Here is a 140,461-nt window from a genome sequence, read left to right as displayed (position 1 = left end):
GATTTTTTTGAGAGAGAGAGTGAGTGCGAGAGACACTACAAGCAGGGGGAGAGGCCAAGAAAGAAGCAGACTCCCCCTGAGCAGGGAGCCCAATGCGGGTCTCCATCCCAAGACCCTGGGATCCTGACCTGAGCCGAAGGCAGACGCTTCACTGACGGAGTCACCCAGGCATCCCTGAACTGTATGCTTCCAATGCGTGAATTATATGTGAACTCACATATAATGTGAGTTCTATTTCAACAAAGTGACTACTCATAAACCATATAGGGGTGTCCGGCAATTGAACACACTGTGAAAACTTATGTCTCAGACGAAAAGTTGTGTGTAACTCTCTTCTGAAGTACTAAATGTCACCCGGAGACAACAGCTGTCACAGGCACAAGGGTCAAAAAAGGTCGTCGTAGACCTCGATGTCATCCTCGCTCTTTAATGGGTCACACCACCACCCCCCCCAGGATCCCTTGGAGGGTAGCGACTTCACATGACACTTGGAAAGTGTTAAATGCACATTTCCTCAAGAATCCAAGGACTGGGGCGCCTGTGTGGCTCAGTGGGTTAAAGCCTCTGCCTTCAGCCCAGGTCATGATCCCAGGGTCCTGGGATCGAGCCCTGCATCCGGCTCTCTGCTCAGCAGAGAGCCTGCTTCCCTTCCTCTCTCTCTCTCTCTGCCTGCCTCTCTGCCTACTTGTGATCTCTGTCTGTCTCTCTCTCTCTCTGTCAAATAAATAAATAAATAAATCTTTAAAAAAAAAAAAAGAATCCAAGGACTGTTAGAAGTCCCAAAGTCCTCCGTTGGATTTTAGGAATGAGCAAACTAGCCTGGGATGGGTTCAAACTCAGTAAGTGTCCCACAAGCTGAGTCTACAGCCTGTTGCCTCTCCCTCACCTCCAGAACTAAACTCACAGCCTCGGCCACCTGACCTCTTTTTTCCTTTTAGTTATTTACAGATGATTTTTATGTCTAAAGGTGGCAGCAGCAGTAACATACGCATTCAACAGATACGTTTTGAATCAGACTCGATTCTAAATATGTTTTAGGAATATGTTTAAGGAAACACAGCGTGTCCTTACCCTTTCCTTAAATGCAGAGACATAATTTTATTCATGCGATGGTACCAAGACTATTGGACATGTAGGGCCTTTTCCTCCCTGTTTAAATGGAATTTCATTTCGAAAAGCTGATGTTGAGATGTATCAACCTGTTTCAATTGGGTTCCCTTGTAAATCTTGTAAAAATGAAACAAATTTCTCTGAATGCCGCTCCAGAAATACGAATGCACACAGAGCACTTACCTGCTAACAGTCTCTGGAAACTTCCAAAGATCTTAATATACGTCATCATGCTGCCATGCAAACAATGACCCAACTCTTGTTTATGCCCATGTGACAAAACTAGGCACAGACAGATAGAAGGGGGGTGCACCGCGGGGAGGAGATTGCATCCAGGTTCCCAGAAGGCAGCCTAAGCCCCTGTTCCCGTAACAGCAAGGCCCTCACCGGGGGGACACAGACTCAAGGGATGAGCCACCCCATGGTGTCACACGTGGTCTGGGGCCTGTGGCTATTTGTTCCCGTCACGTACACCAGTTGGAGTGTGAACTCTCGAAAACAGCCCCCGACTTACCCAGCTGTCCTCACCTCAAACCAGTGTGATTTTGGCCCCCAGAAGTCACCCCATGAGTCACTCAACCCATGGAAACCTCACCCCACCCTGACCTCAGGTAAGACAAAGGATGAAGACCCTGGGCCTCTGGTCCCACCCACATCTCTCTCCCCCTTTGTCCACCCACCGACTCCGTGGCTGCGACCTCAGGCCAGGGTTGGGGAGGGGCTGGGGACCAGTGTGGCTGCTGGTTCTCCTCACAAAAGGGGGAACAGGTAAGTGTGTCCTGGGGTATGTCATTTGGGGTCTAGAGCCTGGGCTGGGTTGGGAAGCAGGTGTGGGTAGGAAGAGGGCCAGGAGGGTAATTTCTCCCTGCTGCCTGGGGAGGGGGGGAATGGTCACGGGAGTTCACATGTGCTGAGAACCAGACACTGTTCTAAGCACTTCACACATAGTGACTCTCCCGTTCTTCACAACCTGTAGGGTCCACACTATTATTATCCCCCTTTTTAGCTGAGGAAATTGAGGCCCAGAGAGGCTAAAGAAGCTTGCCAGGTCACACAGCCAGAGCCCCTGTGGTGAGCTCCTATGCTGTGCCCCCTCTTAGGTCTCAGACACGCGATGCTGTAGATCAGAAGCAGGGGGATTCCCCTTGCTGGCCCGCTCCTCAACCCCAGAGTTGAATCCCAAAGTCCCCAGTCCCCTGGGTGTGCTCCGCACCAAGCCTCACCAGTCAGCCTGGGCCCCCACGCCCCAGGCACCTCTGCTGGGCGATGAGACGCTGGCCCTCACAGCTTTGCTGCCTGGAGGGCTGTCAGAAGGCCCGGATGAGGAGGTGAGGACAGGATGGGTGCTGGTGGGAGGGGGAGAGCCGAGGGGACCCATGACCACAGCTGGAGGGGCGGGACAGGAAGCAGAAGTGATGTGAACGGTGGCCGGGGTGATGAGCTGTGTGGTAAGCCTGCTGGGGACTGACAGCACCATTTCAGGAGCGTCTCCCGTGGGGAGAGAATGTCTGCGTAGAGCGTCTGCGCACAGGACTCCAGGTAGGGAGGAAGGCGGGCATCAGGGAGGCTGTGAGCCCCCGGGTGGGGACAGGAAGGCCTGGGAGCGGGGCTGCTCCATCCAGGGAAGAGCCTGGTGGAACAGGAAGTGCTGTGACCCGTGAGAATGCTCCGTCACTGACTCACTGGGTGGCCTCATGCCCGCTCGGCTCCTCAACGTCCTCACAGAGAAAGGGGAAACCTTATAGGGCATCGTCTGTAAGGCCCCTTCAGATGCTGACAGGGAAAGCTTTAAGAAAACTGGAAATGGGCTCCTTGGGAGCTCAGTGAGCCTAATGAGGCCCAGGATAGAGATGGAGCTCTGTGGTTTAATGTTATCAGCTGTGCTGGCCTCCCGAGTAGGAGGACCCACGGGCTTTTCTCCAGAGAGGCTGCGGCCCCTGGCAGATGCTGGAAGGGACGAGCCTCCAAGGAGTCCACTTCGGATAGGGGGAGAGTGTGGAGACTCCAGATTCTAAACAGGTTCCTGTTTTGAAGCCACCTCAAAATAGGAAAGAAATTTCTAGCCCATGGTTGCCCAACAGTAGGCAACAGGTAGCTTGTGATGCTGCTGGAATTCTGCAGAGCGCGGCGGAGAACGGCAGAGCAGGTGTGGGCATCGGGAGATCCCGAGAGGGGACCTAAAGTCCTCCCCACGCAGGGTGCAAGGGCAGAGGCGCGTGCGCAGCTTCGAGTTTGGAATTCGGGCTCTTCTCCCATGACGCTCGGAGAGCGGGCCCAACGGGAAGGTGGGGACCATAAGGGCAATAAGTTATTTCTTTCCCAAGTCTGTGAAGGGCTTCATAGGAGACGGCTAGACAGATACAGAATGAGAGCGGTGGGGTGGGGAAAGCCTGGCTTGTTCTGAGGCCCCAAATGATAATTCCCTAGAATCCAGGCTTCTCTAGAGTCCCAGACCCCTCCCCAAATTTGCTCTATGTGCACTCTGCCTCCTCTTCTGTATGCAGAGCCCCTTCCCCACCAGTAGCAGCCGTGGTCCTGGGTTCAAAGCCATCAGTCTGGATCCCCAGTAGGCCTTAAATAATGAAATCTTAGGGGCACCTGGGTGGCTCAGTCATTAAGCATCTGCCTTCAGCTCAGGTCATGATCCCAGGGTCCTGGGATCGAGCCCTGCATTGGACTCCCTGCTCAGCGGGAAGCCTGCTTCTCCCTCTCCCACTCCCCCTGCTTATGTTCCCTCTCTCGCTGTGTTTCTCTCTGTCAAATAAATAAATAAAATCTTTTAAAAATAAGTAAATAAACAAACAAATAAATAGTGAAATCCTAGCAAGGGGCTCCTCCTGGCTGTGTGACCCTGGGCAGGTCACTTCCCATCCTTGGGCCCATTTGTACAGGTAGGGGATGGGCCGGATTTGTAAAGGCCACTGCCGCTCTGACTTTCAGAGACTAACGGCAGGTCTCATTGCCTCTCTATTCCGTATGCCACAGTGGTTCATCCTCCGGACCTCTGCCCACAGCTTCCGGAGCCCAAACGCCCCCGTGCCTCCGCAGCCCCATGGGTGCCCACCTGTTCCTTCCGGGCCTCCTGCTGCTGCTGCTGCCCACGCCCACCCCAGCCCCCTGCCGCACAGGCACCCGCAATGAGTGCCGGCACAACCAAGGGTTCGTGCCTGGCGCAGCACTAGCGGGGGAGGGCGTGGACGTGACCAGCCTCACGCGCTCGGGCTCCTTCCCTGTGGACATAGAGAGCTACCTGCGGCCGGACGGCACCTGCACCCTCTGCCAGAACGCCCTACAGGAGGGCGCCCTCCAGCGTCTGCCCCTGGCACTGACCCACTGGCGCGCCCAGGGCTCAGGCTGCCAGCGCCAAGTGGTCAGGGCCAAGGCCACCTCCACTGAGGGCGTGGCCAAGGAGGCAGCCAGCCACATCCGCAACGACTGGCAGGTGGGACTGGATGTGTCTCCCAAACCCGGCGCCGAGGTGCATGTGACCATGGCCGGCTCGCACTCCAAGATGGCCAACTTCGCTGCCCAAAAGACCCACCAGGACCAGTACAGCTTCAGCACTGACTTGGTGGAGTGTCGCTTCTACAGGTGAGCACCGCGGGTCAGAGTGGAGGAGCTCGGAGGAAGGGCTGGGAAACTTGATGTGGTCAGGAGCGCTGAGATGGCAGGGTGGGGACTTGGAGGCAGAGTCCATCAGGGGGATACACAACACTGGTTCTCACAGGCTGGGTGGTACGGTGCCCTCAGGCCTCCTCCCCGGGGCCCCTGAAAAGGAAGAGCCCCAAGAGAGAACAAGTGGAGGAGAAATGAGCAAGGCTGTGCTGAGAACCCCGACATGGTGCCATTTCGATCTACCGAGTGCCCAGTCCCCTGTCCTGTGGGCAGGAGGCTTCCCATCACTGGGCCTTGTTCACACATCCGACCACGATCATGTCCGTCATGTAGCAGGCTCTGTGCTGGGAATTAGGGCTACAGAGCTAGACAGCAGCAGCCACACCCCTCTCCTCAGGGACCTGGGTCCCACACCCCAGAAACACATGGTCTCCACGGAGGACCCAAGTCACCCACCCTGACATCCCCCACAGTGAGACAGGGCGCTTCCTGCCTTGTGGCCAGAGCTGTCAGGAGCCCAATCTAGGGGACAGACAGACAAGGCCACGGGACTGGGTTCCAAAGCGAGACAGTCACTATCTATGTCATATCATCACTTTTATAATTAGAAAATAAAAAGGAGGGGCCCCTGGGTGGCTCAGCCATTAAGCCTCTGCCTTCAGCTCAGGTCATGATCCCAGGGTCCTGGGATTGAGCCCTGCATCAGGGTCACTGCTGAGTAGAAAGCCTGCTTCTCCCTCTCCTACTCCCCTTGCTTGTGTTCCCTCTCTCACTGTCTCTCTCTCTCTGTCAAATAAATAAATAAAGTCTTTAAAAGAAAGAAAGAGAGAGAGAGAGAGAGAGAGAGAGAGAAAGGAAGGAAGGAGGGAAGGAAGGAAGGAAGGAAAGAAAAGAAAATACTTTGCAAAGGAAAAGCAGAAATTCATCATGCTTAGTTCACCAAGGAGCAACAGACAGAATGGGTTTCCCCAACAGGTCAGAGCTTTGGGCTTGGAGCCAGGCCACCTGGGTTCAAGTTCTCTATCACTTACATGTGACCTTGGTCAACCCTAAGGGATGGCTGAATGGGGAAAACCAACCACGGCCGGCCCATCTGATGTTTCTCTCCCTTTTCAGTTTTCACGTAGTACACTCTCCCCCACTCCACCCCAACTTCCAGAAGGCCCTAAGAGACCTGCCCCCCGACTTCAACACCTCTACAGAGGCCGAGTACGTCAGGCTCATCTCCAACTACGGCACCCACTTCATCCGGTCCACGGAGCTGGGCGGCCGGGTCTCGGCCCTCACTGCCCTGCGCACCTGTGAGCTGGCCCTGAACGGACTCACGGCCAACGAGGTGGAGGACTGCCTGAACGTCGAGGCCCAGGTCAGCATCAACAGCCAAGCCACCTCTTCCTCAAAATTCAAGGCGTGTGAGGAGAAGAAGAGGCAGCACAAGATGGAGGCCTCCTTCCACCAGTCCTACCAGGAACGCTTTTCCCAGATAGTTGGTGGTCACCACACCGCGGTGGGCGACCTGCTGTTTGGGGACGGGGCCAGGCCAGAGAAGTTCTCCGCCTGGATGAACTCCCTGCTGGACAGGCCCGACCTGGTGGACTACACCTTGGAGCCTCTGCACGTGCTGGTGGAGCGCCAGGACCCGCGGCGGGAGGCGCTGAGGCAGGCCGTGAGCAAGTACGTGATGGACAAGGCCCGGTGGAAGGACTGCGGCAAGCCCTGTCCCCCAGGGCAGCACAAGAGCCCCCACAACCCATGCCAGTGTGTGTGCCACAGCTCAGCTGTCACCAACCAGGACTGCTGTCCCCGGCAGAGGGGCCTGGCCCACTTGGAGGTGATGAACTTCCAGGCGACAGGCCTGTGGGGAGACTATATCACAGCCACGGACGCCTACCTGAAGGTCTTCTTCGGAGGCCAGGAGCTGAGAACCAGCACAGTGTGGAACAGCAACCACCCCAAGTGGGTGGTGCGGCTGGACTTCGGGGACGTGCTCCTGTCCACGGGGGGGCCCCTGAGGGTGCAGGTGTGGGACGAAGACTATGGCTGGGATGACGACCTCCTCGGCACTTGTGACCAGAAAGCGCAGTCTGGCTCACATGAGGTGAAGTGCAACCTGAATCACGGCCGCCTGAGGTTCTCCTACCACGCCAAGTGCTTGCCTCACCTGGAGGGGGCCACCTGCCTGCAGTACGCCCCCCACGGCCTTCTGGGGGCGCCTCCGGGGAACCGGAGCGGGCCAGTGTGGTAAACGCGGTGGGCCTTGCTCGAGAGGACTAGGGAACCCGGAATGAATGGGGTTCTCACAGAGGGACCCAGGGCCTATCCTCGTATCCCCATTAGACAGATGGAAAACTGAGGCTTACTTTTTTTTTTTCCAATGAGGTAGCTAAATTTATAAGCCAGCCCTGGGTGTGCTGTCCAAACTGCCGCAGCTCTCTGATACTCTCGAGCCCTGGAAACAAGCTGCTTTCCTTGCAGCCTTTACCAGCACGGGGACTTCTTCACCCCGTTGGGTCCAACCCTGCCTGTCCCAGCTGCTCTGCTTGCTCTCTCTTCTTTGCCCAGCTTTGCCCCTCAGCCAAATCAGGGACTGTCTGGATCGGCCTCGTGGGTGCCCAGCCTGACAGAGAACTGATACGTGTGCTATGATGGTGACCGTCATGGTGGTGGTTGTGGCCCGGGAGAGGGCCGGGACCAAACGCCGCCCTAGGGACTGACATCTACATCAGCAGCCCTACCCAGTAGGACCCGCGGCTCACCCCGAAGCGGGCCAGGAATCAACAAACTGACTTTCTACTTTCGTTGGAAACATGGGGACCCAAAATATTTTACTTCCCTCATAACTCTTGATTCAACACCCAGCAGCACCAACGTGGGGACCAAAGGCAACAGACTTTCAGCTCCCAGCCGTGTGGCCACAGGGAATGGTGAGGACTATGGGGAGCTGAAGGGCACGTGATTTACCTAGTTGGGGGGAGAGGGAGCTGCAGCTCTGCCCCCGCCAAGCATTCCCAGGCAGGAGGGCTGGCGGGGCTCGGAATTTCTGGAAGTAGCTAGAAACCCCAACCTAACTTCTCTAATTGTTGGAAAGGCAGTTCACTTTGTAAAAATAAACCTATGTGCAAGTCAAAGAGAAGGTGTGCACGGGCCATAATTGATCCACAGCCAACAGCTGGGAAGCTGTCATTTCAACAGAACCCGTGTGACGGGCTGAAGTGCTGTCCCCTGTCCCCCACGGTTGGAGGGGGGAAGGCAGTGGCTCCAGCAAGGGGGTGTCTGAGGCTTCCTGGTTTTGGGCTCTGTGGTCAAATGAAATGGTCCTTGTTTCGTATGTTTGGGACACAGACCCACGGGGGCGGGCGGCAAGATCCAGGAAGCCTCCTCCAGCTGGCAGGATTGGTGTGGGGTTGCCAAGTCAGAGGGGCTCAGAGTTGCTGGCCTGGCTTCCGGACTCCCTTTGAAAGTCCCTGCAAATTAAGGCCTCGGAGGTTTGTGTGGACCCATACTCTCAAAGCCCAGGAGTCATATTACACTGACCCCCGAATCCCCAAGGCGGGAGGAGGGGGCAGGAGGGACTGGCTGGCTCTAAAAGGCCGTTTGGAGCCAATGTTCTTACACCTTTCCCTTCACAGCCACACGCACAAACAAGAGCACAAGAAAATTCCTGAAAGGTCATGCTGGCTGCTGCACTAATTGAAAATAAACATGGGTGTGGGCCGTACCCCTCTGGGAAAGCAGGCCTGGCTCGGGGGGCCACTCTGACCAAAGAGGGGAAGCCTTGTTTAAGGGCCCACATGATCAGTGACCTCCAGCAATCGCCTTGTTCCCTGGGCCTTGGTTTCCCCAAAAGGATACACTTCATTTTTCTCCCTTCTCAGACGGTTTGAAAGGGGACCACAAGGCTCTCTAGAAGGTCAACGCTCCATGAAAGGTACTGAAAGATCATCTTGTTCCCCGCTTGGTGCTCCACCTAGGGAAGGGGGGACCAGAGGATGTAACTGTGGTTGCAGAAGCTTCTGGCAGAGCCAGGTCTCCGAGTCCTGGGCACGCCACTCCGAGCTCTGGAGCTGGAGAGGCCAACAGGATTCTAGAGAAAAGGGCCCTTGGGTGAAAAGGCGTGGGATGGCCAAGGAGGAGGAGGAACCGGCCGACGCTGCTGAGGGGCAGCTCGCCCTCAGCCCTAAGTCGAGACCCAGTGTGACATTTTCCCTTCTGCCCCACACAGACATTGGAAGACTGTCAGCCCGAGGCCCCTTGTTTGCTCGGGAGCTCCCTCCTGGGCCAGGTCGCTTCCAGTGGTCATCCTCAGGTTCTGTCCTCACCCTGTCACACCCTGCTCTGGCCTGGGGGGCTGACCTGTCTGCCCCTCTCTGTCAGGGAGCAGGAGATGGGGGTGGGGGTGGGGGCAGTTTCAGAGATAGAGCGTTTGCTCCCCTCTGGTCTCTCAGTGAGGTGGCCGTGTCTAGCTGGGTCACCGCTCCTCCCCAGGGGGCCTCTGCCTGTCTCTCTCCGGGCAACTGCCCCCTCTCTCACCCCTTCAGACCCGGGGACGGTAGCAGCTTCGCTGTACTGATCCCGAGTTACCGCGTTCCCCCTGTGCGTCTCCATAGACCCCCCCCCCCCACCTTTGCACACAGGCCCTTTATAAACAACCCTTCCTGAAGTTATTACAATTTGAATACGCCATCGGCTTCTGCTATGGCCTGGATGTTTGTGTCCCCTCAAAATTCATAGGCTGGAATCGTAACCCCCAAGGGGATCGCCTCAGGAGGGGGTGCTGTGGGAGGGCACGTGAGCGGGATTAGCGCGGTCATGAAAAAGGCCCCAGACAGATCCCAGGCCCCTCCCACCGCAGGAAGACCCATGGGAAGGTGCGCTCTACAACAGAAAACAGGTCCTGAATCCTCCGACACCTTGACCTGGGACTTCCTGCCTCCAAAACTGAGAGGAATGTATTTCTCCTTGTGTAAGCCACCCAGTCTGTGGTATTTTGTTATACCAGCCCCAAAGGAACGATAGGGGTCCCATGACAACACCACCTGAGTCCCAGTGGAAAGCAGAGCCACACACCCCCCTTACCCCCCCAGCAGCTAAAAATGCCCGACTCTTGCTTCCCCGTCCTTCCCTGAAACTAGGAAAGGACATGTGCCGGGCTCTACCCACGGGAGGCACCTGCCCCCAGTATGGGGTCCGTTCCAGAGCAGAGGTAAGCCCAAGGTTCAAGGACAGGTGATTTATGTGAGAGGCAATCCCAGAAAGCCCATCAGGGGAGAGGACAAGTGAGACAGGGAAGGGACGGTGGCCCGCCATTCAGCAAGTCGCCATGGGGGGCCCCCAGAGCCAGCAAAGAACACAGTACTGGTACCTCAGAGTACCCAGCCTGGAGGGAGCTGGGTGCCCGTATGGCCCCTCCTATTGGTCCCTGGTTAGAGCTACATTCTTTTTCGATTGATTTGATCCAGACTTGCCTTCTCTTTCTGGCAAATAAAAACCCTGGCTTGATGACACCGTCCCACCTTCTTCCTCCCTACTTCAACACTCTGTCCCCTTTCCCAACCGTCCTCCCACCCCTATCTGTCCTTAGAAGCACTGCTCACTTATCCCCAGCAGCACCCCCTTCCCAGGTGCACAGAGCACAGAATGACTGGGACCGTTCACAGGTTCCATCCTTGAACAGATGGTTATTAGCACCTGCTGTATACCAGACGGTTATAAGCACCTGCCCTCTGGCAGCCTCCCCCTGGGAATAAGGTGGGGGGGCGGGCATTCAGGATGGGGGAGTCTCGGCTGCATTGTCTTTCTCTCATCCGCTGTCCTAGGTCCAGATGCTCTCTCCTCAGACCTGGGGCCGGCACTGCGCAGTTCCTTTTCACGCAACTTCATTTGCCTTCAAACACACTGAGTGATCCCTGGGGTGTGGCCCTGCTGTCCCAGAGGCTGCAGAGGGGGACCTGCTGGAGAACAGGCAGTGTGGGGGCAGGGAGAGCCCTCTGGGGAGCACAGAGGCCCTTGTAGCTTTGGGGGGGACTCAGCATGCTCTCCATAGTGCTCCTAATTCCCCTGCATCTGTCATCCATTCCGGGCATTTCCGTACCCCAAATCTGTCCCCTTCTGCTCATGACCACAGCCTCCCTGGGACAGCAACATCTCCCAGACATGTCTTCCCGTGGGCTCTTCATGGATCCCTGGGCACCTGTCTGCTTGTCTGTGCCTCTCCAGCCCACTTTCCCTTGGCCCACTCCGAGCTGGCCCCCACATCACTGCCCATGGGTCTGAGCTAGGCCTGCTCTGCCTGCCCCCACGGGAAGCCAGGAGAGCCAGGCCCTAGTGTCCGCGTCCCATCCATCCCTGACTGCCTTCACCCAATGGCCGAAGGGAGGAGGGTGGCGCAAAACCCTCCAGGTCCCTCCCGTCGGGGGAATAACTCGGACAGACATATTCAACCCTGACACCCAGGGTTCCCCAGCAGGGTGAAGCTCCCATGCCCATAGGTGTGACTTACTTGACCACACGTGCTCTCTTGGCTGGCCTCCTTTCTGGTCTCATTCCCTCGTGCCCCTACTGGTATTTTCTGGAATCGACCCCCACAAAAACTACCTGTTTGTGAACACCTGTCTCAAGCTTTACTTCTGGAGAAATCAGCTAAGACGCACAACTGACTATGTCATTGCTTAAAACTCTTTACTGGTTTCTTGTGGCTTCCGGGATAATGCTCAGACCCCCCAGTGTGACCCATGTGCTGACCTCGCACTCAGCTCTGCACCTCACCAAACCCTGCCTCACCGAGCTTACTGGCTCCTCCGCTGGTCACAGTCTCTCTTACCCTTCCCACATGTCGCCTCCTCTTTCTGCAAATTTTCTCCACCACTCTAAGTCCTCCTCAGCCTTCAGACCTCAGTTTCCAAGACAGCTTCCTCCAGGAAGCCTTCCCTGGTTTCCCAGTCGAGCTCACGACCCACTGTCAGGCCAAGGGCCACTTCTGTCTTAGTCAGAGTGGAATCAATAGTCCAGCCCCTGGCATAAGTTCGCTGCTTGAAAAATATTGGATGAGGGGCAGCATGGTGGGTCAGTCGGTTGAGCACCTGCCTTCAGCTTGGGTCATGGTCCCGGGGTCCTGGAATCAAGTCCCATGTCATCCGGCTCCCTGGTCAATGGGGAGTTTTCTTCTCCCTCTCCCTCTGCCCCTTCACCTGCTTGTGCTCTATTTCTCTGTCTCTCTCTTTCTCTCAAATAAATAAATAAAATCTTGAAAGAAAGAAAGAAAGAGAGAGAGAAAGAAAGAAAGAAAGAAAGAAAGAAAGAAAGAAAGAAAGATGCTGGATGAGTGTTTAGAGGGGTAACGGATAAATGAATGAATGGAACACACCGAAGACTCTTTCCAGCCTGTTCTCCAACTCTCCCACAGGCGGGGGGCTCCTTACCTTGGGAGGCAACTGTTCTGTCTGTGATGGGCTCTCATCGCGAGCCATCAGGTGACACAGGCACCTGCCTTCTCAGAGCGCACAGCCCCACCAGCAGATCAGGGCCTCTGTGTATCTAAATCTCCGGTCCCGCCCGCCGCTGGGTTGGGCAGAAAGACCACCGGGCTGACTCCAGCGCTGGTCATGGCTGCCCCCACACCTCCCTCTGGGAGAGTGCACAGAGGGAGCACCAGGGCCAGGTGGAGGGGCTGGCCCGGCCGCTGCCTCTCTATCACGGACAATAGCAAGGAGAGCCTCTCATGGATGGGGATGGGGATGGATGGTCCCGACCTCTCACTTATCAATGGCCCAGGCACGAATGAGGCAGTTCCAACTGGGGGACAGCTCTTCCTCTGGGCTCAACAGGTACCCACTTGGCCTAGGAAAGTTGTGACCCCAGGAGGGCAGGCCCGCCCCCTTAACCTGCTCCCGGGATCCCTCCCCACGCCCCCAACCCTGCTCCCCGATGAGGCTTTTTCCAGCTAAGGCTTCCGTAGCCCGAGCACCGCCCCCCGCCCCCCCCCACACACAGACAGGCAGTACCAGACCGAGCAGCTGCCCAGCCTCATGCCATGCAGGATGGGGTAGGGAATGGGTCTGGCGCCACTGAGATTCTCACCAGGTGGTTAGGGTTAGTGTCACCTACAAAGAAGCGATCAACCCCCATCACAGACAGGACCCTTGAGAGCCAGCCAAGGCCAGCCAAGGCCTGCCAGCCAAGCCAGGCCACAAATGAATTGAGCCTGGCCACACATTCGCCCAGACTAGCCAGAGACATATCGTATGAACCTTGATTTTGAGCCAAGATTGAGTCTCAACCTCAGTGAGCTTTCCGTAGTTCACTGCAATCATGCAACCCCCTCCCCTGTGGGATCCCATGGTTCCCAGCTACAAATCAGGGACTAGAACCCTGATTTCTGCGCTGCTTTCCGGCTGGGAGGGGCTGGGCCCTGGCCCTCAGTGGGCGTGGCCGGATGGGCCCAACACCCCCAGTGCCCAGGGAGTGCCCCTTGAGCACCAGCACTCCCCATGCTCGAAAGGAGCCCCACCCGGCTTGCCTTCCTCTTTCTAAAGGCCCAGACACACAGCCTGGCCGGCCAGACTCACGGCAGCTGCTAGCGTTTTGCGGGTTATATCGGAATCTATGTGCCGTGGGGTTCCCGCTGCACATCTGGGCTCACAGTGAATCTGCACAACAGCTGGTTCCCAGCTTCCTCTTAAAAGGGCAGTGACGTCAGCTCGCTGGCAGGACACCAGCTTTTCCCCCTGGGAAACCCAGACTCCCCGTGAGACTCAACCAACCTGCCATGAGACTGATCTGCCCCCCAACCCCGGGACACGTCTTTGGCCCCCACCTTTTGTCCGTATTCGCAGGAATCAGCCCATCTATGACGGAAGACCTTTGCCTAACGCAATGAGACAGCAGGGACATCGTGCCATCCACGCCTACCCCTCTCCCACGGGAATGGGGGACTGGGTGTGATTTCACTCTACGAAGCATTTTTCCCAGCCGGAGGCATTGAGAGACTCGCTGCCTCTCCTTGCCTCCCCGCTTCCATTCTTTCCCCCCACCAACGCCACAAATGAAATGCTAACAGACAACATTTCTGGGCCACTTACTGTAGTGTCCAAAGGACCAGACATGTGTTGGTGTATTTAATCTGCCGGCAACCCAGGTGGGGGATGGACTTAGCCCCATTTTAGAAATGACATCTCCCAGAAAGCTGAGGGCCCTCCCCCACTCCAATCCAGACCTTCTCCGCTCATGCCCCTGTCCAGCTCCTGAGATGCCGAGAGCACAGTCTGCACTGTGGCCTCCTCCTAGTCTTCAGGACCATCTCCATGCCTCCGAGCGGCTGAAGGGGACCTACTTTAGGGGGGGTCCTCGCAGGGGGAGGGATCTCTCTATGCTGCTGCTGGCTTTTAGAAAGGTCACAAAATATACGTAGCATAGTATTAACACTTTAACCATTTGTAAATGCATAATTCTGCGGCTTTATTTATTTTGTATAAAGATTTTATTTCTTTAGTTATTTGAGAGAGAAATGGGAGAGAGAGAGAGCACATGCATGCATGCACACACACGAGCTGGGGGAGGGGCAGAGGGAGAGGGAGAAGCAGGCTCCCTGCTGAACAGGGAGCCCGATGCAGGGCTCGATCCCAGGACCCTAGGATCATGACCTGAGCCAGAAGCAGAGATTTAACCCACTGAGTCACCCAGGTGCCCCAGTTCCGTGGCTTTAAATACATTCCCAGTGTCCATAAGCCCCACTCCTATTTATGTTTGGAACTTTTCCAGTATCTCCAACAAAAACTCGGTGCCCAGTGAGCAGTAACTCCCCCTCCAGCCTCCCCCCACCCCCGCCAGCCTCTGTAACCCCTATTCAGTTTTCTGACTGTGAATTTGCCTGTTCTAGGTGCCTCCCGCAAATGGGATGGTACAGTTTGTCCTCTGTGCCTGGCTTCTCTGGCTAAGCACGGTGTTTCCCACATCCATCGACATTACGGTGCCTGTCGGGCACCTCTTGTAGCTCCTCTTGTAGCTGAACAATTTTCCATCCTATGTGCGTCTCACTTTGTTTATCTGACCGCCTGTCCACAGACACTTGGGTCATTTCCGCTTTTTGACTGCTGTGAACAACGCTGCTATGACATTGGGGTGCAAGTATCTGTTGGAGTCCCTGTTTTCACTTTTGATGTTTACCGAGGAGTGGAATTGCTGGGTCCTATGGTTGTTCTACGTTTAGTCTTTTGAGAAACCGCCAATTTGTCTCCACAATGTGCCACTAGCTTCTTCGCCATCGTCTTTGACCTTCCTTTGTTCAAACCAGGACTTGAGCAAAGATCCAGCTCAGCTGTTCAGCCATGGGGAGACCATCCTCACACTCATGGCAGGACCACAGCCACACCAAGCTTTTCCAGGCCCAGCTCTGCCCACCACTTTGCCTTCGCCCTACAGAGCATGGGGCCCCAGTGGGCAGGGGCAGGGGCAGGGGCAAAAAGCTGGGTGGGTGGGCACCCGTCCCTCGGTGGCGAGATTCCCTGGCCTAGTGTGCCAAATCGCTCTGTCTTATCCTAACTGGTTTCATAGCCCCTCATATGCACCTGGCATATAGTAGTTACTCAATAAACACTGGGGAGTGGACACATGTTGACATGCATCTCTGCTCCCAAAGGACTACGAGCCGGGGGTGGCTGAGACAGGAGCCCTGGAGCCCAGCTCCCGAGAAAGCAGGTAAGGAATGCTGCGGCTGGGCTGGTTGGAGAGAAAGCCGAGCCTTCCTCCATCTTCACCTGCTAGGGCTTCCCCGGTAGAGAAGCAGGCTCCCCACTGCCCCGCGATGGTGTGGGAAACTAATATACTTGGAGAAAGGGACCCCCAGAACCAGCCATGCTGCCCCTGGTCTTAGGCATAGGGGCACCAGGGGTGCAAACACCTAGTAAACGCCAGGGTGAGTCTGGGACTCTAGGGGTTTCTGCTTGTTTTCACCTTCATCCACCATATCTCAAGTGTCTGTGACGGGGTAGACCCCGTGTAAACATGCATTATTTAATTTTGCTTTCCCAGGAGCCCCACTTCACAGATAAGGAAACTGAGGCTAAGGAAGGTGTGATAATTTGTTCACAATGTCGGGAAGGGTAAGATTCGAACCAGGGGCTGGGCTACCAGGGGTCCAGAGTACACGTCCTGCACCAGCCCCCAGGCCTCCCCTCCCAGTCTGCCTTCCCTGGGTACAAGCCCCTTGGCTGCCGCAGACCCAGACCTGAGGCAGTACCCATCCCCCTAAATCTCTCCTTTCCTCCCACGGGGGGAACCCCCCTTTCCCTCTGGCTCCCTCTGCCCTGGTCTGTTCTGCACTGCAAGGTTCTCTGAGACCCTGGCCACGCCCTCTGCTCTCCTTGGCATTTGGAAGTGAGTCTCACAGGCTTCACAGCGCTCTCTAGGAGCTGGAACTAGGGGCGCTCACTGAGCCATACCCTCTGGACCAGAAGAGGGTAGGGAAGCCTGGATTGGGAATTCTAGGAAGCTTGAAGGAAAAGCAGGAAACACGCATTTGCTGAGCGTCTCTGTGGGTGGGGCACAATGCTGGGCGTGCGGACCCTCCTTCTCTCCCTCTCTAACCTCCCCAGCCAGTAGGCCAGGACCCCGCAGGCAGGACAAGAAGAGGGCTAGTTTGAGGCCTCGCAGACTGGCCCAGGAAGTCCACTCCCTTCCTTCCAGAAGGCCGCCTCCTCCCCCACAGGAGACTGTAAAGGGAGCAGCCAGTCGCTGGAGGCAGCTCACCGGGGGACAGGGCTCCAGTCTGGCCAGAACCCCCCTTCCCACCCCCCGACAGAGCAACGCTGGGCAGAGAAGTCGAAAAGCCTGTCTTTAACTGGAGCCAGCAGTCTAAACATAAACATCTGATCGTGATTTCAAAAACAAAACAAAAACATGGTTTGCAGAACCAATTCACAGGGCAAATGAGATGGCAGGGAATTCTATAACTTTGTTAAGACCCCAAAGTGCTTTCACGTCCTTTGGAAACCATCTAAACTGGGCAAATGTGCTTATTAAGCAAACCGTGCAAATTAGCTTATAAACTCTGAGCAACGACTTTTGACTTTGATCTGGTACCTACTGGAGAAGCAGGAGCCGCAGGGACCCCAGCCCGGGCACACACAGGAGCTCAGCCTTAGTTAGCATCCATAGCCTATCTGAAAATAACATGAGGGCTTTCCTTGAAAAGGTTCAATGATATAGACAATCTGGTCGTTTCTTTCCTAATTATGTCCCCCAACTATTTCTTTTCTTTTTTTTTTTTTTTTTTTTTTTTTTTTCAGATTTTATTTATTTATTTGACAGAGAGAGAGAGACAGCGAGAGAGGGAACACAAGCAGGGGGAGTAGCAGAGGGACAAGCAGGCTTGTCCTGGCAAGCAGGGAGCCCAATGCGGGGCTCGATCCCAGGTCCCCAGGATCATGACCTGAGCCGAAGGCAGGTGCTTAATGACTGAGTCACCCAGGCATGCCCCCCACCCGCAACTATTTCTAAAAAACATATGTTTGTTTATTGTCTTTTTGTACCAACAAAACTGAACCAAAGGGCCCTTATCGGTAGCATCGGGAGCAAAGAACATCCCCAAGCCCTCCCAGACCAGATGTGTGTGGTGGGCTCTGTCCTGACTTGCTAAGTGACTCGCGCAGCAGGCTTCTCCAGCAAGTACCCACCACCTCCTGCATCCCCTGGCCAGACTGACAACTCACTCACACGTGTGCTTCTGCAGGAAAGGACCTCACGTGGGAACAGCGACAAACACGGCAGGTACAGCAGCTTCGGAAAGGGGCCCTGCTTCTGGGTGGAGGCCTGTCCTGCTGCTGATTCCACAGACAGCTGGGGAGTCTTGCCCGAGCTCAAAGAGGGTATCTGGGGCAGGGGAGCATTGTCCGCTCCATTTTAGAGATGCACAAACGGAGGCCGGGGCCATTAGAGCAATGTATCAGGCACGTATTTTGCCGAATAGTAACCATTGGCTCAGGACTCACTCATGGAGAGTCTCCCCACTTATGGAGACATAAGGACCCAGGTCCGCGGCCCATGGCTCTCCCCTCCCCTCCTCTCCCAGAGACTCGCTCCCGAGGGGGCCTACTTTCCTCCTCAGCAAAACTTCCCTAGAAAAATCTGTGTCTCTCTCTTCTCAGATGACATGATACTTCATGTGGAAAACCCAAAAGACTCCACCCCCAAATCACTAGAACTCATACAGCAATTCAGTAATGTGGCAAGATACAAAATCAATGCACAGAAACCAGTTGCTTTCTTATACACTAACAATGTAACTGCAGAAAGAGAAATTAGGGAATCCATTCCACTTACAATAGCACCAAAACCCATAAGATACTTTGGAATAAACCTAACCAGAGGTAAAGGATCTATACTGGAGGAACCACAGAACATTTATGAAAGAAATTGAAGACACAAAAAGATGGAAAAGCATCCCATGCTCATGGATCAGAAGAATAAACGTCGTTAAAAAGTCTACATTGCCCAGAGCAAGCTGTACTTTGAACGCCATCCTGATCAAAATACCAGTGGCATCTCTGGAGGGATGGTGCCCACCCAGGGGCTGGAAGAGGGCTGTGCTGGTTGTTCTCTGCTCCTCTCTCTCCCCATTCCCCATCTCTGGACCCTGGTCCCCCAGACCATGGTGCTGGGACCTTTTCCGGTCAGAGGGAGGCACTGACAGCTCAGCGGATGAGGAGAGAGAGGTCAGGTCTCTCCCCTAGGTCCACCAGCCCTGCGCGGGCCATGGTTGTTCCCCCGACAACTCAGTTCCTGGCGACGATCCCCAGCGTCCCCTGAAGACACGTGTAGGGGGCTCTGGAATGCTGTGCTGCCCTTGATCCTTCAGGTCCCTGGGGACCTGATCATTCGCTCCTGTACTAGCTCCTGGGGACCTCACCAGTCCCAGCGGGTCCCCTCCACCCCGCCCACGCCTCTGCAAATGGTCCTTGCATTCAGCTCTCATCATGATCTGAGCTAAGCCTGTCATTCTTTCTCTGCTGGGACCCTAACTGCCACAGGGTCCAGCACACAGCATAAACTATTTGTATTTGAAAATTAAGATTGGGCATCTGGGTGGCTCTGTCAATTGAGCGGTTGAGCATCTGCTTTTGGCTCAGGTCATAATCTCAGTGTCCTGGGATCGAGTCCCCAGTCGGGCTCCTTGCTCAGCGGGGAGCCTGCTTCTCCCTCTCCCTCTACCTTTCCCCTACTTGTACTCCTGCCTCCAAATAAATAAAAAAAAAAATCTTAAAAATTAAGATTAAAGATACGCTCTTATCTCCTTTTCCAACCCAAAGTCCTTAAAATACCATAAAAAAGTGTACAGTTTTAAAATTCTATGCCAGTTCTGAAGTAAGAAGAGGTCAGAAACTGTGAGGAGTCCCTGAAAAACAGAAGACCAGTGGGATGGGCCAGGCAGGGGGAAAGGCAGCCCACACGCCGCACAGGTGAACGCTTCTGGGAGAGGAGGATCCGTTGTAAGGAAACTTCCGGCTCAGAGATGCCAAGCCAGGGAGCAGGATGAAGCCTGGGCCCCCATTGTGGCGTGGCTTGGAGCATTCTAATAGAGGCAACTGGAGAGTCTGACTCTCCCTGGGCCCCCTAAGTGGACTGGATCAAGTCAAGGTAGCGGTGGAGGAGGCCCTAGGTAGCAGCAGGGAGTGGGGCACCTGACACAAGGGGGCACCCCTGCCAGCAGGGCAGCCGCTGGCCCACTCGAGCATCAGCACAGCCCCTCCCTCCCCTGGAGCTGCCAGCCCAGGCTGGGCTCAGAAGGCACAGATCTGACAAACAGGGCAGTCTGAAATCTCAAGACAAAGATGAGTGCACAACCAGGGCGCCTAGGCGGCTCAGTGGCTAAGCAGCTGCTTTCCGCTTGGGTCACAATCCCACGGTCCTGCAATCGAGTCCCTTCTGAGCAGGGAGCCTGCTTCTCCCTCTCCCTCTGCCTGTTGCTCTGCCTACTTGTGCTCTTCCTCTATCTCTCTGTCAAATAAATAAACAAATAATCTTAAAAAAAAAAAAAAAAAAGAGTGCACAACCGAAATTCACCAGCCACAGAGGAAAACCAACAACATGAAAGACAAGTACTCCGCTCACTAAAGAACTAACCAAAGAGCTAACCAAACCAGCACTCAAATAAGATCTTAGGAGAGATGAGGCTTATTCAACCCAGAAAAGAATAAACTGGAAATCTCATACATTTAAAATGTGCTCTCTCCCTCTCTCTCTCTCCCTCTCAAATAAGTAAATAAAATATTTTTAAATAAATAAAATAAAATGGTTCTAAGACCAGGGAGACTGAGTGAAAGAATTGGTTGTATATCTAGCTATCTATCTAAGAATTAAACAGATTGTATGAAACATTTATGCCTATTAACGTAAGAAACCAAGAAGGCAATGTGGTAGAAAAACCCTTAAGAGAATAAATCCAAAGGGTCAATAAACACATGAAAAATGTTCCATCTCAGTAGTAATTAGAAAAGTTATATTAAGATAAAAATGAGACTACTTTTTTTTCCATATCAGATTGGCAAAAGTTAAAAAGACTGGGGACCTCAAATGTCAGAGTGGGAAGGGGAAAGCGTGTATTGTTATAAACCACTGGGGTTTCATTCAGCCCAGAAGATGGCCTCACTTAGTTCAAAGAAAGAATGACAAGAATGACAGTTACTTTGGGAGAGCGTAGACGTGCTGTCCCATAGGCTTTGTGCCTGGGTGACGTGAGCAGACAGTAAGAAAAAGAAAGAATCCACTAAGAGGAGGTTTGAAGTCAAAGTTAAAAGGCTCAGGTCTTAGAAAATCTGTCACTATGACTCATAGGAAACAAGCATTTCTTGTGGGTGTTGAGGGGAACCTCTTGAAAGCACGTAGGGGTTTGAACAACATCGAGTCCGAGAACCACGAGACCTTGAGGGAGGGTTTTCAAAGAAATTCTGTCCCCCTCAACCCCTCCACCACCCAAGCACGAAGAGCTAGGGCACTCTTCCAGAAGGATTCCAATCCTTGAAAACGCCAAAGAGGATTCCAGTAGCAAAGAGAATCCCGACATTTTTGGCTCCAACACCCGCCTCTGAATTGAGTGAGGGCCTGGAATCAGACACTCTCCAGGCCTCAGTGTCCCTGCCTGTAAAATGGGCGGAGCACTACCATCTTGTGTTATTGCTGGAGTGTTGAATGAGATGAGGACTACAAACAGAGCCAAATATTGTGCCTGACAAAGTAAGTACTCTCCTACAGAACACAACAAAAGCAGCACGGGTCAGTGATCTGAGAACCATTTGGCTACAGTGTGGATTGAGGGCACAGAAGGACGGAGAGGATAGGCTCTAAGGGAACGTGTGTGTCTGATGACATTTTCAAGCTAAAAATAACGCAACATACATGGGAAAGGAAGCATTGCCATCTTTACAAACCAAGAAGGGAAAGACAAATGCCCCAAAGATGTCAACAAAGGACACACAGATAATTCATAAGAGAAAATCCAAATGACCAATAAACATGAAGTTCAACCTTACTCTCGGTTTCAAAGAAATACAAAATTAAACAAGTATGAGATTCTATGCTGAACCATAAAATGGCAAGAACTTCTTAAAAATGTAAGAGGCAGGGACACCCGGGTGGCTCAGAGGGCTAAAGACTCTTGCCTTCGGCTCAGGTCATGATCCCAGGGTCCTGGGATCGAGTCCCGCATGGGGCTCTCTGCTCAGCGGGGAGCCTGCTTCCTCCTCTCTCTCTCTCTGCCTGCCTCTCCGCCCACTTGTGATCTGTCTGTCAAATAAATAAATAAAATCTTAAAAAAAAAAAAAAGTAACAGGCAGTGCTGGCAAGCACGGGGAAGAGTATGCTCGCTCTTCGGAAGGGCAAGGAGGACGTTTCTGGAGCACACACTGGCGATGCGGCTCCAAAACTGCCAAAATGGGCAACTCCCTTTATTGAGAAAATAATCAGAGGCTTGCACCACCATATGCAGATTTGGGGGGATCAACTCCTTCCGTCCTCTTCTCTTCTCCATCCCTCTACCACAGGGAAGACTGAGCAACGGTGTCCTGGTCCCCACCTGCAGGACCAGTGGCCCCTCCCTGGAGACGGGACGGCAGGGCAATGAAGAACAGATGAAGACAGAGACAGGAGGTCACGTGACCTCCATGAGACAGGGGGTGCTATTCAGGTCCTCAGAGCGAAGGATACCAAGATGGGATTAGATGTATGAGAGGTTTATTTGGGGGAACGCCCCCCCATGAAGGATGAAGGGGGAGGCAGCAGAAGGCTAGGAGGGTCTGACAGCTGGGGAAGGAGAGAGGGAAGGAAGGGTTCCCCCACGGCCAGGAGCTGTAGGGCCGAGCACTGCGGAAGACCCAAGCTAGGCGGCCAGTTGGGAGAGACATTGCGATGGGCAGAAACTGCCCAGCTCTAGTGGCCCCTGGAGCTTCCTGGCCCAATACTGCTCTCTCCTGGGCCACCCAGAGACAGGGAAATATTCTAGAAGCTGGGTTGTCTGCCCTAATCCAACCACAACAAACTTGAGAAACACTCTCCAGTCTGCTCCCCCAGGCTCCCCCCACGGGCTTCCTGTAGGACATGGCCAAGTTTGCCCTTCCCCGGGCCCTGCACCTGTTCTAACCAGAGAGAAGTCCGCAGGGCTTTCCTAAGAGAAAAGCTGCATGAGACACCTTCGTCCCCTTGACGGACTCCTCCAGGAGGGAAGGACACACAGACAGAGCTCTGCCTCCCAGACAGCTAGAGGCACCCACTAGCCTCTGACTCCCTGCCGTCACTCGCCTACTGGCTCAAGCTTCCCTGACTTCCAGGTCACCACCTCCGCCACTGTCCCTGTCACCACCTTGGCCAGACTCCTTTGCTCAAGGTCTTAGAATAACAAACTCATTCGAACAAAGATGATTCCTGCAGGAATTCCTGCGGCGTGTAAGACGAGGCACTAGGGCACCCTGCATTCACTTTGATCTTTCTGGACAAAGCAAGTATTTTAATCTCCTTTACAGTTGAGGAACTGGAGACTCGGAGAGACAAGGTGAGTCACCCGAGATCTCAAAGGCCAGGGTACGCATGCTGAAATCACTCTTGATGCCGGAGCGGAGACGCCTGTGTGTCTCTGCTATAGCCAGACACACGGGCGGGGGATGCCACAGCCAGGGACAGTGCCAGTTGCCTTATTTAGCCGGGGGGGTGGTGAGCTGGGGGGATGAAGATACTGGTTGAATTTTCCTAACGAGCTGCTGATCATGCCTTACTTATGGGAATGAAAGATAAACAGCCTTTCTCAAGGTAAAACCAAGGTAGAGACCTAACAGGGCTGAGTCTGCAGGGGAGGCTGGGGGCCCCCGGGCTGGACACAGCAGGGGAGATCTGTCAGGCAACATCTGGGTGGGCGCCATTTTTCTGGTTCATCCTAGACTGGTTCTTGGGACGAGCAGAGAAGCCAAAGGCACTCTGGGGGTCCCCCTTCCACAAACTATGGTCAATTCTTGAGTCTGGTCAAGGCTGGGAGGGTAAGTAGGGTCAGAAATAACTCAGATCATTTGAGCCCTGGGGGTCCTAGAGTGAGGGGGCCTGACTCTGGGCCCAGTGTGTCCCTGGGCTCCATGCCCCCGGGGTCCACACCCTCAGTGTTTCCTTATTCTAGAAGCCCCATCAGAAGGGAGCAATGGAAGCCTGGGCCCCAGGCAGAACTCTGGACATTGTACCCGACCTCACTGCTCCTGTCTACAGGCAGCCCGCGGCATCCCAGTCCTCGCCATCCCCAGTGCGAATGACTCGTTCACTCTCTTCCCGGAAATACTACAGGCTCTGGGAGGTGGGGCTGTCCCTGTCACAGCCCTGTGTGTGACTGTTGACTCACTGCCCACAGCCCCCACACAGGCATCTTCACTTTCCACACCCACCCTTAGACACAGAAGCCGGCAAGTGCTCATTAGCTCCCACGGGTGCATCCCTAAGGCAGGCAGGGTCCCAGAGAAGGCCCATCTGGTCTGCACACAGGGGCAAACTGGTGTAGCAGGACCCCCAGAAGACCCAGGAGCCCGTGCGACAGAACTCGGGGTAAGGGTGTGGGAGCCAGGCACATGGAGGCAGCTGGCCTAGGTGCCAAGCCCTGGGGGGGGGGGCAGCGGGAGGGGAGTGTAGCAGCTCACCCAAGAGACCTCTTCGGGCTCCTTGACTGCAAGTAAACACAGACCCCAGGCCCTGCCCCCAGTGATACCTCCCAGCCTGGGTGCTTGAGCGGGTCAGAGCTCCGTGATGTCTGAAGTTCTAGAAGGCGCAGGGAAGCCCCCACAGCCATGACCACACATGGGATAAGTGAGGAGACTACTCCTGAGCACCCCAAAAGGACTGGCAGACAGATTCTGCCAAGTTGGCTAAAACTGACCGCGTGTTTACGATGCAACAGGGGCTGTTCGAAGGTTTCACATGTCTTCAATTATTGAACAGTCTTTGGGTGTCTTGCCCTAGAGGGGCTCCTGATATGGGAGCTGGTACCCTCCACGTAATGGCCCGATGCCCTCCCACAGGTGGGATGGCCCAGGGAGCTGGAGGGGACACACCCAACACATCATCCACTCCCGAGTATCCCCACCCAGACCCTCTTACCCCAGGCCGAGAAGTGCCCCCACACACGCACGTGCACATACACATACCACGATGACTCATGTATCTGCATTCACATTCAGAAGGCAGAGGGAGCCTCCTGGACTCTACCGTGCTGGGCAATAACCCCAGGAGACCTTCTCCCAAGGCTGGGAGAGCTGGGATCTGTGCCCTCTGCCTCACTCTCCTTGCTGCCTCTTTACACGCCAACCTCTCAATGCCGTTGTGTCCGGGTATTTAGGGGCTGGAAGGGGCCAACCAAAGCCTACAGAAGTGAGAAGAGGGAGGAGAGGCTGAGGTCCATCCTCCATCATAGCCCCTGAAATTCCATTTTGCTCCATGTCCAAACACAACAGTCCTTCACACTTTAGCATGAATTTGCCTATTATACCAAGTTCTTCAACGAGGGGCTCAGCATGACAGCTCCTGGCATCCAGAGTGAGATAGTCACACATGAAGAAAGCGAAAGAAGGAGAGGGATGTCTGGACAAGCCTACCTTCTCAGAGAGTCGGTGCTTTCAAGTCACCTTGCACCCCCACCATTACTCTGAAGGAGCCAGGACCACAGCTCGCATCCGTTCTAGAACATACTATGGACATATCAGCAGGCAGGCACAATTCACATTTAGCCATTTTTAATGCTCAAAAGCTCTGTACAAAAAAAAAAGTCACAAATGAGTCCTCACAACACCCCTGTGAGGTAGGTAGGCAAGTATTATTCTCCCATTTTACAAATGGGGAAACTGAGGCAGAGAGGCGAAGTGACCAGCCCGTGGTCCCAGCACAGCTGAAAGTCAGAGCCAACCGTGAGAACACAGAGGATCCCTCCCAGTTCAGCCTGATCTCTAACCCCTCATCTAGACCTTGTCTGCAAAGAAATGAAAACTTTTTAATACATGCAAAACTAAAAACAAAAAAACAAATCCGAAAAGGTAATGAATAGACATACAGTAGTTTTGCAGAAGATTTCAGCCAAGATGGCCAAATATGTTCCACTACTAGGTGGATGTGAACAACTCTGGCCTCTCCTCCCAGGACCAGAGATGCCTCTGCTGTTTTTCTGCAGAAGTGCATGCGTTCAATCGGGGAGGGTTCCCAGGCTGCCACGAGCCAGGCCCAAGGGGCAGCCTCCGCACCGCCAGACCCGGGGCGTCAGCAGACAGTGGTCCCCAGAGGAGAGCCACACGACTCACCTCCACAGGGCCAACCACTCCCCACAGCCATCCCACCGTGGGGACAGCTGCTCCCAAGGCCTCCTGCTCCCCAACTTGGCCCCTCTACTCCCTCTGGAGGGAAACCTTGGGGTCCTCAACTGGGATGGCCTGGAACACCCTTCAGCCTACTCGCATGCTCCGCTGTTCACTCGGGGTCACCCAGCCATCCTCGGGGCTCCTGCTGCAGATGGAGGGGACTTGGGGCCATCTGGGTGGCCAGGGCAGGGAAGAAGTGAGAGGAACCCCCTGCTGGGAGCTTGGGCTTCCTCGGTACTGCCCACCCTGGTTCCCAGGAAAGCAGGGCAGGACTCTTTTATAGGGCTGCAACCACCTTCTAGAAGCCCCTGTCTCCTGAGAGGGACTCTGCCCTTCCAGCTGGAGGACCTCTGCAGTCCCGCCAGCCCCAGGGGACCGGGCGGGGAAGGAAGGAGAGGCAGAGCCTCTGCCAGACCCAGCAGGCCATGGGGTCGCGCTCTTGGGGTCTCCAGGCTGGAGACGGGGCACGAGAGGCAAGGACACTGGGTGGGAAGCTGCCTTAAGGTGACAAATCCACGAGAGCCCCCGGTCCGCTCCCAGGGGACCAGGAGCCAAGCAGGGAGGGCAGCAAGACAGGGAAACCAGCCCTGCACCCCAGGCTGTCAGGACCACTGTGGGGTAAGAGAGGAGGGCGCGCACGTGGCCATGGCGAGTAGCTTTGCTCGGCTACTTGGGGACTGAGCTCCTCGGAAGCCGTCTGCAGTCTGCAAGGCACACGCGCCTGTTGTTCACAAGCATAACCGTGCACTACTTGTCCTATAAAAAGCTCTTTTTTAAAAAAGGGTCCCAACCCCGCCCCAGTCTCTCCGGGAAGCTGGGGCACGGATTCCTCGAGAGCACTCCCCGTGACGAGCACCTGGAGCACCTCCAGCCTGCATGGAGCCGTGGGGGGGCGGGCAGGGATGGGGGGGAGCACATCTTACAGGAAGTCCCCAGGGGTGGAGGGCTCGGGGCTGTGGCTCTGCTCCTGCCACCGGCAGCGAAGCCTGGAGAAGGGCTGGTCCCGCGCACTCTCGAGCTCGGGGAAGCCCAGCTGGTTGAGGATCTCATAGACTCCGGCCTTCGATGCCACCTGGGGAAGACAGCAGAGCTGGGGGCAGTAGTCCCAGGGAGTTCGGGTCACCCCGCCCCCTCCACGTCACCATGCCTCCCCCCGCCCCTCCCCTTGCTGGGTTCCAGATCACACAGGTGAGGCTGGGGCCCAGCGTTGCCTTCCACCAGCTCAGACCCTGACCAGGCTTGCGTTTTGACTACGAAGAGCTCCAGCTTCCTCATCCTCTACCACCCAGGAGGATGCCGGGGGAGTCCGGAAGCACAGAAAGTACCCAGCAGATAGCAAGGCAGAGGAGAGCAGCGCAGGAAGCCAAGTATCCTGTGCCCATGCAGCCCTGATGTGCCCACTGAGACACTTGGGGTCACGGGCCCGGCTGCTCTGGGCATTACAGCCTGGTTCCCCACGGAGGGCTGGAGAAAGCAGTGTGGGCGCGGGAGCCAGCCGGAGCCCTGGGATTGTGTGTTCCAGATGTGGACCAGTCAGGCCTACCACAGGCCTCCCCTCAGGTAGGCAGGCGGGGGCCTTCCTGGACATGCTCCATGCAGGCCCATGGCCCAGAGGTCCAGGCAAACCATTAAATGACCAGCCCCCCCACCATCCTAGGAGATGGAGAGGATAAGGCTCCACTCGGACCAGAGTCCCTGAGGCAACCTTCACCCCGCCCTCCATGCATCCCCAGAAGGGAGGACTGGAGCCCCCATTCCCAGACACTCTCCTTCCTTGACAGCCCCCAACATGCATCACCTAGGTTCAGCTGAGGAGGGGACCAAGCTCCTGCCCAGCCCCTGGTTCCCCCCACGTCCACTCCCCAAGCAGAACCCAAGCAGAAGTGTCTGAAGTCCCCCGTGACCTCAATCCCACCCAGGGGTCCAAAGAGGAAGCCAAGTCCAGGACTGTTCAAGAGGACGGCCCCAGTGTGGACTTGGGTCCCTGACTCAACACTCATCCTCCCAAGGACCACCCTTAAGGCTGTCTTCGGCACAAGCCCCCAGCAGCTGCCAGGCCCGGCCGTGGCCCCCCACCTCTATCCCCGGGCAGCTCCAACCCCAGCTGTACACCTGCCTAAGCCTCAGTGCTCTTCCGATGTCCACTCTGGCCGGGGTCACCACCCATTCTCCCGCCCACCTGCCCCATGGAAGCTAAGCCCAGTCTCCAGTCCAGATGAGAGCCATCAGGGCAGGCTGGCAAGGCCGGGAGAGGCCAGTATCCCGGTGGAGGAAAAAGTACAGGCCACTGTGCCGGGCGGGGGATGGAGGCCTTTCTCCAGACCTAGAGGTGCGAAGGCAGGAGCTCTACTCTGCCCCTAAAACCAGCCAAGCCGAGGAAGAACTAGAGGAACCGGGAGGCCAAGCAGAGAGAGGGACAGTGGAGGTGCAACGAGAGGGTGGCGTCTCGGGCCAGACACTGTGGGCTCCGGAGCCAGCCAAGCGGCCCCGCCCGCTGACCGTGAATGAGTACTTCCCCCGTCTGTGCTCAGTCTCCTCCCCTGTGCCACGGGAGCACAGCCACCATGTACAGCAGACCTGATGCGGGGCCTGGCACACAGCACCCGATCTACTTCATGGAATCCCCAGCATGGCATTCTCAGGTGACAGGGACAGCACCGAGACGGTCCCACCTTTGTGCCAAGGACAGCTAGAGGGAAGGGCCTGCCCGTCCCAGATCCAGGGCCGGAAGGGGGCCACCACGCCGTCCTGCCCTTTGCGGGGCACAGGGCAGGCGTGAACACGAGAGCGGGCACGAAGCACCCAGGTCACCTCAGCTCTGGGACGCTGGAGCAGGGCAGGGCCGGGCACACTGCCCTGCGCTCTTGCCCGTGTCCCTCATCTCCCCCAACACTGATTCCCGCCTCCGATGCCTCCCAAAGGCCGGCCACAAGCAGAGACCGGCCTGGACGCCCAACGCTGATGATAGAGACACGGTCCCGTTCATGGAAGCTTCCCGCGGTGCAGGGTGGTCTCTCACCTGCCGCATCCAGGAGCCAAAGGGCCTCTGCCAGGAGTCGGGCTTCTCCAGGTGGAGGTAAGCATTGAAGAGCACCAGGTACACATAACGTTCCAGGAACTGCAGGCTCCGCAGCTGCAGCCGCCCCGCCTCCGGCTCCGACTTAGCCGCTTTTGCCTGGAGGATGAGGGCAGTGAGTGGGAGTCGCCTCCGGGCCCACGTCCACACCCCCCCCCCCCCCCGCACGGGCACACACACACACACACACACACACAGACATAGCTCCGGGACTAGTCAGGATGAAGGGACTCGGACAGTGAGGCCCAGGGCATGGCCCCAGCTCAGGTTCCAGGGAGGCCGAAGGACAGCAAGGCTGAGCTATCGGGGCTCTGACCTTGGATGCAACACCGCCTCCCCTCGGCCCCCGGTGCCTGAGCTCTGTGGCCTCCCGTGGCTCCCAGGCAAGTGCGTGAGTCTCTGCCTGGGAGGGCGGCCCCCGCCTTGGCCTCGGCCCCAAGGGGTCCTTAATGGACTTCCTTGCCCATTTTTCAAATGGCTCAGGATCAGGGCCAGAAACAAGGTGAATCCAGCCCCCTGGTCCTGGTCCTACCTTCCCCAAGGCTGGAATAGATCCTAGAAAGGCCACCAGGGCTGGGGAGCAACCAAAGATAAGGTGGCTGAGGGAAGAAAGAGGTGTGTGTGTTAGGTCGGGGGGCATTGGTGTTTTGAACAAGCCATCCTCAGCCCCCTCTAGGACGGCATCAGGTGACATGCCAGGAGAGAAGGGACCGCCACATGACTGGGGAGAGAGCGTGGGATGTGGCTGGGCGGTGCAGGCCGGCTGGGGTCGGGGTGGAGAGAGCAAGTGGCCCGTGGGGCAGTGCAGACGGTGCGCAGACAGTACCCAGCAGGCAGGACCCAGAAGGCGCTGGCCTGGCTGGAATGAGGGTGTGAAGGGACAAGACGGGGAACTGGGCTGGCAGCCGACTGTGGAAGCCCTACTTCTACTCCAGCCCGGCTCCCCACCCTGGCACGCGGACACCGGGGCCCCAGCTCAGACCCATGGGAGGAGAGCCTGCGAGACACAGGGTACAGGTCAGCGTCCTGAGAAGCCCCCGGGGGACTCTGCAGACAGGATAGAGCCCCAAGGCTTTAGCTCAGGGAAGTCACCGAAGGTGTAGGGGCAGGAGTGGCCTCTGAACAGAAGACTCCCGGGAGGCTTTCAGGAGAAAGGGGACTTGAGTGGGGTGCTCTGGAGGCTTCCTCGGTGTGGGCATCAGCAGGTACCCCAAGGCACACACCAGTCAGCACCCCCGTGGCACAGTGTACCTGCCGCCATGCCTGAGGTGCTCCTTTGACCCACCACAGACGGGCAGCCTGCCCTGGAGGCGGAGCCCAGGAGATGGACCGCCATACCCCAACCCACACTCTCCAGGCCTCCATCCACCCAGGGCAGCTCCCTGTGCTCCAGGAAGACTAGCCCGGGGGCTATTCCCTCAGGCACCAAGAGCCTCCTCAAGGGCACAGCAAGGAACCGGAAACCAGAGACCCAGGAACCAGGAAGGGTTGCCTCCCCACAGTGGGCCCGTTGCCAGAAGCCTTCCTGCACAGGCACACCTCAGCCCAGCTGCGGGAAGGCTTCGGCCGGGTGGGGGTGGGGGGGGTGCCACCCCAGACATGACGAGACCCACAGCCCCAAGAACCAGGAGCTGGAGTGGGGCCATCTGCAGGGCCTGTGGTCCCCCACCTCTCACTTCCGCCTCAGGTAATAGCCTCCCCCGGGGTCGAGCAAGGACACAGTAAGGAGGAGCTCTGGGGCACAGGGGACGGGGAAGGGGTGGGAGGTGGGCAGTGGAGGGGGCTCTGGAGGGGCAAGGGGCCCACAGCCACCGCTCTGGCTCCCTGCGAGACACAGCTCTGGGCCCGGTCCTGCCATGTGAACTCTTAGCTCCCAGGTTTCTGGAGGTAGGACTGCTCAGATGCGCAAGGTAGCAGGAAACACCTGTAAACCATGAGCAGCCACAGTAAGCCATGGAACAGGAGAGAGAGCAGCTACACGAGGATGATGCATGCTCGGGTCCCGCCTGCAGCGACCCTCGGGGGCTGGCTGGGTGGCCGAGGACAGTCCCAGGGCAACCAGAGCTGTCGGGTCAGGGGACTGAGACAGGGACGGGAGCCGGACCAGGGAGGGCGTCAAGGAGGCGGTGGTATCTGAGGCGGGTTAGGAAAAGGGGCAGCCAGAAAGGTGCCCTGAGGGGCGCCTCGGTGGCTCAGTGGGTTAAGCCGCTGCCTTCCGCTCAGGTCGTGATCTCAGGGTCCTGGGATCGAGCCCCGCATCGGGCTCTCTGCTCAGCAGGAAGCCTGCTTCCTCCTCTCTCTCTCTCTGCCTGCCTCTCTGCCTACTTGTGATCTCTCTCTGTGTGTCAAATAAATAAATAAAATCTTAAAAAAAAAAAAAAAAAAAGAAAGGTGCCCTGAGAAGAGGAGGAAGGGGCCGGAGAGTGAGGGGTGTCCAAGGCAGACTGACAGGGGAGGGGCACAGAGAAAGAAGCAATGGGGGGAGATGAGAATAGGGTGTGGAAGGCCAGCCAGGCCCTGATCCTACAGATAAAGGGGCCATGGAGGGCTACTGGAGGGGGTGAGGGTGGAAATGGCCCCAGGGCTGCTGCCGGAGACAACCTTAGCAGGGTAGGGCAGGGTGCCTCTTGTTTTAAGGATAAATCCACCAGGTGCTCAAAAAAAAAAAAAAGCAATTTTGTTTAGAAATTAGGTAGTGGACCCCCCAAAAAAAATTTACCTAGAGATAAAGTATGGCCAATCCACCACCACCCTTATTGAAGGAGGGAAAATCACCCACAGTTCCACAAGACAGGAACCGTTTGAAACTACTTTCAATTAGTGCTAAGGAAATATCCCATGGGCATTAGAAGCCCACGGCTCCAGGGCTGGCCCATGGACACGGGCACCCAGACCTGTCCTCCCCAAGCCCTCACTCCCATGGGGACAGGGGCCTGCTGCTCCCAGACACACCAGAGAGGACCGCCTCTGAGCAAAACTCAGGGTCAAGAGGTTGGGTGACTCCTTCTGAGCCCTACCAGCGAGGTAGGGTAGAATTATCTCTAAATTCAGACCACAAGTAAAGGTGACACCTGACACCCCCAGAAGGTTCCGTGGGCACTTCCTGAGCGCGATCATAGTCTGTGATTTGAGACAATGACCCATCTTCCTATCAAGGCCTGATTTCCTTAAAATTCCTTAAAACCCGATGTGGGCACTGCCTGGGGACAAGGATAGGCCAACCTCCTCCTGTTGATAAAAATAGCAGAGCCGTTTTTAAATGGCCTGGCAGGCCAGGCTGTCATTAGCTGTGGTGACTCTGGACAAGGCTTCCGCTTCCATTGGGACCGAGCCCTAAAATAGAAGGAGCTTAGGAAAGGTGGCCAAGGGTGCTGGGCGTTTCGGCTTTCTCAGGCCTGTGGCTGGCATCCACGTAGGCCCAGCGTCTACAGCCGTGGCTCTCTTGAAGCTCTTGCCCTTTGCCGGGCCATGTGGAAGAGACCCACCAAGGCAGGGCTGATCCCCCTCCCCAGGTGTGTCAAGGGTCTACAGCATGCCACGTGCCAGGCTGAGCTTATCACATCCAGAGCGGAGTGTTAGATCCTTAAACGCCTCCTAGAGGGACGCCCATTTTGCAGATGAGGCTGGGCAAGGCTAAGTAAGCGCCAACGTCAGAGTTCCCAGCTGGGACACAAATTCCAAATGCCCAGCTCTCTGACCCCTCTGGGCCCTGTGGGCATCAAGCTCAACCAAGCCCTGCCTCACTTGCTTCTGTACCTTGAGCCCCTGCCTTCCCTCTGCCTGGAAAGCCCTTCCCTTCCACTAGGCCTGGCCCTGCTCCACTCAGCACTCCAGGCCCAGGCCGAGCCCCGGCTCCCCTGAAGCCCGCTCTGAGTGCTCCAGCCTCTTCTCGGTCTCCTCTGCTCCCCAAGGAATGACCAGTCTTGAAAACAGTCCTGGGGACAGGCATCAGATTATAACGAGGTTTACAACTTCCGTCCTCCCCACCACCCCGAATGTCAGTGTCAGGACGCAGACCAGGCACGCAGCAGGCACCTGGCAGGTAGATGAGCACGGACTCCCCAGGCCAGCTCAGCCACTCTCATGCTTCCAGTGCCTTCTGGAACCTAGAGTCCAGAAAGGACACCAGGGACCCCACACGTGCGCCTCTGCCTCCGGGAATCCAGAATCTGGGCTGAATGGAGACTCCGAGCGTCCCGCCACGCTGGAGAGCTCTAGGTAGATATCAAACCAACTTCTCACACTCACAAAACGTGTCCCAGGTGAGCCTCCCGAGCTCTCCCAAAACCTGCCGGTCCACAGGTCTGCCCATCTTAATGTCCATTCTTCCCGCTGCTCAGGCCAAAACCTGGTCTTCCGCCCTAACTTTGCCCTTTCTCAGCCCCACAGCCAACCAGTCAGGGCATCTCGTCAACTGCTTTGATGCTCGCCTCTTTATCACCTCAGCCCAAGCCGTGTCACCTCAGTGACAGTCCCTGACTGGCCTTCCTCGTCCCCCTCACCCCACTCCTGCAGTCTATTCCAAATACAGCCCCCGAGTGAGCCGGCTAGAACCTTACGTTTGCTCCTCTGCTCAACCCGCTCCACAGGCCCCCACTGGTGCTCAGAGTAGAAGCCAACATCTGTGTAATCATCTGTGCAATCCCAGACCAGGCCCCATGCCACCTGCCCCCTGCCCCTGTAACCTCTGACCTCCTCTCCTGCTCCTCACACATACCAGGAAGCCCACCTCAGGGCCTTTGCACCTGCCGTATCCCTCTGTCCAGATGTCAGCATGGATCTCCCTCACCCCCTCAGGTCTGTGTTCAAATGGCACCTTTTCATCAAGCCCCTTCCTGACCCAGACCCCATGTAAACTGCAATCCCCTTACCCCCACAGACCCATCCCACCCAGACAGAACGTGACTTTGACCTATGTCTTGTTCCTTGTGTATCTCCCTCACTGGAGCGTGGGTTCCATGAGGGCAGGAACTTCCCTGGGCTATCCACGAGGCATCTCCGGAACTAGCACAGTGCCTGGCACTCAGGAGGCCTACAAGAAATGTCTGCCGAATACTTCGATCTCCCATTTTTATCAAGCCCTGCATCACAGACAGCCCGGCCTTACCTACATCAACCCTTCTGCTTTCTAAAAGGGGCAACCGAGGTCAAAGAGATGAGCTGATCTGCCGGATCGCATGGAGAGCTGGATGCAGCCCAGGCCAGGGGAAAACCAGAGCCCAAGGAGAGAAACAAGAAGAGCAAGCGAGGTCAGGCTCAGGGCCTGAGTCAGCCCCAAACGGAAGACACCTTCGTTCCTGGAGTCCACCTGCTGCCCTTTCCCTGATCCACTCATAGCAATGAGCACGGATGGCCTGGTAGCCTCTGCTGTCCAGCTGGGCAGGCAGTGGGCAGCCCTTGAAGACTTTAGTCTCTAAGGGGCGAGGTCCCCGAGCGCCGACCCCCCCGTCCTTCTCAAAGCCCAGTGCTACCCTCTCCCTGTCAGACACTGGCTCTCAAGCAATCAGTGCCAGCCGCTTCCAGAGGCTTTCGAGGAGTCCCTGCAAACTCCGTCCTCGGGCCTCTCCCAGGGCCTCGAGCACAAGGATGCTTTCTACACCTTGTCCCCAGAAGAGAGAAAATGGCCCTTGGCCCATAGACAAGCAGCCAGTTTTCCAAACGAAACTTTTTTTTTAAAGATTTATTGATTTATTTGAGAGAGAGAGAGCGCACATGACTGTGAGAGAGAGCACAAGCCGGGGAGACACAGAGGGAGAAGCAGGCTCCCCACTGAGCAAGGAGCCCGATGCAGGGCTCGATCCCAGGACCCTGGGGTGATGACCTGAGATGAAGGCAGATGCTTAATCAACTGAGCCACCCAGGCGCCCCCAAAGAACACATTTTATTCAGTACTTTCAAAGCAGGAAGGGCCAAAACCTGGCACCACAGGCTTCTCTGTGCACCCTTCATTCCACAAACATCATTTACTCCTAGGCCAGGCTCCGGGATGCGGTGCCAAGACAGCCCTCAGGAGCCCACTGCCCTGTACGTAAGCTAGTGTGCTGGCCAGGTGTTCCCCCCCCCACCCCGCTGCACCCTACACACCCCACTCTCACTTGACCTTGGAAACAATCTGTGCTCACTGCCACCCTTACAGGCAGCTGGAGAAGCAACAGTGACCCCAGGTGACAGATGGGAAAGGAAAGGCCCAGACAGGCCAAAGCAATCCAGCCAGGGCTGTGCAGGGAGCTATCCTAGCAGAGCCCTGGCTAGAACTTCCGGCTTCCCACCCAGACTCCGCATTTTGGGCGGCTGGAGAAGAGTGCCCTCTCCTGGCAGACCAACAATGTGGACAAAGAACAAAAAGGTTCAAGGAAGGGGAGGAGTCAGTTTTCCTATTTAATCACACGGTGACTTATTCAGCCTTCGGCTCACTGGTCGGCTCACTGGCCAGACATCTGTGGAGTCCTACTTGCCCCAGGCGGGGCCTGGGGGCCAAGGGGTCAGAGATGAGCCCTGGCCCAGCAGAAGAGAGATGAACAGCAGAAAGAGGCATCCCAGAGGGACAACCAGAAGGTGAACAGTGGCAGCAGTGAGCACAAATGCGGGTCTCCCTGGGGAGTGTATGGGCTGAGATGGAGACCCTCCCGAACCACGAGAGCTCCAAGCCTCCAGGGGCACACTTAGGGCCAAGCCTGGCTCAGGGCAGGTGGGCAGGGCATGGCTGCGGCAGGTTAAAGCAGGAAGTCGCCCTGGAGGGGGAAGATCGTTCTGGCTCAGTCACACCATGAGAAGGAGGGGAAAGCAAGAGAGGTCTCAGGTCTGAGAACACGTGCCCTACACACACACACACACACACACACACACACACACACCATTCGAGCAGCCACTCATCCCCCCGAGTAACTCTTCCTTCCATCATATTTTCTGTGACAGCTTACAGCATTCCAAGGCTGCTCTGATTGCACGGCCCAGACCCTGGAGACACATTACCTACTGGAATGAGGCCTTCAGGGACGACTTTGGCCAAGCCAGAGTCACGGAGAAACTGAGAGGCGACCCCACCTGGGATCTGTATTCTTCTGAAGGTAACACCCTTTGTCTTTGGGGGCACCGAGCTAAACCTCTGACGTTTTGGCAACTCGGCACCAACCCAGGGCAGCGCGTGTGGTAGGCCCTGGTGGCTCCCTCACTGGCCCCTTCCTTTTTCCACCACAACCAGACTGCCCCCTGAGTCATGGTTGTCAGGGAGGAAAGGAACGTGGGCTGAGGTGTTGGGAGATAGGTTCTGGTCCTGCTTTGAGCTTATCACGGTGTCATTAGGCCTCAGTGTCCTTCTCAGGAAAATGGTCTAGTAAAACCTACCGTCACCTCCTTACCAGCCGCCCCGAGGACCAAGGGAGACAAAAGAGTAAGTTCTTAGAAAACTCAAAAAGCACAGTTCAAAGTTAGAGATTTAAAAACGAAATCTCACTTCAAGACCAAAGGACATTTTATTGTGTTCCCCTCCTGAGTTCTCTGTGTGGCTACTTTTATCTTAGTTTTTCTTCAAACTCCTTCTGAAGGGACAGAAGGGAGACACATTAGACTCTTCAAAACACAGTACACTAAGAATTAACGTCACCAGCCAAAGCTAAGGAAAAGGCTCCTGGCATTAATGATTCTAGCAGGACTTCTTCCAGGAGCCCTGACCTGAGTTTCTGTCACAAATATTTTTCCCTTTCCAGGCCCAGCAGGAAACAGCTAATTCACCAGATGGTGTCCCCACTGTGGGCTGGGGACAGGAGAAGGACAGCCTTCTCCTCCGCCTGGGGCCCAGCCTTGTCACCTCTATCGCCACCTCCCAGAGTGGCTTAGTTCAAAGAGCTTTCTCTTTCTTTTTTCTTTTTGAGGTGGTTTTTAAAATGCCCTGAGCATTCTGGCCCCCTCACACACATAAGGCAGATCAGGCCCCGGCCCAGTCTCACTGCACTCTAGAGAGTGGAGGACACATCGCTGGGCTGCCTGGGGCGAGCCCAGGCAGAGAGGGGGGCCAAGACTGTCGTACCAGGGAAGGCCTGTCTCTGTGGAAAACGTGTGTGCAGCCACAGTCCCATTCCTCCCTCTGTGCTTATGACCCAAGTCTGCGATGTGCTCTTGTCCTCTGGCCACCTCAGGCTGGGAACACAAGAGCACGGATTATGGCTTCTAGTTCTGCTTCCCCCAACCCCCGAAGCAGCAGGGCTTGAGGAGAGAAGGAGCTGAAACTGTCCGCCAACTTGGGCGGCAGGGCGGAGAGGGCCCCACCTGGGAGTCCGGGCCTGGGGTCTCGCTCTCCTCCTGCTATCCACCAGCTATGGGTTCCTGGGCAAGCCCAGGGCCTCCTTTCCTCAAATGCACCCATGGCCATGAGGTACAGCCTGCCCTTCCTCAGGCACAGATACTGAGCCAGACCGTGGAAGTGGAAATGCTCAGTGAGCCTCGTGGGGGCACCTCCCACACTGTTTCTGAGTCGGGACGTGTGGAGGCTGGGTCTCCTGGCCTCCAGCCCTGGCCTTAGGCAACTCCCAGCCTCCCCTCAGGAGCCCCTCCATCTTCCTTCTCTCAGACCACCCCAGTCACCCAGACCCACATCACAGGCTCCAAGTCCAAGTCTGGAAGAACCCAAGGCTCCCCGAACCCAACATTCTTCCCCTCGGCTTTAGAGAAGCCCACCTTGCAAACCTCCTTTAACACGAGCAAGTCCAATGAAAAACGAAGCTCGGGCCCTGCCTTCCTGCCTCCGCCACACCTCCTCAGGGAGTATCTTTCTGGAATGATTGCAGTTAGCTAACGGAGGGGGAATGAGAGCACCAGTGTATCAGCATTTTGTAAACCCTCAGTGAAATAAAGAACCCAGGGGACGACTTCCAGCAGTTGCCCGGTCCCAAGAGACACCACAGGGCCTTCTGTACCTCCTATGGAAGCCCACGGCATCACCTGTGATTAGAGCTCGGGGTGCGACCAGCCAGGTCCAGACCGCAGGTGTCTAGTAAGCAACCCGCTTCCCTCTGGGGTTACGCTTCAGGGGAAGGAGAGGGAGAAGAACAGCCCTGGGCTCCACGGGCCACATCAGCCACATGTGATCTGTGGTTCTGATCTCGATCCTGATCCAACCGCAAAAGGACTCTGGGAGACCACTGAGAAAATCTAAACACGGACCAGGTGCTGGGTGGTTTGGAGTAACTTTTAGAGGCTTGGGGTCTGGGAGCGAGGCTCTTTGCCTCTCAGCCCCGCTCTGAGAGCAACGCACATGGAACCCTAGAAAACCGCTCTTTAGCTCATCTGTCAACAGAGGGGACAAATGCTCTGTAAGTCTTTTAGTGTTGAAACCTGAGGGTCTCTGTGGGGATTCTGAAGCTACAGGACATCACAGGACACTCTGGCCCTACAGGGATCCTCAGAGCCCTCCCATTAGTCGAACATTCGTTGCGTGTCAGCCCTGTACTTCTGGTCCCTTGAGTCCTTCTCACACACACACACACAGCCCTGCCAGGAAGCAGTATCGGTCCTGTCTGGCAGGTGGAGACGCAGGCAGTCAGAGAAGATGAAGATGGCTGTTGAAACCCAGGCTCCTCCAACTCCCACACCCACATTCCTTCTGCCCGTCAGCCCAGAACAATCCAGCCATTCCAGAGTCCACATATAGGCATGCACAGAGCAGGCCAGAGGCTCCTTCTAATCTCAAGGCAGCTGGGGCAGCTCAGGCCATCCTGACCTAAGTAGGACTTACGCTCTGGGTCTAGCCAGGCCAGGTCAAGTGCAGGGTGATCTTGGAGGAAAGACATTCTGCCTTTTCTCGCTAAAGGATATAGGGGCCTGGTCACCAAAAGCTGTGATTCCCAAATCTGGGTCCATAACCAGTTTCACGGGTCCACAGGAACTTAGAAACATAAATCTGTTCAAGGACTCTACTCTGAGATCATGTCTATTCTACTCCCAGATCACGTCCATTCTACCTTTCTGGTACTAAAATATCCTTTTTTTAATGAAATGTCAACCGTGTAGATGGTACTTAGGTTTTTAAATTGTTGCTTCTTTCTTTCCTTCCATCTCTCCTTTCTTTAAAATGGACACGTTTAGCAAGGTTATATACTGGCAACCCTAGAAAGGTCCTTCCCTGTTTTAAACTGGCCTCATGAATCCCAGCTACTGGGATTGAGGCTGCTTTTAGCTCTTTCTTTGTTCTAGGATCTCTAAGATTAGTGTCCTTATAAGAAAAGATATCAGACAGCCCCTTCCCTCTATCTCTCTCCCATCCCGCCATCTGTCCATATCCAGGCAGCCAGGAAAGGCCGTGGAAGTACACAGAGAGAAGGTCGCCGTGTACAAGTACGGTGAGAGTGCTCTCTGGAAACAAATCGGTCAGAACCTTCATCTTGGACTTTCCAGCCTCCACAATGTGAGAAAATAAATTTCTGTTGTTTAAGCCATGTGGTTGTGGTATTTTATTGTGGCAGCCTGAGCTGACTAATGCACGTATGATGGCCTCTCCCTTCTTGAGGTTTCGGTCTCATCTGCAAAATTGAGACAGTCACATTCCGTGAGGCCAGTAGGACCGACGCCAAACCGAACAAAGACAAAAGAGACCGAGATCTCTTATGAATCTGACACAAAAATCCTCAACAAACCAAATCTAACAACATAAAAAGATACACACCATGACTGAGTAGGATTTATCCCAGAAAGCAAGGTTGGTTTAACACCTAAAGTTCAATTAAAATAACATACCATATCAATAGAATAAAGGACAAAAACCATGATAATCATCTCAACAAATATGGAAAAGCATTTAACAATAGTCAACATCTCCTCATTAAAAGAAAAAAACACACTCCATAAACTAAAAATGGAAGGGAACTTTCTCAAGCTGACAAAGAGTACAAATGAAAAAGCCAGTTAGGGCACCTGGGTGTCTCAGTGGGTTAAAGCCTCTGCCTTCGGTTCAGGTCATGATCCCAGGGTCCTGGGATCGAGTCCCGCATCGGGCTCCCTGCTCAGCAGGGAGCCTGCTTCCCTCTCTCTCTGCCTGCCTCTCTGCCTACTTATGATCTCTCTCTGCCAAATAAATAAATAAAATCTTTAAAAAAAAAGAAAAGAAAAGAAAAAGCCAGTTAACATCAGATTTAATGTGAAAGGCTGCAAGTTTTCCCCATAAGATCAGGAACTAGAGGGGGGTGTCTCTGCTAGCTACTTTTGCTTAATTTTCCACTGGAGGATCTAGCCAGGGCAATTAAGCAAGAAAATTAAATAAAACGAGCCCAAATTAGAAAGGAAAAAGCAAAACTATCTCTATTTGCATATGACATGATCTTTTAAATAGAAAATCCTAAAAAATTCACTAAGGAAAGTATGAAAACTAATGAATTAGTTTAGCAAGGTTGCAAGATAGAAAATCAATATACAAATGTCAATTGCATCTCCATATAGTAACCATGAACAAACTAAAAAATGAAATTGAGAAATTAACTCCATTTATAATAGCACAAAAGCAATAAGTTACTTATGAATCAATTTAATATAAGAAGTGTAAAATTCACATTCTGGAACTATAAAATGTCTTGTGAAAAAGCAAAGAAGTCCTATGTGAATGGAAAGACATTTCATGTTCATGCATCAAAAGAAGAACTATTGTTAAGATGGCAATACTCCCCAAATTGATCTGCTTCAAAATCCCTATCAAAATCTCAATTGGCCTTTTTTATTTCCGTTCAGAAATTAGCAAGCTAATACTAATTCCTATTCATATGGAAATACAAGGGACCCAGAATAGTCAAAATAGTTCTGAAAAAGAAGTCATACTCGGAGAATTCATTTCCTAATTTCAAAATTCACTACAATACTACAGTAATCAAGACAGTATAGTACTGGCATAGAACAGACAAACAGATCAATGGAACAGGATTAAAAGCTCAGAAATAAGCCTTCATATTTACAGTCAATAGACTTTTTTTAGAGGTGTCAAAATAATTCAGTGGGAGAAAGAACTGTCTTTTCAACACATGTGCAAGGAAAATTGGATATCTACATATAAGAGAATGGAGTTGGATCTCCACCTCACACCATATATAAAAATTAACTCAAGATGAATCAAAGACTAAATGTAAGAGTTACAACTACAAAACTCTTAGAAGAAAACTACTTACCTCTTAGAGGTGAATTCTCATGAGCTTAGATTAGGCATGACACCAAAAACAGAATGTGATATATCCACACAATAGAATATTAGTCACAAAAAGGAATGAAGTCATGATCCTGCTTAGAACACAGATGAAACTTGAACACATCGTGCTGAGTGAAAGAAGATGGTCATGAGGACCACATGGTGCGTGATTCCATTTTTATGAAATGTCCAGAATAGGCAAATCCATAGAGGCAGAAAGTAGACTCACGGCTGCCTAAAATGGGGCGATGAAAATATTCTGTATCTGGCTGTGATGATGGCTACATAGCTCTCAGAATGTACTAAAAACCGGGGAATTGTACTTTAAATAATTGTTTTGTGTGGTATGTGAATTCTATCTCCATAAAGCTGTCATTTAGAACACAGCAAAAGGGTGAGACTTGGCTGCAGCAAATCCCCCAGAAGGGGCCCCCAACCAGGAGCATCAGCATCATCTTAGAGCTTTCTAGACCTACGGAATCAGAAACTCAGAACTGGAGGCCAGCAACGGGCTCCCCAGGTGATCTTGAAACTCACCACAGCTGGGGACTCCCGCTTAGATGAGATGGTTTTCAACCTTGACTATGCATTACAATCACCTAGGAATTGTACAAAAAACACCCACACCCTGGGCCCCCAAGGAGACCTAGTAAGTTAGACTCTGTGGATGGAACTCAGGCGTGGGAATGTTTTAAAGCTCCCGTGTGAAACAAGTGTGCCACCGGGGTGAAAAGGACCAGATTAGAGAATGAAGGCCTTCTGCTCTTCAGCCTCTTTGAGAATTTGACCCAGACTCAGCTCACTAAGGCCACCTAGCGGCCATACTGGGGAATGACTCTATATCTTCCGCTCCACCCCCACCCCGCCCCGTCACCCCTGCACCAGGGAGCCCTGCATGGGGTTCAGGGATCCCTATCCTCCCACTGCTGAGGTCAACAGAAGCCTGGCCTCTGGAATGGGAGTAGGTGAACATGGTTACCAGAAGATAATGTCAAATCATCTGACTGAGCCAGGAGAGCTGTGTATGACAGAGCCCCACACATAGCTAACGGAACGACACACTTTTTTTCTAAATAGGCTGAAACTCTGCGCTTTTACAGAAAATTTGTAAATTTATGGAAACATTTTCATTCCTATCATTTAATGAGTCACCCAAACACAATTTTTAACAGAGAAGTTCAGTCTGGGAGCCAGCCCCAGACCCCGGGTAGCGCAGACATACACAGGTCCTGAGCAGTCACGCAGCATCAGCCGTTAAAACCCTGAATGGGTGCCCTGCCGGTTGTTAGATGGCCACGTGCCAAGCCCCGGAGTGGCCCCACCTAGCTACCTGACTCCTGCCCAGGACCCTCAGCGCCCCCCACGACCCAGAACCTGAAGGGTTAACACCTGGCACCACAGGGGTCAGGATGGGGTGCTGGTTCTGACAGGCCACATCCCTGACCGGTTCCAGGGCTGCCACAGTTGTCAAACGCTCTGATCATCCCCGACACACACACCTCACCAAGCACTCCCCAAATCAAGCCAGGGTGAGCTGGGGCTGGGCGTGTTTCCATTTCACAGGTCACTTCCAGAAGGGGAAGGAGTAACAGAACTGATGAGGGTGCCACGGGAGCCCCAGCTGCCTCACATCCAGTCAGCCCCAAGCTCGCTGTGCACTGGGGGTGGGACACCTGGGTCGGGACAAGGCTCACCTGGCGGTAGGTGCAGATGATGATTTCCCGCAGGTGATAGTGCATGGGCGTCATGGTCTCGCTGACCGTGTCCAGGGCTGCATCTACCTCCTTCTTCACGCGGTGCCCGTCAGGCAGCAGTTGCACCACCTTCATCACCACCTGAGGCCAGGAGAGCACAGAAAAAACTAAGGGGGGGTGGGGGTTGGTGGGGCTTCCTGCCCCAGCAACAGGCTCACCCCACACAAAGGGCCCCCTCAAGGCCCACTCCACAAGTGGTGCTGAGAAAACTGGATATTCACATGCAGATTTTTTTTAACAATTTTTTTAAATATTTTGTTTATTTATTTGACAGATAGATCACAAGTAGGCAGAGAGGCAGGCAGAGAGAGTGAGAGGGAAGCAGGCTCCCTGCCGAGCAGAAAGCCCAATGCCGGGCTCGATCCCAGGACCCCAGGATCATGACCTGAGCTGAAGGCAGAGGCTTTAACCCACTGAGCCACCCAGGCGCCCCTCACATGCAGATTTAACTTAAGATGGATCAAAGACCTAAACCCAGGGCTAAAACCATAGAATTGGCAGAAGAAAATACAGAGGAAAACTCCATGACATGGCATGTGGCAGTGACTTCTTGGACAGGCCATCAGACGTACAGGCAACCAAAGAAAGGACACCATCAACACCATAAAAAGGCAACTGACAGAATGAAGGGAAATATTTGCAAATTGTATATCTACTAAGGGATTGATATCCAGAATATATTTAAAATTTCTGTAACTCAGCAACAAAACAAACGAAATCAGAAATGGGCAAAGAACGTGAACAGACATTTCCTCACAGAAGACATGCAGGTAGCAAACGAGCATCTGGAAAGATGCTCAGCATCACTCGTCATCAGGGAAATGGGACTCAAAACCATGAGATATCACCTCACATCCACCAGGACGGATACTATCAGAACAGAAGACAACAAGTGTTGGCAAAAACATGGAGAAACTCAACCTCTTGTGCTTTGCCGGTGGGTACGAAAAATGGCGCTACTGCCACCAACGACAATATGTCTGCCATTTAAAAATCAAGCAGGCCACTGTACAATCCAGCAATTCCACCTCTGAAACTGCAAGCAGATATCCGGATAGGTATTTGGGCTCCCATGTTCACAGCAGCATGACTCACAGTCGCCAGAGGGTGACAATAACGCAAGTGTCCACCGCCAGATGAGTGGATAAACAAAATGTGGTCCATACATACAAGGGAATACTACTCAGCCTTGAAAAGGAGTGAAAGCGAAAAGACGCTCAACATGGAGGACATGATGCTAAATGACATAGACCAGACACAAAGAGACAAATACTGGGTGATTCTACTTGTATGAGGTATGGGGAACAGTCAAATCCATAGAGACACAAAGTAGAACAGTAATCACTAGCAGCTGGGGAGGGAGCAATGGGGAGTTCCTGTTTCATGGGTATGGTCGGTTTGCAATGAAGAGAAAATTCTGGAGATGGATGGTGATAACAGTTGCACGACAGTGAATGTACTCAATGCCAAAGAGCTATACACTTAAAGACACTCAAAATGGTCAGTTATATGGTATGTACATTTTACCACAATGAAAAAATAAAAATCCAGAATCAGCGAATCAGTGAGAAGGAAGGGGGGAGTTTCAGGAGAGGGAAGAGCAGATGCAAAGGCCGAGAAGCTGAGGGAGTTTGGCAAGTTTGAGGGAGCACGCAAAGGCCAGGGTGACAGACAGCAGGGACAGTGGGGGAGGGGAATACTGTGTGGCCAGATGGCCACAGCACCAACACCAGAGAGCCCCATGCCAGCACTGAGCACCCCCCATAAGATAGGGACCTCGCTGCCTGCTTGCAGGGTGTCTGTGGTGATGACATGTGGCAGGTGCACAATACAGGGGTGACTAAATCAGAAATGTGAGCGGTTGTCCACCCAGTGCCCTGGACTGAAACAGGGGTGAGGTGGGACAGGCCACGGCCCGGCATCAAGGTTACCAGCCACAGCTGGGGCCCCGGCACCTGTGAGGCAGTCGTCAGCGCCATCCAGACAAAATGTGGCCAAGGCCTCCCCTAAGGCACAGAGCAGCCCAGGGGCAGGGCCAAGTGGCGGGGGGGGGGGGGGTGTCGGTCTAGCTCCCTCTTCTTCAAGAGCCCAAGCTGACCTGTGCTCATCTGTGAAATGGGAGCAGGGGAGCACAGAGATGATGACATGGGAGAAGCTGATGTAATTAAGAGGAGCTCTGAAGATCCCCCAGAACTGTCAGCCCTCTCCCCTTACCCAGGGGGCCCCAGGGGGCCCTGTGGGGTGTGCTCACCTCAAACTCGCCCTTGGTGAACTTGGCATCAGGCACACTCACGAGCTCCTCCTCGCCCACCTCGGGAAAGCCCTGAGGGAGGACAGCTACTGGGACAGGGAGCACGTCCGTCCAGGTGGCCCCCTCCCCAATGTGAGGAACCCCTTGCCAGGGATCTGCCAGCCCCAAAGCCCTCTGCCCGGGACTGATAGGACAGGCTCTGGGACCATGCCATGCACCATCCCTGTCCCCCACATGCTCCTGCCACAGCCAGGGTCCCAGGGGCCGAGTAGCACCCTGCCCTGTGCAGGCAGGACAGGACAAGCCACACGTACCTGGATGTGCCAGAAGGCGAGCACAGCCACCACCATGGCAGTCGTGGTCCGGCCCTGGCCACTGAGGCAGTTGAACACGAAGCCAGTGCCCGGGTCCTTCGCAAGGGCAGCCCGTACAACTTCGAGCAGCCGGTCGAAATCCTGCATGGGGAGACCAGGGTCCGAGTCAGGCAGCCGGAGCTATAGGAAGCAGACTCCAGACAAACGTGGCCTGCCCCTCCAAGTGGCAATCCCACTTGGACTGTCCCACCACGTGGGACAATCGTGGGACAGCCAGGTACAAGAGGGCATGCTTATAAAGAGCCACCCCTACCCCTTGCCCTGGGGCATGTCATCCCCTCTTCCCCCAGGCACCCATCCATCCACCCCCCCACACACACACGCACAGACACCCTCCACCAGGCAGGACACAAAAGATGTGTATGCCATGCACATGTGCTCCATCCCCCAGGGCTGCGCAGGGACCCCCAGCCCCGCTGCTTGCCTGAGAGGGACCCCACTCAGGTCCCAGCCTGAGGGCAGGGGTCCAACCTGAGCCCATCCTTGCAGCATGGGTCCACCAGGGGGCGACAAACAACAGGCAACCAGACCCACAGAGGCAGGACCTACCAGCCCCCCAGGCCGCCCCTTCCAGGCTGCGGTTAGATGTCCCCACAGGCACCCAGCCCGGAACCACACCCCGCACAGACACACCACCCAAGCAACGGATATATCACAGCGATCCGCACACAGTAAGGACTGGGCACACTCACCACAGACGTACCCACGGACCTTAAAACACACACTACACAAAGAAACAATCCTACAGAGATCACACACATAGCACACAAACAACCTCGGTCACACACAAGCACCCCACAACCCCACTACACACACACCACACCACACCACACCGTTCCCCAGAGACGCCTGCCACATATCCCCCGGGAAAGACAAGATGTCCGTCGGATTCCAGACCAAGCCACCCGCCACATACATGTACACACTCCACAGGACACCCACACACACTCCAAACACGCTTCCCCCACAGACGCACATTCACTACAGACACCGTGGATGTGCTTCCCCTCACACACCTGAGACACTGAATAAACACAGAGATGCGTACACGCCCCCAGACACGAAGCTTGGAAAGGAGTGAGTAAGCCACTGGAGGCTCGTGGAACAAGCTCCCAGGCCCTCGGGGGATCTGTGCCCACAGCCACGGCCCAGGCCAGAGCAGGGGTGAGAGAGGGCCTGCTCTGGCTCCCCAGGGGCCCAGGCCGCACAGCCCCCTCACCTGCTCGCAGGGGGCGCAAAAGTCCGGCAGGGGGATGCGGTGGTAAGTGAGGCCGGGGTAGGCCCCGCGGTGCTGGGTGAAGACCTCCTGTGAGGTGCGGCATGTCTGGAACCTGTGGGTCGCTGGACCCCCGGGGCCTGGGAGAGGCACACTCAGGTGGGCCTTCAGCTGGGACTCCAGGTTCTAGAGGAAGGTGGGACAGAGGGCTCAGGCCACGAAGGCAACCCCAGAAGGCCAGAGCCAGCCATGGCCAGGACAGGTCCTGGCTTTCGGGTGGACCCCTGCCCCTTCCTGAGCCTCAGGGGTCAGAGCCAGACCCAGAACCAGGGAGATGACCAAAGTGGGAGTCCTGAATCAGCCACTCCCTGAGTCTGCTCCTCCTGGGGCCTCAGTTTCTCCATTTACAAGAGGAGCCTGGGACCTTCTGAAGATTCTCCAGGGCCAATTTCCCAGAAGGCCTCCAAGGTTGGGGTGTGCAAAGGGCAGGACGGCCTCACCTCAAGCTGGTCGGAGGCCATGGGGGGCCCAGGCCACCGCAGGCTGTGGGTGTGCCCGTCACACTCCAGCACGGCCTCCTCCCTCAGGTTGACCCACACGACATGCCGGAGCTTCCTCTTGGCATCGGTTAGGTAGGTCAGGATGCTCCCCAGGGCCTGGGAGGAGACCATCAGTGGGCCATCAGAGAAAGGGCTCAACCATCACCCCCTCTGACCCCATGAGTGGACCTGGGGCCCCTGGGGTGGTCACCTTGGCACTGGGCTGCGCCGTGCCATAGATGGGCATGCGGGGTACCCGGCGGAAGTTGGCCACGTCCATCTCTCTGACGGTGCTGAGCGCGTCTGGGGAGATGAGGTCGTCCGCCTCCTGTGGGGAGAGCAGCAAGCCTGGGACCCCCAGCAGCTGACTGAGCTTCAGAGCCTGGCCCAAGGCAGGGCAGGGGAAGGCAGACACCAGCACTTTACAGTCCACGAAGCACGTCTGCACACTGGGTGCTTCATCACCGCCCCAGCAAGGAGAAAGGCGATAGTGCCCGCCCTCCAGAGGAGGACCGTGAGGCTCTACGATGAGAGGCTGGTGGCAAAGACATCCAAACCAGGCCTCCTGCCTCCTCGCCTACAGCACGTGGGTTCGAGAATGACGAGAGGGAACAACAGCAGTGGCCAAAGCTGCAAACGCTTCTTAGGGCCTGAGATCAACCCTACATCACTCACAGGAAATCTGCCACCCCAAAGGTCATCGCCCCGTTGTCTCCCGGGAAGGAGGACGATGTTAATCCAAGCCGTCAGGAATCAAGGGCCCACCAGCCCCGGGGACAGCCCACACCCATTCCCACTGCCCCAGCCAGCCAGCCACACTCACCAGAGAGCCCTTAGTGATGAGGTCCCCAGAGGCCACAGGCCCTGCTGAGCTCAGGGTCACAGGCAGGCGGTACAGCTCGGGGTGGGCACATAGCCAGCGACTGAAACTGAGGGCAAAGGCCAGCGGGTACTGCAGCCCGAGGCAGAAAGAGATGGGAGTTCAGGGGCACGAGGCCATCCCAAACTCTCCCAGCTGACCCTGTTGGGGGAGGGGGCGGAACCCCAAGAGACATCCATCGTGGTCCAGGGCAGGGAGGAGGGGGTGAGGCAAGAGGACCAGAAGGTCCAAAGCAAGAGCCTTCCAGGCCTCAATGCCTCGGCTAAGGGTACAGAGACTGGGGCCCGGGGCAGAGAGAGGTGGGCCCTTTGCCTGGACTCTATCGGGGTCTCTCCAGGCCTCCCACACCTACCTTCCTCTGGGACCAATAAATACGCCCCCATTCTCTTCCCCAGCTCCACAGGGGTCCTCAACAACCCCATGCCAGTCGCTGTGGGGGACAGGGCTGGAGGGATCCCAGGAGGAGGGGTTGTGGTTCCACTGAACCCCCTGCCCACCTGCTCATGGAGATAGTAGTTAAACAGGATCAGGTAGAAGTATCGCTCCAGGCTCTGCAGCGCCCTCTGCCGGAAACCGTGCTGGCTGCAACTTTCCTGAGAGAAGGTGACCCAGAAGGGGGGCCAGGTGGTAAAAACAGGGCTCCCGGGGCCACCCTGTCCCCATCCCTCGAAGGCAGAAGTTAAGCCTCAGAAATCCCCAAGACACAATCTATCCCTCCCTTTATAACACAGTTCTGCCCGGCTAGAAATTCTTCCAAGCATCTAACACTCTCCCATTTGCTGCAATTAGTCTGTGGCCCAGAGGGAAGCTCTTGGTGACTACTCCAGCTGTCAACACAGGGACCACCTCGCCCACCAGATCTGTGTCCAGAGACAGGCTGGGACCCTCCCTCTCCCCCACACCACCTTTGCACCAAGCCATGCACATGCAGGGCCGTGCCCAATCATGTTGAGGAAACAAGGATAGAAACACCCTTCTCTAAGCCAGAGGCCCTCCCTTAAGAACTGTGACCCACTCCACGAGAAAACAAAAAAACCCTCATAAAAGTGCTCCAAGGGAGCCATGATTTTTTCCCTTACTTTACAGAGGTTCTGAGAAATGAGCTGACTTGTTCAATCATGCCACTGATGGCAAGGAGAGTTGGATCCCCAAACAAAGGTCATAACCACAGCCCAGCCTGGGGTAACGAGCTGTCAGAGAGAATCCCAGAGTCCCTCTCTCCACCTTCGGATCTCAGGGTTCACCGGCTGGGTCAGTACCACCTTCTGGAGGGCAAGTGAGATTCAGAGAGGCCCGCAAGAAAAGTCATGCCCTTTGATTACACTGAACCCCATCTTTGGGAATCTAGGTCAGAGGTCGGCAAACGTCTACTTCGATGAAAGGCAGTAAATAGTCTAGGGTCTCTCTGCTTTACCTGCCCATCTTGGCAGCATGAGAGAGCCACGGACAGTGTGGAACTGAATGGGCAAGTCCATGTTCCAATAAAACTTATTCACAAAAACGAGGTAGCGGGTTGGATTTGGCCCATAGGTCACCATTTGCTAACCTCTAATCTAGACTAAGGGGAAAAAAAAATCCTAAATACACAACAGCTTCATTTTCGTGAAGTTATCTTGTTGCAAAAGAATTTACACTGGTGAGGAACTGGAAAGGACTCGACAGTCCAGCCAGAGGAGCGTGGTTAGTAAACCATGACAGTGACATCCCAGGGACACGTGCTCTGCAACAGGCTCCCTTCTAAGGGCGTCATGGCTCTTATCTCAGCTGATCCTGGCAACAACTCTATGGGGTGGTTATCATTCATGGCTCCCTTTTTATAAGCAAGGAAACTGAGGCACAGGCCCATGTCCACAACCTGTAGATGGCAGAGCCAGGACCCCACGTGGTCAGGCCAGAGGCCACGCTCTAAACCTAGCAGGCCAAGGATGGCTGGAGTCACATAGCTGGCAAGAACCGCAATAACGAAAGGAGGGATGGCATGGGGGGCTGAGGAGAAGGGCTATACAAGCAGGCATAAATGCGTCCGGGGGGCACCCGAACCAAGACTGTCACAAACAAAGCACATGGGAGGATAGTGGCCTGAAATGCTCCCAGCAGCCGTGCTGGCATGATGCGTGACTTTCTGCCTGCTCCAATTTCTCGATTTTCCGTACTCTACTATTGCTTTCGAAAGATATTTTTTTAAAGTGTCAAAGAAGAAAAAGTCTCCATAGGCCTTAGATTCCTTCCACGTGCTGTGCGCAAACACTGTCAAGACAACGGCCTCTCCCCAGAGGGAGGGACAGAGCTGCTGAGATAGCCCAGAGCCGATCGCTCTTCCAGAAGCAGCAGGCTGGACCAAACCCTAGCCTACCCTAGGAAACAGCAAGGGGTTGACTGGCGGGGGGAACCAGGAGCAGTCTGGGAAGTCTCTGGCTCCAGAGGCCCCCAGCACCCCCGCCAGCAGCCCCTTCCTCCGTCCTGTTTATTCTGCAGCGAGGGGACCCGGCCAGGGAAAGTAAACTTCCCCTCTTCCTTGTCCGTCCTTCCTGCCGGCCCAGCAACTCCATCTGCCCTTTCCCTGAACGCCTTTCTTCTCTGGGAGAAGAAGTCACCAGGAAAAGTCAGTCGCAAAGAAGCCAGTTCACACGTTTCACAAAATGAGGTCACGGGTCTCGGGCAAAAGCAGACCCTCTCCAGGCCTCACCTGGGCTGGGCTCTCGGGCTGAGTGCCTTCCAGCTTCCTCTGGTGTCCCAAGACCACCTCCTTCAGGTCATGCAGCTCGGCACAGGCGGCGATGGCCCTGTCCACCTGGGGCCCGCGACCGGGGCAGGGAAGGGGTGGTAGGTGGGCGGCAGGGCCGGAGAAAGACAGCGGAGATGGAAGGGAAGAGAAAGGGAAAGAATGGTTTGCCAAGAAGGCGGCAGTGCAGGGGAGGAAGAGACCTCACCGGCGGAGAAGGGCCCACCCCTCCACGGCCCCTGCCCCCAGCCCCCAGCTCACCTCGTCCACCATCTTCCTCCCCTGAGGCACCACATGGAGAAAGCTCTGGATCAGCTGGAGCTGCCCCAGGGGCAGCGGCTTGGCCTGCTGGGGGACAGCCCTGACGAGGTAGGGGTCAGTAGCAGAGGCAGTACCCCCAAAGTCTTCCACCCCCACTCCCGCTCTTGATGCTTCCATTCACATGGCCGCAGAGGGGTCCTGGACTACAGGTTCCAAGTCTTCCTTGCCATTCAGGCTGGGGGAAGCAAGGGGTATTTTCCCCAGTGGGGAAACTGAGGCCTGGAAAGGTCAAGCGACTTTTTCCACATTACTCAGCAAGTCTGTGGCACCCAGGAAATGATCCCCACGTTCCCCACCTCCGGCTTTGGCCCTGGGCTCCTGACGTGGCCCCAGCACTCTGGCAGCCCTGCGCCCTCCTCTCCTCACACCTGCAGCGCCCTGGGATACTCACTCTGGCCTCGAGGCAGCCCCACTGTGGTGAAACAGGACGAGGGACCCCAGGGTCATTCCCAGGTTGGTCCTGCCCACGCCTGTCTGGCAGCTGAAGAGGAGAGCAGGGGGAGGCCCGTGGGCATCACGGAGCGGCAGCAGGCTGGGGGTTTCCTGGGAAAGACCATGACCGTCAGCAAAGCATGACCTGAAAACCCTCTGCCGAGACCAAGTCCGGGGAGAGGGGGTTATGACATCGGCCCATCTGTGCCCCGCAGTCTTTGGCAAGGGGTGCCTAGACAGGGGGTTCAGCCACTTCTGGCAAACGTCTAAGCCTAATCTGTTCCACCCACCCCGAGGAGCACGGCCCTGCCTCCTGCCCCGGCCCTGGGGGAGCTCAGCCAGCTGGGCCTGGGAGTGAGACTGCTCAGAGGGGACAGGCCTGTATTTGACATCCCCATGAGATGCAAATTAAATAAGGTGGCCTCCCGCAGGGGCTGGGAAAGAAAACACCAGTACTCAGGAAACACCAGCTCAAGAGGCTACAGATGAGAATCTCCGAGCCCCAATAACTTGATGTCCAGAGAGGTCAGGTGATTTGTCCGAGATCACACAGCCAAGTTAGCGACTGAGTCTGCCCAGCATCCAGGCCTTCAGACTGTCAGTGCTGGGCTCTGTCATTAGAGAATGCACAAATATACACAGCCACACACACACACACTTTCCACCTCCTACACAACACAGAAGGAAGCCTTCCTCTGAGGAAGGCCAGAGGCCACCCTCGCCCTGAGCACCACAATGGAGACAGGGCCTAGACCCAGACCCGCTCTCCAGGCTCCTGTCCCTACTCTGTGCTCCCACCACCCCCTGCCCCCTCCTGCCCTGACTTACCCGGAGAACATTCACAAAGGCATCAAACTGGGCTTCCAGGGGTGCCCCTTGCTCTGGCAGGGGCAGGCGGTGGTACCTGCCAGGTGACGGGGAGAGACCCGTCAGGTAGGCCACACAGCCTGGGCATCCCCCAACCCCTGCATTCCTATGGGAGAGATGGCTGTGGGGAGCTCAGCCCAGCCTGCAGACAGTGAAAGCGAGGCCACAGCTGGGGAGCAGGGCCAGAAAGCACCACTGCCCAGCACGTAGGCATCCGTGCGGCCTGAACCCTCTGCTGACATCGGGGAGGCCTGGCACTCGGTACCTGTAGGCAGGCTGCAGGAAGAGGGGCCGCTTGTACACCTCCTCGGTCACGTGCACATCGTCCTCACCCCGGATGGTCACAGCGTGGGGCTCCCCCAGCAGGTCCTCGATGTTGTGGTAGACGTGGTATGTGTTCTCGCTTAGCTGGGCAAAGTCATGGATCTGTGTGGCAGAGTGGGGGGCCAGAGGGCCATGACGGACCTGCAGGCCCCTCCTGGCCTTCCTGGCCGAGCTCTAGAGTGAGGAGACCACACAGAGGCCACAGACAGGCTGCTCTTCCTCCAGGGGCAACCAGGTGCTCTGCGCCCTGGGAGGCCTGATGGGACGGTGGTAGCCAGTGGCCCAAGGGTGGCAACCTCTGCCCAAGATGACACGGCCCATGCTGGGGCCAGGGTGGAAGTGCCCTGCCATGTCCTGTAGGCAGCAGGAATCAGCTACACCATCAGAATCAAGGACAGGGGAAGCTCAGTCAGCTGGGTGCCAGAGGAGATAAGGCCCCCAGCGGGAGATGGGAGACCACGGGTTCCTGCCCGTGGGAGCCTCCGGGGGCACTGTAGCCGCCGACTCCAGGCACACACCTCTGCAGTGGCCAACAGCGTCAGAACCCTTGACAGGCCTCCAGGTTGTGCAGGAGAACAGGGGCACCTCAGAGACAGCCAGAGGCCCACCAAGAGAAGTGGCTCACCTGGGCCTCACAGCTCCTGGAGGGCTGACCCTCTGTGTTGGGGCTCCTAGTCTAACGCTCCTTCCACGCCACCAGGCCCCTGCTAAATACAGGCGCTGAGCCTGGAGGAGGTGCGCAGGGTGGGAAAGGGGCAGAAGCAAAGGGAGCCGGGAATAGAAAATGTCCCTCCTCCGGCTGCCGGTAAGCAGGTCCTGCAGCCGGCGACTCGCCCGAGCAAGGCAGAAGAGTGGGTGAACATGGGCCGGTGAGAGCAAAGTGGGGCTGGGAGGCAGGGTCCCAACACAGATGCCCGCGGCCTGCCAGGGAGAGGGCCCTCCACCCACGCCAGGGACCCTCACCTCTTTCCGGATGGCCAGTTCTAAGCTCTCTGCCTGGATCCCAGGTCCCAGGCCCTGGAGGTTCTCACGAAGATTCTGCTTATCTCGAGGTGTGTAGGGCACGAAGTCGTCATCAGCACGCAGAAACAGCACGGGCTCCTCCCGCACACAGAAGACCACGCACTCCTGCCAAGGGCCAAAGGAGGAAGAGAGTGTCACCGCTACCCAGGACGGGGGCCTGGCCTTCGGCCTCACCTCTGTGCCTTTGCACAGACTGGCCCCTCCTCTTTGAGCGCCTGTCAGCCCCACCCTGTGCCTGCTCAGTCCCAGTGTCGCCTGCTCCTGACTGTCCCTCTTCTCAGGGCCCAGAGCCCTTTGCCTGAAGCTCCTGGTGTGAAATCCTGCTTCATCCTCACATGATCAGTGAATACTAAAGTCTCCCTTTGTGGACTACAGGTTCCTTACAGGGAGAACTGTATCCTGATCATTTTCACTTCCCCACTCTTTGGAGCATGAAATGGCAGATAAATCAAGCGCTTGATGAACACTGGGGGGAGAAATGAATGCCTACCACCACTGTTCAATCATTCATTCACTGAGCACCTTGCACAGAGGAGAGAGAGGTGGGCAGACCCTTCCGTGGGGAACAGGACAGGATCCACCCAGAGCTAAGAGCCCACCCCACTCTGGTTCACTCGGGGACTCTCCAGCTAAACCCCGGGTCACACCAGACACGGGCTGCCCACACAGAGCCTGAAATCACAGGGCACCCTCAGGCGCGCAAAACCCCGCCTCAGCATCAGGCAGGAAAGAGGAGTCATTTAGAATCCAGATGGCTGGTCTGGGTCTCGGGACACCACTCCTAAGCTGTGGCACTCATCCTCTCTGGGCGTCGGTTTCCTCCTCTGTCAAATGGAGTAACTGCCCTGCCTTCATAGAAGGACCTGTGTCCACTGTGATCACCAAGCTATGCCTCTCTTGTTATGACATGGACCCTCTTATCACCCCATCACCCTTCTCATTCTCCAAGGTTCTCAAAGTGCAGTGTATAAGGGCATTCCGACCTCAGGGCCCCCAGGTCCACACATGACAAGGCAATAAATATCGACCCAGAATTTCCCAACCATGCTGACCACAGTGATCACCATGCCATTCAAGGCCTGGCAGAGCCTGGTCTGGGTCCCTAGCCACCCTCCCCATCATGGGTCCAGGCCCTTCCCAGGAGCCCCTTTGCCAGATGTTGGGGGCTAGACTATCTAGAAGCAGCCCCATTTACCTTGTGTCCATCCTTCTGGAGTTTCTGGAGGACCCGCCTGAATCCAGAGAGGCTGGGCTGTCCCATGCCAAACACGGCAAGCCCACCCCGCACTTGCCGGAAGTTGGGGGCTCCACAGCTCCGCGCAGTACCCAGGACATCCATCTTCTCAGCAATATCCCGCACCAGGAAGTAGCGTCCCTGGCAGGGGAAGAGCCACAGGGGGGTTACTCAGATGGCTCGGGGATGTCTTCTATTGCTGGAGCTCTGTCCCAGGCCCCAGAGGATGGGGAGCAGAGAGAAGGGGCAGGGGACAGGGTCTTCAAGTTGTCTGCAGGCTTTTGGAAAAAAACAAACAAAATATGCGGCCATCTGTGATCCCAAGGAGGGTGTGTCTTTTAGCATGGGAAAGGGAAAAACAGCTCCTCCTGATGGGGAATCATAGAAAAGCTTCATGGAGAAGGCGGCATTGGAGCCAAGCCTTAAGGAAAGAGAGCAGGGAGAGGCACTCCAGGGGCAGGATTGGGCTTTAGGGTGGGGCCCGAAGCTCTCCAGGAAAAAGCCAAATGTCTCCCTTGGCCTGAGGAAGGACTTGGAGCAGGGGCTCAAGCAGGGAGTCACAGCCGGGGCCCCAGGAGTCAGCTAGAGGAAAAGTGCTCCAGCCCCTTCCTGAGGTCCTGAAGCTCTGAGGATGGACAGGGCTCTCTCCTCCACAGCTGGGGATGAATGGACGCAATGAGGACAAAGAAAGGTAAGAGCAAGAGGTACCGGGTGAGTTCATTCCTGGGCACAACAGAGCTTGGACATCATCTGGCTGTGCCCTTCCAAAAGGACCCACACATTGCCTGACAGATTAGAAATGGAACCAGCTCTTCCAGACACCGGGAAATCCCAGCTACTCTTTCAACAAATGCAGTTTAATCAGCATGATTACCCATTTACTATTTACTGAGCACCTACACGGTGCCTGAGCACTGTTCCAGGACCGGGGGCTACAGCAGGGAACAAGAAAAATGAAAGTCACCTGGGCATGTGGACCTGGCTTTCTAGAGGATATGGGAGGGGGGAGAGACAGCTAAGCCAGAGAAGTTCTGGAATGTGGAGAATGGAATGAAGATTCCCTAGCTCGGGATCCCCCCTGACTCTGTTCTCCCTCCTGCTCTGAAGGTGGGGTATGCGCAGGCTGGGGCCAGGCAGGGACCTGCCAGAAGAGATGAGCAGGGGTCTCCACAGGGCAGGGGGTGCGGCCCCAGGAGACCAGGGGGTGAGAGGAAGGGGGTGAGAGGAAGTGGGGAAGAGGATGGGGTGAGGACATGAAGCAGAGAAGGGGTCAGTGGGGAAAGTAGGAGGAGGGACCCCGTGAGGAAGGAGGACCAGAGGGTGCTGAGAGAGGCTCAAGGGGGAGGGAGAGGCCAGGCTGCCCTCACCTGCACCAGGTAGTGCTCAGGGGTGGCATCTGAGAGCCGGCCCAGCGTGTAATGGGCCTTGAGCAGTTCATCATGGATCTGGAATTCCTCCTTGCAGTTGTACCTGTCAGGGCAGAATGGAGCCCGAGTCAGGAAACCTTCGCGATGGAGGTAGCCTCCACCCTCACCAGACTACACAACAGGGCCAGCCCACCCACACCCACGCAGCTACCCATCTGTACCAGAGACAGCCTGCTGTCCCCAGTATCCACCCTCCCCTTCTTCCTCAGCAACAGAACCTTGGAATTCTGACTGGGCCATTATTCGGCCAAGAACTACATTTCCCAGCCTCCCTTGGAACTATAGGATGATCATGTGATTGAGTTTCGACCAATGGGATATGGGGAGAAGTGGTAATGCAAACAACTCCTGGCCATTCCCTTAAAGGGAAGGTGGGTGTCTTCTACTTTCTCTTCAGAGGTGATGGGGAGAAGTAGGTGCAGAGGATGGTGGGGAAACAAGAGAGGAAGGGCCTGGCTGATCACAGAGCGGCTGTTTCCAGCCTGGCGTGCCTCCTGGACTCTCGTGCAGAGAGAAGCTTTGGTCTTATTGAAGGCCTCCCACTCAAGGGTTGCTTGAGTCCCCGGGGACCCTTCCATCAGATTGTCTCTGAGAACAACCCCATGGCACAGTGAGGGGGCTCAGGACCAGGCTTTGGGGTTGCATGACCTGGGCATGAACCCAGCTCCATCACTCAGCAACGTTGTGGCTTTGGAATTACTCACTCTCTCTGTGGCTCCCTTTCCAGCAATTCTCACGTTCTAGGGCTGCTGTGAGATTCAAGTCACTGCTGAATGGAAGTGCTCAGCAGAGCCTTGGGCACAATAAGTGCTTATTAATATAATCATTTTTACCAGTCACAGAGCTACCTCTACACGGGACCATTTCAAGCAAAACCCACAGGTTTAAAACCAAATTTCTGCAGATACTAAACTGGGATGGATCTGTCTGCTCAAGACACAAGAAGCTTCTGTGCTGGTTGTAACAGTGAATAAGACATTGCTCCTCTTTACTAAAGAACTGCGTCCAGGAAAGGCAGGGCAGGGGACCGAGTGGGGCAGGGGAGCACTAAGCAAGGAGTCGAGAGACTTGGGGTCCTGCTCCCAGCTGGGCCTCCATCTCACCACGTGGTGGACAAATCCCTACCCCCAGAAGCTTGGTTTATGTATTTAGATCCAGTTTTCACATCTGATCTAAAACATATTAGATCAGGAGTCAGCAAACCCTTTATATCAAGAACTGGACAGTAAATAATTTCGACTTGCGAGCCACAGTTTCTGTTGCAACTACAACTCTGCTATGCAAGTGTTAAGCGTCCACAGACAGTATGTAAATGAATAGGAGCAGCGGTGTTCCAATAAAACTTTATTTACAAAAACAGACACTAGGTAGCATTTGGCTCACAGGATACAGTTTGCCAGGCCCTGTGTTGGGTGATCTTCAAGGTCCCTTCTCCCCAAACACACTACAACCCCAGGGGTGCTGGGCTCATGCTGGATCCAGGAGGCACACACAGTTCCACTCTGGCAGGCCCAAGACGATTCTGAGCCGCACCACTTCGTTAAGTATTTTGCTCGTCATCCCCATGTGATCCGATAAGAAAAACAAGACCCAGAGAGGGAAAAGGATTTGCCTGAGGTCACAGAGCAAGGCCCAGGACATGTGTCTCCAACACCGCCCTCAAGGGCCAAACCTCCATGTGTCATCTCCGGTAGAGAGACTACATATCAAGTTTCTTGTCTGTAACATCTCTTCTCTTCCCCTTATCGCAAGCACAGTAGTGGACTGGGATCCTAATTTTCCTGTCAGGCCCCAAAGCCAGCAGACCAATTTACTATTCCCACCCCTTAGGTCTCCTTACACAGAAAGTCCCACCTGCTAGGTCTGTGCCAAACTTCTATGTGTGGAACATAGTTCATTCTTAGCTCACTACGTCCTACATCTCGTGTGCTGGAGGGGCCCAGAGGCAGACTCAACAGAAGCCGAGGCTTCCCAATTCACCAGGAGACAGAGCCCATGCCTCTCTTGTCCTCCTGGCCTCTGGCTCCCAGCACCCACTCCTTCACTGACACCACAGGGAAGACAGGGTCGCAGAGCCCCCTTCTGGATCCTCTTCCTCTGGTCGGACGTGGTGTATCCACATGTCTCAAAATATGGTACCAGAAGCCACTCTCGGCCTCCTCCAGGAAAACCCCTCAAGGACCTAATTTTTTTTTTTTAAGATTTTATTTATTTATTTGACAGACAGAGATCACAAGTAGGCAGAGAGGCAGGCAGGGCCGGTGGGGGAGGGGGAAGCACGCTCCCCGCCGAGCAAAGAGCCTGATGTGGGACTCCATCCCAAGACCCTGAGATCATGACCTGAGCCAAAGGCAGAGGCTTAACCCACTGAGCCACCCAGGCGCCCCCTCAAGGACCTAATTAAGAGAAGTGACCAAGAGCTTCCAGCTTTTTGAGCTCATGACCTGGTATTAACTCCAGTTTCGAACCATAATTACTAGGTGTGAAAAATAAAAATCTAAATTTTATTCATCTCAGTCTATAAACTCCCTTTGAAAATATTTGGCCAAAAATGATTTTCAAAAAGGTGTCCCCCCCGCCAGCCACTCCTCCTTTTCCATGCTCCCTGGCCTTGTAGCCATGAGCTAAAAGACCCACAACAGAGACCCATTCAGCCACTTGATTGCTGTGTTACTCCAAACAAACTGCTTAACCTCTCTGGGCCTCAGTATCTTCATCTGTGAAAGCAGTTTGTAGACTAAGTGCTCTATGCCACCACTCCTCTGGGCAACTGCCCCAACCATGTCTTCCAGGGACACAGTCACACACACCCCCATCCCGCTGCCACTCACGTGATCACGACGGGGGCCACTTTGTTGGGGATGATGGACTTGGCCTTACTGTTGTGCACACCCGTGGTCTGGAAGGAGTGGACACTGAGCGAGTGCTGACCGTCCATTGTGCCGCCGCCCTGGAGACCCTCAAATGGGGTGCCTGCCGAAACCGTCTGCGGGGCTGTGCTGGCCGTGGTGCCCATAGTCCGCTGGCAGCCTCAGGAGCCCAGACCTGCAGGACAAGAAGGCATGTGGTGGCAGAAGGGGTGAGAAAATTCATGGCAGGCCAGGACCTAGCCCACCTCCACCCCCATTGCCCAGATGCCAAGCCTGAGGCCCAGAAAGGGCCAGCTCAGCCTGTAGCTGGAAACAGAAGGTAGGTGTGCTGTCTCCCACCTGTTCACTGAGTGCCTACCATGCGCCTATCCCTTGGCTGCTGGTCTGGGAGGGTAACGGACATAAGGGGACATAGAGACACAGCCTCTGACCCCTTACAGTTATACTCCTCTGGCAAAAAGATGACTGTCAGGAAGGGGTTAATTAGCCCTCCACACCAGGTCACGACCTAGGGCTCTAAGTGACTGGGTCAGGCCACAAGGAGGCCAGGCTCCCAGAGTGGGGAGAAGTGGGAAGGCCTGGGGCAGGTGCAGAGGGAAGTCAGGCTTGGCTCTGAAGAATGCAGATGGGTGGGGGGCGCTCAGTCCGTTAAGAGCCCACCTCGATTTCAGCTCGGGTAATGATCTCAGGGTCATGAGATCGAACCCAGCATCGGGCTATGTGCTCAACGGGGAGTTTGCTTGAGATTCTCTCTCCTCTCCCTCTGCCTCCGCCCCTGCCCCTGCTTGTGCTCTCACTCGCTCGCTCGCTCATGTGCACTCTCTAAAATAAATAAAACTTTAAAAAAGAAAGGGAGAGAACGTGGATGCAAACAGGATGCAGGAGGACAGTTTAGTCATGAATAACACAAAATGAGGCTGGGGACATCCAAGGGTTCAGTGAAAGTGCCAGGCTCCTGAACTTGACGCCATCGTCTGTATCACCATCACAGCCAAAGCTTCCGCCCCGCGCGCACGAGGCAGGCTGTGCACCCTGCTGGATGCAGTGATTCCCTGGGGGAGGGGGTGTTCTCTCCCAGAGAAATACTTAAGGATGTCCGCAAAAAACAGGCTTCCAGGATGTGTTGCTCCTGGAAGTGTCACTTACAATGGCCAAATCCCGGGAACCCCCTCCAGCCAACAAAAGCAGCTCTGCTGAATAAAGTAGGGGCATCTCGAAGGTGAAAGGTTCAACAGCCATTGAAAATATCACAGGGATGGATTTGGAAAGGCATCGAGGACGCAGGGACAGAAGGAGCGGGCTGTAAGGCGAGGATAGGCTGCTACCCCGTTTCACTTCATGAAAATGTATCATCAGAAAACCCCGGCAGATACACGTCAAGATGCTAATGTAAGTTATCACCAAGTGGGATGAGAGCTCATTTGTATCATCTCCTTTTGCTTTTTCTCCTCTGAACACTGGGTAATAAAGTTAAAGCATACTGAGAACAAATCAGAGAACGTCTGGGGAAACGGCCAGAGATGGGCGAGGAGTTGCTGGAGAGCACGGAAGTGGTCCCTAGACGCCAGACTCCCTCAGCCGCAGTCAGCCCCTCAGCCCGGATGAGCTGCTCCACACGGTGCAGACAATCTGCTGGAGCCAGCCACATTTTCCCCCCGCCCCGGCCTCTGGAAACCAGCAGCGGCACCTCGGGGAGGGGGGTGGCGGAGGCAGGGGCTCAGCAGGTCAGTGGGAAGGCTGAGCATCCCCAGGCCCTGTGTACTCAGGCTCCTCCTCCCCAAAGCCGCCTAGACAGTGACTAGGCTCATCCACCCCTCCTCAAACCTTCCCAGACCACCACCTGTCCTGTCCCTCTCCGGTCTGGAAAGGGCTCCCTCTCTCTCTCCGCCCTGCCCTGTCATCCTTGAAAACTCCCAGCAGCCGTGCGACATGGCTGTCAACACGCACACCTTGGGTTCGTAAGAGCCCCACCACACCCCATCCGATTTCCCCCTCCCACTTTCCCTCTCTCTCCGTCTCTGCCAAAGGTGGACGGAATGAGCCTCTCTGTTCCTAAACAGAAGCACAGGTTGCTCAGAGAGCAAGAGGGGCTCCACAGTGGGCCCCAGCCCGCCGAAAGTTCTTTCCATTTCGCCTGCTTTGGCAACGCCGCTCCCTGAAGTTCTCCAGACTTTCTCAGCAGTCTGGGCTGAGGAGGCATGGCAGGGAAGAATTTCCCCCAGGAACAGGAGCACGGGTAGCTGTCACAGACAAGGGCATGAGGGACAGGACATGGGAAGGGCCTACAGGAGGCAGCAGGTGGTCAGCAAGGCAGGGAGCGTGTTAGTGAGGTCCCTAGTGCTCAAACTTCTGCCTGGGGGGAGAATGGAAGGAGGGACAGGGTGTGGGCGGACTGAAAGACCCGCTCCATGGAGCCTGGATGGTTTATAAAACAATTATGCTAGTCCGGAACTTCATCCAATCACGAGTGAAGGCTGCTGTCCCCACTGTGTGACAGAGCCAGGGATGTGATTGCCATGGAACTCACGGGCAGTTTTACCCCACCGCACCCTGCAGGTGTCTGAAAACTAAGCTCGTGATCATCCCTCCTTTAAAGCCACAGGGACCCGGGGCCCCACCCACAGGCACTGGGGTGCCTTGATTTGCCAACTCTGGGCAAATGTGTGCCTGGTGGTCCTAAGTCCCCAGGTTCTCACAAGTGACCTTATGAGCAGGTGATTCCCGAGGACCCCAGAATGAAACCTATCCTCACCGTGCCTGGCGAGCCCCGAAAGACGCTGCCGTGCCATCTGCAAACAGGTTCTCAACACCTGAGACCAAAAGGACAATCACACTCACTTGGGTGTCTGCCACGCAGACGTGTGCCCATCAAAGGCATGCTCTAGCTTAACATCCCCACCAAGCTGAGTGACAACAGCCTGGTCACAGATGTGTCTTCACAAAATAAAAGTTAACCTTAGCTTACTTCATCGGTGATCTTGTTCACAAAATAATAACGGACGACATGTATTACTACATCGCCAATTTGTTTTCTAGTGTTTCCATAGCTCTCTGACTACAACTTACTTCCTCTGTAAGCCCGTACAGTCTGTGCACTTGAAAACATTCTGGAAAGGGGGTCCATAAGTTTCTGCCAGCTTGCTAGAGGAGCTCTTGGCAAGAAAGAAAGAAAGAAAACCCTAATTTGAAGGAGGAATATTCTCTGCCAGGGGCGCCTGGGTGGCTCAGGCGGTTAAGTGTCTGCCTTCGACTCAGGTCATGGTCTCGGGGTCCTGGGACTGAGTCCTGCGTCGGGCTCCCTGCTCCGCAGCGAGCCTGCTTCTCCCTCTCCCTCTGCCCCTCCTCCTGCTCGTGCTCTCTCTCTCGCTCTCAAATAAATCTTTTTTTTTTTAAGATTTTTTATTTATTTGACAGAGAGAGATCACAAGTAGGCAGGGCAGCAGGCAGAGGGAGAGGTGAAAGCAGGCTCCCGCTGAGCCTGATGCGGGACTCGATCCCAGGACCCTGAGATCATGACCTGGGCTGAAGGCAGAGGCTTAACCCACTGAGCCACCCAGATGCCCCAAATAAAATAAATGTTTAAAAAAAAAAAGAACATTCTCCATCAAACATAGGTCTGCTCTCACCTTCTCCTTTGCATCTGCTTGTTAACACTTCAGAGCACTGACAGAGCAATAGGCATCCAACAAACCCGAAGGTCCTGGCCTTACCGTGTCCATTTTCAGAAGAGGACGGCGGACAGCAGCGGTCAGCCACTCCTCCCAGTTTGCCTTCCTGCCTTCACAGCTGACCCTGAGAGCCGGAGCATGCCCCATACCCTCCCTCCCTCCCTCTGGGACCCCCACTCATCCACTCCATTCTCTGCCAGAGCATCCCAGACACAGCCTCCCAGAGAGGGAGAGAGAGGCACGATTCCCCACGGCGGGCTCGAGGACTCCAGGCCCCATTTCACCCACAGAAGCCCTCAGCGGCTAAGAAGCCATAGAATCATCTGGACCGCAGCTCTCACGGCGTCTGAGGAATTCCCCCACGAGGACACGCATCCGCCTGCCTCCACACACAGTCATTCCTGAGAGAAAAGAAACCGCCCTCTGGAATCCGTGGCAGAGAGGTGACCTTGTTTCCCCAGGAACAGCTCAACATTAGGAGCTGGAACATGAGCTCCAGCTCATCAACTGACTGCCTGATGCTACAGCACAAATGCCCAGGCTGCAGAGTGATGAGCTTCTCGTCAATGGCAGCTTTCAAGCCGAGGGGGTGCTGGAGCAGGGAGGCCAGGCAAGAGGTTCAAGAGCAGACATTTCAGGCCTCAGCCCAAAACAGCAACATGAGTTTAAGTCTGTTTCTTTTCATATAGTTCTTGGCAGAACTGAATCGTCCCCACTCTGGTCTCAGTTTTCCCATCTGTACCCCAAAGCTCACAAGTCCTCACCTTCTTTGTCCCTGTCCCGATGCAGCAGCCATGACCTCCAGGCTTGGCAAACCCTGCAGGCTTTTCCAAAGCAGAGTTTGGCTCTCAGGACTGAAGCGGAAAGCTTCACATCAGCTACTGATCCCAGCCCCATTCCTTTGTCCTCCCTCCCTGCCTACTGGGATGGACCCAGACCCTCTTACAAAATCCCTAGTCCCACCTCAAGGAAAGATGTGACTCCCAGAACCACACAACCAGGTATCACCAAAGGCTCCCAAGAGCAGCTTCAGAGCAGGCTACACCCCTGGAGGTCAGCGAGTCCAACCCTCTCTCTCCACAGATAAGAAAACAGAGGCCCAGAGAGGGAACTCGGGGTGCTCCAAGTCACAAGGACAGAATTGAAAGCCAGAGTTCCTGCCTCCCATGCCCAGGCTCCCTGGCTAGACCATGGCCCCCTCCAGCCTGAGCAAAGGGGAAGATTGTGTCAGGAGCACACAGGGAGATGGTGTTGAGCAGATAATGCATGAGTGTGTAATTAGCCAAATCAGGGTGTGTGGTCACCATGCGTTTGGGGGGCAGGGGGAGTCTACAGTCCCCTTCCCTTCCCGGAAGCCCCAACCTCATGCACTTCTCCCCGCCCACCCCTTCCCCCATCCCCTCCTGGCCACTGCTGGGTCTGAACCTCCCTCATGGGGCCAGGGGCCTCACCCAGACAAGACCTATGAAAGGAACGGTTGGGAGGAATCGGTGGGCTCAGCGGTCGCCTGGCTCCCATCCCAAGCCAGTGACAGGGCAGAGCGGGTATAATGTACAGGTCTAACTTCCCCTTCCATTCGATCTGGCAGCCCACTTAGAGATCCTGGCCATCACCACGAACCCAGAGAGCCCTGCTCTGCATGACCTTGGGCAAGTCCTCTGCCCACTCTGGGACTCTCCCCACAGAAGAAGAGGTTTGCCTCCTCCCTCTCCCTCCCCCTCTGCCACCACCGGGTCCAGACCACCAGCTCCTGTCCTTCCCTCCTGTCCCCCCACAATCCATCCTCCGTGTGGCAGCCAGAAGATCCTGTAAAACCCTGAATCAGGTCACACGGGGACATCCAGCCCCGTCCCCTGCTGAGGAGGCCCCGCCCCTCTGACCTCACTCACCGCTGATCCTGCCCACAGGCCCCTCCTTCTTCCAGCACCCCTAGCCCACTCCTCCTCACGAGGGCTGCACACTTAGCATCCTCTGCCTGGAACGTTCTTCAGCTTGTTCACATGGCCTCCTGTTCCTGTGCTCGTGGCTCAAATGTCCCTCCTCAGGGAGGCCTCTCTGAGCCTCTGGGGACGCTGTCTGCCCACAGCACCCCACACAAGTCTCTGTCCATCCACAAGCCCTTTTATTTCCCAGTTGCCTCACTGATAGGGTTATGGGAACCCCTCAGCCTCCTCCTGTCCATCTCCAAGCCGGGACAGTGCCTAACTGGTCCACATCGTGGCCCCAGCACCAGGACAGCGCCCGGCAGATGCTCAGGAAATATTTATGAGACAAGCATATGACCAGCCTCAGGCACCTGAAGCTTCTAGGCTTCAGAGGAGCCGGCAGCTGGCACCAAGGAGCAGGTCTCAGTCCTTCTCCAGAGTGTGAGGAGGAAGCCGCTCCACACCATCCTGCTCTCACCTGGACTGCCCTCCTCCCCCAACCCTCCCACATTCCACCCACCCCTTGAGGTTAAAGCCCAATGCCTCCAGGAAGCCCTCCCTGATGACACCCCACCTCTCAACCCCCCGCAGCCCATTGTGATCACTGCAAGATGGAACACTCCATTCCCTTCCACAGCACGCTCTTCCGGGCGGGGGCCCTCCTGCGTCCTTCCTGGCTCCGTCGGCTGCCTGGCTCAGGGGAGGGGCTGCACACACAACGGAACAAATCGGCTGCATCTCGTTATCTCCCCACCCTGCCTGGCTCTGCTGATGGGAACAAGGGCGGCACCCCACAACAAGGAGGCACAAAAGATAGGAAGGATGTTTACTTACTCCTGAGTGGGGGCACTAAGTGACCTTATCTACTTTCCTTTGGCTTATCCATCCCTTCTCAATTTCCCAGGACAAAGAGGATTACTTTGGGAACTTGGCTTTAAAGTATAGTTATTTGTAGTGGTTTCAGGCTGGGACAAAGGTCACGGCTCCTCACCTGGGTGCCCCCAGCACCCCCCAGCTGTGCTCCCCCAGCTCTGTGTCTTTGTCCCCCCACCACCTCCAGTGGCCGCTGCCCCTTGCCATCCACGTTCCCATGATAATCATGGCACTCATGCAGCCTGGTGGGATTTTTCATGTCTTTGTGAGTTTTTTTGGCTTTGCTAATGTCAACCACCTCAAAACCAAGTGAGACAGAGAGTTTGTGACTCCCCCACCTTACAGAAGAGGCCGCAGGGAAGCAGGCCAACGACAGGAATTTCCCCAGGCTCCCAGCTCAGGGAAGGCAGAGTCACGTGGCTTCAGCCGCGTGGCACATGGCCTCACGTCTCTGAGCATCACCCAGACCTAACCCTCCACCACCTCCAGCCCTCAGCCTCCTTCTTTTGAAAACAAGCAGATCAGCATTATAAAGCAAAGCTACCAGGGGTCTGGGATGGCAGGAGACCTCCCTCATCTGCTACACTGTATGTTTCTGAAATGTTTCCACTTTTTTCTAAACTGGGGGGGAAAAATCTCCAAGTTAAAACCAGAGGTGGAGGGGCGCCTGGGTGGCTCAGTGGGTTAAGCCTCTGCCTTCGGCTCGGGTCATGATCTCAGGGTCCTGGGATCGAGCCCCGCATCAGGCTCTCTGCTCAGCGGGAGCCTGCTTCCTCCTCTCTCTCTCTCTGCCTGCCTCTGCCTACTTGTGATCTCTGCCTGTCAAATAAATTAAAAAAAAAAAAAAAACCAGAGGTGAAAGAATGTTTGGAAATATTCCCCAGTGTGCAGCAGGTGGACGGCCACCGCGGGATGGGCCTGGAGTTCCGGGCTAGCCTTCGAGGATCGCAGTTCTGGCAGGGAGGAGTCATCCCTGTCACCCCTTGAGATGACTGTATGGGCTGGGCTTGGAGCCGGGAGTGGGCAGAAGGGGCAGAGTGACTGGGCAGCTGAGGAGCTATGGCCAGCGGGGGACCCGCGGGGGACCCACAAGGGACAGCAGGTCCCACTGCCGATGGAGCGCCCAAGCTGGGAGACACTGCAGGGGTGGGCGAGCCTGCCTCCTGGCTCCCCTAACAGCCGGCGGACAGAGAACGGTCTCCTGTCAGCTCTGCGCAATCTGGGACCCTCGGGAAGGAAAAGGGTCCTTTCTGGCAACCCTAGCCTCCCGCCTCCTAACCTGGGGAGCCCTCCCACCTCCCCTGTAGGTCAGCTCTGCCTGACATAAAGCTCTATCTCTACAGGAACCTGGATTAGAGAAGGGGGAAAGATTATAAGGAACATTCTGCAGACAAATGGGAAATTTTGAATATGGATGGCGTGTTGGAATAAATAAGTTAATTCCTTGGGTGTGATGATATTGTGGATATGGTGCTCCTGGGAGACTCAGGCTGAAGGGTCCAGAGATGAAGCATCTTGGCATCTGTCACTTTTAGGTGGTTGAGAGACAGAGACAGAGAGCACAAGCAAATGGAGCAAACGTCAGCCACTGGCGAGGACAGACACTAACTCGCTAACAGTACTCTCCTCCTTTCTGTAGGCTTAAAAGTTCTCCAAATACAAAACTGGGGACAAAAACATTTTTTAAATGAAATTTTTTAAAAAGTCAAACTGTCTCACAAGAAGCGAGTCTTCCACGCATCCCCCCAAGTCCTCCGCCTTGAAGACTCAGGAAGCATCTGGTCTGGAGGGTAGAGGTCGTGGTCTGCAGGCAGAAAGCGGTCCTGTATGCCACTGGCTTGATCCCTGTGGGTTTGCGATTTTCCACTCTAATTAGTTGCCAGTACTTGGAAATCAAGGGGTTTTGAACAGAAGTGTAGATCTCTGGTTTCTCTTCAAGTGGGGTGCAGGTACAGGGCCCTGGAGCCCTCCCTGACCTCCCCAGCCTGCTCCCTGGGGCAGCCCTACGTTCGTGGCATCCCATCCACCTCTGTCACAGCTCCTGCAGCCCCTCCGTGAGTCCCCAAGTCTGTGAGTCCCCTGGCCTCCTGGCCACCATCCAGTGAGGGAGCTTGTCCTCTCCCTCAGGCCCCAGCGGCCCAGACACAGGCCACACTTCCCGGGTAGACTCTGACCCCCTCAGGAGAGGCTGGCCCACATCCTTTGTTCTGCCGCTGCCACTGGGCTGCCTCTGACCCCCCACAGAGCTTCTCTGCTCCCTCTTGCTGGCCCTGGGACATAGGGCTTTCTGGTCCCAAGACTGACCTCCCTGGGGGGGAATGTCCCTGGGGGAGACTCCACAGCCCCGGAAGACCTGATCCCACTTCTCAGCCTGGGGGCATCCTCTCAGGTTTGACCAAAATGCCCACAATGGCTCCACCCATTAAACAAGCCAGATGACGGGCAGGAGCCCACTCCCCACGTCCCCTGCAGGTACCCGTGACCAGTCCCAGCTAATGGAACACTAGCGGCCGTGTCATGTGGCAAGTTCCAGAATCTTCCCTAGGGTCCCTTTTCCTCTCTTCCTCCATCCTGCTGTCTGGAACACAGATGCGATGCCTGACATTTCCCAGCCATCTTGAACCACCAGCACGTGAAGCCACACCCTCGGAATGGGAGCGGTCAAGTTTCCCAAGGAATCCACGGCCTGGAACCACCACCCCAGGCGTGGGCTGCAAAGCTCTGGGTTTGGACAGGACGGAAATAAACTTCCATCTTATGTAAACCACTGTTACTTGGCTTGTCCTGTTACTCGCAGCCAAATCTAATCCTGACTAATGCGCTCCAGTATTTTTAGGTTTGACCCTCAGTGACCACAGGCCACACGACAACAAGATAGAACGTACTTCTTTCCCCTCTCACAGGAGAATGTCAAGTTTCCTGGCTCGTAACAGTCAGGTAGAGCAACACCAAGATCCTGTGAACCCAGCCGCTGCTGGGGCATGGGAGTTCACAGAATACAGAAGACATTGCCTCGGGCCACCAGGGCCCACAGGGTCGCTGAGGAGACGCACACGGGAGACCATTAGAGCACCAACGACTGCCAGATGGTTCGGGGTAGCAGCTCTCCCCAAGCCACAGAGATCTGGAAAGTTCCAAGCAGCTAAATGTTTGTTCCATGCTATAGATAGAGGCTTGGCCACCATTACTCCGAAAAGGCAGAGAGAGGCTACAGGTGTCTCTCCATCTGCAGTCTCTCCGTGGCCCCCCTGGGCTGTTCTGGAAAACAGGAAGGTGTTATCTGGATGGGAGGGCCCCTGCCTGTTGGATTTTTCAGGAAGGAGTGAGAGGAGGGGGATGTTATACTCCCTAGGGGGGGACCCAGTCAGCTCTGGGAGCGCAGTCGTCCTGCTCCTGGAAGAGTCTGAGGCACCGTGCGTGTCCAGGTTCCATGCACCTGGGATTGAAAGGAGAGGCAAAACCCCAGAGGGGAAGACCCTGGGGAGAACAGGGTTAAGGAGGACATGCTCACCGGCTGAGCTCCAAGCAGTTGGCCATCTGGGCATCTCAGGGTCAGTGGAAATCTGGAGTTTCCTGAGACCCCACCCAGGTCTCTGGGCCTGCTGATACTCGCCTGGCCACTTCCAGGGACTGGGCCCCAAGGGACCAGTGAGACCTCAGGATGGACCCCTACTTCTGACCTCCAGTAACATCATGGGGGCCTGAGGCCTGCTTTTAAGGAACTGTAAAAATCCATGACCCAGTTCTGGGGTCTGTCCCCATCCTTCTACTTCTGTGGCTTTCGGTCTAGACTCTCTTGCCCAGCATTCAAGACCCCTCCCTTCCCACCCTCAGCACCCCCTATTACCCTCCACATCCCCAATCTTCCTGGCAAAACCCGGTCTCTATGGTATAGAGCAGCAAAAGCCCCAGGAGACGTTCCTCTCCAGCCCAGACTTTCCAAGAGGTCTCAAGTTAAGCACAGCCCTCTCTGGGCCACATTTCATTGCCATCTGCAAAGTGAGGGGGCTGGGCGGGGTGGAAGGCTTTCCAGCTTTTAGCAGCTGAGCCCTTTCAGTCCCTGATGAAAGTCCAGTGTGCAACACAGCTCACTGTGCAATACACCCGCTAAGCTAGTGGCCAGCTCAGGAAGGGCGATGCAGAGCCTCCTGTCCCCAGCTTCTCTAGGGAGGAAGAGCTCCAGAGCTACGGGCCAGAGATGCTCCAAGCCCCCTCTCGCTCGGGCCTCCCAGGACACATCCAGCCCTTCCCTTGCCCGCGCATCTGTCCTCAGACATCTGCACCCACATCCCCTCATGCCTTCCACCAACGCCCGGTGGCAATGCCCCCTCTTCCTTCCAGAGTGCAGCCTGGGTCCCATGCGACCCAGGCTGAGCTTCCCGCCCTGGTGTCTAGTAAACACATGCCCCATCTCCCCGCTCTGGATCCAGTGCTCCTCCAGGGTCCCTAGAAAGCCAAACCCACCACAGCTGTTGGTTCCAAAGATCATTTTCCTAAATAAATTTCATGTTCACAACCTCATTCCCACTTCAGAACGATCCTCTGAGAAAGGCAGATGCACCGGCCACTGTGCCATTCGGCAGATGGCAACACTGAGGCCTCAGACTCACTACACGACAGAACAACAGAACCAGGCCTCTGGTTCCACAGCTGGGGCTCTTTCCACCGCATCACCCTCCCACCCTCTCCCATTTCCCCTGATGCCACCCTCACTTTCCCAGGATTTGATGGGAATTTAAACCAGGGAGCCGTTGGAAGGCAGGGAACAAGCTGGACCCAGAGAAGAGGACCCCTTCCAGGGCCACGGCCTGTCATGTGCACCCCAGGCAGCCAGATGCCCGGGGCGGGTAACAATAGAGCTAAAAATAGGGCAGGAGGCTGAGTGGCCAGCTGCCGGAAACATCTGCCTGGGCTGCAGAACAAACATGACGGAAGTCACCATGCTGCAGGGTCCCCTAGTGTGGGGCTGGGGACAGCTGGGGGCGGGGGAGGGGAGGGCAAAACCCTCAGGTCTGCACTGAGGGCAGGGGCCTTGTCACTCCTAACACACACACACACACACACACACACACACAGTGTAAATCCACCTTGTAGACCAACACAGATCTCAGAGTCAGACGCACCTTCAAGTCCCCAGTCTGCTCCTCTCATTTTATAGAAGAGGACACTGAGGTCCAGAGTAGGCCAGACAACCAGCCACAGTCACAGAGACAGTGGACAGCAGGGTGAGGCCCTGATGGATCTCTGACCCCTCGCCTGCCCACCTGCCTCCCCAAGCACGTCCATCCAGGGTTGAGAGAGTTCCTGCCCCACAGTAGGAAGCATGCCAAGCAGAGACAGTTCAGCCTACAAGACTTCAGTTCAGACTCCAGGAGGAACTACACAGCAATCCACGACTTCCACCAGGCAGACCCAGCCTCCCCCTCCAGCCTCGTGCTCCCAGCTCCCAACCTTGTTCTCCAAACTCTAGCCAAAGTGAAATTCTTACAGTCCCTGGCACAGACATCTCAACGGGGCTTTGCAAATAATTAACAATATCAAAAGTAATAAGAAAGCAGAGGTGCATCTTATTGGAGTGGGGGTTGGGCCGGGGTGTTCTAGAATCTACGTAAGGTGGAAACTATGCCCTCGGAAATTCGTACTATAACCCATGAAGGACAAGGCGAGGCCAGCTCTCCAAGACGCCAATGCCGCCAGCTTATCCTCCGAGCGATGGCACACACACCAGCGGGTTGGGCTGAGGGGCAAACGAGGTTGAGAGCTACGCACCGGCCTCGTGCTCATTTACGCCATAGCTTCCTGTCCCACCTGCTCCCTCTGCCTAGCTGACCCCCAGCCCCTATCCAGGGAGCCTCCTTCATATCCCCCAAGCCATGTCCCACATGGCCGTGGCCTCCAGGAGCCCACCAGGCCGGGGACGGGGCTGGCCTTCGACAGTACCCCAATGCCCCTGCACAAAGTAGCCACTTAAATGAACAAAACTGGACAGATTTCTAAAGAACAACAAAGAAAGATCAGCTCCGTAGGAGGCATGTTGTGAGCACAAATGAGACAGCACAGGTGGGTTTTAGAGGTTCCAGCACACAGCGGGCGCTCCGTAAATGCATGCCTGTTTGAACCAGCATAAGAAAATGGAGCCCGGGGAAGGACGAGGACTCCTGCGTCCCACATGGCAGGGAAGGTTAATGAGGAGGGGACGTGAAGGCCAGAGGCCGTGGAGGCCCCTTCAGGCCAGGAAGGGGGGAGGGTGACTCTGAGAGCCCGTCTGAGAAACAGACCCCACCCCTGCAGGAGAACAGCCCGGCTGAGACCCCTGTGTCTCTCCTGTTGACTCACATTCTCCTTGACTCCCAGAGGAACAAGAAGAAAGGGGCACCTAAGTGTCCCCTGGACTCCTCACTCACTCCTGAGGACTGAACACATCAGCAGCTTCAGCAGGATGTGAAATCACAAGTGATGAACTACGCCCAGCGGCTTACATCCCTACCCCCACCCCAAAGTGCGCTCTGGGGCTTGTTAGCGGGGAGAGGATAACTGTGGTAACGGGCAAGACGGCCCGAAGGCCGAGAGAGGCCCAGGCCCTGCGCGGAGGCCATTCCCCTCCCACCTGACCCACAGTTCCCACCGCACGCTCTGGAGAGCCCGGGTCCCCAACACCTTCCTGGTGCCCACAAGGTTAAGGCTAGTCTCAGGACAGTACCAAGTACCATCGCCTTCTCACCATGAGTGAGGACGCTGATGGCGCAGAAGCCGCGGGTGAGACTTAGCAGGAGGGACAGTGATGGGCCCAGGCCGCCCATCACTCACAGTGACAAAATATGCCCGTGTCACCTAAGAAGGTCATTGATGAGGGGGCACCTGGCTGGTTCAATGAATGAATGGAGCATGCAACTCTTGATCTTGGAGTTATGGGTTCGAGCCCCATGCTGGGTGTAGAGATTACTTAAAAATAAAATATTTTTTTAGGGCGCCTGGGTGGCTCAGCGGGTTAAAGCCTCTGCCTTTGGCTCAGGTCATGATCCCTGGGTCCTGGGATCGAGCCCTGCATCGGGCTCTCTGCTCAGCAGGGAGCCTGCTTCCTCCTCTCTCTCTCTGCCTGCCTCTCTGCCTACTTGTGATCTCTGTCTGTCAAATAAATAAATAAAATCTTTAAAAAGATAAAAAATAAAATATTTTTTTAAAAAGTCTTTAATGAAGCCGTAAAACTAATTTCACTGAAGCCCAGGGCTTAAGTACATACACATCTGTTTACTATTCTGTGTGATGACAGAGCATGTACCTGGACTGCTGGGGGGACACGATGAGTGTCTGGGGGAGAGGCACCTGCGAGCCTGTCCGAGCGGTCAGCCTAACCAGCCTCTGCGTTCAAAAAAGAACGGCCAACAGACAGACAAACGCCGCCGGTTACTCAGAATTGGGTATCTGGCAAAGATTGTCTCAAAACTGAACAAAGTGAGCCCGCCCTTTCAAGGATCATTGTTGCCAAGGACCAAGTTGGAGCTTTAAGGGAAACAATCGAATTTTTGAAAACTTGCATCAGCCATCGTGAGTTGACAACGTCCCAGAACACAAAGACTTCGCAATGCTACGGGGACGTCGCTGTGGATGTCGCTGAAATGAAACGTGTCCACATTGAGAAGTTCTGTGTAACTTTGTGAGCCAGTATTTTCCCAACGACCAATATGTAATATGACACAATCACACCTGTGTCAAAAATCCATTCGCGAGATAATCCGATGGATCTCAGCATGACGAAGTATGAAAAATTCATTAACAGGGTTGCAGATTCTACATTTCAAGTGACCTTTAAGAAACTATCACATGTTGAATTTCAGTGGGGTCTCAAAAGAAAATATCCAGAGGCTAATAAAATATCTTTCCCTTTTCCAACCACTTATCTGTGTGAGGCTGGATTTTCTTCATACATTTCCATCAAAACAACATATCACAAGAGCTGAATACAGGAGCAGATATGAGAATCCGTGTCTGTGACTAAACCAGACAAGAAAGTGATCTGCGGAGGGGGTCTGGCTGGCTCAGTCAGCAGAGCGTGCGACCCTTAATCTCGGGGTCATGAGTTTGAGCCCCACGTTGAATGTACAGATTACTTAAAAAAATTTTTTTTTAATCTTTAAAGTGATTTACAAACTGCAATACAATGTCACTCTTCCCATATTATTTTGTTTTGGAAAACACAGCTCAGGTTTCAGGGAAAAAAAATAAAAAACACCTTATCTATGTTAACATATAATGGGTTTGCTATTATTTTTTAAATAAACTTATACATGTATGTTTTTAAATATATTCAGTTTTAATTTTTCATATAGTAAATATCAATTTATGTATACAACCCACATAAACATAAGTTCTTTGGAGTCTTTAATTTTTAAGAGTGTAAAAGAAGGATGTCTGAAGCTAAAAAGTTTGCAAATAGCTGTGATTTAACACCCACAAACCCTTGGTTAACATGTACTAGCGTCTGCCCCACCTTGCAGGTACAGACCATGAGGTACAGAGTCTGGGTAACCGCCCAAGGGCACGCAGGTGTCAGAGAGCTTCCAAGGGCATATCATCCTCCTCTAACATCATGCTCCTAAAAGGAGTGCCAAAGGATGAATAATGACATACTAGAAAGGACACCACATTAGTGACAGAAGAGAATTCGGGGCAGAAAAGAACTTTCTATACGAAATGCTAGGAAGACATACAGTTCAACATCAGTAGATCAGACTACATTAAAAAAAAAATGGTCAGCTCTTAACGAACGAACACACACACACACACACACACACACACACACACACAAAGCTAAAAGGCAATTGGTAAACCGAATAAAGATAGTTTTGATATATTTATTATTAACCATATTCAATACAGCTCTTCTCAAGCAGAAAAACAAGTATACCTTGAGAGTATAACAGACCCAAAAAACCCAACCAAGAAATACAAATGGACAATAAATGTGAGAAAAAGACACTCAACCTAACCTGTATTTTAAAAACTGGAAAGAGTGGGGCACCTGGGTGGCTCAGTGGGTTAAAGCCTCTGCCTTTGGCTCAGGTCATGATCCCAGGGTCCTGGATCGAGCCCCACATCAGGATTTCTGCTCAGCATGGGGCGTTCTTCCCCCTGCCACCCCCTCTCTGCCTGCCTCTCTGCCTACTTGTGATCTCTGTCAAATAAATAAATAAAAAATCTTAAAAAAAAAAAAAAAACTGGAAAGAGGGGTACCTGGGTGGCTCAGTCATTCGGTGTCTGCCTTTGGCTCATGTCATGATTCCAGGACCCAGGGATCAAGCCCCGCATCGGGTTCTCTGCTCTCCCACACCCCCTGCTTGTGTTTCCTCTCTCACTGTGTCTCTATCCAATAAATTTTTTTAAATATAAAAAAAATAAAATAAAAACTGGAAAGTATGAAATGCCCCACCTTGCCTCTCATGGTGTCACAGATACAAGAGCATGAAAACACCCAGCGTCCACGTGGGTGCCAGGGACGGGCTCCCCCCAAAACTCCTGGCAGGATACACCTTGCACAACTCCCTAGAGGCCAATCTGGCAAGAATTCTTAAATACCTTAACAACACGCAACCCTTTGATCCCACAGTTCTCCTATCAGTTGATTCAAAGGAAATCATCAGAGATAGGGCCGCAAAAATGTTCAACATAGCTTAGCTTAGTTTAGCCAAAGCCTGAAAACATCTTTCCCATCAACCGTGGTCAAAGTCCGCTGTGTGGTGGACGTCATCGTGCAGTCATTAAAATGGTCAGAGTGTCAGATGACGGTCACTTAACAGAACGTGGAGGGAAAGAAGCCAACAGAAACACCCTCTGTCTGATTCCGTTCCTCTAAAACTCAGACACAGGCCAAACTAATCCGTGGTGGTGGAAATCGGACAAGACGTCCCATTTGGAGCAGGAAGGAGGGGACAGCGACAAGTGCAGGGATCTGGGGTGCTGGAACCCTTCCGTTCCTTGGCCCAGGGGAGGCCGTGAAGGCTGTGCTCATTTTGTATAATCCATCATCGGGGTGTATGCCTGTGATGTGCCTGCTTTTCTGCCCCCCCACCACCCCGTGAAACTCCAACTTTAAAGTTTCAAAAGCAAGAAGTAACAGTTTATTGACTCACATAGGAAAATACCTATTGTGTGTTTAGTTACCAAAAAGAAGACACAGTATATATACACGTGGGCCCACACATACATACACATAGGAAAAGCTTCTGGAAGGATAAATCTCAAAACCTGCATGGTGAAGTGTGGTTATCACTGGAAAGTGGGGTCACAGATGGCTCTTCTAATCTTCCTGCGTATCTTTGTGTTCTCTGATGTTTCTTTGCTTTTTAAGATTTATTTATCTGAGAGAGAGTGAGAGCACGCACACACCCTGATGGGGAGGGACAGAGAGAGACAGAGAGTCAAGCAGACTCCCTATTGAGCAGGGAACCCGACACGGGACCCGATACCAGGACCCTGAGATCATGGCTTGAGCCGAGACCAAGAGTCAGACGCTTAACCCAATGAGCAAACCCAGAGCCCCTCTCTGACGTTACTGTGATGAACATAAACTACTGAAAGAAAACAGAGGGTAAAACCACAGAATCACACAGTATGGCTGCTCCCAGCAACCACCCTGGTTCTTTAACCACCTTATGGCCCAAAGAGCGCCTGACCCCACAGGAAAAGCTCGGAGGACAGGGTGTTCCTGAGTTGCCAGTGATGGAAAGCTAAACACCTTCCCATGGAAATCATCAGGATCTCAGAGTCAGAAAGACTTGGGTAGACCCCAGCCCTGCCCCCAACAACCAGAGGCCTGGGTTAGCTTCTGGGCTTCAGTTTCCCTGTGGTGGAGAAAGGGTTAAATGAGGTCATGGATGCCCTGGCCTGATCCAGTCAGTACCTAGAGCTTATGAAATATACAGGCTCCTCCAGGTTCCACAGAGGAAGAAATGGGGGCCCAAGAGGCCGAGTGACAGCCCCGGGGACACACACAGAGCCCTTCTGGCCATCCGTGCTCCCAGCATAAAGTGCAGGCTGGACACTGGACTTGACCTCAGGTAGCCTCCCTGGGAACCCACACCCATCATCCCCATGAAACCTCCACGTGGAAGGCCAAGGCAGGAAAGGTGGGTGGCTGATCCAGACAGGAAGTGACCTCACCGGATGAAGGACAGGCCAACATTCCACAGGGAGCCCCACCTGCTGGGGACCTTTGGGGTCATGGGAGCCAGGAGTGGGTGGGCACACGGAGGCCAAAGGAGGAAACAGGACTTATTGCAGAAGGCCAGGCACATGGCAGACCCCCAAGCAGGGAAGTGACTTCATTTCACACTCTGTCGCCCTTGCTTCCGTCCCTGGCATGGCACGGAGTTAACCCTGAGAGGGCCATTCTCCCTGGGCTCTAGCCAACTCCACAAAACCCAGGGCAAGAGGATCAGGCTTTCTCCTCTCCCCAATCCACAGATAAGTAAACCAAGGCTCAGAGGGCTGACCACGAGACAAGGACTCCAGGACCTTTCCCTCTACACTGAGCTGCACAAATGGTAATTCAGGGTCAGGAACTCAGGGAAGGCTTCCTGGAAGAGGAGACCACTGAGCTGGGCCTTAAAAGAGGAGCAACATTTGACAGACAAGAAAGGCATCCCGCATGGAGGATACAGCACGGAGAAAGAAATGTGTGGCACTGTACAGAGGCTTCTAGAAGTAGTAAGGTACTTGTGAGGCCAGAATACAGGACAGGGTGGGGTCGGGCTGAACCCCAGCTGCCTCGGGAACTGTGCCAGAGAGTCAGGATGGTGCTTTGTGGGGTGACTATTGCACAGACTGCAGCAATAGCAGAGCTGTATGATGATGCCCTGTGTTAACCAAAGAGGGCTGCATGGAAGAGGCAATACATGGAGGAACCACTTCAGCAAGGACGATTACTCTGGGGCCCAAACCTCAAGAGACCTCATCCCACTACCACTACCACCCAGGAACTCCAACTACTCTGGGTTTCTCTGTAACAGAGAAGAAAAGAAATCCGTAGTACCAAGAGTGCCAAGGTACACATCGGACGCCCAGGCTGATCCCAGCCCATCAGGCAAAACTAAACTTGAAACTCTAAAACCTAAAACGTGCCTGCTGTGACTCTCCAGGCCTCTGGGTGGCTTCTGGCCGGGGAAGAGATCCACCACCTCAAACCTCGGGTGACCAAGGGAAGGGCAGGGAGAAAACACCAGGGCACAGCAGGGGAAGAAAAATATTTTGAAGTTTCTCCCTCTTCCTGTTTATCTATCCTCTTGATCCAGAAGCTCCTGGTAGCTGTTTGTTCAGGGAAAGTTCTGCCAAGAGTGACATCCTGCCGTCAGCCACCCTGGACCCAGCGGCCTCTGCCAGCCACGGGCCAGGTGCACTGAGGACCCCATCCCTGAAGATCACTGTCGAGCCCAGGGAGACTGCTTCATAAAGGGGCTTTCGACAGAAGCTGGGGCACAGGAACAAAAACCCAGCCAGGGAGGAGGGGCCGCCTGCCACTGTCTCCTCGGCACCAGCCGGCACCGATCAGCTCCACACTCAGCTGGGGAGAGGTGACAGACAAGGATTCAAGGAAAAATTCTGAGCCTGGCCTGGACACTGCAAATGTCCCTCCCCCGGGGTAGGACTGAGGAGTGGGACTGTGCAGTCAAGCCGACCTGGCGGTCAATCCTGGCAGGCCGATGACTTGCTGTGTGACCTTGGCCTAGTCACTGAACTTCTCTGAGCCAAATCCCTTTCTCTGTAAAATGAGGATAATACTGGAACCTACTTCATAAGGAAGTGGTGAGGATGACATGAGACAACACGGGAAAGGACTGTTCCCTAGTAAATGTGAATAAACATTCTCTATTCCCACTCCCACCATTAAGTTAACACCCTCACCAAATCCTGAAGATCCAAGGTACTTCTAAAATAATCTCCGGGGCGCCTGGGTGGCTCAGTATGTTAGCTATCTGCCTTCAGCTCAGGTCATGATCCCAGGGTTCTGGGATCAAGTCCCACATCAGGCTCCCTGCTCAGCAGGGAGTCTGCTTCTCCCTCTCTCTCTGCCCCTCCCTGCAGCTCATGCTCTCTCTCACTCAAATAAATTATTTTTTAACAAATAAAATAAAACAAAATAAGCTCAAAAGAACAATTACAACTTCAAAAAAGGAATGAAATTCTGACAAAAGCTACAACGTAGATGAACCTTGAAGGTATTAGGCTAAATGTTTAAATGAGCCAGACACGAAAGGACAAACACTGTATGATTCCACTTACATGAGGGACCTAGAGTAGTCAAAGTCACAGAGACAGGAAGGAGAAGGATGGCTGCCAGGGGCTGGGGGAGGGAGGGTGATGTGGGGTTAGTGTTCAATGGGCACAATCTTCGGTTTCAGAAGAGGAGAAAGTTCTGGACGTGTTGGCGATGGTTACACAACAGTGTGAATGTACGTCACGCTAGTGACCTGTACAAGTAAAAATGGTTAAACGGGTACATTTTATGGTATGTATAATTTATGTCAATTTTTTTAAAAAAGGTTCATTCAAAAAAAAGTGGTTTTGGATGCCCATATGACTTTTTGTCCCTGCCTTTGGATAGTTCAGGGCCAAGAGGCGGGACGAGCATGGAAATTGCTGAAGGCACGGCCTCCCCCGTCGGAGACCTGGGTGGTGGGTGCCAAGGAAAGAGGCAGACACATTGCTGCCTGGGCCCGGCCAGGCTGGGAGGAGGCAGCCCCAGAGCCGGGGTGGGGGGTAGGGGGACACCAACTCAGAACAAGCCACTCTGTCAGGCTCCTTCCAGCACAACAAGGGGTCTGAGCCAGGCAGCCCCACCCTCCTGCACCCACCAGGAGCACAGCGAGCATGAGAGATGCAGGACACTCACACCTCGTGCCTGCGCATGCACACACACATTCACACACAGACACACACTCCCAGGCTAAAGGCCCCAGGGCGGCCCTCACACGCCAGTCCCAGCATATGCCTGGCCAGCCCAGGCCCCAACAGCCAATAAATAACAACGGCTCCCTATCAGTCCCAGAACCTACCACCAAGGAAGCAAACTGTGGCCTGCCCACTGTGCCCAGGGCCAGGGACAGGGAAGGAGGTGTGGGAGCAAGAACCCCAGTGTAAGGAGACCTGGAGAAACAGCCCTCCTTACACCCCCTGACCCCTGCCTGACCACCCTACCCACAGGGCTAGGGTGAGAAGCAGGCCACACTGTGGGAGGGGGAGGTGGGTAGGAAGTGGGGGAGAGGGCCGGAGGTGGGCTAGATTGGCTGAGCTCCCCCATGAGTCACTGTGTGACCCTGGGCAAGTCATTTTCCCTTCTGGGTCTTCTGAAGACTCCTTAGCTTCTTTCTCGGTAAAATGAGCCTTCTATCCCACCACCCGGCAGGTGGGCACCCTCCAGTAGTAAGTGCGTGTGTCCACCAAAAGACAAGCAGGAGTGTTCAGCAGCTTTTCTCACCATCACCAAAAGCTGGAAACAAGCCCGAAGTCCATCCATAGGGAGAAACCGACGCCTGGTGGCACACTGCTATAATGGAATACTACAGAGCAATGAAAAGGAAGAGTCCGCTGAGGCCTGTGGCCTCACAGATGAACCGAACCGTTGATGCTGAGAGAAGCCAGACGAATCCAGAGAAAAACAGCTCCTATGCTATAATTCCATTCATACCGAATTTACAAAAAGTTCAAGAACACGGACTAACCCCTGGGGAAGACACTCCAAAGCACGGGCGCCTGAGAGTGGGGGCCAGGTAAAGGACCGGAAGAGGCCCCAGGGAACCTTCCAGGACCCTGAAAATGTTCTCTGCTTGGTCTGGGTGAGACATGTGCAGCAATCCCTCAGACTGTCCCCTGCTTTACTGTCTGTAAATGAGACCTCAGTTCACAGAATAAAAGACAAAGAGCCAAGAGCTCCTGCTCTGTCTTCCTCTGAGGACCACCGTGAGGCTCTGCTGGGAGTCTGCATTGGAAAGGGCTGGGTATGGTGAGAACGTGGGCTGCGAGCCAGAAGGATCAGGGTTCAAATCCTGATGCTCCCTCTGACTAGGTCCATTTTTTCCCTTTGTTGATTTCTTATTGTTGTTGGCCAGATTTTTTTATTACGTGTTTGTACCTACAGTCCAAATCAGATGAAGGTGTATAAAGAAAAGGTTTATGTCCATCCCACCATACTCTGAGCCCACCTCTTAAAGACTTCCCTCTTGAGGCGCCTGGGTAGCTCAGTGGTTAAGCATCTGCATTTGGCTCAGGTCATGATCCCTGGGTCCTGGGATCGAGCCCTACATCGGGCTCCCTGCTCAGTGGGGAGTCTTCTCACTCTCCCACTACCCCTTCTTGTGTTCCCTCTCTCTCTGCATCTCTCACTGTCAAGTAAATAAAATCTTAGGGAAAAAAAAAGAAAGAAAGAAATTCCTTCTCCAGCAAGAGTTTTTTCCCTTAACTAGACAACACAAACACCCCTCCTATTCAGACATAGACCCCCGACCCCGTCTGTTTACTGATGGCAGGCCATTTCATTGAGGTACTACTCATCCAACTAACAGCTATTAAGGACTGACCATGTCAACCAGAGGGGAACAGTCTTGCCCCTCCATGGAACAGACATTCCAACAAGAAAGAAAAGAGAGAGAGAGAGAGAGAGAAAGGGGGACAAGGGAGTCAACAAAGAAATATAATAATGACACATTGTACACATTGGAATGTGGGCTCCAAGGGACTGAGAAGCTCAGAGAGAAAATGAGGGAGGTAGGGAAAGGACCATGGTCACAGAAGGTCTATGCTGATATCTGAAGATAGAAGGTTTCAGCCATGTGAGAAAGCATGCAAGCAGAGGGAACGGCATGTGCAAATGCCCTGGGGTGGGGAAGAACACAGAATTTGAAAGGGGACAGTGTGGTCTCAAGCACCCTGCCACAAAATCCCTGTGCACACAGCCTTCCATCCTGATAGTCTCCATCTTCAGAGCAGGCTACCGAAACTCACACTGCTGAGATACAAAGGCGTGTGCATTTAAAACTATGGTAGGGGGGCTCCTGGGTGGCTCAGTGGGTTAAGCCTCTGCCTTCGGCCCAGGTCATGATCTCAGGGTCCTGGGATCGAGCCCTGCATCGGGCTCTCTGCTCAGCGGGGAGCCTGCTTCCCCCTCTCTCTCTGCCTGCCTCTCTGCCTACTTGTGGTCTCTCTCTCTCTCTCTGTCCAATAAAAATAAATAAAATCCTTAAAACTATGGTAGGTTCTGCCATCTTACTTTGCCAAAAGGCAGTAGCATTTTGCCCAGCAACCAGTGTTGCTTAAGGGGGCCAGTTTCCTTGCATCTTCACTGGTTCAAGAAATCACTGATCTTGGTCCTCTCTGCCCCATATGGAATCTCTCCTCTTCCTTGTCTGTAGAGCGGGGTCAATGACAGTTCCTCCCCTCAGGATGCTGTGAGAGTTAAGTGAGAAATAAATTCATCTAATCTGCTACCCCAGCACCGTGCACAGAGTGGGCACTCAACAAACGGGGACAGCCTGTTACCATCATTTCTGCACAAATGCCAGGAGATACACCTGCCTTTTGTTATTACCGTACTGACCCGGTAAACTTCCTAAGTGGAGGTCTGAAGATTCAAACCCACACAGAAGAGCATGGCATTCCCTGGAAGCAGGGACGGAGGGAGAAGGATATAGCAATCATGGCTCAGCACAAGAGCAGTGAACTGGGTGGGAGTCAAGAGACGAGGTTCAGGTCAACCTGTGACTCAGCTTCCTCATCTATAAAATGGGCTGCTTCATTCCCTCTTCATGCAGGCATTCTATGAATGTTCCCGGGGCACCTACTAGGTGGGAGGACTTGTTCTAGGAGCTGATAACACAGGACAAAAGTCCCACCTTATACATGCTAGCTGGAGCCACAGAAATACGCTCCATAAATTAGTAAAATGGATGGGGAGGTGATAGTGATCCAGAGCTGAGGCACGGAATTTTAGACAGGGTATCTAAGAGATGCTTCACATTTGAGTAAAGATCTGAAGGAAATAACAGGGCACACTGTGTGGCTCCCTGGAGGAAAAGCATCCCAGATCTAGGTGACAGCCAGTGCAAAGGCCCTGAGGTGAGGTATTCCCAGTGTGCTGAAGGACCCCTGAGGCAGTGTGGATAGCTCAGTGTGAGCAAGGAGGTGGGTATTAGACGGGGGTATCCTAGAGGCTACGGTAAGGACACTGGCCCTCACTGTGAGTCAGTGGGGCACCACTGGGACCCTAGGGCACAGAAATGCCTTGATCTGTTCACATCTTCACATGTTCACATTCTAACACGGTCACCCTGGCTGCTGCGTTGGGGAATGAGGGGGAAACGAAGCTCACAGACCTGTGTGGAGTCTTCCGTGGGAGTCCCAGTGTCACTGGGGGTCAGGCCAGTGGTGTGGGGAAGATGAGGGGAATCTGCTGTGAGGGTGAGGCCCACAGGGTCTGCTTGCATGTGATTACAGAAGCGGAGAGAACAAGAGAACGAGAGGAACCATGGATGACTCTGGCTGAACCCCCTGAGATGAAACAGACTGGGGAAGTGTGCAGTGAGACCTGGACAGCCAGGAGAGCCCCGGTGTGGTCGTCCCTCACCTCGCTGCAACCTCAGAAGCAAGCAGCAGGCCTTGGAGGCCTGCGAAGGACAAACGTGTCACAAGCCCCCTGTGGTGAGCTGTATGAATGATAGAGAGGGACAAAGCAGATCCAGAGAAGTCAGTGGGGCGCGTCTATAGGCGTTTCTGCCCACAGAGTCTGGGCCACAGCCAAGGCTGGCTGCTCACAGGTGGGAAAACAGAGGAAACTGGGTTCTACAATGAATGCCTGCCGTTTAGAAGCCAGAAAGCCACCGAATGAGCCAAGGAGGTGGGCGGGCAGGAAGCTGGCCCATTTGGTTCCTATAGCTCCCACCTACCACACCAAACAAGGATCACTGGGCAGAGGCCCAGTGTCCCCACCACTCAGGAAGTCCACAGGACCCCACGAAGTATGCGGGACAGTGGCTTTTCCAGTGCTGACAATACGGCTCAATCCAGACTCCATGGACATCTGCTCTGGGGTCCAAGAGCCTTCTCTTTTTTTTTTTTTTTAAGATTATTTATTTATTTATTTGACAGAGAGCGAGATCACAAGGCAGAGAGGCAGGCAGAGAGAGAGGGAAGCAAGCTCCCCACTGAGCAGAGAGCCCAATGCGGGGCTCGATCCCAGGACCCTGAGACCGTGACCTGAGCCGAAGGCAGAGGCTTAACCCACTGAGCCACTCAGGTGCCCCTCTTTTTTTTTTTTTTTTTAATTGGGATTTAATCCACATACCATAATATTCACCCTTTTAAAGTATAATTCAGCAGCATTTCAGAGATTCCCAATGTTGTATGACCATCACCACAATCTAACTGCAAAATATCAAACCCAAAAAGTTAAATGCAAGGTTACCATATGACCCAGAAATGCCATTCCTAGATAGATACCCAAGAGAAGTAGTTATTCGAACAAATGCTTGGACACCTGTGTTCACAGCAGCATGGTTCACAAGAGCCTAAGGGTGGAAACACTCCAAGTGTCCCTGAGCTGACATACAGATAAACAAAATGTGGTCTCTCCGTGCAATGGTTTTATTATTCAGCTATTAAAAAAAAAAAATGTGTTAGCAAGGCTATTGAGAAAAGGGAATCCTTGCACACCATCGGCAGGAACGTAAAATGGTACAAACGCTCTGGGAAATCGTACCAAAGTTCTCAAAAGTTTAAAATAGTATTACCATAGGATCCCGCAATCATGCTTCTAGGGATATTTACCTCAAACACTTAAAATCATGATCCCAAAGAGATGTTAATATTAGCAACTCGTGTTCGCTGTGACCAAGAGGAGAAAGCAGCCCGAATGCCCACTGCCGGATGAATGGATAAAGAAGATGCGGTCTAGGGGCGCCTGGGCGGCTCAGTGGAGTAAGCCTCTACCTTCGGCTCAGGGCATGGTCTCAGGGTCCTGGGATCGAGCCCCGCATCAGACTCTGTGCTTGGTGGGGAGCCTGCTTCCCCCCCCTCTCTGCCTACTTGTGATCTCTCTCTCTGTCAAATAAATAAATAAAATCTTAAAAAAAAAAAGATGGTCTAGATGTACAACGGAATAGTGTTCAGTCGTAAGAAAGAAGGGAATTCTGCAATATGAGCCTTGAGGACGTTATGCTAAGTAAAATAAGCCAGTCGCAGGAAGACAAATACTGTAGATTCCATTTACATGAGGTAACTAAAGTGGTCTAATTCATACACTCACAGAGTGGAATGGTGGCTGCCAGGGGCCAGAGGGAGGGGAAACGGGGGCTAGTAATCCAGCGGCATGAAGTTTCAGTGCGGCAGTATGAAAGCATTCTAGAGATCTGCTGAACAACACTGTCTCTATAGTCATCGTGTATTGTACGCTTAAAATTTTATTAAGAAGGTAGATCGCATGTTAAGTATTCTCACCACAATAAAATAAAATTTTAAGAAATGTTTTGGAATGACATGGAGGTGATGGTTAGTTGCACAAGGCTGTGAATGTGCTTAATACTGCTAAATTAACTGGGCACTTTGAAACAGTTAATTTTGTGTCAAGTGAATTTCACCTCAATTTGTTAAAAAAAAAAAAATAATGAGCGCACCCCTTGGGTCATCTCAATGACCTCATTAGCAAGCACCGCTATACAATTTGGTGCTCAAGTCGGCCCATGTTTATAATCGATTTCCTTTTTTTTTAAAGGCCAAATCACATCATTGCTCATGGTACAAACAAAGGGGGGGGGTTCAGGCAGGGGGGTGGGGTAGAGAACTGAGCCATCCCATACATAGCCCAGGGCAGCCTGTTCAAAGGCCTGCCTCTTGGGAGCGGGGACCATGTTCATGTCCACAGCATCTGTGTGAACTGAGCAAAGTCCACCTCTGTTTATGCCAAATGCCCAATTCCCACAGGAAGTGGGGTTAAGAGCCAACATATGCAGATTTCAAAACACCACTATTTCGCCTTTATCTTCAATCAAACAAGCCAGCTTCCCAGATCTCAAGTGGTGCACTACTGAGACAAAAACATTTGGGGATTACTCATTGGCAGTCTGGGCTTGCTAATGGGAGTGATCAGGATTGCCCTCAAACCAGCCAACTAGCCAACATCATTAATGCCACTCTGTACAGCAAGTTCAGGTGATGGGCAGGGGAAACAGAGGAGACTCAGCCTTCTACTATGAACCCAACACTGGCAATTTAGGCGTGGTTTACATCCTTCCAATACCTTAACGTTGTTCCTTTGCAATGGGTTGGCTTTCTAGTTTTATTGGTATTTCATGTTTATTTCACGATTATGGAGAAACTATGTAAATGTGAGGCATTTACATCTAGTTTTGTATTTGTACACATTTAAGTTATTATTCTAATAAGGGAACAAATCAACAAGTAAGGTTTTTATTCTCCTGGGTTTTTAAAGATTTTATTTATTTGAGAGCGAGTGAGAGATCGAGACAGAGAGAGAGAGCAAACAGAGAGGGAGAGGGAGAAGCAGACTCCCCACTGAGCAGAATGCCAATGAGGGACTAGATCCCAGGACCCTGGGATCATGACCTGAGCTGAAGGCAGATGCTTAACCGACTGAGCCACCCAAGCACCCCTCATTTTCTCTTTTAAAAGAGAGTGCCCACATTGCGTGCCCAACATTGGGCTCTCTGATCAGCAGTCTACTTCTCTCTCTCTCTGCCCACTCATGCTTGCTATCACGCTCTCTCAGACAGATAGATAAGATCTACAAATAAATAAATAAATAAATAAAAACTTCGAAAGGGATTCCACCAAAAAACCACACCCTGTATGATTCCATGCAAAATGTCCAGAATAAGAAACTCTAGAGATACAGAAAGTAGATTAGTGTGCTGGAGGTGGGGAGTGACAAGTAATAAATACAGAGTATCTTTTGGGGGTTGATGAAAATGTAATCAGACAGTGGAGACAGAGGCAGGACTTTAAATACACTAAAAGCTATTGAATCGTGTGCTTTATTTTTTTTTTAAGATTTTATTTATTAGACAGAAAGAGAGACAGACAGCAAGAGAGGGAACACTCCACAGGGGGAGTGGGAGAGGGAGAAGCAGGCTTCCCGCTGAGCAGGTAGCCCCAGGCAGGGCTCTATCCCAGGACCCCGGGATCATGACCTGAGCTGAAGTCAGATGCTTAAAGACTGAGCCACCCAGGCGCCCCAAGAAGGATCTTTAAAAAGAAAGGGAAATAAGAACTAAAGACATAAAGATAGAGCACAGACCAAATCTTTTGTAATGTTTGGCTAAAGGAGGAGCAAAAGCTTGAAGGAGGTATGAGGTTTTAGGGCAATTTTATTTGGCTGGATTTTTATTTTTTATTTTTTTAAAGATTTTATTTGAAAGAGCGTGAGAGAAAGCACAAGCGGGCAGGAGGGTTAGAGGGAGGAGCAGACTCCTTGCTGAGCAGGGATCCCAATATGGGACTCGATCCCAGGACCCTGGGATCATGACCTGAGCCGGAGGCAGATGCTTAACGACTGAGCCACCCAGGCACCCTGAATTGTGTGTTTTAAATTGGTGAACTGTATGGCATATGAATTCCATCTCAAAACACTATTTTTATTTTGTATTCTTTTTAAGATTTTATTTATTCATTTAAGAGAGGGAGCAAGACAGCACAAATTGGGGGGTAGAGGGAGAGGGAGAAACAAACTCCCCACTGAGTAGGGAGCCTGACACAGGATTCAGTCCCAGGACCCTGAGATCATGACCTGAGCTGAAGGCAGACACATACACTATTTTTAAAAGGGGAAAGGTCCACATGTTACCCAGGTTTGAGCAGCACTAAGCTAGAGAAATCACACGGAAATCAGCAAACCCACCTGTTGCTAGCTTCCTTCCTAGGCTCACTCCCCTCTCCCTCCCCCGTCCGCAAGGGCTCAAAGAAAGAGGCTCACAGGAAACCCAAAGCCACAGACAAGCTCATCCTGAAACACAACTCAGGATTCCCATCTCATAGAGCTCACATCATACAACAACAGTAAGACACTATTCTGATTACTAAATTAGGAAACACTTGAAAACAATGAAAACAACCGATGTTAGTAAGTGTGCACAGAATGTGAATCCTTGACACGTGCATGGCCATGGTCAGGGAAAGAAGCATGACAATATAGACACAGAGCCTCCGTAACCCCATCGGCTGGGGTCAGGCCCGGCATGTGCAAACCTGAGCCAGGAGGCCCCTCTTCCTCAGGAGGGCCACAGACATCCCCACCTGCACACCCAAGACAGGGGTCCTGTCACCTCAACAAGGTGCAATTTCACTGCAACGAGAAGGGAGGCCTCCAGGGTCGGCCTTCGTTCGTCCAACAAATCCCCGCTCCTGGGCCTATTCCTTCCAGCAACATGTGATGGAGCCCGGAAGAGGAAGCCCCTGCAGCCGGCTGCCAGTGGGAGGCGGTAGTGACGGAAGCAGGAATGCACATCCACCCAGATGCCCAGCTACCCCCTCGCCCACCCCAAGGACATCTGATCTCTTGTGTTCCAGTGCCTCCCTCCTCCAGAAACCTGATCTGAATGCCCCACCTCCAGGAAGCCTTCATTCTATCTCCCTAAATGCTGGCAGAGCCCCAGCTCAGAGCCGGGGGAGAGGGACACCTGCCCGTCTGACCCAGAACCCCATCTCTGGACCGGCAACTCCCAAGGATATGGCCGCAACGGCAGTGCTGGGACCCTCCCCAAGACCAATGGCTAATATAGGAAAAAGCAGCCCCAGGGCCATGGCCCAGGTGTAACTGACAGCCCCGAATCAAAACTACACGAATTCACCAGAGACACAGAAGAAACGCCGGAGGGATACTCAGCAAACTGTGGGCGGCGTTCTCTCCGGTGAAGGTTGGACGGCGGGGAGGGATTCCCATCGTACTCTCTGTGCGAAGCTACTACTTGAATCTTTCATGAACATGACTACTTTATATTCTTTTTTTCATTGACATTTTCAAAAGCCGGGTGGGCAGGCATCTCCTGGGAACCTGATAAGCAATAAGCACTCCTCCCCACCCCCACCCCCACCCCCACAGCCTGGAATACTACTCGGCAATCAAAAAGGAAGGCATGGCCGAAGTGTCCAGCAACGTGGGCATATCTCAAGGGCACATGGAGCAGGGAAGCCCGACAGGAGACGAGCCATGCTCTGTGTCCATTTATGTGACAATCTAAGAAAAGCAAAACCAGAGGGACAGAAATGACCTAAGTGGGCCCAGGCCTGGGAGTGGGAGTGGTGACTGGCTGCATCAGGGCTTGAGGAACCTTCCAGTGGTGAAGGGCTCTCAGACTTAAACTGAGGTGTTGGCTGCATATTCCCGGCAGTTACCAGCACTCATGCAGCTGGGCACTTAGAATGCATGAATTTTGTGGCACATACATCTCTGTCAGGCTTTTTTCGGGATGCCTGGGTGGCTCAGTCATCTGAGTGTTGGACTGGCTCAGGTTATGATCTCAGGGTCCTGGGATCAAGCCCCGCATCGGGCTCCTTGCTCTGTGGGGAGCCTGGTTCTTCCTCTCCCTCTGCCCTACCCCACACACACTCTCTCTCAAATAAATAAAATCTTTTTAAAAAAAAATTTTTTTTAAAGTAAGGCAGAGGTGAGAATGGGAATTAGCCGCTCCGTGGGTCCAGGTTTTCCTTTTGGAACTTGACAGAGCCGATGATCAAATGACACTGTGAATGGACAGTTCACTGAAATGTACACTTGAAAATAATTAACTTTATGTCAAGTGAAGATCACCTCAATTAAAAAAAATTTTTTTTTTTAGGTAGGGAGGGAAAAAATTATTATGCCCATTTTGCAGATGGGAAATTGGGCTCCAAGGCAACCGTAAAATCTAGTCCAGGGCTTATCCACCTCAGGCCCGCCGCAGCTCCCTCAAGGGCTCTGCACCTCGGGGGCCGATCTCCAGGGAAGGCCCTTCTCTCTGAGGCACCTGGAAACCAGAACTTCCCAGCAGGCCTTGGAGTGAGCCAGTGGCATAGCCCCTGCCAGAGACCTCTAAAGCCCATGAGGCGCCATCCAAAGGCAAGGCAGCAGGCACACACCCATGGAGCAGGGGGTCAAACTGAGGCTGAAGAACTGCTGGGCCAGGATATGGGTGGGGAGGGGCCGGCACCAGACCCAGCCTGGATGAGGTCTTCTAGGCCCTGCCAACCAGGGCCCTGGGGCTCTAATGGAGGGCTGCCCTGGAGACTTGAACAGGTCAGCACCTACTTCAGGGACCCAGGAGGAAGGACTCAGTAACTACAGGGTAGCAGTCAAAGGGGACACATCCAGCCATCACTCTGTGACCAGCAGGAGAGGGTTAATGTTGTCCTGGGGTCTACAGTTCCCGGAAGAGGAAAGAAAAAGAGGAGGGAAACTCCCTTCTGTGCTTTCTAAACATCAACAATCTTCAAAACATCCAAGCGTCCCTGTCCTCCACTCTGAGGAAGGTCTGGACAGAGGCCACAGAGCCTGCAGGCAGATAGGCCTTAGGGCTCAGCAGGCAGCAGAGGCTGGCAAGGCCAAGGTCATCTGAGGGCACCTACCTCTCTCCCCCTTCATGGGGCCAACCCAGACTCTTGGCAATGTGGCCGTTCCTCATGGGCGAGGGCGGGAGGCTGAGCGGTGGACCCACAGTGCTCCCAGCACCACACCCTCCCTTCTGGAATTTCCAAAAGCCCTTACCTCCCTGGGAGCCCACAGGGTCAGCATGACACACCCAGTTCCCGGATGCTCCCTGCTGCCTGCCTTGGGCATGTAGGTAATCCCAGATGCCCTGTGTCTCACTCGTTGGAGGACCCAGCCAAGAAGGGGCACCCCTCGGAGATAAAGACAGTCCATACACCAGTTAGAGGAAACATACAGAACACATCTCAAGGTCCCAGAATTCCACCATTAGACATTCACTCCTTAGGAAAAGCTAAGGAGTTTTCAACAGCTTCAGTTCATTCCAAGATGGGGGACCTATTAACCCCTGGGTATCTTAACTAAGAGCAAAAATAGGCATGTTCCTGGGCAGGAGCAGTCTAGAGCCCCAGCTCAAAAATAAGGGCCCCCAGGGAGGGCTGGCAGGCGTTTCTAAGCGGCAGGAGGGTCTCTGGAGAATGAGGGGACAGCAAATGTGACTCCTAAAAGGGAAGTGAGAGGCGCAGAATTCTGGTGGGCCTCCACTTTGCGTCCTAACAGGGAAACCAGGGCTGCCTCTGAGCCCAGAGTGGGAGGGACAGAAGGTCCCAGCATACAAGGGCTTTCGTGACGGGTCGAGAGGCTAAGTATGGGTCCCCTCCCCAGGCGCATGGACCTGCTCACGTTCCTAAACACACCAAGCTGTCACCCCTCTGCACGGGCTGCTTTTTCTGCTTGGGCAGCCTTCCCTCACCTTTGCAGACTCTTATCCATCCTTCGAAGCCCACCTGATGCATCACCCCACCCCCAGGCAGGTCATCCCTCCCTCCAGCTCCCATCACAGCTAGTACGGGCCCTGGGAAGGTGGCCGTCAGGTACGGTATAATGTATGCATGTGCCTCTGTCACCCAGCAGGGACTCGGTCTCTCTCACCTGTGGTCCCCTATACCTCATACTGAACCCAGGGCCAGGAATCCCCATCGAGAAGCTTGCATACTGGTGCCTTCTGACCAGGAGGCACCATGCAAGCCAGCCTGGCCTCACCCATCTCCCCCTCTGCAGAGAAAGCAGCAATCACAGTAATCACAGTAGCCCCCGATGTTCACGGAGCACTTACTAGGAGCTGCACGTGATCCCAAGGGCTCTCCAGGCACCACCTCCTTTCATCCTTGCGACATCCCTCTAAGTGAGTTACTAGCATTAACCCTGCTACACAAGGAAATCAGGCACAGAGAAGGTAAGTGAGCTGCTCAGGGGTGCACAGCTAACGTGTGTGGGACCCGAAATTCACACCTTAGTGGTATGGTTCCAGAACCTGTGTTCTTAGCCACTACAGATCCACTGGCAGGTAGGAAGACGATCAGGGAGCTGGTGACAATCTCTGAGTAGAAGAGAAACTCGGAGATTTGAATGGTCAGTGCTTTCCAGGCCTTCTCTTTCCCCAGGTCCCAGCCAAAGACCCAAGAAGAGGCTGCTGTTCCCAGGCCCGCTCCTGTGGGGAGAGCCAGCCACAAGAAACATAAAAGGGCCGGCAAGCACCTTGGCCCATACCGGGGAGGCACACAGCTCCCCGCTGGGAGGCAGACCCATGATCTGGGCCTATTCTTAGCAAACCACTGGCTGCCCTCCCAGAGGCCTGGCAGGCAGCAAGCCCATGCCTCCATACACCCTGCCTGCCATTTCCTGACCCTGCGTGTGGACGATCTGTAGGACTAAGGAGTGGCTGGTGGGCAAGGGTTGAGGACAAAGCTCCCCAGCTTTGCATTGAGGGGTGCCTTCCTGCCCAGCTCCCAAGGCCAGTCACCTGGCTCCCAACGCAGCTCTGGGGGGTCCTAGCCACGGGGGAAGGCTCGTAATCAAAGCTCCACTGACGGTCCTCCCTCTGTGCCATAGCCTGGGCCATAGGCCTTTTACTGATTTTCTCCCACTTAACCCTCAAACACCCTCAAGGGCTAGGGGTCACTGGCCCCATTTTAAAGAAGAGGAGTTTGGGGCTAAAGGTAAATTAATTCAGACGTTAAGTAACTTGCCCAGGGCTGTGCAGTGAGTTAGTTTCAAACTGGGTCTAGACGTCGTACTGGCTCCCAGTCTCCAGGTTGGGCAGAACAGAAGTGATGACAGCCAGAAAGCGGGGGCCCCCTTCCCTGGCCAAGCCCAGGGTTTAGGGGAGGGAACATCTGAGGGCAACAGTCTCATCAAAGACACCCCCCCAACACACACCCCCACACACCATCTGTCACATGTCTGCCTTTTCTTTTCCATAAGAATGGTCACTTCCTGGGGCACCTCGCTGGCTCAGTCAGTACAGTCCATGACTTTCAATCTCAGTGTCATGAGTTCGAGTCCCACTTTGGATGTAAAGATTACTTAAAAAAATAAACTTAAAAAAAAAAAAAAAGAATGGTCCCTTCCCTGCCAGAGACCCTCACTCAGACATGGGCTCAAAAGAAGAGCCCCCAGGCAGGTTCCTTCCCTACCCAAACCACACAGCCTCACTTCAGGAAACTTCTGGAAACCCAAGGAAGATGAGATTTAAAGGTTCAAGGAGCCCTTACTGGTGCTTAGGGCATGTACCTAGCCCTGTAACCTAGGGAGTGGGGAGGTCAAATGACTCTCAGAGTACAAGAGAGAACACCAAGCCCTTCGAGGGCTTCAAACCCCAGTGGGGACCTAGACACACAGCCACACCGCAGATCACCTGCACCACCACCTGAAACGGGACAACTTCCTGCTGCCACACAGAGTCACAGGGATAACCGAGCAGTGCACTCCTCAGGCTACATCCCGGAACCCACCTCTGTCCTTGTCCGGGCCTTCCTGTCGGGTAAATCAGCAGGTATATGTGTCCATTTCCCCAGGAGCCCTCAGCCAACTCCCAGTCTGCCAGGTACTCAAGCCACATCCTTGGGACTCCATGTCTAGTGTCTGAATGTCAGCTCACGTCCATGCCCGTCATCCATATGCCCACCCATCACACATCTACCTCTCGTGTGGGAAGGTTCCAGGGCCCCCTGCCCCAGGAGACATAATCTGCTTATACAGTGTCTGTGGCCCATGTGCGGTCCATGTTTATGTGTCCCCTGCCCACATCTGTACCCCTGGGTTGCTTGCCCACCTCTGCCACCTTCCTGTGTCCGTCTTCATTCACGTCTGCATCCGCTTCCCCTCAGTCTCTGCCCACGTCACTGTAGACCCAAGCACAGTCACATCTCTGGGCACACCAATGTCCCCCACCTGGGCCTGGGTGACGTCACCCGTGTGTGCCGACAGCTTGGAGGTGGGGGTGTGTATTCACAGAAGTGCTCACGATCCCAGCCACGGGCCGTGGGGTAAGCAACACCCACTCCTGGAACAGTGCTCAAGGCCATGAGCACAATGCCACCTCCGCAAAGCGTTCCAGAAAAGCAGAAACCTGCCAGGGACAATGGGGGAGGGGGCAGAGCCCCCAGACAGAGCAGAACCTCAGAATGAGGTCAGCGCTGCCCTGGGACCACCCACATCAAGCCAGGCCTGTCCTACCGTGCCCCCCCCTTCGCCTCCATCACCCTAACTTCAATACCTGATGGCCAACAAAGCCAGACAGCCTGTCTGTGCTCACAGGAAACCCTGGCTCAGGGCCTCCAGCCTTCCAACCTCATCCGCAGCCCCCCGCAATAGAGGCTCTTCAGAAATGAAGTGCGGACTTCCTCCCTGCTGGCCTCTGAGCCTCCCTCCCATAAGGCTAGACCTAGACCTCAAACCTCAGAGGCCCCAGGGAAGCTGGGGGAGTCCCGTGCTTGGCCTGACTCCAAAAACCAAAAGGGTTTCTTCAGAAATCTACCAGCAGGAAAAAACCTGAGAGTGGGGCTGGGGACACACACCGGCAAGGAAATCTCTGGAACCCCTTTCTGCTCCCTGTGCACAAGGGAGGAGCCGTCCTCACGAGGAGCAAGATAACAGGGAGGAGAGGGCTATGGTGGTAGAGCATTTTACACAGATTTAAACATATTCATATGATTGCCTGAGAATGGGATCCCAGCCCCCCGCCCCAGCGATGGCAGCCTACATCACTCATTTAGCAATTAATCATGTGGAGCCTCTTGGCATTTCCGCTATTATTAGTCCGGGACTGGTATGGAAAGCCTGTACAGCAAACTTTCTGTTTGTCTTGCATTCCCCATAGGGCTAAGCCACCTGAGGACAGTACCCTGAGTCCTCCCACACTCCCATTCTCCCCAGCAGAGCCAGGGGCCTCGCATGTAAGAGGTGCTCAGTCACTGGGTCCAGCTGCTCCAAGCGGAAGCCAAGGACTTGGTTGCCTAGACCTTTGGTTGGGAGAGTAAAGAGTGCCAGAAGCTTCCTGAGGCTAGGACGCTTTCTTCCATCTCTGATTTCCCAAGAGGGAAGAACAGGTTCCAACCATCCTGGCCACTTTTGAGTCAGGTGCAACAGTTCTCCCACACCCCACTCTGCTTTCTGACAAGTCATTGACTCTTCAGGAAAAAACTCTGAAGATGAAAAGGGATTCTCCCGGAAGACCCAGGCCTGCAGAGGGACAGGGCGGGAGGGGCTCAGAATCAAAGCTTGAGCCCACTGGGACCTCATAACTCTAACCAGCTCCATGGGCCTCAAGCCCCTTAAAGATGTGCCCAGGGATCTCATGCATGGATGGAGAGTCGGCTTCCCTGCTTCCCTCCTCCCAACTGCGCAGTGAGGCTGACTCAGGGACCATGCCCCCGGCCTTGCCCCCAAGAGTGGCGGAAACCTTGGCGGAGGAGAGAGATAGGCCAGAGCCCGGCAAACGACCTAATAACCGCCCACTCTTTATTGAGGTCCCACTTCTCTCCCAGGCACCAATTCGGTGAGGGTTTGGATGGGAGCCATGAGCCTCTCCTCTCCCGGAGACCAGGAGGCGTGCACAGCCGGGGAATGGCGAGTGGGTGGTCTGAGCCGCCCCAGGAAAGGGGGTGCCCGGGGGACTCCGGATCTGCCCTCCCATCGCCAGCCCCGGGTCCGGACGCGTGGATACCTGCCAGCCCGCGACTCCGGGGGGCATCCGCGCTCCTGCGGCTGGTGCGCAGCGCCCGGACTGCGGGCGCCAAGTCAAGCAGCGGCTGGGCGCGCCCCGCGCGGGCTCCGGCTCGTTCCTCCCAACTTCCCCAGCCCATCCGTGGGCAGAGGCGGCTCTGGAGGCGGGCAGGCCGGGCGCAACGAGGCGAGGCCTGGAGAACCTCAGCCCGCGCTCGCTGGTGCTGGAAGATGCGCGCCCCAACCCCAGCGCGCAGCTCGGCTTCCCGCGCCCCGCGCCCGCCGCGCCCCGCGCCCCCCGGCCGAGGGGCGGACCCGGCCCGGCCGCCAATCACCGCGCCCGCCCCCGGCCAGCCCGAGCCCCCGCCCCAGCCGCCGCGGGGGCGGGGGGCTCGTATTTAAAGACACACTCACCCAAGCCGCGTCGGGATTGGCATCCCAGAGCGGCGGTTTGGGGGCGGAGAGGGAACGGCTGGCCCCACCTTCTCCGGCCCCGCTTCCTCTCTCTGCCCGCCCTCCCCGCGCTGGGAGGAAAAGTTTGGGGCGGGAGAGACTGCCTGAGAAGCCAGTTCCTCTTCCCTTGTCATTAGTTCGGCTCCTGCTGGAAGATGCCCAAACTCTCCATGCAGCCTCCCTGGCTGGCAAGAGAAGCTAATGCTCTCGGCGCCACACCCCCTCCCAGACTCCAGCTCACCCCGGCGATCTGCGGGCAGGGGCTTCCCTCGCCCGCCTCTGCTGTTTGAAGCCCGGCCGGCAGTGCCTCGGCGGTACTCCGATGAGCATCGGGGAGCCTGAATAAATGCCTCACTGTGCTGAGAACCTTAGCGAGACGATCGCCGTGTCCGGGCCTCAGCCACTCCAGTGTCAGCGGCCGTAGAGCAGACTGTCCTCTCAGTCGTGGGCTTCTCCCAAGCCCTGCACGCCCCTCAGACCCGAGGCTTAAAGGGATGAGGGGTGCAAAAACTTCGGAAGGGGAGGGGACCCTCCACCCCCATCCCCATGAGTAGGGGGCGGTGACTCTCACTATCCCCGCCCCTTAGGTACCGGGCTCCCACTCCCCGCGCCCCAGCCGCCCACGCAGGCCCGTGGATGGCACGCCTCCGCCGGCACCCACGTGCGTTCACTCTAGCCGCGGCTTCGCTCCCGGAGATCGGCTTTGTTGTGGTTAGTGAGTCACTTCCTCCCTCTCTCCACACTCGGGAAATCCTTCTTCCTCACCTGTCACTACCTGTCTGGCCCCCACTCAGGGCGGGAGCAGGAGGTGGGGGAGCCGGATCTCCCCAGGACAAACGCAGCGCTGCCCTCACCTCTTTCCAGGGTCAGGCCACAGGGCGCTGGGCTGGAAGAGAGGCACGCAGCCGCCGCGCCCCCCCCCCCCCACCCGTCAGCCTTGGGAATGAACGAGAACAAAAGGAATGGTTGTGGTTTGTGGTTCTCTTCTCCCGTCTCCAGCACCTAGGTTTCAAATGCTACATTCACCTAGATGATTTTACGAAATAAGGACTGTGACTTAATATCACCCCTATTTTAGTGGGTGGGGAAACTGAGGCCCAGGGAAGACTTGCCTTCCACTGCAGGCCTGCCTCTGCTGCACCCAAGATATGCCAAAAGAAGGGAAGAGAAGTCCAGGAGCGGCCAGAGAAGCCTCCTAACCACCTTCAGAGTCCAGCCAAGCTAGGCTCAGATGGGCTCACAGTCTACTGGCTATGTGGTGTGGGAAAAGTGACATAAGCTCTTTTTCCCCAAGTTCCTCACCCCTAAGCAGGCCTGTCTGCCTTCAAGGAGGAGTCTAGGGCTAGGGGCGCCTGGGTGGCTCAGTGGATTAGGCCGCTGCCTTCGGCTCAGGTCATGATCTCGGGGTCCTGGGATCGAGTCCCACATCGGGCTCTCTGCTCCGCGGGGACCCTGCTTCCTCCTCTCTCTCTCTGCCTGCCTTTCTGCCTACTTGTGATCTCTCTGTGTCAAATAAATAAATAAAATCTTTAAAAAAAAAAAAAAAAAAGGAGGAGTCTAGGGCTAGCAAGTTGCACATGGTACGCTCCATTCTTGGGCGCTGTTCCTTTCCTTCCTCCTCTTGCCACAACCCCATAATACCCCACCCGCTGCCCGATCCCCTACTGATGCCTGATTCCCCTGCCTGCCATCCCGAGGGTGCCGCATTCCTGGGTACTTGTCCCTGGAGGCTGGGGCTAAAGTAAACGCGCTTACCCCTGCATTAGCATGAGCACACACAGAAACACACGCATGCGCGGGCATGCATGTGCACACAAATACACAAGCGTGCATGCATGCTGCTAGCCTTCCCTCACTGTCCAGCAGAGGCCGGGGGCTGTGTCTGTGTTTATTTTTCTAGACTGAGCTCCCGGAAGACAAAATTCTGACTGGTCCCCAGCGCAGTGCCAAACTCCTCCGTTTGTATCCACCATGCACACAGTAGGTGTTCTTGTTGAATCAAGCAGAAAACCCCAGAGCAGAGGTGTCCCCAGGAGAGCCAGCCATCGCAGCCCTTCTAGCTCCAACAGACAGCCCTGAGGTTCAGCTGGTAGATCCCAGAAGGAAAGGGCTGGAGGCCTGAAGGTGTTTCAGGGTCACACCAGGGAGTCCAGTGGGCCACAGTGCCCAGTCTCACCAGCCCACCCCCAACCCCTGAGTTTCCGCCAAGTCCCTGCTGGTCATGAGGCTGGGGGTCCCCCCAACCACAAGAAAGGCTCAGGACCAGATAGGCCCCACCTTGGGCGTGGGAGGAAGAGAGGGCCAGTAACCCCACTACTCACACTCCCAGAACTGTCTGTAGTCTCCAAAGTCCCTCTGCCCAAGCCAGCCGGTGCTGGTGCTGTCGGAGGAGAGCTCCCACGTCCAGTCCCTGCACAGAAACATAAGCTGTGGGAACCCCAGTTCCCTCATGGGAACTCTCAAGCCAAGAGTTATTGCCTGACAGGCGCAAATGACTCGCTGGGAGCCAGAGGAGCTGAGTTCAAACCAGCAAAGATGAGACTAGACGAAAGATGAGAAACAAGCCTCTCTCTGCTCTGCTCCTTGCTCCCCACCAAGCCCACCACAGGCCGCAGGAGGCTGGGGCCGAGACAAGGACAGAGTCAGGGCAGGGAGCCAACCTAACCTTGCTCCCCAGGGCACTGCTTTGGTCTCAGCCTGGGACCTACATGGGCCCGTGAGGCTGGGGGGTGTCGTGGAGCCTGCAGTCTTCCCTCTGAGCCAGGAGGCCTCTGAGGCTCAGGTAATCAGACATCCACTGTCTGAGTCCCAGCATAGACCAGTTTCCACCTGCCCTGGCTGCCTGGGGTCCTGCTGCACCTGTCTGGCCTTCCAGGCCCACTGCCTCATCTCCAGGACGTGGCAGCCCTCTTCTGTTCAATCCCATCTCATGTACAACCCAGGCCTTACAGACCTGGGCTTCGAGCAGGGCAGACATGCCCTGGATCTAGCCTCCATAATGTTCTCTACCCTAAAAGTCCCCACATTTTTCGAGTCTCATTGTCTTCATTTGCAAAATGATGTGAGTGGTTCCTGCCTCCCAGGAGTGTCTGGAGGAATGAGGGGGTACCTGGTACTCAGCCAGAGCTCACCGAAGGCACCTCCAGCTAGCACTAGGATTAGTGCCACCCGAGTTTTGCGCTCTGACCCAGCCCTGAACCTGCCAGGGTAGAGGGGTTCTTCAAGGCTGAGTTCACGTTCCACCTCCTCCAAGCAGTCTTCCCTGCTGACAGGATCACTGTCTATTCTGGACTCTTTCCCCCTCGCCTATGTGCAGGGCCCTGGACCTGAGCATGCCCACCTTACACGGAACACGTGTTCAGTAATTGGTATCATAGTTACCAGCGGGATCATTGATTTCGTTGCTTGTACTCTTTCAGGTTCAAGGATGACATCTCCCATGACTGAAATTGACACACCGGGCTCCAACTTTTGTGACCAACACCCGAAGTAAGAAATACATTTTACGTATGTTAACTAACTTGAATTTAAATAAAATCTTGGAAGAAAAAAAAAAGAAATACATTTTACGTGGGGACCACCACCCATACAAGAGCCATGAAAATGTGTGTGGGTCACAGTAAAATGCTTAGCCTTCTGTGTGTGATGTCTGGTCTACCCTGTTTACTTGGTTTTTGGTTTTTCCCACTGCAGTACACAAAACTGATTTCACCTGTGACCTATGTGTGAAAATGCTATCCCCAAGGGCAGGGAGACCTCTCCTCCCTTCCTGACTTCAGTGCCTGACTGAAGACTGCCCAGGACATATGAGAGGAGGCTCATTCTGTCTCCAGAACATTCCTCAAGAATGACAGAAAGAGTTCTCCATCAGAAGAGAGAAAAGAAAGAAGAAATCCTGGCTCGTTCATTCAACAAATATTTCATTCATTTATTCATTCAGTTGGTCGGTCAGTCAGTCAGTCAACAAACATTTACTATATACCTTCTCTGTGCCAACCCCTGTGGTCGGCCCTGAGCAGGGAATGAGGCAGACAAGGTCCTGCCTTCATGGGGTTGACATTTCTGTAAGATGAGGGTGAGGGATACCGTGAACAAGTAAACAAAAAAAGAAGAAAGATCATTTTGGAGGGACTCACACTATGAAGAAAATAGCACAAGAGATCGATCTAGAGGAGGGTACTGCGGGGCTACATTAGAAATGATGGAGGCCTCTGAGCCTCCGGCAGCCGTCTATAAAAGAACAACAGTGACATTTACCTGAGCCAGTGGCTGTGGGCCTCAGTCAGGGCAAAGAATTCACCACCCTGCACAGAGTGGCCCGTGTGACCCCCATTATCAGAGGAAATAGCAAGGCCTGGTTTGAAGGCAGGTCGTGATCAGCTGCATGTAGCATTGCTGTGGGGTCTAGAGGAGGATGAGGGGTCAATGCCAACTACAGCACAAGCCCAGGACCCACACTCATGTATGGACCTGCCTCTCCCCATTCTGCCCCCGCCTCCCCACTCCCACCCTGCCCACCAGAACTCAGCCTGGCTCAGTCTGAGCTGTCCTCTCCCTAAAAGCTAAACACTGAAGAGCTGACTGCCTTCTGGTGGGGCATCCCAGACCACACAGGGCCTGGTGCCCTGTGCCTCCACATCTAGTGGCTTTCACCACCTGACCCTGTGCTCTGAAGTGCTCCCAGCTGATCGGACCTCGCCTGCACACGAACCCAGGTGCTGGATCCCACAAGACAGCAAGAGGGTGCAGATGGGAAAGCAGCCCCAGGGAATGCTGAAGGGCCCGGGTCTGTCCAGCTGGGGCAGAGACAGCTCTGGGGGAGGACACTGTCCTTCAGGATCTGCAGGTGACAGGGAGGACCCTGTCTCAGGCATCCAAGCTCCGTGTGACAATGTTCTCTAAGTACCTATAAGAATGCCTGACCCTGGGCTCGGGGCACAGAAATAAGCAGGATCCCGCCCTCCCTAGGTGCTCACCAACCTGTGGCAGAGACACCAGAGGCACCAGATCAGCAGACCGATCACCAGAGGTGTGTTTCCTGCGGGAGGCCATGGGATCCGGGTGCTGGGGGAGCAGGGACGGGGGCACTCAGCATGACTTTCCAAGTCAGCTCAGGGTGCAGTGGGTGCCCTGCCAGGGCCCCGCCAACTCCAGCCACGTACAGCAATTCGTTCCAGCTTCAGCATCAGACAGACCTGACTTTTAATTCAGTTTCTGCCCCTGGTTAGCTGTGTGACCTCAGGCAAGTCTCTAAACCCCTCTGAGCCTCTGTTTCCACATCTATAAAATGGGAATAGTCTCATCTACCTCGATAGGGTTTTTAAAGCTCTTAAAAATGAGTAGTTGGAGAAGCTCAGTACCTACCAGAGGTTGCGGCTACTGTCACCATCAGAAGGTTCCTCCGAGGCCTTGTTCCGAGGCCTTCCCTAGCCAGCGCTTGCTTGGTGCCTCCCTAGAACATTCAGGGAAACCCCTGCCCCCACTGCTATCAGGAGGGAGCTCCCAGTGGCCTTGTGCTGGGTCTCACAGCAGAATCCCAGGCCCCGGATGCTGGGAATAATGAGGCAGGCGGTGGGGGGAGCGTGAGAGGGGGTCTGCCAAACCCCCCGCGGCAAGGAGATCATCTACTCCTGAATAAACAGGCTGTCATCCCTTCCCTCCCTCCCTCTTTCTCCTTTAAATAACCCAGATCTGTTGCCCAGTTGTCTCCAAGCAACATCACTCGGGTTCCCAAGGATGCCTCACTCTGACAGAGTCCTTTAAGAAGATGCGTAGGGGAGGTGGGGGGGCAGGGCGGGGGTGAAGGGAGCTACAGAGCCCTGACAAGGCGTCTTCCCAGGACCTCCGAGCGCCAAGCTCCTGGGCTGCCCCTTCAGCACACCCATGGGCAGGGCTGGCTTACCAGACCCTTTCCAGGAGAGACCGAGGCCCCCAGACTTACAGGGAAGGTCCCAGGCTCCAAGCAGCTCGGGACACACAGGAGCCAACCGAACACCTTGGCAAGTTCGCTAGCCCAGGTTCAGCCTCGTGGGCTCTAGCATCAGCATCGGTACTCACCAGCTCTGCCATCCCAGCCTAGTCACTCACCCTCTCCGAGCCTCAGAGAACCTTAGTGCTAGAAGCCAGCTTCAGGTGGTGGGGGGTGGGGTAGGGAAGGGCACTGTCACACCTTCCAATGACATCTATCCAAATGACAACCGTACAGACCGCTTCGGCGGCTGCACCTCCGGGAGTTCCGCCTATACCTGCACACACGCACAAACGGACACATGGACAGGGCTGAACACACTTCGCCATGGTGAGAGAACGGGAACAAACAAAACATCCGCGGACAGAGAGCTGACGGCTAGCTAGACTACAGCCTCCAGAACAGCAACTACCATGCCGATGTCTTAAAACATGAGGCGGGTGTATGTGGGCTGATGGGAAAGGATGCCTAGAGCCAGGAGCAAGGTCCACATGTGGACATGGACACGACGGTCAAGGCAGGGCTGTCCGTGACGGTGCGGGGCTGGAGTCAGCCTCAGAGGAATGGATAAGTCACATGGATTTCAACCACGGAATCCTGTGTGAGTTACACCCAGCAATCCAGGGGTACACAAGGAAGTGCAGAGGGAGTGTGAAAATGCAATATTCTGGGATAAACTAAGAAACAGAGCTCAGGGGCACCTGGGTGGCTCAGTGGGTTAAAGCCTCTGCCTTTGGCTCAGGTCATGATCTCAGGGCCCTGGGATTGAGCCCGGAGCATGAGCATCGGGCTCTCTGCTCAGCAGGGAGCCTGCTTCCTCCTCTCCCTCTCTCTCTGCCTGCCTCTCTGCCTACTTGTGATCTCTGTCTGTCAAATAAATAAATAATTTTTTAAAAAATCTTAAAAAAAAAAGAAAAAAGAAAGAAACAGAGCACAACGGGCCACATAATACCATAGATGGAAAGTAACAAGACTTATACCCAGAAAAACAGGAGAGTGAGGATGTGAATGTTACATGAAAACATTTGTCAAACACACAACCCTGTGTGCTTATGAGAAAAAGGAATGAGATGAAGGGAAAAGAAAACAAAGAGAACAACACAAGAGAAAAGCTTCACGTGTCTCAATGATGAGAAGGTGCTGCGGGTTCAGGGAAATCATCCATTCTACTCTGCAGCTGAGTGAAGACAGGAGCGAGGGGAGGCAATGGGAGGGAACCAGGGGAAGAAAGTACAGGACAGACTCTCCAATGTTTAACGTTTGAGGAGCTGCAAAAAGGGTATGAACATACATAAGGAGATAATATATATAATATATAATATATATCTATTTTTTCTATATATAGATAATAGATAACATATAACATATATCTATGTATACCCATATCTATATATCTATAGATATCAATATAGATATCAAAATATACATAGATATTCTATATATGTTCTCTCTCTATATAGGGTATTTATGAACATATATATATGAATATATATAAATATATATATTTTTCTCTCTCACACACAAACACACACACACATTGAATGTCTCTGAAGAACACCTGAGAAACCAGTAACTTTAGTTGCCTCCAGGAAATTGGGTGGCTAGAGCCTCCGACGGAAGGGAAGGTTTTGCTGCATACCTTCTCGTGCATTTGAATTTTGTTCCACATGGATATGCTATCTATTTTTAAATATTTTTTTTAAAGTGAGCTCATAGATTTGTGTACCCATGCACAGTGTCTGCTGGCTGCAGAAGATGCTGGAAAGGGGACTCAGCGCTCGCAGGGGAAATGGGGCCCGAGGAAGGTCAATCGACGTGCCTCCCACTCACTGTCCTTTTTCACCCCGTGCATCTAGGACACATTCTGATAACTAAGTCATTTTTAGTTTTTATTTTGAACATTTTGTGTACGCACCAAAACAGACGAGTACACTTGATTCTATGTCCCCATCATTTGATTAGAACAACCATCACGATTTGACCGTCCCTGCTTCACCTCCTGTTGTCTTTTTTCTCTTTCGGCTTTCTTGCTGGAGGATTTTAAGGCCACCCCTCGACACCCACCTGCATCAGGAGCGCATGGACGTCCTAAAGGCAGCTGAAAGGAACAAAGGCTGAGGAAGGAGTCCATGGACCTTGCCGGACATGGAAGGATTCCCTGTATGAAATCTCCAAAAGTAGTGGTTCATGCCTCCACTTGACTGTTCCCAGAGACCAGGAACTCACTACCTGACCCACTCTCCTTCTTTGTCCTTAAGGCCTAGAACTAGACCTCTCAGAAAGGACAGACACCACCCCACTCACTCTTTGCTGTCTTGGGGGCGCCCAGCAGTGGACCCGGTCAGCTCAAAGCCACAGGGAAACAGGTCCACTCGTCAAGGGCTGTTCCTCTCCAAAGCAAACTTGGAAGCATAATGGCACACCACGCACATTCAGAGAAACCAGAGGCCCCTGCAGCACAGCGAGATCTGAGACAGGCATTCACTGTCCTGGCAGTCAGGGGCAGACCTGGGGCCAGGACTGGATAGCTGTTCCCTGGCTTGCCTGTGTGCGCATTTGAATCTCCAGCAAGAAAGTTTCAGCCTCAGACCCCTAGGCTCCACTCCAGGCCTCGTAAGCTCAGATCTCCAGGGCGGGACTGGGAAAGCCCCCTGGCTGGTTCGAAGGCTGTATTTGTGCTGGTATTTGGGGAACCACTGGACCAATAACCCTGAGTCGCTCTTCCAGCTGCAATCAGCCATTCCAACTCCTGGCCACCTGCCCTACACTAAGACTCCGGCCTCCCCCACCCATCAGCATGGATGAAACACCCCTACCTGCAGCTTATAGGGCGCAGGGGGGAGGGGCCTGCCAACTCCTCTTAAGAGTGCACTGGCCAGGGGCGCCTGGGGGGCTCAGTTGGTGAAGTGTCTGCCTTCGGCTCAGGTCATGATCTCAGGGTCCTGGGATCAAGCCCCACATTGGGCTCCCTGCTGGGCTGGGAGTTTGCTTCTCCCTCTGCCTCTACTCATGCGCTCGCTCGCTCTCTCTCTCTTTCTCTCTCTCTCTCTCTTGCTCTCTCTCAAATAAATAAATAAAATCTTAAAAGAAAAAAAAAGTGTGCAGGCCAAGGCTCAAAGGGGCACCTGCATCCCCCACCCCACACCAAATCCAGGGCGCTTCCTGGAGCCAGACATGGCAGATTCAGAGACGGCACCTTGCTCCCCCCTCTCACCATCTTCCCTCCTACGGGGAAGGACAGACTGAGCATTCCCTCTGTGTCACAGTTCATGTGCATTCACCCACGGAAGGTTTGCTTCTCTCCCACAAGGCAGGAGTCATCTCCTTTAGCAAAAGAGGAAACTGAGGCTCGGGGAAGTAAACTAACCTTCCCAGGGGACACAGCTGGTAAGAGGCAGAGCGGGGATCCCCACCACGCAGGCTGATTTCAGAGCTCACCTTTCTCTGCCCACAACGCTTGGCAGCCCCCATGCTCCAGCAATCCAAGTAAGACATCTGAGGTCCCCTCTGGCCTGCCACCCAAAGTGAAGGTACCACTTTTTACCAGATGTTAGTAATGACCCACTGGAAAGCAGACGGCGAGGCAAAGTTAGCCATGCCAGAGGCTTACTGGGGGAATGCACGTGAAAGACTGCGTGGAGATGCAGGAGTAGGAGGGAGAGCATTCAGAGCACCCTCCAAGCCTGACACTGTGAAAGCGGTGGGGAAGGGGAGGGTGCGAGGAAGAGCCCGAGACCTGGCACAGGCCTGAATGCATCATGGCCAGGCCGAGGGGGCGGCCAGAGTAAAGCCTGCCCAGTAAATCTGTCCTGCTTCTGGCAAGAGCGGCCCAGCTAGCGTCTCACCTGGGCTCAGCCACTGTGTGGGAGCAGCCCTGGCAGGTTGTGGCCTGCATGTGAACGCAGCAGCGGACCCCAAAGGTGTGGCCACTGGGAGCAGCCGGTTCTCTGGAAGGGAGCTCAGAGCAGCAAGCTTGGGCCCAAGGTCTAGAAAATGCTTTTTGGGGGGCACCTGGGTGGCTCAGTGGGTTAAGCCTCTGCCTTCGGCTCAGGTCATAGTCTCAGGGTCCTGGGATGGAGGCCCTCATTGGGCTCTCTACCCAGAAGGGAGCCTGCTTCCCCCTCTCTCTCTGCCTGCCTCTCTGCCTACTTGTGATCTGTGTGTGTGTGTGTGTGTCAAATAAATGAATAAAATCCTTTTAAAAAATAGAGAAAGAAAATGCTTTTTGGGTCACATACAAAGCGCTTTCTCAAATGTACCATGTCAGTTATACTCAACCAAACTGGGACGTAGCTGCCGCTCCCACGTCCCAGAGCAATGAGGCTCAGATGGTGATAGCACTCATCTGAGGAGGGCTCTCCTGAGGCCAAACCCTGCCGTGCTCTGTCCGTGACAGCAGGTCTGCAAGAGGCCCTGAGCAGGGGCTTCTCCTGGGACAAAGACAGAGAACTTCCTGAAAGAAGCTTCCTGCAAAACCTTGCCTGGTGCCCATCACCCAGCCTTGTTCCCGGCAAGACAGTCAGGCAACCCCTCTAGCTTGGTGGAAAATCAAGGGGCCCTGCCCAGACAGGTCGGGTGTCCAGGGCCCTGAACAGGCTTCCGGAGACCCAAGCCCCTAACCCAGCGCCTGCCTCACCGTGTCCACACTGGACAACTCAAGGGACCTCTGTGGCCTCGTCTGTCAAATGGAGTCAACAATTCTTGTCTTACACGGAGACACGAGGTACCCTCCTCACACCCCATCTGTGGCGGGTAGTACACAGGCTGCCCATCTGGCAGGGGGCAACAAACTCAGACTTGTCTGAACTCTGTCAGAATGAGCCCCGCGGTTCCCCTTCCACGGAACATCAGAGTTGAGGGATCCCTGACGAGGACTTAATGGAACCCTCCACCTCACCCAAGAACGCTCCCACAAGCACCCTCTCCTTCGCAGGGTGCTTAGATCCGCACCGTGTTAGGCTTCACATCCACAATCTCATTCCTCACTTTAGACGTCTATCCCATTATTATCCCTATTTTATGAAGAAACAGAGGCAGAGAGGTTGAGGAACTCACCCAGTGGCCCCCAGCCCTCTCTGACTCCAGGGCCCTGCATCCAGCCAGGAAACGGCCGCCCAAGTGTAATCCTCCCAGGGACAGCCAGCTCACTCCCTAGGGAGCCTTCCCTGCTGAGCTGTGACTGGCATGAGGAGGTCTTTCTTCTTTTTCCAAACACAAATCTGACACCCACTTCCCAGACACTCCCCTCAGTCCTCAGCACGTCCTTTTCCCCCTACCCTGTGGCAGGACACGTTGCACTGAGTACATCTTTCTTTCAATATTTGAGAAACACCATTTCATCCCCCAGCCCCAGATGTCTCCAGCTGTAAACACCCCCAGGGCTTTCAAAGCTGGTGGGAACCTCCAGAACCAGAAGAAACCTTAACAATTATTGCATCTTCAGACTCCCCCAAGAGGCTCCTTCCCAAGGAGAATGAAACCTCTCTTTCTCTCACCACTCAGCATGCCTCCTACCCCCCAGGAAACTGGTCTCCCAGCTCTGACCTCACACCTAGCTGACGTTCGACATTTAGAAACCTCTAGACAAATCTCCTGGTGGGGCCGTGGGTCACCTCCCAGCCTGTGGGGGGTGCAGTGCTGAGCTGCCGCTGGCCCAAGGCAGTGAAGGGGTTAAAATGCCCTCCATGCCAGTGGGGGGGGGGGGGAGCAGCCAGGATGGGGGCAGGAAGGAAATAAAGAGCCCAGTGCCGGGAGTCTGGAAAACCCCAACAGGGTCTTGGAGGTGAGCATGGGGAATGTTCCACTGACGAGTCCTGGTTGCCCACAGCTCCCTTTGTTCCACCCTCCCCCACTTCCCCTTCGGCTTCCCCCAGATTCCTCAGGGAGGGCCACCTCCTGCCTCCTCCCCAAAAACCGCTATTCCAAAAGCCTCTGAGAGAGTCAGGGTGTAATGGATGGAGAGTTTCACTGGGGGATAATGAGAAAGTTCTGGAGATGGACGGCGGTGACGGTTGCACAATGTGGATGTCCTTGCTGCCGCTGTACCGCACGCTTAAAAGTGGTTAAAATGATCCATGCTATATTATGTGGATTTTACCACAGCTTTTTAGGAAGGACAACCCACAGAATGGAGAAAACAGTCACCCACACCCACACCCACACCAAATGCCTCCCCGAGGTCTCAAGGTCTGGCTCTGAGGAAGGAAGACTAGGGTGTGGGAAGCGAAGACCCCGCACAGCCCTGGAGGGGGGGACCCTAAAGGGAGGGAGGACCCCTCTCCCCTCCCTTCTCCCTGGTAGCAGCCCTGGAGCGCGGAACGCCTGTCAGGCCAATGAAGGCCAGCAGCCCCCCAGTCCCAACCCCAACTGCGAAAGTTGGGGAACAACTCAAATATCCACCAAGGGGAGAGTAGACAAATCATGGTGTCGTCTCATAATGGAATACCCCCAGCAACTAAAATGAACCAACTCCCCGTACAGTATCCCAGGTGAGTCCCAGACTCCATGAGTGAGAGAAGCCAGGTAGAGATGAGAAGGTGGCAGATGTCCTCCACTGAACTGAGGTCCTAGGACAGGCCGCACTAGCCTGTGACCACTGAGGTCAGAGAGTGGTGACCCCTGGGGGAGGGGTGACACTGACTGGGGAGCGGTGGGGCACGGGGCATGTTCCACGTATTGTCCAGGTAGGGGCTACAGTGAGGTACACATCCGTGAAAGCCCATCAGCTTGAAACAAATAACACATTATATGTTAAAAAGGAAAGAAAGAAAGGCCCATCAGCTTGGGACTGTGTCCTCTCCCTCAGCCCCCTCACCCACGGAGTTCCAGCCTAATTTGTTTGAGTTCCCCCAGTGGGCCAACCACAGGACCTCCTCAGGGCCTTTGCACTGGCCGGTCTCTCTTCCTAGAATGCTCTTCCTCCAGGCCTTCTTCCTTCCTTCTGCTTAGACCTTTGCTCAAACGCGGCCTCCTCAGAGCAGGCTTCCCTGCCGCCCTACCTGAAGCCCCGGCTCATTCTCTCACTGTTGCCAAGCCCTGCATAACCCCCGGCACGGCCCCCATCACCATCAGATGTTTATGTCTCCCCCCACCCCAATCCCCCAAGGATGTCAGCTCCATGAGAGTAGAGACACATCCCTCTGGGCTCGCATCTGGACTCCACGCAGAGCAAAGCCTGGCTGTACAGTAGCAGCCACTTAATAAGTCTTCGTGGGGGATGCCTGGGTGGCTCAGCTGGTTGGGCGACTGCCTTTGGCTCAGGCCATGATCTCAGCATCCTGGGATCGAGTCCCGCACTGGGCTCCTTGCTCAGCAGGGAGCCTGCTTCTCCCTCTGCCTCTGCCTGCCTCTCTGTCTGCCTGTGCTCGCTCTCTCGGGCGCTCTCTCTCTGACAAATAAATAAATTAAATCTTTAGGAAAAAAAAATAAGTCTTCGTGGGACGAAGGCCATCTCTAGGGCAGGTCAGATTATGCCTCGCAATGTCACTCTCTTCAAGGTGGGAAGAGGGAATTCATTTTTTGTGTGTTTAACCACCGCACACACATGCCAGACCAGCCACTGTATGCTGGGTGCGACCCAGATTCCAGAGGGGTTCACCATGGGGCAGAGGAGAAAGGCCTACACCGGACCTTTCTAGGAGAAGGTAAGGAATGGGCCAAAGGAGCGTGTGCCTGGGGCTGACTCAGCCTCCCAGTCCCCAGGACAGGGAACCTGGAAGGGGCTCTGAGTATGGCCATGGTTGCCCGAGCCAGCTGAACGTCTGGGCAGCAGGAGGGCCTGTGCTTTGGCAGGAAGCCTGCTCCTTCTAAAAAGCCAGAGAACTTGGCCAAGGCCAGCCACTGTCCCCCTGCAGGCCTCACCCCCCGCTACCATGGCAACCTGTCAAGCCAGTGGTCCTGAGCTCAGGGGGCACAGTGCCAGGAGGGTGACAGGGCATTTGCTGGGCTCCCCCGTCCTGGCACGGAGGGCACCTCAGCCCGCCGGAGCTGTGGCTAGGAGCGCTGCATGCTGTTCCCGTACTTTCCCTGGTGTGCGTGTGTGCGCCGTGCACACACGTGTGGGAGGCTGCCCAGTGGCACTGTGGGCGGTCTCTCTCACACCTGCGATTGGGGGTTCTGGCGGGGGTCAAGAATGGCTCCATTGAGTTGTGCTTCACTGAGCCTTCCTTCCACACCAGGCCCCATTCAGAATACTTCCCACGGATTTCCTCGGTCTGGTGTCATAGTGACCCGAGGAGGCAAGTGCTAGTCTCACTTTTACAGAAAAGCAGCCACAGATTGGTTAAGTGACTGGCCCCAGATCTCACAAGGAGTCGGCAACAGGGCCAGGATGAGAACACAGGCATCTGGGCTCCAAAGCCTCGCACTGACCACCAGGAGGACGGCCTCGCCACAGGACCGAGTCACCTTGTTTCCGCTAGTCATTAGTTCTGGAGCTCTGCACTGTCACCAAGGGCGAAAATGGGTTAGAGCCAATCTAGACCTCTGCAGGAGATGTGGGCCCAAATAACTACGATGCGATACTTAAAGGCAGGTGGGGGGGGGGGGCGCCTGGATGGCTCAGTAGGTTGGGCGCCCCTGTCTTGATCTCAGCTCAGGTCATGATCTCAGCGTCATGAGATGGGCTGATGTGGGGCTCCTGGCTCAGCGCGGAGTCTGCTTGACATTCTCTCTCTCTCCCTCTGCCCCTCCCCCCCTTTCAAATAAATAATCTTCAAAAAATATATAGCCACGATGCGGAGATGCAGGTCTCAAAGAAGTGTAGGGGGAAGACTGCCTCCCACACCTGCCTTTTAGATCTCCAGCTGGGGGCGCCCTGGGACGCGGTGAGCAGTCCGGGAATGGGAGGCCTGATGAAGTTCTGTCCTGGGAGGCCACCTGCTGGCCAGACGGCAAAGGGACAGCCTGGGCAGCCAGCCTCGCCACCCCTCCCTCAGGCCAGGAAGCTCTTGGGGGCCCACGGTGTGCTTAGCACTGTACTAAGTGTGGAAATGCAGAACAACACAGCGGGTAACATCAACAGCCCTGGGAGGCGCTTATAATCTGGTAATAGAGGCCGGCATAAACCAAGAGCCCCACGAGCAAAGCCAAAACTAGAGCTGGCGAGTGCTCTGAAGGGAAAATACAGCGTGTTTGGAAGGAGTTGGGGGTGGGGGTCCTCCTTGGACAGGATGGCAGGGGGAAGCCTAGCTAAGGAGGTCATATTTAAGCAAAGACTTGAAGGTCAAAGAGGTGTCTGCCAGGTAGCATGGGGAAAAGGGCATTCTGGGCAGAGGGACAGCAGCGTCAAAGGCCCTGAGGTGGGAAGAGGCTCATCAAAGCCCAGGAACTGAGAGAAGGCTGGCGTAGCCAGAGAGCAGTGGGGCCCACAGGGGACGAGGGGCGGGGGCGGGGTGGGCTTCAGGAGCTTATATTTGATCCTAAAGGCAGTGGAAGGCTCTAAAGGGTCTTCCTGAGGGAAGGGCTGCCGTCCTATCTCTGACAGCAGCTCCCCAGAGAACTGGCTTATGGGGGGAGGAGGGGGAAGACCAGCAAGAAGCCACTGCAACTGTCCAGGCGTGGCAGTGGCTGGGACCAGGACGGTGACAGGGAAGATGGAGAGGAGCAGACAGGTTCTAGAGAATGATTTTGGAAGCAAAATCAACGGGGCTGGTTTTGGATTGGATGTTGGGGTGTTGAGGGAACCAGGGCTGAGTAACTGGGTCGACAGAGGGGCTCGAGTGAAGTGGGAACAGCAGGCAAGGAACACAGAGAGAGCTCAATCTTGGAAGGGGTGGGGGTCAAGATACTGCCAAGGGAGCCCAGGGGAGCCGCGCAGATGGACAATGGATCAGTGTCCTGAGCTGCGAGGAGTGGTCTGGGCTAGAGAAAGGCAGGGCACCTCGGGTATCAGGTGGAGTTTAAAGTCTCCAGGAGAAGCGAGTAGTGGGAGGACAGGAGAGCCATCAGAGCTGAGTAGGTGGGGTGGGGGAAGCGAAGGGGAAAGAGGCTGAGGACAGGGACTGAGCAGGAACAGCCAGGGAGGTGGAAGGGAAGCTGGGTGGGATGAAACCCAAGGGGTAGGGAAGGGTTGCAACTGTGTCAAAGGCTGCTGTGAGGTCAAGTAGGCCTAGAACCAACTTGGCAGCAGGGTCCCACAACCCAGGTGGTTGGGGAACGCAGGAGGCACTCTTAGGGGTGAAGAGTGAACCTGGGGGTGTGTGTCAAGGATTGTGGGGAGGCAGAACTCATCAACAACTTGGTTGGGAGGAGAAGATGCCACAGCTGGAAGGGAACTGGGGTGGGCTGCTGTAAAGATGGGCTGTCAGGGCACCGTGGTGGTGTGCTGATGGGATTAGGGGCATGGCAGCAAATAGAGGACACTGGCCGGGCTACAGGACCCAGCAGCTTTCCAGAGCCCCTTCTGCTCCATCCCCTTCCCCCTGGTCTCTGCAGTTTGTCCTGTAATGACCACCCCTTCCTCTGATGAGGGAAATTGAGCCCATAGAGAGACTCCAGGTCACCCGAGGGCTCTGCCCAAGCTGGCTCCTTCCATAGCAGACAAAGGGGATGGGTGTTGGGGGAGGGGTCAGGGGAGGTTTGCCAGGCTGGTGGGAGTCCTGGGAAGACAAGAATGTGGTCATGCAAGCCCACTGACCAGGTCTGGGTGCCCTTCTCTCCCTGCCAGGACTTCACACACACACACACACATGCACCCCTGGGCAGTGTGGCAGAGGACAGCAGACAGAGAAAGTACCCCAGAGAAATGACTTGTTGTGGAACCTGAGCCTCATATTGTTGGGGGAAGGAGCCTTTACAAGAAAATACAAACATACTGATACACAATAGGGTGGGGGGCCTTGGAAGCATCTGAAACATACACGTCATTAGCTTCAGGGTAACTCCACCTGTGGTTGCCATGACCTCAAGCAAGTGATGGGACCTCTCAGCGCCCACTCTGTGAGCTGTGAGCACCAAATGAGACAAGTATGCACAGCGCTCCCGCGGGTCTGGCTTGGGTACGGGTGCACTGTGGCAGACTGCGGCGGCAGCTAGTGTAGCCCGGGATCCCCTGGGGCTGGGGGCTGTGGGGACCCCTGCTCTCAGTACGCCCAGGGACGGCAGCAACTCCTGGGGGACAGGAAACACTGAGGAGGACAAAGAGGGGGTGGCGGTGTGTGTGTCACCCACGTCTCCTGTCATTCCCCATTCCCAGAGCTAGCCTGGTACCTCCTGGGGGCTCTGCAGATGGTCCTGAACTATGACTTTATCCTCGGGTCCCCTGATCTACAGAGCAGGCACCTGCCACCCCTTGAGGCTGGTTGGCAACAGGAGAATTAGGCTATTGGACAGAGACCCAGACTGGGGATGGGACGGGGGAAGGGGGACACATCCAGCCACCCGCAGGGAGCCCTGACCACCCCGCTGCCCCGTCCAGGGCTCACCTCAGAGTGCCCCCCTTTGGCGGGGCTCAAGTCCAGGACTTGAGTGGCGCGACCCACAGGGCTGGGGAGATGCCGGCGGGGCGGCGCCAGGACAGGAGAGCCACAGACAGGACTGGGGCGACTCCAGAGTACCCTCAGGCCAGGGCTGGGGTGGGGGCGGCCAGGGGAGGGGGCGGCCCAGGGACACTCACCGCTGCCTCCGGGCCTCCTGTCCCTGCGCGCTGCAGCCGCTCTGCCTGCTTTCCCACAGAGACCGGGCCTGCGAGGCGCCGTATGTGCTCAGCTTGGTCCCACGGGGTCTGCAGGCTCCAGACGCCTGGGCTGTGCCAAGGGCAGGGCCCGGCGCACCAGGCGGACTGGGCACCACCCCCTCACATCCCTTTAAGACCCTTCTCCACAAGCAAGGAAGCGAACCAGAGGCAGGCACACATGCTGAAGAACACGGGTTGGACTCCTGGGCCAGCCGGTGCTCCCTTCCTTGGCCTCGGCCACCGCCGTGACAGCAACCAACCTGCGGGGGGAAAGCAAGCTGTCTGATAAGAAAAGTACCCTTTGGGGCCTCATTTATTAGCAGCTACTGTACACAGGGCACTGAGTGCAGGGGTCAAAAGGCGACTTCTGTCCCCCTGGAAGCTCATAGTCCAAGAGGCGGTAGGTCATAGGGGGCATGACGTAAAGGCCCTGGAACCACGCCAAATGCAGAAACAGGCTCCCTGAGGCCATGTGCCCTAGCCAAGGTCACATGCTGGTCTGGATTGAGCTGAAAGGAGATCCTAGGTGTCCCAACTCCCTTCACCTCCCCCAACATACTGCAAGTCTCATTGGTACTAATTTAAACCAATACTGTCCCCCACTTCTGGCTCCCCTGATCTGAGTGGGATGGATGCCCCAGCAGGGCAGGGCCCTGTTAGTTTCTATTTCCTGTCCTCCCAGTTCCACTAGGGCAGCTCAGGTACAGACAGAAAAAGGGAATCTTTTAAATCTTCAATCTTACCAGTGGGGAAAGAACAGCGTTCTGAGGGTGTAGCCCATGGGAAGGACGGAAAAGGGGAGCTAAGGGATGAGGTGGTAGAAGGGAGGGAGAGGGTGCTGCGAGCCAGGAGCAGGAGCTGGGCCAGCGTCTCCCTGCAGGGAAGCCAGTGTAGCCTTTCTCACACCTCCTAACCCTGGTCCCCTGGCTCTGAATCTCAGCTGTCAGGGGAGTGACTGGGGCGTGGGGGATGGATATGGAAGCTGCAGGATAAAGTGGGAGCATGGGGTGGTTTTGTAGATCTATAACACCTCAAATCCCGGGGACATGATCTCAGCACTGGATTACCCACTCCCTGTCCCCCAAAGATGCGAACGTAGAAAGTGGGCAATGAGGCACAGGACCTCCACCCCCTGTGCCTGCCACCCTCCCACCAGAGTGAAGAAAAGACCAGAAGAAGACCCCAGGGTACTGCCCCAAAGGGTACTTTTCTTATCAGACAGCATGCTTTCCCCCCACAGGTTGGTTGCTGTCACAGGGGGTGGCCAAGGCCAAGGAAGGGAGCACCGGCTGGCCCAATAGTCCTTAACTGTTTGTCCCTTTCCAAATGATAGGATAGAGTATGAGGGTTAGAGTCGAAACAGACCTTGGCCCCAATTCCGGCTCAGCTGCTTAGTACCAGTGTGACCTTGAGTGAATATTTAAGCAATCCAAGCCTCCGCTTTCTCATCAGTAAAATGCTAATAATTTCATCTATAGGCTACAATGTGAAGGGAGTGGGGCGTGAGGTCTGTGTCCAAAGCACTCAGCACTATGCCTGGCACAAAACTGGTAACAACTGGTTTTCAACATGTTTTTCCAACAGCTCCCACCTCCCCCCTAATTCCCAGGGGTCTACAGTGTCTGTTCGTAGCCACAGAATGAAAGATGCTGGGGGTGGGGGGCGGCGAGAATGTATTCAAGTTCCTTCCACTGAATTATCTGCTCCATGAAGACTCTTCCTGCCCCATTGGATCTCTGGTTAATCATATTAGCTCTCCTGGGCCTTTCCTGCAACCAGCCAGCTATGTGCATCTCCCCTTTAACCTGCCTTTGAAGCCTGGGGCCCTTTGATGTGGGTGGGGAATGCACCAGCCTGGGATCCTGCCAGCCTTGTGGTCAGGAGCTAACAGAGCACAGGGCTGGGTAGAGTTTGGAAATACAGGTCCTCTCACCCTGCCTGAGTTACCCCAAGTGCAGGCTTTGGAGTCAGACTGCCTGGGGCCCCGATTCCAGCACTGCTTTTTTTTTTTTTTTAAAGATTTTATTGATTTAGTTGACAGACAGAGATCACAAGTAGGCAGAGAGGCAGGCAGAGAGAGAGGAAGGGAAGCAGGCTCTCCGCTGAGCAGAGAGCCCGATGCGGGGCTTGATCCCAGGACGCTGGGACCATGACCTGAGCCGAAGGCAGAGGCTTTAACCCACTGAGCCACCCAGATGCTCCCCCCTCTTTTTTAAGATTTTATTGATTTAGTTGACAGAGAGACAGAAAGAGCAGGAACCCAAGCAGGGGGAGTGGAAGAGGGAAAGTGGGCTTCCCGCCGAGCAGGGAGCCTGATGCTGAGTTCGATCCCAGGATCCTGGGATCATGACCTGAGCCAAAGACAGAGGCTTAAGGACTGAGCCACCCAGGTGCCCCTCCAGCACTGCTTTTAACTGCCTGCTTGAGCTGGGGCAATTCACCCAGCCCCTCTGAGCCTCAAACCCCTCAGCTGTAGAACAAAGCAGAGAAAAGCAGCTATGTCGTGGGTTTGTGGAAAGACATAAGGGAGAGGAAAAGAAAGAGATAATGCCCTTTTCCATCATGCTTCATAAGACTCCTCCAGTGAGGCCAACAGACCTAGAAGGCTTTGGTATTCCAAGTTTTAGTGCACTTTGAAGCTTTGGCTGAAGTAGGGTCCATTAAGTGGGCTTCTATTTGCTAAATGGTTCTAAATGTTTCTTCTAGAATGCTACAGATTTACAAAGAACACTGAAGCTTAATTATCTAAATGTCTTTTTTTTTTTTTTTTTAAGAATGACTTATTTATTTTAGAGAGAGCAGGGAGGGGCAGAGGGCGAGGGAGAGAATCTCAAGCAGACTCTCCACTGAGCTCGGAGCCCGATGCAGGACTCAATTCCACAACCCAAAGATCAAGGCCTGAGCTGAAATCAAGACTTGGACGCTTAACCAGCTAAGCCACCCAGGCGCCCCTCTAATTTTCTTTTATGCCTATTTAGTTTTGTGGATTTTGAATAATGATTTTTATATTTTGAAGGTTTATTATGGTTATATTCATCGTGACAAATTTATTTTCCTTTTTTTTAAGATCTTATTTTTTTTAAGTAGTTGCTCTACCTAACGTGGGGCTTGAATTTACAACCCTGAGATCAAGGGTCCCACACTCTACCAACTGAGCCAGCCAGGTGCCCTGATTGTTACAGCTTTAGTTAGGTATAATAATTCAGAATACCTGAAGCACGTGTTTCGGTAAGCTTTGACATACTATACAGCCATTGCTACAACCAAGACAATAAATGTATTCATCACCCCCAAAACTCTCCTTGTGCCCCACTGTAACATTTCCCTCTCCTCTGCAACAACCACTGAGCCACATCCTGCCCTGTTTACCTGCATCATTAGTTTGCGTTTTTCTTAAATTTGATAGGAATAGAATCATACAGTATATCCTATCTTTTTTCTGGTGTCTTGAACTCAGCATCGTTTTTTTGAGGTTCATCCTCGCTGTGTGTTATCAACAGTTAATTGCCAAGCAGCGTTCCCACGTACAGGTACACTACAGTCTGTGAGTCCAGTCACCCACTAATGGATACTCGGGTTGTTTTGAATTTCAAACAATGAAATTTTCATTTAATATTTTTTGGAAGACAGCAAAGGTCCACTGGAACCAAAAAATTTTAATTAAAAATGCCATTAAAAATTCACAAACTAGTACAAAAGGAATTTCTATAATTGTACTGTCAAAGGGTGGTTTTTGTAAGTTTCTATCCTTGGTACTTGCCATATTGTTAACATTTCAAAGGGCGCTAAAAGTGCACCCAGACTTTGGGGGCTCCATTTATCTTTAAGAAGCCCCTCCTGGGGATTACTCTGGTCATGCAGTTTTGGGAGACACCAAGTCACGGTGCACGTAAATCTTTCAGCATAGCCAGGACCTGGCACGGGGTGATGCTCCCTAAGCTCTCCTTATTCTCCTTCGAATGTTTGCCCATAGTTCTCATTCTTTTCCCTGCCCCCCACGCACACATACATGCACACGCACGCGCACACACGGAGGCTCTCTGACCCTCGGCTCTCTTGTATCATCAAGCTCACCTTCAGCACCAGAGAGTCCCAGTGGAAGGAGATGGGGAGGTGGGAAGCAGGAGGTGGCTGGCGGGGCTGTGGGAATCTCTGAGAAGCTTCCCAGTGGGAGGAGAGGGATTCTCCCGGTGGTCTCTTTGTTTGTTTCCCAGGGCAGGCTGAGCCTTCACCTCCTGACCCTGTGGGAAGCACAAGTGGAGCCTGGGCTCTAACCAGGAGGGGTTGGGAAGGAGAGCCCTGGCCGGAGGGAGCAGTGGACTCCAAGTCAGACAGGGCTGGCCCCTACCGGCTGTACTATCTGATGCTAATCCCCCTCTCCAAGGCTGATCGCAGCCCTGCTCAGGGCACAGAGCTCCTAGAATGTGGCAGAGATGAATCACGGTCAGACGGAACCAGGAGCACTCAGAAAACATTCTCTTGCCGGTGTTAAGACATCAGCATGCTAAGACAGGTGTACTAACTATTTATTGAGCATCCACTGTGTCCCCGCCAGCCATGTGCCCAGGACAGTGAAGTAGAAGAACTTGAAACCAGAGGAAACTGGTGACCTGTGGTGCTTACGTCCTTTTGGCGGCCCCTGGATCTCCCTGTCCTTGTCTTCTTACCTCTGTGTCCCCCAGTCCAGGGACTGGGTTAAACGAATTCATTCAATAAATAGGTACTGAACACTTGCGTGTGTCCAGATCTGTGCTAAACCCCGGAGGTTCCGTGGTGAACTGAACAGACAGGGAATCTGGCTTAGAGTCCGGGGCTGGGGGAGGGAAGAGACAAAAACTGAACAGGACCAAGCACAACAGGTGAATTTCTGACCAGGGAAGAAACGAACATGGTGATGTGATAGAGCCCAGAAGGCGTGCTGAGATGGGGTACGTGGAGAAAGCCTTCCCTGTGCACAGGCGGTAATAAGTGACTGTGTTGGGACATGGTGGTAGTCAGTCTCACTTTCAAAGTCAGAATAACTGAGGGTCCATCCCAGCTTGACCACTTGCTAGCGGTTCTGCCTCGAGCAAGCTCTGAGTCAGTTTCGTCACCTGTAAAATGGGAGTGAATATCCAGTCTGCTGCCTAGGGGTCGGAGGGGTAAATTAGATAATGCAAACACATTGTGGTAAGCACTTATTTAATAATAGATTAGTTATAGCTCATCCAGCCTGGAACAGGTCCCCACAATCTGTGGGTTAGTCCCTGTGGAGTAGAACACTCCTGAGTCTCTGTTTCCTCACTGATTCCAGAATGTCTCTCTCTCATCGAACACACAGCACGCGTCTCAAACTCACTTGCCTCAGGTGGCCAGGCGAATGGGCGCAGTCAGGTAAGGAGTGGTGAGAACCGAGGCACGCTGTGGACAACAGAACCTGCCAGAAAGAAAACAGCTGCCGTCCCACTTTAGGGAACATTTGCCATGTTGAAACGAGGGCCAAGACCTTTCCATTTCTTAGACGATGAAATAAAACCATTTTATTCAGGGGCACCTGGCCAGCTCAGTGGGTAGAGCACACAACTCTCGATCTCAGGGTCATGAGTTTGAGCCCCACGTTGGGGGTAGAGATTACCTTTTTTAAAAATGCAGAGGTATTTTATTCAAAATCTAAGGCATTTTTACTGTTGATGATTTAAATGAAAACCTTCCAAAACATTGTTGGGGGTAGATAAACCACTGCTGCAACCCAAGGCTGGCTGCAGGCATGGTCTGCTCCCTCCCCTTACAGAGTGCCAAGCCCTCCACTGAGCACTCTGACGAAGGCAAAGGCAGGCAACAGGCTCGCTGGACCTCAGCCTTCAACAAAGAGTGGCTTGGTTCAGAGCCTGTAGGGGGAGAGAGACCACGTAGGAAGGCTTTGTGGAAGAGGAGACCCTTGAGTTGGACACAGGAATAAAAAGGAGTGTTTTGTGTGAATGCAGAGGGGATAGAATTACCCTGGACAGAGGAAGAGCGGCTTTGAACTTTGGGGGAAGGGCAGGTGTTTCCACGGGGCTGAGTACATTTGGAATACAAAGGCACTGTAGCGAGGAGGGTTGGGTCTCTCTCTCCAGGTCACAGGGAGCCACGTGTGCTCTGCATAAGCATCTAGATGGTACCTCCCAGTTCCGGGTGTCGGCCTCCAAGATCAGCAGAGTGGGCAATAGAAAGGATGGACAAATACTGAAGACAGACGCCAGAAGCCTGTGCTGAGAGCCACCTCTACCATTTCTTTCTTTCTTTCTTTTTAAGATTTTATGTATTCATTTGAGATAGAGTATGAGAGAGCACAAGCCAGGGGGAGCAGCAGAGGGAAAGGGAGCAGCAGACTCCCCGCTGAGCAGGGAGCCTGATGCACGACTCGATCCCAGTACCCCGGGATCATGACCCTATCCGAAGGCAGATGCTTCACCAGCTGAGCCACCCAGGCTCCCTCTACAATTTCTAGGACTGGACTCATTCCTCTAGGTTGAAGATCACAGCAAGCGACAGTTAGTTATGAACCAGGAGCTGGGGCTTCAGGGGAAATGGGTCAGGAGCTATCTCTGCTTCTTGGAAGCTCACAGTCCGACGGTGGCCACTGAAGACAGTGTGGATGACGGCTCTGTCATGCTGTGCTTAGAAGAAGCCCTGCCCAGTTGTGGGGGAGCTGGTGATGGGTCCTTTAAGCTGTGTCTCCATAGCTGAGTAGGTGTTCACTCAGGATACAACGGAAACACGCCCATAGAAGAAGGAGCACAGAGGGGCACTGGGGAAGTGGAGATAGTCTAGGTCACACTGGCATATAGGAGATGCTCCCTAAATACGTGCAGACCGGAGCTGCCTTCCTGCCTTGCCTCCGCGGGAGTCTAGCTCTTGCCGTTAGCTGGCTGTAGGCGCACTAGAAAAGCAGGTCTGTTCCATGAGTGAATACACAGCCGGCCCGACACTACGTGCACTCTGTGCTTTACACACATTTCCTACTTACAACATCCCTGTCACAGGGGTCCTATCCTTTACCCCCACTTTACCGCTGAGAAGCAGAAGCTTCAAGATGGTTATTGGCTGGTCTGCCATGCCCAGGTAGGGACAGAGAAGGATCCTGACCCTGCCTCCTGGCAGCCTGGGCTCACGGTTCCAGCATTTAACCATTTAATCACGCTACACGCCACTGCCTGTGTCAAGGGAGGGTCTGCGACTGTCTGATGGAAAGCATTCAAGAACTTCGGGGGACTTTGCTCCCCGACCCTCCAGCCAGCTGGGAGGGCCCTGAAAGGTTATCTCTCAGGTCAGGTAATCTGTTGGTCAGTACGTCTGGGGCAGGGGAGGTGAGAAGGTGTCATTCCCCACCCGGGAAGAGGGAACTTGTAGTCCTTCTTGCAGGAAACAGATCCTGGGTGAACAAACACCCTTAAAAAACGAGCGGGAGGACAATGAGCCTTTGTCCCTCAGAGGCGACAGATTCTATTTCTTCTAGGTGTGGGAGCTGCAGAAAGGTCGGTGATGGATGGGATTTGACAGTCGCACTTGCTGGCCGGAGAGCACTTCCAGGCCCCTGCGTGGTTCTGGGCCAATACACATCAGAAATGAGCTCTGTCTGCAGCTCCCAGACCCTGGGAGAGGCAAGGCTTGGAGAGTTTCTAAGTCTTAGTACAAGGCACACATTCACCTTCTCATCCGTGGGGAAGCGACAGAGCTCAAAGCACAGCTTTGGGTCCGAAGCACACCTGCCCTTCACATGCTGGCCGCTCCCATCTGTAAACCTACGGCCTTGAGCAAATCACCTTGTTTCTTCTGAGCCTCTGTTTTCCCATCTCTCAAGTGGGTGTGATGATAAAATCAACTGCAAGGGTGAGCCGAGTGCCGCTGCATGAAGGACTCAGGAAAGGTTAGCTACCGTCACAACCATTCAGCTTAGCTAAAACATTGATTACGCACCTTCCAGGCGTCACACAGTGCAAGGGACACAGGAGGAATAAAACTTTATCCTCTGTTTCAAGAAGCTTCTGGTCGATTAGAAGTAGATTCATCTTTGCTGTTCCGTTCCCCATCTTGGGGATCAGATTGCTCTGTGCTGAACGTCCGTGTTTCCACAGGGACCACCAGGATTCTGGCGCACATGGGACTTGGGGAGATCCGAATTTGGGGGAGACTGACTCCTGTACCTCTGTCAAGCTCTACGCCCCTGCCCTGTGTTGCCATTCTCGGTGCCCACATCCTTGTCAGGGCTCCCGCTGCACTCTCAGTAACCTGTCAGTTTTTTATTTACATAATTGTCTGAGGGCTGGGGTTGACCATCCTGAACCAGCAAGCCCCCAGGCTGGGGAGGCTGAGCGACAATCATGGACCACCCATAATGTCCACATGCAGAAAACTTTATGTACACACCAGGTTTCAGAATTTGTGAAACACTTTACCCTTCGCTCCATTTATTCTGTATGGGAGGAGGGAATCTCCAGGAACATTTTACAGATGAGGAAACTGAATGCCAGGGTGGGGGAGGTCCAAACTACAGCGAGAACCCCAGCCCCGCCCAGGTTCTCAAAGTTGTCTGGTCGGGACCACGGGGTGCTTGTTAAACATGTAGATAACCAAGCCCTCTCTCCAAATTCTAAGTCTAGAGGTCTGGATTGGGACTCAGGACTCAATATCTGACAGACACCCACGGTGACAGTTATCTCCAGGCCAGTCTGGACACAGTGCCACTCACTGACTTATGGACTCAGCTAAGATTTTGAGAGTCCAAACTCAAATGCGTACTGTGGGGAAATCACGATGAACAAGGCAGTCCCCTCTTTAAGGAACTAACAATCTGCTGGCTGAGCGGATTGTCCAGGTTCCAGGGCCAGAGTGGGGCTGCAGCCCAGCTGTGCTAGGCGAGGCTCCTTCTTGCTGGTTGTGAGCCTGGGTGTGTGCCCAGGTGTGGGCCATCTCCTCCCCTGCGACCTTCCCCCACTCCCCAAGTCTGGAGCTCCTGATTGAGCCTGGTGGGCCTCCTTCCCCTGTCCCTACCTGCTCTGGAATGATCCTGTGGTTCTTTGGAGCTCAGCGTCCTGTGGAAGGAGCAAAGGTGGGCCTGGCAAATGGCATTTCCGTTAACACCAGCTGGCTGATGTGTGCCGGGCAAAGCTAAGAAAGGAAACGGGGAGGAGGAGCCCTTCTGGGTGGAGGGAGGACAGCTGTGGCCCGACAAAGGGCAAGGATTTCTACTTCTTTAAAGGTAATTCCAGCTCTGACCTGACTGCCCCAGGAAGGGCAGCCAGACCACGGTCAGTCCCTTGCAGATGAGGAAAGCAGGGCTCAGAGAACTGGAAACCAGAGTGCTGAGCTGAAACCCAGGTTTCCTGCCGGGCATGGAGACCACAGGTGACACCTTTCTTCTGAAATCCCCTGGGGGATGGATGGGAGCCTGCGAAGGGACGAGCCTGATGCCCCCACCACCACCCGCAGGTGCTCCACGGACCAGCGGCCAGGATCCCCCTGTTAGCCAGGCCCCAGCTTCTGCTGAACACCTCCCTTCTCTGATGGAGAGGTCCGTCGTTCATCCTAGTCCTGTCTGCCCTCTGTTTTCTGCAGGAGAGCCCTTCTACGCTGTCTGAAGCCCGTCCCAAGGGCATTGCTCTCGAGCTCACCTTCCTTGATCCAGCAACTCCCAGTACTCAGTGGTTTCCCCGAGGCTAGGCTTCCCGACAGGCCTTGCGGGATGAGGCTGGGAGTGCTCCCAGAGGCCATGGGGCGGTGTCCTGGAGGGCTGCACCTGGCGGGGCTGGATGGGAGCCTCGCAGGCCAGTGAGGGGAGAGCCTCCAGCACCCACCACTGTTCCCTACCGGGTCATGTTGAGCCAGACATCTATTGGGAGCCTGGGGACACAGCAAGGGGCAGGGATCCAAGGTCAGGCAGAGCAAGGAAGCCACAATTCTGATCCGAGGGTTGCCGGTGACATGTTTGCTGTGCCTCAGAAACCAGGCCATCAGTATCTAGAGTAGCCTGTGCTTGGGTGCCCAGATGGGGCCACCAGGAAGGTCCCCCACCTACCAGCGCCTCCAGCTTGGCGGGTCTCCTCCTTACCAGGCTCAGGTCTGGCCCGCCCCAGCAGGTGGTCCCTCTGGGGGCCACCACCACCAACCTCCCCCCCACCCCCCGGTTGGGGGCAGGTATAGGAGCTCAAGGCTTTCCCCAGGGAGGGAGGAAAGAGGCGGGGCAGCAGCGAAGGTCCAGGATATAAGGGACGGAGGCGCGGCTCGCAAGCCCAGCCAGCCCACCATGCACGCCCCCCAGCTGCCCGTGTTCCTCCTGCACATCTGGTGGGTTCTGCGCCAGGCGGGCGCCGCCACGGTGGCCCCGGTGCCGCTCCGAACGCGGGTGCAGCCCTCGTCGCCGTCCCCTCTCGCGTACATGCTGAGCCTCTATCGGGACCCGCTGCCCCGGGCGGACATCATCCGCAGCCTGCAGGCTCAAGGTAGGCTGCGCCACCCCGCCGAGCAGCCCAGGGTCTCGGGACTGCGGAAGGGCGCCGGGGCGAGTTGCGGGCGGGCGGGCCCGGTCTGGGGACGCCGCCGCTGAGGGCGCACCAGGCTGGGAGCGCGCTGCCAGGGTCCGGTCTGGAGTGGCTCAGCGTTGGCACTGGCTGGGCGCGCGGGGTCGGCGGGTGGAGGGATTGTGGCATCGGAAGGGGCCCAGGCGGAAACCTTTGCGTTCCGACTCTTGCTTTAGGGTGGTCAGAGCGCGGTGCGGGAGGGTGGGAGGCCGACTGAGCCAGGGGACCACGTGGGCTTGTTAAATTACGTAAGCTCCCGGCTCCTCGGCGTCTGCCTCTCTGCAATGGGGACACCAGTACCTACCTTCCTTAGAAGACAGTGGTGAGCGCTAGGTGACAAAACACATAACAACAATTCGCACGAAACCAGACGTAGTAATAAATGGTTGTTATTATTGCCACATACATTTCGCGGATTTCTTTTCTCGCGCGCGTGAGGCTGAATGTGTGCCGGAGTCTGGCACGGTGAGAGTCTCAGGCTGACTGCGAGCTTCGAAAGCCAATAGGGTGCATGTAACATCAGGGATTAGAGTTCCGAGATCCGGACTAGAGATGGGGTGCCCCGAAGTCTGGAATTGAGATAGGCTTGGGAACTCGAGTCCAGGCTGGGAAGGGGTCAGCATCCTGAGTGATTCCGGTTGGGAGCCTAGATGTGGATAGGGGGTAAGCCCTCAGCGACCATGGTGATTCGGGAGGATCACTGGGAAAGGGCTGGACGTTCCAGGCGTCGGGCAAGACGGGCGGTGGGTGCTGAGCAGAGGGAGCACTACCCCTGGGACCCCTTGCCCCTTGCAATCCACATCCTGATGCCTGGGGTTCTGGGGGCCGCCCTGCTCCGGCCTGTGCCTCCCTCCGCCATCTGGGGCCAGACGGCCCTCCCCCACGCTGGGGCGCAATCCACATCCTATAATCTGATCTAATTGGTCACCCGCCAGCCCAGCCGCTTGTGGTCTGGGGGCGGGGGCTCCTAGCTCCCTGGCCGGCCACGTCTGGGGTCAGACAGTTGATGGCCCTCTCCTGAAGGGTCATCTGGGGACCAGAGAGACTGTGGACACCCGAGGGGTAAGCTGGCTGGGAAATGACTGGAGTGGTCTCCTCAGTTTTTCTACCAGAAAGCTGGGTGCGGGAGGACGCTGGGCAAAGGGGTGTGTGTGTGTGTGTGCCCTTTTTCAGTTCACTCGTCCTTCTGGAGAGTTCCAGAAGGTTTGTGGGGGCTTGACAGCCTGGGAGACTGGGAAATGAAGTCCTGGTCTTCAAAGTCCGCTTCCCAATTTGGGCTGGGTCCTGTGCATATCCGTTGAATTCTCTAGTTTCCCCTTCTGTAAAGCAGGGGGCTGGCTTTCTGCCTCATTGGTGTGTACACATGGTAAAATATACAGGACCAAATCTACCATTTTACCTCTTTTTTTTTTAAATGTTTTATTTATTTGACAGAGAGAAATCACAACTAGGCAGAGAGGCAGGCAGAGAGAGAGGAGGAAGCAGGCTGCCTGCGGAGCACAGAGCCCAATGCGGGGCTTGATCCCAGGACCCCCGGATCATGACCTGAGCCGAAGGCAGAGGCTTTAACCCACTGAACCACCTAGGTGCCCCCCATTTTACCTCTTTTTAAGTGTGCGGTGACATTAAGTACATTCAGTGTTGTGAACTGGCTTCGTTTTTTTAAAAAAGCAGCAAGAAGATTCTGCCTGGAAAGACAATGATGGAGAAGGGACACTCTAAACGCCACTTCCCTTGGGTTTATCTATAGGCCGCCCCAGGAAAGAGGGAAGTGGGTGTTGGAGTCTAACCAAGGTGGCTTCGCATCTGCCTCTGTCTGTGTTGAAACACCCTCAGCTTGGGCCTCCAGTTTTCTTACCCCCAAAAAACGGTAATAGTGGTGGTGACGACTGAAAGAGGCCAGGCTTGGATCGGGAAGCACTTAGTGGCAGTTATCTTCAGAGCTGGGTGCCTAGGGTCATCCCCACACTCTCCTTCAGAGCCCCATATCCTAACTCAGCCTTAGCACCCTGTCTGAGGGAGAGAACCCAAGGGCATGGGCCCAACCACTTTCTTCTTTAGAACTGGACACGGGTCAAGATTTCACTTGGGGCCTGTGTGGCCAACTCTGTCCAGTGCCTGGATCGGTTTCAGGGTGTCTGTGAACCCCCCTCCTGATGCCAATCCCCTAAATCCCATTTATTGTACAGGTGGGTGCATTCTTCGCTTGTATCAGGCATCAGTGAACCCCAAAAGATGAGGCACCCCTACCCTAACAAGAGCCAGAGCCAGATCTAAGAGAAACTATCAGTGCTGTTTCCCAGGGAGCCCTTAGCTAGGGGTGGGCTCATGGAATCAAAGACTTTTCCTGGGTATGGAGTACTCCATGCACATCGTCCATCCTGGGAACAGAGGACTTTGCTCCTCGTCCAGGTCCCTCGCTACCCTTCCTGACACCTTCGTTTCTAACCTTGGCCATCGGCAATAATAAGGAGGTAGTTGACGCCAGCCAGCTTTGGCTGTACTTTGGTTGTGTCGGGTAAACACCGATGCACGTTATCTCAGTAAATCCTAACACTCCGTCATTATCTTCCTTTTACCAAGAGGCCCAGAGAAGGAAGGTAATCTGCCCAAGGTTCAACGGTGAGTGGCAGATTTTGAAGCTTCGCAGGACGCACTGGAGGCCCTGGTCTTGACCGCTGAGCTGGAATGTCTTCCTCTAAGAGGCCATTTGTGGGTACTTGAGATAAGACTTGACCAGGAGTTGCTGCAGGTCCCACCTAATCCCCAGGAGGCTAGGGGGTGCTGCCGTGGGCCAGGGGGAACGCAGCCTCCTCCCCACACCTCTGGGGAGAGTTGCTAGCCAGGGGCCGGTTATTGCCCCCTGCAAGTGCTAATGAGGAGGGAAGTGGAAAAGAAGCAAGGGCAGCTGGAGGTGGGCGGGGAGGGGCTGCCAGGAGCCAAAACTTGCCCGCAGGTTGGATTTCTCACAGAAATTCGCTTGCCATCTGACCAAAGATGCTCTATGAGACCCTTCAAAAAAAAAAAAAAAAGTGGGGGCACCTGGGTGGCTCAGTCATTAAGCGTCTGCCTTCGGCTCAGGTCATGATCCCAGGGTCCTGGGATCAAGCCCCACATCAGGCTCCCTGCTCAGTGGGAAGCCTTCTTCTCCCTCTCCCACTCCCCCTGCTTGTGTTCCCTCTCTCACTGTCTCTCTCTGTCAAATAAATAAATAAAATCTTAAAAAAAAAAAAAAGGAAACTGTCATGTGGTCTGCCCAGAATGGATTTAAATCAGAGACCATTACCACCCTTGAGATGGATTCACAAAAGAGTTAGTACTTTCTTTTTTTTTTTTTTAAAGATTTTATTTATTTGACAGACAGAGATCACAAGCAGGCAGAGAGGCAGGGAAGCAGGTTCCCCGCTGAGCAGAGAGCCCAATGTGGGGCTCGATCCCAGGACCTTGAGATCATGACCTGAGCCGAAGGCAGAGGCTTTAACCCACTGAGCCACCCAGGCGCCCCAAGAGTTAGTACTTTCATTCTAAGGGATGATCCCTGACTTTGATTCAGCAACAAGCCTTCAAGCCTCTTTGTTTCCATGTGGGCTGCTGAGAACGCAGGGATGGGTCGGGCACGACCATTCCCATTGCAAAGAAGAGGAAACCGGGCTTGAAAAAAGTTAAAGGTCACTTTTAGGTGACCTGAAAAATCCACAAAAACATGCTATTCCCAGACATCGGACCAAATTAGTCCAGGACTAAAATGAATGGAATGTGCTTCCCCATTCCTTTTCATCCAGTTTGGGTTGAGTTGTCTTGAGGAGGGGGGTGTGGAAGAGGGCCAGGAGCTGTGTGTGTGCTGCGCTGTCTGGCCCAGGTGTGGGAATGCCCCAGGGGGGTAGGTGTGATAAGCCCCATGCCAGTAGATGAGAAAGCCCCACTGGGTGGCAAACTGCCAGGTCATATGCTTAGAAAGCCTACAGAAGCCGTGCGTCAGCTTGTCAAGAGCTCCTGAAGTTTCTGCCTCCACCCTTAGGAATGGGCGGAGCAGAAAGTGGCCAGTCGTGGGCTTCTGTGCCCCTTGACCACCTCAAGCCTCCCCTTTCCGTGATATGCGCCCATGAGCTAGACCACCCTTCCCAGTGAGAAGACGGAATCTAGGAAGGTGACTTGCTCAGGGTCACGGCGGGTGGAGGCTCAAGGTTTGGCCAGAGAGCAGGGAGGACTCATTCAGTTTGTACCAGTTGTTCTCTAGCTCTCGATCCTCCCGGAGGGAGTAGCAGAACCATGATTTGCAGTTTGGGCAGATCCAGGTTCATTCTTGGCTGTGCCACCTTGTGCGGGTGATTTAACCTCTCTGAGCTGCAGTTGGAATTGGACCAAATTGGACTCCACATTCCCAGCGCCTAAGGCTGGGGCGAGCATGGAGAGGATTCCTATCAGGTCAAGGCTCCAGCGTGAGCTCCGGTGATTGTCAGAGCAATGAGGCTGCAGGGGGCCCCCACTCATCCTACTTTCTTCCCGGTTTTTTCCCCACGCAGATGTGGAGGTGGATGGGCAAAACTGGACCTTTGCTTTTGACTTCTCCTTCCTGAGCCAAGTGGAGGATCTGGTGTGGGCTGAGCTCCGGCTGCAGCTGTCCCACCCTGTGGACCTGCCCTCCGGCGTCCCACTTTCCATCGAGATTCTCCACCAGCTAAAGCCCGATGCGGAGCAGGACCCGGCTGACTGCCATGAGCGTCTTCGGATGGACCTGTTCACTGTCCCTCTGTCCCAGGTTACCTTTTCCTCAGGCAGCATGGTCCTGGAGGTGACCAGGCCACTCTCCAAGTGGCTGAAGCACCCTGGGGAGCTGGAGGAGAAGATGGCCGGTTTGGTCGGAGAGTGTCAGCGGCGGGCTCCCACCCCGCCTGTCACCAGCGTGCTCCTGCTGCTCTACTCCAACCTCTCCCCAGAGCAGAGGCGGCTGGGGGGCTCCACCTTGCTGTGGGAGGCTGAGAGCTCCTGGCGTGCCCGGGAGGGACAACTGTCCCAGGAGAGGGGCCGGCGGCACCGTCGACACCACTTGCCCGACAGAAGCCAGCTGTGTCGGAAGGTCAAGTTCCAGGTGGATTTCAACCTCATTGGGTGGGGCTCCTGGATCATCTACCCGAAGCAATACAATGCCTATCGCTGCGAGGGCGAGTGTCCTAACCCTGTGGGGGAGGAGTTCCATCCCACCAACCATGCGTACATCCAGGTGCGGAGCCCTGCTAAGGGGAGGGGAGACCGTACTGCCCGATCGGCGGTGGGGGGGGGGGGGGGAACAGGACTCTGGCTTTGCTGGTAAATTGGTGTTCATTCATTCACCATTACTCAGGCACCAGCAGTATGCCCGCTCCTGTCCTGGGAGACAGTGATGGCCTGTGACACGATCCCCGGAGGGCCTACGTGCAGTCGCGCCCCCTTGGGTAACCTTGAACACCGTGCTTCCTTAGGCCAACTTCCTTGCCTTTCATAAAATTAGGGATGGAGGGTGTAGACCAGACGGCCTCCACTTCTTCTCAGCTCTGACTTCTAGGAAAGGAAGTTCAGAATCTGGACTCTGGGAATAAACCTGGCTTCAATTCCTACATATTAGCTGTGTGATATTGATCAGGTTGCTTATTCTCTCTGAGCCCGGCCTTTCCTGCCTGTGAACGGGGGATGGCAATGCCGTAGTTCAGAGCAGTGTTGTAGGGTTAAATGAGACGAGATGGATATCGCATGTGTACCTGCTGGCAGGGGACCGGCATGTTGGATGTTGTATTATTTCTAGAAGTCTGTGATTCCCTGATGGAAGGGGGGACCGCATTTATGGGGCCGTAGTTGGGGTAATCCTGTTCTAGCCACTGTCCTTTGGCTCTCTCAAACAGGAGTTGGACGCCCATTTTATAGTAGAGAAAGACCAAGACTACCATTGTGTGCTACTAATCAGCCTAAGGTCTAGAAATTGGTGGAGAAGAGCAAAAGGAAAATGGGGGGGGGACAGAATAGAGCCTCATATGGGGGCCCTGATATTGGGGTTCAGATGCTCTGGGGAGCACGTGAGCTGAGCTCATATAAGGGAAGCACTGGTGGGGCCAGAGCCCTCTGGGACGTTTCCTGGGCAAAGGCCTCAGCCTCTCCTGGGACTTTGCTCCCTGAACCTCCCTGCTGCATGATCAAGGGAACCCCCAGAGACCCAGAGAGTCCCAGCAGCGGCTCTTGACACTGATCCAAAAAGACCTTGCTGGGCCGCAGGGACGGGGCCGGGTTCCAGAGTGCCAAGGAATTGTTACCTTTTCTCCCGTTGACTCTCTTTGCCCTTCTCTGGGCAACAAAGCAAATCCCACAAGAATTTCCGCATGACTCTCTTCTGCTTCATGTTTCTGGAACTAAACCAGGAGTTTCTTGGAATTGGTATGCACTCGAGGCTAGAACAATAGGAGGACATGTCCGTTTGCTCCTGCTCTACCCAGATACAGCTTTTAGAATCTTCTGTTTAGCTCTTCTTCTTTTTTAACAACCTGTAAAGTTACTTTACATGTAGAGAGTTATGGATGCATTGGCAGGCTGACTCCCTTCATGAGAACCATCTTCTTCTGCTTTTGTACCAGAAATGGATTTTAACTGACTTTTTCTCCCCCAGAGTCTACTGAAACGATACCAGCCCCACCGAGTCCCTTCCACCTGCTGTGCCCCGGTGAAGACCAAGCCGCTGAGCATGCTCTATGTGGACAACGGCAGAGTCCTCCTGGACCATCACAAAGACATGATTGTGGAAGAATGCGGGTGCCTTTGACGAGATCCTGGCGGGGCCGGATTTGCCTGTACCCTGGGACATTGGGAAGGTCCTAGAAGACACGAGAACCATCTAATGCAATGAGGAGGCACAGAGGGGGAAAGGTTGTTTTGTGTGCTAGAGCGAGGAGGAAGGGCTGCCCGCTCGGTCAAGGAAGGCTCTGGGGAATCTGCCTCATACGGAGGCTGCTGTCAGGAGACGGCAGGCTGGCTGGCTGTTCTTGCTGAAGAGACGGTGGTGACCAGGAGCACGAGGGCAAGGGTTCTTTACTTGACTTCTTAACTGTGAACCCCCAGAAACGATAGGCAAAAGGTGGGGCGTGTGTGCGCTCATCTTTGAGGTGGCACAGGTTACCGATGACATCTGTGTATTCTCAGAAGGGGTCTTGGACCAGCCCTGCCCCCTGTCAGGATGCAGTTCACTGTGTTAAATGAAAAACAGTTTCTCTCGTCGTCTCCGGCTGGTTTAGGGTAGCCCCCCCCCCCTTTCAGGCTGGCGGGTGGAGATGTGCTGGCCTTGTCCAGAGGCTCCCCGGAGTGGGTCTCTGCTAATGATGTGCACAGACACTGCAGCCATTGTGAAGTCCTCCCAGGCCAGCTGGTGCCTTTGAATGGAGAGGCAGGAACGCCCGCAGAGAGCTGGCCACGCTGCACTCCAGCAGTGGAGCCCCGGGTACCCCCCGAGCCCCCCACCCCGCCCCAACCCCCGTCAGCCTGCTTGGCAGACACAGTCCGAGTCTATTAAAGCTGGTGACAGTTCTCCTCGGTCTCTCATTGTGTGCTGTTAATGAGGCCCCGAGCTTCCCATCCAACAGGGGTGAGGGCGGCCTAGGACTTGGGTATGGTCGCAGCCGAGCCACTGAGAAGCTGTGTGGCCTCAGGTAATTCCTTGCTCAGCCTCCTTCTGTAAGGTGCAAGTAGGAGGATCCCGTTGGCCTCCTGTAACCTTGTCTGTTAGCGGGCCTGACATCATGGACCGTCCTCTGGTCCTTATCCCTGTCTCCCTTTACAGCTTACGAAGCCTGCTGAGCCCCGGGGCCTGCCGTACCCCTCTCAAACCTTTACCAGCCCTTCTGTTGCTCAGGGCTCGAAGTCTGGCTTCATGTCGGGTTCCACCTAGCCGCCCAGTAGGAGGAACCCCAGCTTTATTGTGGGAAGCTCTGCATCACAGCACCCGAGCACGGCTTTGCCTTTTGGACAAAAAGACCCCAAAGGCAGCAATCCTGTTTTTCTTTTAGCTGACCTCATGAAGCGTTGCCGTAACAGGGGCTGTTTCTGTTTGGCACCGGGGAGGAGGGGGGCATTCTAGTGGGATTGCGGGGTCTACGGTCATTCTACCCCTGTTCCCCACCAAGAAGCGGTCAGCTTGTGCTGCCTCTATGCAGAGGAAAGGACGCATGAAGTGCCAGCAGAAGGCTTAGAAAAATGATCCCCGTCATGTGGGAACCCGTCCCGACGTGAGATGTGACTCCACTGTAGTGACAGTTGAATCAAGTTAGCAATCCCGGCGTAGGCCAAGGTTGGAGAGGCTAGAGCCAGGCCTGGGCTTGAGAAACCTCGGTGCCCTGATTCGGCAACCAAGCCACTCTGGCCTCCCGCCTCCGGCCGCTCCTTTCCTGGGGTGGAAACAGAACTGCCCTCACCACGATCCTGAATCACAATGGGATTCTGCCAGCTGACTCCATTCAGAAAGGAGCAGAGCTGGAGAGCCCCTGTGAGGCCAGCCTTTTATCCCACCCAGAGGCCCAGGACCTGACCACACAGCTAGGAGGCGCTGGGTCAAGACCGCAGCTCTGGTCTCCGGAGCCCCAGGGCCCTATCCTTGACAGTAGCCGGGTTTTGCTCCCCTACTTTGGGGTCAAGGCCTTTGGAACTGAACATCTGGACCCAATTCCACTACCCCACTGAAGTTCTGGCAAGTGAAAATCCCACGCCGGGGCTTTCATGCGTCTTGCATACTAAACAGGTGTCCAACATTCCTTCTCTGGCGACGGCCGGGAACGGCCGGGAAAGCGCAAGTTCAAGCTGCTTGTGGCTGTGGCTCCTTGGGAAGGTTTACTGGCTCAGAGCAAACCTCGCAGACAAGTCCCTGCCCCTCGCAGGAGGCAGGCATGAAGGGGCAGAGCTTGCTTCTGCTGAGCCCTGCTGAGCGCCCCGCACTGGGCCTGTCAGCCGTGGGTCGTCCTTTCACCGGGCCAGAGGCTTTTGGGGCCAAGCCTAGGAGTTCAGCTTCAGCCCTGCACTCCCAGTGTGGAGGAAATACCGCCCCCCAAGAACAGAGGCCTGCCCTAACCTGGGGGCCACACAAGGCTCTCAGAATGGTTACTTCAACGTGCTCTCAAGGCAAAGGTCTCCTGTACTCAGAGCTGTGCCAGGCCGGTAGCTGAGTGGGGACACATGGATGCCTTACTGTCCCGGGCTGGAGCAGGAGGTGGGACTGGCGGCACGTAGGAGTGGAGAAAAAGAGATTGGAAGGACAGAAGTGGAAATGTGGGATGCACGGGAGTCTGTTGTGACTCCCACTGGGACTGTTCGCCGCCGTCTTGTCTTCCCTTCTCCCCCCATCCTAAGTCGCCTTGGAAGGTGGCATCCCACCTACCTTGACGTAGGGGAAAGGCCATATGAAGTGCTAGCGGGAGGGTTTGGCCCAGTCTTCCCCCAGATTCCTTCCAGAAGTCCCAGGCTGGGTGGTTGGCTGCGTCCCACAAGCCAGCTCCACGCCTGAAGTCACTCACTCCCGAGGGACAGGAGGCCCAGCTGGCCGACCTCGGGTCACCCCAACTGGGCTGTGCTCCAGCCCTTTCCCGATCTCTTCCTGTGCCCGGCCCGAGGCTAAACGCCTTCCACTAGCAGCACAGCCACCTAGGAGCGGGTGGTTCTTAACCTTGGCCTACCTGAGCGAATCCTGGCAGGAGGAAGGCCTCAGAGCAGCTCGGCTGGGCTTCAAGTCTGGCTCACTCCAAAACCTCAGAATCAAACTCCGCCACTATTAATAATAGCAAGGAATTGCATGCCCCCGCAGTACAGCCTAGCTTAGGACCTCGGAGGGGATGCGTGTCTGGCAGGTGCCCCTGGAGACACAGGCTGCCCTTTTGGGGAAAAGGGAAGCCGCTGTCTGGGCCTCTGTGACACTGGTCCACGCCAGGGGTCTTCCTGGCATGTGCGGCCTCCTGCATGCACCCATTCACCACCAGGCTTGAGGGAAGGGACAGAGCATCTAGCCGCACCTCTGGGCCGGCCGGCTGAAGTCCGTGCTCCGCCGAGGTTGAGAACCACCCCACAAGGTGGCTGACCACCCCTGCCCCTGGCCATCTACCTCACCAGTAGATGTCCCCCCAGCCCCCCGTATGAAATCAATAGGGTTTCACCCAAAATCTAAGACAATCAAAACACAAGGTGATATTCAAGATCTTTATTGATTTAACTGTAACAGCAACCATTGGTGAGAATTTTTTCCCCTAATTTCCAAACACCTGCTGGTTTAGGACAGTTATAAAAACAAAAACCAAAACCAAAACCAACAAGAGTGATCACAGGCTCACAGAGGACTGCCTCGAGACCGCATGGCGTCCTCTGCTCCCCATCCATGACGGTGAAATGGACGGGAGGGATGGGGGCAACCACGTCAAAGGGCATGAAGGGAAGACCAAGAAGTACTGGCAGTCTCCACTTTTCCGTTCAGTGGTTGGAACTGGGCCACTGGTGGCACCAAAACAGGGAAGGGCATTTGTTTTATACAGAAAATATCTTATTAAAGATGCTTAAAATGGACCCCTGGATATGTGAGTGTCCTCAGGGCTCTCCAAGATGCCTCCTTTGAGGCTCGCCCCTGGGGTACTCAGGTGGGAAGAGGCGGGCTGTGTTCAGGGGAGGGAAAGGCACTGGCTCACAGTACTTAGTGATTTGGACCCGGCCGCCAGGAGCAAGATGGCTTACTCGGAGCACCGGTCCTTAGCTCGTGTTCCTCCCCAACCCTCCCGGTTTCAAGTAAAAATTACCCTTGGCCTGGACTTGGTTGTTTGTTTTTAAAGATTAAGATGGAAAGGGGCTACACCAGGGGCAAGATTGGCTGTTCTGTGCTATATTCATGGAACTCTCTGAATTAGAAGTGTCCAGGAATTTGGGGGGTAAGCACCGGCAAGAGCCCCCTCTGGAAATTTCGGCACAGCCACATGATTATCAAACACTGCAGCATCTATTAGCGCCCCACTCTTACAAAGGTGGCAAAGAATTTAATACCCCAGGAAATGCGTTTCATTTCCCCCTGGCCATCCATACTGCATGGCCGGCTGGCCAGGGCTGCAGGCACTGGTTAAGCGAAGAGAAACCACAGGCCTTCTGAACAGGAACTTAAGACCTCTTCAATCTAGTTTTGCCACAAGGTATTCATTTCTAGGACCAGCCCAGAGAGATTTAAATTCCAGGGGTGGGAAAGGTGACATAAACGAATGCTTGAAAAAATCAGTTTGCATTCCTCTCCTTCAAGCCTTTCCTAAGAAATTCCTGAGCTAGCCTCAAGGAAACCTCAGTGCTAAACTGGAAAATCCTTACTAGAACAGGAAATGCCCCCGGGGTGGAAGCATTCAAAAGAATTGTGACCCGGTTGCATCAAGATCTGATTTCATCCTTTATTAAAAGCTGAGGGGTAAGGACACAGGGATGGGGGTGTGTGGTCAACCACACCCTTTTCGAAGTCTGGACAGAAAACTGCCCTGTCAAAGAAACCATGCTTCTTGAAAATGATTACCTGTGCCCAGATGCCATGGGTGGGTAAGTGATTGGGTTTCGCAGATTAATACACAGCTGCTATTCTAAGTCCAGAAACATGCCAAGACAGGCAAGGTCTGGCCCAGATGGAGAGGCAGCAGACTGACCACCTCTCTGCAGGAGAACTCAAAGGGCCCAGGGCCCCCGGCTTCAAGCAGCCAAGATGCTTGACTCGCCATCGAATATCCAAGAAGTAGAGAATGAATAAAAAGTCCATTTCTGGGATCCTGCTCCAGCACTATTAGCTGCCTTGACTGCACACAGGCACGCAGAGTGTGCGGCTAAACAGGCTCTGGGGTGAAACCCGCACAGGCAGCAGGCTGAGTGCTACTGCAGACGTCCGAACCCAGGAGGTCAGACGGTCCCCAAGAGCTGGGAGCATAAACAACAACAAACAAAAGACCCATCTATTTTGAAATGCCTCAAAATCAGAAGGAAAAAGGCCAATTCATGGGAAAGTGGTGTGAAGAGGAGTCCATACTTGTGGAGGGAAGTGCCTTTTCTCCAGGCTGCCTCAGCAGCAATGCTTCTTGGTCAAGTTCACGCTTAACCAAGCAGTGCTACAGAGAAGAGGCAGAGCATAAAGCCAGACAGGAGTGTGCGTCTGGAAGCTATCTCAAGTCTCTAAAATGTGGTTCAGCACGGGCAGCAGACACCTGGCAGACGTTCCCTAACACTTAGTGTTCAACTGACTGGGGTCATCTAGGTTTCTTTCATGGGTGAAGCACGGACCAGTTCTCTTTAAGAACGCATATCCATCAGGAGGCCCAGGTTGAGGTGGGCACCCAGTTAAGAACACCGGATTTAGAGGCGCGATGAAGCACCAACAGACATTTCTAATTCCCAGATGCTCCCTACTGAATTGCAGAAGTGGCTTCCTGGGGGAGAGAGCCCACCCAAACATGTTTCGGCTGGTTTGGCTGCAGAGAGAAGGTGCCAACCTCGACTCGGCCAGGGGCATGGCTCACAGCTGGGACCGACTTCCTTCTGAATCTCAACCGTGAAGCTTTTATTCGGCCGCTAACCCAACACCTCGTTCACATACCCTCCTTTGGCTTAAAAACCCCGACTCCAATTGAGTCCGCTTTAGTGGCTCAGTTAGGAGGATCCAGTTCCCTTTGTCAGTTCCTGGCCCAGGGAGAGGCAAAGATGGGATGCTGGCCCAAGGCATCCTTGCCCTGCTGGTAGCCAGGCAAACGTAGCTCTTTTCACTCTCTTGGGAATCGTCATTTCTTGCCACCGCTCTCCAAACCTGCAGGTGGCTTTGGGGAAACAGAGAGCGTCTGTCTTCTATTCAGTTTGGACATGGCAGTAGCAAGCTCTCTCTTTGTGGTATCTATTTAACCCCCCCACCCGCTGGACTGACTGTATCCTCTGTTGAGAGTGAGGTGGTTTTAAGATAGAGCCCCCACATTCTCAGATACTGCGCCACTGTCGGCCAGGTGTAGGAGCTTGCTTCTAAGGGACACAGGACCGTCATGAAAAGCACTGCAGACTCCTCCTTGCCCCTCTCCCTGGGGTCCCCTGCTCAGGGGGAGCCAGCTGCTCTGGTGCGAGGACCCTCGCGTTGCTCTACACAGGGATCCGTATGGAGAGATCGAAGGCATCCTGCCAACAGCCACAAAGAACGCGCACAGTGAGACGACTGCAGACCCTGCCGACATCTGGGAGGCCACTCCTGGCGACCCTGTGCCAGAGCCATCATGCTAAGCTGCTTCCCAGAAGCTGACAGAAAACTCTTGCCTTTCAAGATTTAAAGTTTGGGGGTAATCTGTTACACAGCAATAGAAAACAAATACAGGTGAACGACAAACTCTGGGCTTGACAGCCCAATACCAAGAAGCCAGCTGCAAGACAGTGTGCTCTGGAGAACTTTAGCTATTTAAACAGAATACAAAGACGTGGTGATCTCAGCAAATCACACTGTAAAGACAGACCAAGACAACGCACGTCTCCTGCTGGAATTTGGAGGGACGAGGTCATCTCTCACTGTGATGGACTGTCCTCAGGGGTACAGAAACTTGGTCTCATCATAAAAAGAACAAATGATCACTACGATTTTAAGAACCATCTCAGATGGTCCCCAAAGGGTTCTCCTTCCCCAAGAGAAAGCCAGGAGAGATTACTCATTCTTCTGGATCTGGCTCGCCCTGAAAAAAAAATCATTCCATGAGACATGGTACCAAGGTGTCATCTGTTACAAGTTCATCTGCTGCCTTGTGAAACTATCTTTAAAATGCAGATTTGTGGAGGTCAAAGTACATCCCACAGCAGAGGCCTCCAGGAAAGGACACCAACCAGTAAGGAGGTCCTCGCAGAGAAGGCTGAAGGAGTGGGCCGCTGCTCTATCACACAGCTGACATCCCTTCAGAAACTAGAAAGATGGCCTCCCATTAGGGAGCCGTGTGCAGAGATTCCCCAAGATGGGAGAAAAGGGGGAAACGGCGCCTTGACATTACCAAAGCTGGCATGTTTCAAATCCACTCCCTACTGTTCAGCGAGGAGGCCAGATTTTCATGTGTAGCAAGAAAGATCGAGAAGGAGCACTTTTCTGCTCACTGCCTGACTAGCTGGAATTGGAGCTGGGTTCCTCGGAATGCCAAAGCCAGCTATGAAGGATGAGAAGCTTCATTCCCAAAGAATCGAGCTCCCAGGGGATTATGGGGTCCTGAGCAAGCTTCTCATGCAAATGACGGTGCAACTGAAGGTTTCCCAAGAGTATGGAAAGTGAAATTTGGGAGTTTAATTACAATCAGAACAGGGATACATGAAACCAACAAGAAAATACTTTTTTTGATCATCAATTTTTGAGACTGAAAACATCCCCCAAATTTTGGAGATCCAGCTTATTCCTGAGAAACATCAACCATCACAAAAGGGTCACTCTGAACTACTCACATTTTGTAGTAGAAAACAACAAAGTTCCCTGGACAGCCTTCCTTTCTTGTCTAAAAGGTGTTCGTACACAGGGTCTTTTCATAGTTCAAAAGAAAAACAAACAGCCCGCTTTCTTAGTTGGCTGGCCTGTTACTCTCACCCCGGGATGTGGTCTCTCAACGAGAGGGTTCAGGGCACCGAATGCGACCAGAAATTCCCAGAACACCAGCGGCTACTTTACTTGTTCCAGGAGGACAGGGTGTTAGTCTTTCTACGGGGGTGGGGCGCGGGTGGGGGGGTGTCACTCTCCCGGGATTACTGTGCCAGTCAACAGTCGGGAGGGTGGTGGTGGGGACATGAAAAAGCAAAGGGGAAGGGGAAAGAACAAGGTTCTGGCGAACAAGCCACGGCAAGGCAGAATGGTCCAGTTTGACATACCACCCGCTACAAACTGCAAACATGCACACCCAAAACTAGAGGGAGAAGCAAAGAGCTCGTCAGGGACTCGGGGGGGGGGGGGGGGGGGACACGGGGACAAAGGATGGTGACATGGAACAGCAGACTCGCCTGTGGACATTTCTCACCTTCCTAACATCGAAGATGTGTAATTAAAAAGTTGCTGTTCAAAATCGTATTGAAAACATATCTAAAAATAGGTCTGTAGTCATCTTAAAAATAAAAGATCACTCCTCACATAAGAGGAGTGAGATATTATCAGATACCAACGCTTGAGGTATCTCTGATGTGTACTTGAAAAATGGCCTGGCAGAGAGAGAGGTGGGAGGGAGGGAGGGAGAGAAGGAAGGAAGGAGGGAGGGAGGGGAGAGGAAAGGGACAACTCTGAGTACAACGGGGTAGGCAAGAGAATGGGGAGAATCCACTTTCGAATCGGTGCTCATCCATCCCAGCAGTCTCGGCAGGTCCACAAAGGAAAAAAGTCTGGCTCTCTTCCATGAGTATTCTGAAAGTCATCTTTTAAACTCAAAATCTAAGACCCTGCGGTCAGACAGCAAATATCTCGAAGCTCGGGGGACAAGGAAGCAAGGACTGCTGAGGCCGAGTACCCACCCGGTTCAGCACACTCCCCAGGTCATTCTGCAGGATCACCCAGCAGAACACTATGACCAGGCCTCCCCCAGAGCGCCCGTCGCTTGGACAGGCCCGTTGCGGGAGCGGCAGAATCACCCGGGGGGCTCAGATACAAGGGCCCGGCGGGCAGCGGGACACTAGCAGGGAGGAAGGAGGAGAGGAGAGCCCCGCTGCTTCCCGAGGACTCCCCCCCTCAGGTGGGGCCCACACTTTTCTGCACAGATGTGCTAAGTGAAGGACCAGGAAGCGGCACTCGAACATTAAAGACAAGACATTCGTGCCAGAGGAAGGAGGGGAAGCAGGCCGAAGCAGGTCTCAGAAAGCGTGGCAGGGGGATGCCAGCAGAGCTGGACAAACCACACTCTGGCCTGAAGGACGAGGAGAGTGGGTCTCTCCATTCTCACCCCCTCTGACGGCTGTGAAGACCCGAGACCCAGACTCCTGCAGCTCTGAACCACAGCGGGGTGACAGGGAGGGCAGATGGGGGCTAAGGACGTGGACAGTGCTGAACCCACCACACCCATGTCCCTTCCCCAGACTTCCCAGCCAGGCAATTGTGGGCAGGTTGTATTTGATTTGGGATTTTAAAAAACGGGAGGTGGGGTGGAGAGAGTGCAGGGAGGCTAGGTTTTCTCAACTGTCTTTCTCAAATGACTATGGAAGCCAGAGTTTAACTGTTTTCCTCTGTGGGCTGCTTAGGTCTACGGAAATATGCCAAGGACCTTGGATGGAATCTGTGTAACTGGGAAGGGGGACAGGAAAGAGGGAGAGGAAATGGTCAGATGAAGCTCATCTGCGCATCATTTGGCACCCAGAGCAAGGAAGAGGAGGACGTGGGGGCTGCAATGGGACTGCTGGCTGCCCCTTTTGTCCGTTGGTTGTTGATCCGATGGGCCCAATCCAGTGCGCCCGGCCTCGGCGCTGCTGCTCTCCTGCTGCTCCTGCAGGCGGTCAGATGTCCATCTCGAACTGAGCATCATCCCCTAGAAGAATCAAGACACAGTATAGGACAAAAGGCAAAGCCAAGCAGCTCTGTCATTCTTCTGCTGGAGGGTCAAAAACGGATCCAAACTCTCCCATTCCCTGCTGCCTTAGAACAATTATGTGTTT

General features: G+C 54.3%; 4 protein-coding genes across 8 annotated transcripts in view; 2 read left to right on the top strand and 2 right to left on the bottom strand.

The window, feature by feature from the left end:
- The first annotated feature begins 2,543 nt into the window (after nucleotides 1-2,543).
- Nucleotides 2,544-7,842, top strand: PRF1 (perforin 1). Of its 2 annotated transcripts, none has more exons than XM_046026253.1 (3): nucleotides 2,544-2,649; nucleotides 4,096-4,701; nucleotides 5,842-7,842. In XM_046026253.1, the coding sequence occupies exons 2-3, from the start codon at nucleotides 4,163-4,165 to the stop codon at nucleotides 6,968-6,970; spliced, it is 1,668 nt and encodes a 555-aa protein (XP_045882209.1). In that variant the 5' UTR covers nucleotides 2,544-2,649; nucleotides 4,096-4,162; the 3' UTR covers nucleotides 6,971-7,842. The 2 variants fall into 2 exon arrangements, with proteins under 2 accessions (XP_045882209.1, XP_045882208.1); XM_046026252.1 differs by having other exon boundaries at nucleotides 2,547-2,649; nucleotides 4,125-4,701.
- Nucleotides 7,843-24,951: 17,109 nt separating this feature from the next.
- PALD1 (phosphatase domain containing paladin 1) lies at nucleotides 24,952-113,460 on the bottom strand. 4 transcript variants are annotated; one of them, XM_046027907.1, is made up of 20 exons: nucleotides 113,238-113,460; nucleotides 59,015-59,228; nucleotides 56,124-56,226; nucleotides 54,718-54,897; nucleotides 53,463-53,627; nucleotides 52,441-52,601; nucleotides 52,137-52,212; nucleotides 51,268-51,419; nucleotides 50,817-50,916; nucleotides 50,520-50,624; nucleotides 48,331-48,426; nucleotides 47,777-47,905; nucleotides 47,165-47,281; nucleotides 46,915-47,070; nucleotides 46,418-46,600; nucleotides 45,139-45,279; nucleotides 44,825-44,896; nucleotides 42,514-42,654; nucleotides 28,603-28,758; nucleotides 24,952-26,655 (listed from the first exon to the last, which is right to left on the bottom strand). In XM_046027907.1, exons 2-20 carry the CDS (start codon nucleotides 59,197-59,199, stop codon nucleotides 26,503-26,505), a joined length of 2,571 nt encoding a protein of 856 aa, XP_045883863.1. In that variant the 5' UTR covers nucleotides 59,200-59,228; nucleotides 113,238-113,460; the 3' UTR covers nucleotides 24,952-26,502. The 4 variants fall into 4 exon arrangements, with proteins under 4 accessions (XP_045883863.1, XP_045883862.1, XP_045883864.1 ...); XM_046027906.1 differs by lacking the exon at nucleotides 113,238-113,460 and adding an exon at nucleotides 101,020-101,188; XM_046027908.1 differs by lacking the exon at nucleotides 113,238-113,460 and adding an exon at nucleotides 95,617-95,682.
- A 10,101-nt stretch (nucleotides 113,461-123,561) lies between these two features.
- Nucleotides 123,562-130,740, top strand: NODAL (nodal growth differentiation factor). Its single transcript, XM_046026806.1, has 3 exons — nucleotides 123,562-123,757; nucleotides 128,359-129,056; nucleotides 130,467-130,740. Exons 1-3 carry the CDS (start codon nucleotides 123,562-123,564, stop codon nucleotides 130,617-130,619), a joined length of 1,047 nt encoding a protein of 348 aa, XP_045882762.1. The 3' UTR covers nucleotides 130,620-130,740.
- A 7,368-nt stretch (nucleotides 130,741-138,108) lies between these two features.
- The window catches only part of EIF4EBP2 (eukaryotic translation initiation factor 4E binding protein 2), a 19,045-nt gene continuing 16,692 nt past the window's right edge, over nucleotides 138,109-140,461 (bottom strand). The window contains exon 3 of the mRNA XM_046026808.1: nucleotides 138,109-140,334. Coding sequence (XP_045882764.1) covers nucleotides 140,303-140,334 — 32 coding nt within the window. The 3' untranslated portion in view covers nucleotides 138,109-140,302. The remainder of the gene's footprint in view (nucleotides 140,335-140,461) is intronic.

The sequence above is a fragment of the Meles meles genome, chromosome 13 (assembly GCF_922984935.1).
Source record: "Meles meles chromosome 13, mMelMel3.1 paternal haplotype, whole genome shotgun sequence".
Lineage (NCBI taxonomy): Eukaryota > Metazoa > Chordata > Mammalia > Carnivora > Mustelidae > Meles > Meles meles.
Note: the sequence above shows the minus strand (reverse complement) of the source record. Positions and strands in the feature narration are given on the sequence as shown.

Bases quoted from the DNA above. Each gene is read 5' to 3' on its own strand.
- PRF1 (XM_046026252.1), top strand. From the start codon at position 2,547: ATGAGCTGTGTGGTAAGCCTGCTGGGGACTGACAGCACCATTTCAGGA. The intron at 2,650-4,124 runs GTAGGGAGGAAG...CTCTGCCCACAG, and splicing joins GTCTGCGCACAGGACTCCAG to CTTCCGGAGCCCAAACGCCC. The intron at 4,702-5,841 runs GTGAGCACCGCG...CTCCCTTTTCAG, and splicing joins GTGGAGTGTCGCTTCTACAG to TTTTCACGTAGTACACTCTC.
- PALD1 (XM_046027907.1), bottom strand. From the start codon at position 59,199: ATGGGCACCACGGCCAGCACAGCCCCGCAGACGGTTTCGGCAGGCACC. The intron at 54,898-56,123 runs GTGAGGGCAGCC...TTCCCCTGCCAG, and splicing joins CTGAGCACTACCTGGTGCAG to GGACGCTACTTCCTGGTGCG. The intron at 50,917-51,267 runs GTGAGTATCCCA...CTACCTCGTCAG, and splicing joins GGGGCTGCCTCGAGGCCAGA to GGCTGTCCCCCAGCAGGCCA.
- NODAL (XM_046026806.1), top strand. From the start codon at position 123,562: ATGCACGCCCCCCAGCTGCCCGTGTTCCTCCTGCACATCTGGTGGGTT. The intron at 123,758-128,358 runs GTAGGCTGCGCC...TTCCCCACGCAG, and splicing joins CCGCAGCCTGCAGGCTCAAG to ATGTGGAGGTGGATGGGCAA. The intron at 129,057-130,466 runs GTGCGGAGCCCT...TTTCTCCCCCAG, and splicing joins CCAACCATGCGTACATCCAG to AGTCTACTGAAACGATACCA.